This window comes from Nelumbo lutea, chromosome 3, assembly GCF_056320005.1.
Source record: "Nelumbo lutea isolate HS-2025 chromosome 3, American lotus-T2T, whole genome shotgun sequence".
Classification (NCBI taxonomy): Eukaryota; Viridiplantae; Streptophyta; class Magnoliopsida; order Proteales; family Nelumbonaceae; genus Nelumbo; species Nelumbo lutea.
Window position 1 is genome coordinate 95774284 of NC_142686.1, and position 131161 is coordinate 95905444.

At 38.5% G+C, this 131161-nt stretch overlaps 2 protein-coding genes across 8 annotated transcripts; one reads left to right on the top strand and one right to left on the bottom strand.

Annotated features, from left to right (window-relative positions):
- Window positions 1–3504: 3504 nt before the first annotated feature.
- Window positions 3505–92645, top strand: PRP39-2 (Tetratricopeptide repeat (TPR)-like superfamily protein). Of its 5 annotated transcripts, none has more exons than XM_088974576.1 (13): window positions 3505–3789; window positions 3946–4049; window positions 4300–4529; window positions 46260–46427; window positions 64998–65370; window positions 65458–65601; window positions 79729–79881; window positions 79977–80093; window positions 81356–81436; window positions 86785–86934; window positions 89860–91437; window positions 92280–92367; window positions 92562–92645. In XM_088974576.1, the coding sequence occupies exons 1-12, from the start codon at window positions 3750–3752 to the stop codon at window positions 92361–92363; spliced, it is 3222 nt and encodes a 1073-aa protein (XP_088830702.1). In that variant the 5' UTR covers window positions 3505–3749; the 3' UTR covers window positions 92364–92367; window positions 92562–92645. The 5 variants fall into 5 exon arrangements, with proteins under 5 accessions (XP_088830702.1, XP_088830704.1, XP_088830705.1 ...); XM_088974578.1 differs by having other exon boundaries at window positions 89860–90003; window positions 90127–91437; window positions 92280–92645; XM_088974579.1 differs by having other exon boundaries at window positions 89863–90003; window positions 90127–91437; window positions 92280–92645.
- Window positions 92646–103050: 10405 nt separating this feature from the next.
- LOC148867004 (uncharacterized) lies at window positions 103051–120622 on the bottom strand. 3 transcript variants are annotated; one of them, XM_088977951.1, is made up of 7 exons: window positions 120450–120622; window positions 113395–113648; window positions 112930–113069; window positions 111488–111590; window positions 107524–107919; window positions 106318–106655; window positions 103051–103567 (listed from the first exon to the last, which is right to left on the bottom strand). In XM_088977951.1, the coding sequence occupies exons 2-7, from the start codon at window positions 113561–113563 to the stop codon at window positions 103412–103414; spliced, it is 1302 nt and encodes a 433-aa protein (XP_088834077.1). In that variant the 5' UTR covers window positions 113564–113648; window positions 120450–120622; the 3' UTR covers window positions 103051–103411. The 3 variants fall into 3 exon arrangements, with proteins under 3 accessions (XP_088834077.1, XP_088834075.1, XP_088834076.1); XM_088977949.1 differs by having other exon boundaries at window positions 107524–108075; window positions 120450–120616; XM_088977950.1 differs by having other exon boundaries at window positions 107524–108072; window positions 120450–120590.
- Between the last annotated feature and the right edge of the window lie 10539 nt (window positions 120623–131161).

Genomic DNA, 131161 nt, shown 5'->3' on the forward strand with positions numbered 1-131161 from the left:
TCATACATTATTTTTTAATTATTTGTCTTATATCTAATTAATAATATTAATCTTTCCATTACAATTGTTATTAATTGGTATTAAAAGTAGGAATTTTACTTTTTTGTGTTTTTACTAATTTTAATAATTCTCGATTATCTTTTATTAACTAATTATCATAAATATAAGTTCTATTATGTGTGTGTTTTATATTTTTATATTATTTTTAAATTTCTTGTCATTATTTATTTTTTAATTTATTCATTAAGTTTTTATTAATCCATATTAACTATGGTTAGATTGATCACATGTTAACTTAATTTGTATTTTGCCTAAAAAAAAAAAAAAAAAAACTACTACTCTTGATTGACATCATAGATTATCTCACATTGTGTATCCAAGATACGTAGAATCAAAACACAGGGTGTTCCCTGAACCACACCACGCCCTACATAACACCTATGTAGGTGTGGTGTGGTTCAGGCTACCTATTTTTGTCCATAGTATAGAACACCTATTTTGTTGTGGCATGGTGTGTTCTTAAACACACTACAAGTGTGATGTGGTTGAGAATACACCACCCAATTTCTCATCTACACTATAAAACACCCCCTTAGTCAAGTTGAGCTAAGATATGCCAAAGTTCAGCTTGGCTTAATTGCACCCCTAATCCGAGATACATGGAATCAAAACACAGAGTGTGTCTTGAAGCACACCACACCCTATAGAATGCCTATGTGGGCGTGATTTGGTTAAGGCTACCACACCAAGGTAGAATAGACATTTTGTACTGTGTTAAAAAATTGGTAGTCTGAACCACACCACACCCACATAGGCATTTTGCAAGGTGTGGTGTGGTTTAGTACACCTATGGTATTGTGGTGTGGCATGTTTGCAACCACACTATAAGTGTAGTGTGGTTGAGAATACACCACCCAATTTCTCATCCACATTACAAAGCACCCCCTTAGTCAAGCCGAGCCAAGATATGCCAAGGTTTGACTTACTTGGCCTTCTACACCCCTAATATGAGACACATGGAACCAAAACACAGGGTGTGTCCTAAACCACACCACACCCTCTAAAATGCCTATGTGCGTTACCAAAACACCTATTTTGCTACAATATGGTGTGGACCATACCTATTGTGTGGTTGAGAGCACACCATGACATGATAGAATAGGCATTCTATATTGTGTTCAAAAATTGTGGCATGGTGTGGTGTGGTTTAAGCCACACCCTATATTTTGATTTCATGCATCTCATATACATACTATGAGTTGATCTACGCCATCAATCAAGAGTAATGCTTTTTTTTTGATAAAAATATTGATTAAAAAATTAAATGTAATATAAAAATATAAAACACAAGCATAAGAGAACTAATGCTAATGATAAATAATTACTAAAAAATTAACCTAGAAATATGTAAAGACATAAAAAATGAAATTAAAAAGATAAATATTACTAATTGCATACAATACAAATAATTTAAAAAAAGATATCGTGTGAAATAATAATTATTAATAATAAAATAAAATTAATTAATTATGATTTAAAATATTTAAAATATGTAAATGGGACTATAGTCCCTATGGCGTAGTTTGAACCACAAGATATAAGTGTGGTCGATATTTTGAGTGTGGGGTGGTCGAAACCATGAGATAATGGGCTTGGAACTACACCACGCCATAACTGAGTGCATCAATGGTGGTGTGGTGTGGTGTGGTTTGAAACCCACTATTTTGCAGATCAACAACACCTTCAAACGCCACCTTAGTCATCCAATGTCTAAATTCTTGGGTTCTACTCCTAAAGCATGGAAAGAAGCTAGCTAGATAAGGTTGTGTTTGGTACCATTGCCACCTCTACTTACAACATTCTAAGTTGGTTGGTACAAATTTTTGAGAAATTGTATTATCACATCATGCTAGATAACTACTTCCACTAAAAAGCATTCGATTGGGTTTTGCCATTTATGGTGAAAACATCAAATTTGATGTTTCCTAAAGAAACAACAATGGTGCCAAATGTTGTATTGATAACCTAAATCATTTGTGGTAGAAAAGAAAATATTATCATAAAATTTGTATTGACCAACCTAAAACCTTGCAAGTAAAAGTGGCAATGGTACCAAACACAACCTAGTGAACATTCGTTGCTCTTTTGGGTTGTGACTTTTACTTTTCCTACCCAACTTTCTTGAACTTCATCAATCTCAATTCAAGGCAGCAAGAGCTGAGCTATTAAGGGGGGTGACGACAACATGGCTAATTTTGTAGGTGTTTGGCATCAGTGCTGGGAGTACAACACCCTGGGTATGTCTGAGTTGTAAGCACTATTTTCTCTTATTTGGAAATGGTGCTGCCACATAGGTTGTTTTCTGGGAAAACAATATTGGTTTTGTATGGTATCGTTGCTGTAGAACCATTTTCAGCATTGGTCTATATTACCCATCATTCAAGATGATGCCACATTGGTGTCACATCATTGCACTGCTGGTAGCAACGTGTTGTTTTCTGAGAAAACATTGAATTTGGTGTTTCTTCATACCACACTTTTCCGATTTTCAAAGCATTGTCTGGAACAATATTTTTTTTTGGAAAAACGGTACCAAATAAAAGGTCACTTTCTGAAGCATTGCTTTTTCTTATGTGATGCCTATGTGGCACCGTTTTCTCAGAAAACGACATCAGTGCCAAACACTGCCTTTTTTTTAGATATGTTTTTGCTCATGTGACAGTTTCTTTTGTTTTCAAAAATAAAACGATGTTATAGAACAACCACTAGAGTTTAACCTTCCTCTACGGGCTCATTGTAGCAATAATAACCACTCAAAGGGCGTTCTAAGAGAAACTTTGGCTGTCCATGTTACAGTCTTACAGGCTATCTAGAGCTTTCACTACAGACAGCCAAAAATTTCCACTGAACTTTGAACTGTAGACGGTCAGAGTATTTCAAATCATAGCCCCTCACAAATTGGCAAAAACCCTTTTTATATTGATGAATGATGATGTATCATAATTCTATTATGAATTTGCACTAGCATTAGCATGAAATGCTCTATTTATATCCGTGGATTTTGATCCCAGTTTCAAGATATATCAAATGGATGGATTAGATTTGCATAGCCATAGGAGTGATCATTTCTAATCCGGCCCGGGCTCAGGAAAAACATGATGCTGGACGGACTTTGACCAATCAAACTTCAATAACATACGCCCAAAGCCGGCCCAGGCTTGGAATTATATTTCAGGACCAGGATCTGGGCCAGGCTGGGCAGATGCTAGGCCCGGCCCATGATCACCCTTATAGATTTGCGATGCCAGTCTGATCTCTGACGTGGAGGAAAAGAAGAGATTTCGGATCTCCTGCAAATAAAAGCTCTGATCAAATAGCATACAACCGCATATTAGGAATATCTCCACTACGAAATGTTTCCAATGTGCGCGGCTGGATTCCACTGCGGCTGAACACCTCGTGGAGGAGTATATGAGCTTCTACAGTCCTCAATCAAAAACCAATGATTGAGTTGCAACTCGTTAAGATGATTCCAATCCAACAGTAAGTATATTGTCGTGGAGATCCACCCTACCTATCAAATTCCCGAAGTAAAAGGTCCCATCCCAAGACGGCAAGCCCCCAACGGCATTTTTAGACCCAGACAAGCAACATTTCACGTTAGGGTTTCGTTCCCGCGCACTCTTAAGTCTTAACTGAATAACTGAAATCCACACCTCCAGCTTCTCGGTCAGATTAAGAACATATTGATGGATACATCCGACCCATCAAACGATCTCGACGAGCCAGGTGGTTTCCCTCCATTCCCCAAAATTCAATTATCTCAGATTTTTCTCTTATTTATTTGATTTATATTTTCAATCTCCCCTACTTTTGAGTAGAGCTCGTTTGCAATCCAAATCAGTTAGACTAACTGATGGGTCATCGATTGGTCTTTTAATATAGTTGGTTCTGACGAGGCCAAGAATCTCGAGGCTTTAATTACAAAATGCTCAGGTGACTTTGATTCATGGACTTCACTCATAGCAGAGATTGAAAAAGCATCACCTGTAAGTGATCTGCTATTCCATTATTTCCAAGTCCAACCATTACATTCTCTTTTCAATAATTTTGGGTTTAAAATTCCTTCACTGTGTAGAAAAAAAATTGTAATTCTGGGAAGTTTCCTTGTTCTGGTTGTCTTTTTCGTTTGGTCTATGTTTGCTCCAATTTACTATGAATTTGTGGATTTGTACTGCTTCGAGGTTTATTGGGATGCTGGATGGAGTATAATGCATGCGTTTTGTGTAAACACTGCAGGATGATATGGGGAAGATCTCTTTAGTGTATGACTCCTTCTTGTCTGAGTACCCACTGTGCTATGGTTACTGGAAGAAGTATGCTAATCACATGGCACGGTTAAACACTATTGACAAGGCTGTTGAGGTTTATGAACGAGCCGTGCAGTCAGCAACCTACTGTGTTAATCTGTGGGTCGAATACTGTAGCTTTGGTATGTTGTTATTTGAAGATCCAGTTGATGTTCGGAGGTAATTTAGATGCTAAGAAAATTTGGTATATAATTATAATAAAGTTATTGATTCCAGAAATGGTCAAAACTAATAACTGAAAGTTATACTTTCAGCATAAAGTAGAAGTTGTAACCATGATTGTGGCTCATGAGGGCTAAAAGTTATTTCTTTTCCATTACATCGTTATTGGTTACTTTATTTGGATCTAACATCTTATCTTTAGATTAGATGACAAAAATAATTGAGGATTCTAGTATTCTAGAAATACCTCCACTTTGAATTACATGATTTTGAAGTAATATCATGTACTTTTTCTGCAACTGATACTGACCCCATGGAGACTATAGTTAGGACTAAGCTTTAATAGAGTTAAGTTGGGAATTATATACATTTTCTGAGGTAAACCACCAATTAGATGGTTTTCTTTTTTATGGTCCTTGATTATACTCCAGTTTTTTTTTTTTTTCTTTTTTTTTTTTTTGTAGAAGGTAAGGTAATTTTATTTAAATGAAACAGAGAATACAAGGAGGCCCCAGAAAAGGAGAAAGATGGCTGAGAACAATCTCCCAGCTTACATTACAACTCAAACACACTTCTGGACCTCAGCTGAGCTCCAAATACCCGAGGCTGGAGTCCTTTAACCCCTGCAGTCCATGATACTAATTTTCCCACAGCACAGGAGATAAGACAATCTATATCCTTTGTGTTGTTTTGAAAAATTCTTCTATTTCTTTCCATCCAGATGGAATTGATCACAGCTGCAGGGATAGCCTACCATACACTTTTAGCCAGCTTAGAAAGTCCTTGCAGATTCCAGCTCCATAACAGGTCTGACATCTTTTTTGGCATGACCCATGCTAAACCTTCTGAAAGGAGGAAATGATCCCATACTGCTGCCGAATTCACAAAGTAAGTTCTCGATTAGAATTCCTCTTCTGGTCAGGTTCTGTTTAATTAGGACTCTATCCAAAGTCACTGCCCAAAGAAGAACATTCACTTTAGAAGGGGGAATCTGGGTCCAAATTTTAACAGCAGGAAAATTTCCAATCTCCCCACCTGAAAGCACTTTGGCAAAGGAGTTCACAGAGAAACTACCATCTGCATTCCAGTTCCAACTCCAAGTATCCTCCTCCACAAGGTTTAAATTCTGGTTTGAAAGCAAGCCAAACAAATCCACCACTTATTCCAATTCCAAGTATCGTCCAGTTAATCGGAAGCATATTCAGGATTATGTGTTGGCCTTTGAACAATTGGTACACATTTTCCAGAGCAGTTTCACTTTAAATCTGTGTTACTTAGGCAGGAAGGTACAACTCTACAAGTCCATTATAGCATATGGTTAAAGACAAAGTCTCACCATTTTCCAAATAGGGGATATATGTGTAAAGTTGAGTTTTTCTATATATAATACAAAGTAGCATTATGCGTCTAATCATACAGCATGGTATAATATAAGATGACATATATCTATCAAAAAAAAATATAAGATGACATATTATATAAAAAGGCCTTTCTTAACAGATCAGTTAGAATTCTTCTCTCTTTATCAGACAAGGGGAAGGGAAAGAAGTTAGAATGCCTTCTCCAGAGAACCAACCCTATTGTTGCACATTGTAAGATGATGTGGTCAATCCATACTGTCCATCAGATGGGAAGTCCTCTGGATTTGCCTTGTATTTACTCTTCTTTTTACCTCAGCTCTACATCCCACCAATTTATTGGAGTTTTGACCAGGTAATATTAACTTTTGAAAGCTTTACCTTTTTTCTTTCTTAATTGAAGAGATTCACAACGAAGGGCTAAGTTCGGACACATCATAGGGCTGATGAAGCTTTCTTGATTAATAGAGGGTAGAGAGGGAAGCACATCATACCCTTTTAGACCCTAAAATAAATAAATAAAGAATGTGCTCCATTTTAAAGATTCCTGGATTATCTAGTTAACTTGTTGAAACTTCTCTACCAAACCTGTATACAATATGCAAAACACATAGAATCAGCACAGAAATCTAATGAAAATAAACATCCCAAAGGCCCATTTCTGTTTCTCTATCAATTCTAAAAATTTGTAATGACATTTGGTTAGCATTTGGGATTGGGAATGTATTGAATACTGCTCTGGTGCTGTTTCTTAGAAGTGCCCAACCAGCACCATATGGATTGTCAACTTGTCATCCACAAAATATGTCCAAATTATCTAGCTACAATGTTTCCCAAGTATATGGGAAGTCTTAGAGGTACTTAATCTTTCCTTTATATTTTTTTTGAAGATAAATAAAGAATAAAAATTTTATTTTTTAGAATTAGATGTAGACATATCTGTTATCACACAACATCAACTTGACTTGTTAGGCATGGTAACTTACTGATGCAGTGTGTGTCTTGTTTTTCTGTTAATATGGAAAGATATACTTTATTTGCCCTCCTTCAAGCATTAAAATTGCCTTTTCAGCGGATAGAGATGGACTGTTATGATAATGTGATTGGATACTTCCAGGTAGTGTTCAATTGGCTATCTTCAAGGATTGGTGACCCTTGGTCCTTTTGACACATGACAAGAGAAGCTTAGGCCCTTGCATCAAACCAGTGATCTTTCCAACTTTTTAGCTAAGGTAAAGATAGGTCATAGGAATGACTGGAGAAGAGCTCATTTGGAGGACACTGGACACCAGGCTCAAAATCAAATCTGTAACTATTGTTCTTCATTAGTAAATATGGCAGTATCAGGCTGTTTTTTGTATTGGTCCTGTCATTTCAAGCTCCTTGGAATGTTTTATGTTTCTAAGACCTAGCCTGTTTAGAGGGTCCAAGCCCATCAGCTTTCTGGTTACAAGGAAGACTGAATAGTGCCCAAGGCCCAAGACCACCCAGGCACCCATCAAATATGTATACATTAGAAAGTTACGTAAATCAAGTTAGTTATGATATCATGCTTGTATCATGTGTCTTTTATGTATGGGCCTATATAAGGCGCTTTGAGTAAGAATTAGGCAGTCCTCTCAATTCTCTCTCTCTCTCTCTCTTGTTTAGGAGGAAGGGCTCCCTTGAAGAAGCCCCTGAGGTAAGCAGACCTGGCAGAGATCAAGGAGGCTTTAACAATGATGGTAACTCAATGTGAACAACTGAATTCCTTGGGAGCAAGGGAGTGAGAAAGGCTCAAGGCAGTAATAGGTGACTGATGGGAAATTTATGTTCAGCTAAGTTGGACTTCCCTCTCTTCTCAGGTGACAATCCGATCTTGGATCCAGAGCAGAGTGGTTCTTTGAATACAATGAGGTTCTAGGTCACTAGCGAGTAGTTGTAGCTTCAGTTCACATGGAGGGTGAGGAAATACTTTGTTAATCAATGGTATCACAGATTGCATCCTCATTTGATGTTGCCTGGTTTCTTGAAGGCTATGTGTGCCAGATTTATCCTGTCTGGCTATAAAGACTTTGATGAAGCCCATTTAAAGCTGTGATAGACTGGATCTATCTGAGAATACTAGAACGAGTTTAAAAAATTGGCCTCACATGTCTTTGGATGGCCTGAGAAGGCACTAGTAGGTTGCATTGTGGGAGGACTTAGGGAAGATATTTGGATTGAAGTGGAAGTGTTGCAGCTGGTGTCTATCATGGTCGCTACAAGCTTAGCTTTGACTCCATGAGGAACAGACCAATTGGCTTAAAAGATTTCACCGGCATTAGGAACCAATCTTCAAGTCTCCTCTGGTCCAATCTTATCTGAGCGAGTACAAATCCAACCGCAACAGCTCCAATCTTCCTCTCAAGAAGTTTAGTTGGATGGAGATTCTCTCCCGGCCTAGCATGAGTGTGGGCTCTACTACAATGGTGACAAGAAATTCTTTCCCGGTCACAGGTGCAAGAAGCAAGTCAAGCAACAACTCTTTGTATTGTGAATGGAATAAAACAATGAAGAAGATTCGGTTTACACTACGGAACAAGAATGTGTTGGAACGGAAGACAGAGATGAGGTGCTAGAAATCTCATTGCAAGATCTTATGGTCAAGCCAACACTGAGAATGATGAGGGTGGAAGGTATGCTCATGAACTGCCTGGTTTCCATTCTAACAGATAGTTCGAGTAATTGAGTACTTTGAATTTTATCACAGAGCTGATAGTTTTCCAAATGGGCCTGAAGGTTCAACCTATTGAATCATTTCCAGTACATGTGGCCAATAGAAACCATATAACTTGTATTGGGATATGCCATAGTATTGAACTTAAAATACAAAGGAACTGATTCACAGTGGATCTCCACCCTTCAGAATTTCAAGGGGCAGATATCATCCTTGGTATTTAGTGGCTAAGCAGTTTGAGCCCCACTGTATGTGATTGGGACAAGCTTTCCATGCAATTTACCCCAAATGGTTAGACATACTATCTTATGGACTGAAGCCCATCTACTGTTAAACATGAAATGAACTAGTCAATTCTTAAGTACTACAAACACATGAACCCTCCAGTTCTATTGTATACGAGCCAAGATCAGAGCCCAACTTCTGTCTGCTTCAAATTCCAAGTTGGTCTCCTTGCTCAAGTACTTAGGTTTCATCTACAAATTCCAAGGTCATCTCGTATTGCCTGCCTCGTCATTTTTTTTATCAGTTACACTAAAAGGATTTATCATTGCCTGCCTCATCATCCTTACTTACAGAACTTATCCAGCTCTTTAATGAGTCGACAGTAGGGGGCCACTCCAGCATTTTGATAACTTACAAATGCATAGCCTCTCACTAGTACTGGCCGATCATGAGAATGATGATCCAACAATACAAGTAAAACACAAAATTGCCTGCAGGTTTCCTTCATCCCTTACTGGTGCTGGACAAGGTTTGGGATGATGTCAGAATGGATTTTATTACAGGCTACAAGTCTCCTCTGGAAAATCAATTATTATGGTGGTCCTGGACAGACTCATCAAATATAGTCACTCTGCTGCCCTATCTTACCCATATACAGCAGTACATATGACCTGGGTTTTCATTCAAGAAGTGACATGTTTACATTGGACACCCAATCCATTCTTATTGACTGGGACTCTACATTTATGAGTAAATTCTGGTTGGAGTATTTCAAGGCCCAAGGCAGTAGACTGTTGCATGCCACCAGTAACCACCCTTAAACTAACAATCAAACAGAAAACAAGTGCTTGGAAACTTTGGTGCTTTGCTGGAAAAACTAAGATGCTGGGACCTTTGGCTTCCCTGGGTTGAGTTTTGGTACAATTCTACATACTATTCATCAACAGAAATGACACCCTTTCATACCCTATATAGAAGAGATCCTCCACCCTTGATAAAAAACTAAGAGATCCTCCACCCATCCTGCCCTATGAGAAAGGGCTGAAGCTGATGAACAGCTATCCCAACGTGATGATATTCTCTGCTCCCTAAAGGCTCATCTCTTGAGACCTAGCAACTGATGAAAGTCCACTATAACAAACGGTATCATCATTTGGAACACCAAATCGGAGACTGGATTTATCTGAAATTATAGCCCTACAAATAATCCTTTTTGGCCAAGAGGGTCTAGCTGCAGGACAATAAGTATGTATCTAAGGGTAAAGAAGTAAATCCAAATCAATATACATAATGAGAGAGTGGATGACAAAATGAAGGCCTTGCAGCATAACAGAAAACCATTGGGAAAATGGAACTGGTTCGGCCTTGTGAAGACAAAATACTCTAATCTCGTAAGTTCCCTCGTGAGGCAGCATTGGTTGAGTCTCACGAGTCGCCTTGTGAGGCTGCAATAATCTGACCTTGTGATAGTTGCCTCACCAAACTATTAAATCCTGCCTCGCGGAAGACCGCCTCGCAGAGTGACAATATCTAGTTGCAAAATACACCTGCAGTAAATCTGAAAATAGAATGAAGAAAGAAGAAAAGGAGGGAGAAGAAGAAGTTCAGTAGAAGGTTTAGGAAGAAGAGAAGAGAATGGAAGAAAAGAGAGGAAGAGAGCTGTTCGATCCTGTTACGAGATTATAGGTTGTAATTATAGGCTGTAAATATGTAGTATTAGCCCAATTAGGAATAGTTTGATTATAGGAATTATTCTTTCCTTGATTTTCTTCCTATTTTAGTATCTACAAGGCTGTATGATTTTCTTCCTTTTTAGTATCTGCAAGGTTGTATGATTTTCTTCATTTTTAGTATCTACAAGGCTGTATATATATGTACTATTTTCTCAATTGAAATATATCAATTTCTTCCAATTCTTGTTCTATCACATGGTATCAGAGCTGGAGACACCGATTCCAGTCTGAAATTAATTTATGGTCTTCTTCCCTTTGCTGCCCATGTGAGCAGCTTTGAATTCTGTACATTGCTCAAGTGAGCAGCAGCTACGATCTCTAAGTCACCCATTCCAAGTAACATCTGCATCTCACCGCCCCTACCAGTGGAAGCAGAATCCCTAGATCGGCTTACCCACCTTCACCGGTCTCTTTTCTGACGATCGTCTCAGCCTCGGTGTTACTCCTGTGGTGTTTGTTTGCCCATATCAAGAAAGTCTTTCTTCTCTGTTCTTATACAATTGATATTTCGGTGCTGCCAGTTGTGATTTCTTGTTGTTTGGGTGTTGCATCTGCTGCCGATTCTGTTTAAGTGTGTTTTATTTGATTTGCTGGTTGTTAAAAGTGTGTTTTATGAGGTTGAACAAAAGAACTTGGCTATGCCTAGTTTTATCCCCATTCTGTCTAAAATCACTGAAAAAAAAACTAAACAGAACTAATTATTTAGACTGGAGTAAGACTGTTTGTTTGTTTTTACGGAGTATCTCTAAGGACAACCATCTGACTAAGGACCCTCCTACTGATGAGACTTGCATTGAATGGCTAAGGGTTGACGCTCAATTGTTTTTGCAAATCCGTAATTCTATTGAGAATGAGTACGTCGATCATGTCTCTCACTTTGAGTTTGTAAAAGAACTAATGGAATATTTGGCTTTTCTGTTCTCTAATAAAGAAAATATTTCCCGTATTTTTTATGTTTGCAAAACATTCTATCAGGCTGAACAATAGGATCAGTCTCTTCAGACCTATTTCATGAATTTCAAACGCACTTATGAGGAATTGAACGCCTTGTTACCTTTCAGTATTAATGTCAAAGTTCAGCAGACTCAACATGAACAGATGGCTATTATGAGTTTTCTGGCTGGCCTTAATCCTCAATTTGATGGTGCTAAGTCACATATTCTGTCTAATCTTGAGATTACCTCTTTAAAAAAGGTCTTTACTAGGATCTTTCGTACAGATACTAGTTCCCATACCTCACCTGTACAACAATCTAGTGCACTTGTCAGTCAGAATAGTGGATTAACTAACCGGTCTCGTTCTCAGAATAGTAGCAGAGGTGGCAGTAGTAGTGGTCGGAATGCTGGAACTCAGGCCACAGGGGGAGTAGTTTGCTACTATTGTCATGAACCGGGTCACACTAAAAGGACGTGCCAAAATTTGCAAAAGAAAAACCAAGTCTTCTGGGTCTCAGTCAGCTCATGTTGTAACTACGAGTGATGCTCCTCGTCCATCATCAGATCAAACCATTATAATTTTCGCAAATGAGTATGCGAAATTTACCCAGTATCAAAAGGCATTAAAGAATTCCTCTCAGTCCATCACTGCCCTTGTTGAGTCAGGTAAAACCAATACATGTCTTCTTTCTTCTTCCTCTCAATGGGTCATTGATTCTGGTGCAACAGATTATATGACAGGTAATCCTAGTCTCTTTTCCACTTTTCAATCACACACTTTTTCTTCTTTAGTCACCTTAGCAGATGGTTCTATTTCTTCTGTCCTTGGTTCTGACACTATCAATCCCACACTAACACTTTCTTTGTTATCCGTATCGAGTTTACCAAAATTTTCTTTTAATTTTGCATCTGTTAACAAACTCACTCGTACTCTTAACTGTTGTACCTCATTCTTTCCTGATCATTGTCGGTTTCAGGATCTTATGACGAAGAGGATTATTGGTAAAGGACGAGAATCAGGAGGTCTGTACATTTTGGATACCCAGGAATCCCGGACCATTGCCTGTTTCAGTACTTTATGTCCTTTTGAAGCTCATTGTTGGTTGGGGCATCCATCTTTACCTTTGTTAAAGAAGTTATGTCCTCAGTTTCATGATGTATCTTCTTTAGATTGCGAGTCTTGTCAGTTTGCAAAACATCATCATCTATCGTCTGTTTCTCGAGTTAATAAAAGGGCTAGTCATGCTTTTGAGTTAGTACATTCAGATGTTTGGGGAACTTGTCCCATTATGTCTAAGACTGGATTTCGATATTTTGTTACCTTTGAGGATGATTTTTCTCGTATGACTTGGCTTTATGTAATGAAATCTCGTTCTGAGTTGCTTTCACATTTTAAAACCTTTTGTGCTGAAATAAAAACCCAGTTTGATGTGTCTGTACAAACATTGCGAAGTGATAATGCCAAAGAATATTTCTCTGATTCCTTTCAGACTTACATGGCTCAGAATGGAATTCTCCTTCAATCATCTTGTGTTGATACTCCATATCAAAATGGAGTGGCTGAGAGAAAAAATAGACATCTTCTTGAAACTGCCAGGGCTCTTTTGTTTCAAACACATGTTCCTAAACAGTTTTGGGCTAATGTTGTTTCTATAGTGTGTTTTTTGATTAATCGCATGCCCTCCACTGTTCTAAATGATCAAATTCCTTATAAGATTCTATTTCCTAATAAATCTGTGTTTCCTGTTGAACCTTGTATCTTTGGATGTTCTTGTTTTGTTCGTGATGTTCGTCCGCAAGTTTCCAAATTGGACCCCAAGTCATTAAAATGTGTCTTCTTGGGATACTCTCGTCTCCAAAAAGGGTATAGGTGTTTTTCTCCTCACTTGAATAAGTATCTTGTGTCAGCTGATGTTACATTCCATGAACATCTTCCTTTCTTTACCGCTCCATCTACACCTGTGTGTCCACAAGTTGGTGATGATCTACTAGTGTATCATGTCACCGATCCAGACGCTAGTGTTGCTCCAATACCACCACCACCACCTTCTCAACCAAAACCACCTATTACTCAAGTCTATTCTCAACGAACTAATCCTCCTGTGACAAGTCCGACATTGGTCTCTTCTTCGTCATCGGATCCAATGCCCAGTGATATGATCTACCTATTGCTCTTCGGAAAGGTAAATACAAGTGTACTTATCCAATTCCCTCTTATGTTACCTATGATCGTTTGTCCTCTACTTCTTGTTCGTTTGTTGCCTCTCTTGATTTTGTAGGGATTCCCAAATCTGTTCACCAGGCCTTATCTCATCCTGAGTGGCGTGATGCCATGCTTGAGGAAATGAATGGCTTGATTGAGAATGGTACTTGGAATCTGGTCGATTTACCTGCTGGTAAGAAAGCGGTTGGATGCAAGTGGGTCTTTGCAGTCAAATTTAATTCTGATGGATCAGTGGCTCGCCTAAAGGCTCGCTTGGTGGCCAAAGGCTATGCACAAACATATGGAGTGGACTATTTTGATACTTTCTCCCCTGTGGCAAAATTGACTTCAATTTGATTATTTATTTCTCTGGCAGCTACATATGATTGGCCACTTTACCGGCTTGATATTAAAAATGCTTTCCTGCATGGAGTTCTTCAGGAGGAGGTTTATATGGAGCAACCACCTGGGTTTGTTGCTCAGGGGGAATCTAGGAAAGTTTGTCGTCTTCGAAAATCGCTGTATGGACTAAAACAGAGTCCTCAAGCTTGGTTTGGAAAATTTAGTCAGGCAGTAGAGAGGTTTGGGATGAGGAAGAGCAAATCTGACCATACTGCTTTCTATAAGCAGTCCACATTTGGCATCATTGTACTTGTATATGTAGATGATATTGTTATCACTGGGAGTGACACGAAGGGAATCTCATCCTTGAAATCCTTCTTGGGGATTGAGGTGGCAAGGAGTAAAAGAGGCATTTTCCTGTCTTAGAAGAAGTATGTTTTGGACTTGTTAACAGAATCCGGGAAACTGGGAGTCAAACCATGCAGTATTCCAATGCTTCCTAATCAGCAATTCACAAAGGATGGAGATGCTTTTGATGATCCTGAACGATATAGAAGATTAATTGGAAAGTTGAACTATCTCACAGTGACTCGTCCTGACATTTCTTAGTTAGTATTATAAGTCAATTTATGTCCTCTCCTATAGTGCATCATTGGGCAGCCTTAGAACAAATCTTGTGTTACTTGAAAGGAGCTCCTGGACGGGGGATACTGTATCGGAATCATGGTCACAGTAATATTGAGTGTTTTTCTGATGCGGACTGGGCAAGTTCCAAGATTGATCAAAGGTCCACTACTGGCTATTGTGTTTTTGTTGGTGGTAATCTGGTTTAGTGGAAGAGTAAGAAGCAAAATGTGGTGTCGCGATCTAGTGCAGAATCTGAGTATAGAGCAATGGCACAAGCTTCGTATGAGGTTATGTGGGTTTCTCAACTCTTAACTGAGATCAGTCTTAAAGTCTCAGTTCCAGCGAAGCTATGGTGTGATAATCAAGTTACAATTCATATTGCTTTGAATCCAGTTTTTCATGAACGAACTAAACATATTGAAATAGACTGTCATTTCGTTCGTGAGAAAATTCAACAAAACTTGATCTTTACAACATATGTGAAGACTGGAGAGCAATTAGGAGATATCTTTACAAAAGCTCTTAATGGAGCTCGGGTTTCTTATATTTGTAACAAGCTGGGCATGATTGACATCTATGCTCCATCTGGAGGGGGAGTGTTACGAGATTATACGTTGTAATTATAGGCTGTAAATATGTGGTATTAGCCCAATTAGGAATAGCTTGATTATAGGAATTATTCTTTCTTTGATTTTCTTCCTATTTTAGTATCTACAAGGTTGTATGATTTTCTTCCTTTTTAGTATCCGCAAGGCTGCATGATTTTCTTCCTTTTTAGTATCTACAAGGCTGTATATATATGTACTATTTTCTCAATTGAAAGATATCAATTTCTTCCAATTCTTATTCTATCACAGATCCTTTCCCTCTGTCCCTCAATTTTATTAAATATGTTCTAAAACATGAAGATGTAAAGTTACAACGATTTCGTGAGTGGACTTGTGAGGTTGGAACAATTTCGTCCCGCAAGAGTGAAATGTTTTGCCTTGCAGAGCCACATCTACCTCGCAGGTTCTGTGAGGTGTTCAAAGACAAATACATGTATGTAGCTTGCAAGGCAAGTTGGGCAAAAGCCATCTTGCAGGGAGCATTATCAGTTCAGATTTAATACAGGTATTTAATGATTTCTATCATTCAGCTATTATCAAAAAGGAAATAACTCTAATTTCATATGCTTGATTCCCAAGAGAAAGGGTACTTTAGAAGCAAAAGATTTTAGACCTATCAACCTGATTGGGAGTGAATACAAAATTTTAGCAAAGGTTCTAGTTGAAAGATTAAAGAAAGTTTTAGGTGAAATCATCCCCCCGAATCAATTTGCATTCGCAAAGGGCGACAAATTATTGACAACATCCTAATAGCAAATGAATGCGTTGAAGAGAGGAAGTTGAATGGCAAACCAAGTGTGATTGTGAAGCTTGATTTGGAAAAAGCATACGACAAAGTAGACTGGGAGTGTCTCATGGAAACAATGAGATCAATGGGGTTTGGAAAAAAGTGGATTTAGTGGGTTGAGGGATGTATAAGCTCCACATGGTTCTTAGTACTAATTAATGGGCAACCAAAAGGATATTTTAACGCTAGCAGAGGCCTAAGACAAGGCTGTCCCCTCTCCCCATTGCTTTTGTCGGTAAAGTAAGAAAGATGGGATTTGATTAATTAAGAGATTGAATAAATTTAGGAAGGATTAGATTTGAATAATTTTAGGAAAGTCATATCCTTGGATTAAGGGAAAGATTTAGTCAATCCCTGATTGCGAGAGATTCTAGGGGTCTGCCTTTCCTATATTTTCTTATTTAAGTTGTATGCTCAACATGTTTTTATGATCAATAAAGAAAATTCTCTTTTCTCTCTCCCTCTATATTTCGCCACATGGTATCAGAGCTTTAGGGTTCGATCATAAATTTTAAGGCTGCCATGGTTGGCTCTGGTTCAGCCTCTTCGGATGCTACCGGCGGTATGGTATTCAGTCAGCGACTATTTCTCTTTCTGAGAATTCTCTTCAAATTACCATTCACAAATTGAATGGAAAAAATTATCTTGAGTGGTCTCAGTCTGTGCGGTTGGTGATCGACGACAAAGGGAAACTCGGCTATTTGAACGGCGAAGTGAAACCGCCAGCCACTGATGATCCAAAGTACAGGCAATGGCGTTCTGGAAATTCGGTGGTTACCGCCTGGTTGATCAATTCCATGGATCCAATGGTTGGAAAACCATTCATGTTCCTGTCGACGGCTCGCGATGTGTGGGAAGCTGTTAGGTAAACCTATTCGGATTTGGACAATCATTCACAACTATTTGAACTGAATGCTTGAATGTTAAAGATGCAACAAGGTGAATGTGAAGTAACAACTTATTATAATGAGATGATGGCTATTTGGCAGGAGTTGGATTTATTTGAAAAAGAAGAATGGGAAAGTCCGAGTGATAGTGCTTGGTACAAAAAGAAGATAGAAAGAGGTCGGGTATTTGTTTTCTTGGCTGGTTTGAATAAAGAACTCGATGAGGTTTGGGGACGTATCTTAGGGCGAAAGCCCTTGTCGACTATAAGAGAAGTTTTTTCAGAAGTGCGTAGAGAAGAAGCACGGCGGAAAGTGATGTTGAAGAATGTTAGTGAAACAAAAACAGAGAATGAAGGGTCCGCTCTTGTGGCCCGAGGTGCAGACTTAGAAGGAGATAGACGAGGAGGAAAGCAGAGGCCTTGGGTGTGATCATTGTAGAAAGCCATGGCATACTCGGGAAACCGACGGGTTGGAAGAAAAAATCAAGCAGTGACAACAAGTCAGGAGGAGGTGTCCGCGCGTTTCAAGTAAGCAATTCGGATCCAGGGCAGCAATCATCCTCATAGTCTCTTCCTTTCACAAAGGAACAAATAGAGCACTTATATAAAATGTTTCAATCTCAATCGTTAGGAAATTCTAGCCCATCTTATTCTCTAGCTCAGTCAAGTAATTTTTTCACTGCAACCATTGCTTGTACCAAGTCTAATGGTTCCTGGATATTAGATTCAGGTGCCACTGATCATATGACCGGCACTTCGCAATTCTTTTCTTCATATACACCCTGTGCAGGGAATCAAAAGGTTAAAATTGCAGATGGTTCCTGTTAGCGTAGGGGTATTTCTGTCTTTATACCTTGATTGATGTTGCTGATCTGTAATGTTGTGTTGAAATATGTGCTCTTAACTTAAGTAAGGGCACATAGGTCTTTTCAGTTATGTTTTAATATTAATATAAATCCTTACTGGCCGAATGGGAGATGTCATGTTGACTCTTTCAGTTCGAACCAGAATTCTCTCTTCTCTCTTTCTCTCTTTCTCTCTTTCTCTATCACTCTTTCTTCTTCTACATAACTGAACTTAGTCAGGCCGAACTCTAAGGCAGACCTGAATTCTAACATGGTATCAGAGCAGGTTAAATCTGCCTAGATTTCTGCTTGCCTAGGGTTCATTCTCTACGCACCCTATCTAGGGTTTTCCTCTTTTTTTCTGTGTTTGATTGGAGATAAGGGAAAGGGATGAAAAGGAGTGATCGCCCTCTTCCCTTGGGGGTCTCTATGCCTCCAATCAGGTTGTATGTGGTCGGTTGCTATGATTTCTGAGATCGCCCTCTCCTAGTAGAGGAGGAATAGAGGGCCGAACTGTGTGTGGCTGTTGTGTGTGAAGCGGCTGTTGTGTGTGGACTGCTCTCCTGCTCGCATGGGTGTTACTTCAACGATAAGGTAAGAGATTTCAGTTCTTGATATCAGTTATGGATTAAATAGGAGGTGTGTTTCAGATCATTTGCTAGTGTTTCGGTCAGTAAGTGCTAGGGTTTATGCTGGTTTCTTTGTGCATGTTGAAGGAAGAGATATGATCATATAGTGGTGAGATTTCAGGTAGTTGTAGGAGCAGGGTTTGTGGTGTAAAGAGCACACATTCCTGCAACAATTAGTGCTGCAATCAGTGTGACAGGTGTGACCTAGTGGTGTGTAGTGTGTAGATCTCAGTGATAATAGAATTCAGCAAGTGTGCAGAATTGGTGATAACATAATGGGAGACAGTAATGATTATAAACCTAGTGTGATGGTGCCCACAGACTACCTGAATGTTCAGATGACCTCCATTAAGTTAAATGGAGAGAATTATGTGCCTTGGGCTAAATCTGTTGAAGTCTTTCTAAAGGCAAAGAAGAAGGTAAAACATATCAGAGAGGAGAAACCCTCCTCTGACTCTCACGAGTATGAAGATTGGGAGCAAGAGGACGCTCAGATCATCACATGGTTGTGGAACAGTATGGAACCCAGGATTAGTGTGAACTTCATGTTCCCTGATACTGCCAAAGACGTGTGGGACCATGCGAAAAAAATTGTATTCGGGGCAGGACAATACAACCGGAGTTTATCAGCTTTATCAAGAGTACTTTAATCTGCAACAGGGCAATCAGAGTCTTGAGGAGTACTATGACAACATGAGGAACATACGTAATGAGTTGAATGTCTATCATCCTCTCACTTCTGATGTCAAGATTCAGCAACAACAGAGAGAGTAGCTTGATGTGACTAGATTTTTGGTGGGACTAAAGTCTGAATATGAACCAGTACGGGCTCAGATATTAGGGGGATCAGCTCTTCCGTCCCTAGAAGAGGTATTTGCTTAACTTCGGAGGATTTCTATCGGTTCTACTGAGAACTCTAATATCTCAGATAGATCGTCCTTTGCTGCATCGAGAGCCGTGGTGGTAGAGGTGGAGCTCGGGGAGCTCAGTCTAACCGTGGTGTTGGTAGTGGTTCTGCATATGGCCGAGGTGGCAATGGTGGGTCTACTTATAATCGTGGTGGTGTCATACTAGGAGCAGAGATTCAGGGGGAGACCGTGGTAGAGGACGTAGCTCAGGCCCGAGGAAGTGCACTCATTGTGGTATGGATGGACATACCATCAACTGTTGTTATGATTTACATAGTCCTCCCTCAACTTGGGCCAATCATGCCGCGACCGGTGACTCAAGTTCCAGCTTTAAACAGGAGAATCATTCATCTGACCAGTTACCTCCTACATCCACAGATGGTCCCATGAAGGAGATGGTGAGCGTTCCCCGTGATGAATATGAGAGGTTTATCCAATCACAGCAGAACACAACAACTTTTGCTCACTCAGGTATGGCTTGTCTGGCATCTACACCCAATCCCTGGATCATTGATTCTGGAGCCTCTGATCACATGACTGGAACTCCAGGTGTGTTTTCCTCCTTATCTCATTGCTCAACATCACAATCTGTCACCCTTGCTAATGGTTCCACATCCTCAATTTGTGGTGTTGGTAATGTTGACCTAGATCCTGTATCCCTCTCATCAGTTCTGTATGTTCCTAAATTGCCTTTTAACCTTATGTTTGTTAGTAAGCTGACCAAATCACTTAACTGCTCCATTACCTTTTATCCTTCTATGTGTGTCTTTCAGGATCTCAAGACGAGGATGAAGATTGGTGGAGGGCATGAAGCAGGTGGACTGTATTATCTTGACGGTGGTGGTGGTAGAACTTCAATAGCTCTCCAGTCATCTCTTTCTCCTCTCCAGTGGCACTGCCGATTTGGTCATCCGTCGCTCAAAGTCTTGAAGTCCTTGGTTCCGTCATTGAGTCAGCTTTCTATTTTGGATTGTGAGTCGTGTCAGTTTGGGAAACACCATCGTGTTTCCTTTAGTTCTAGGATTGATAACCGTGTGTCGAGTCCTTTTTCTTTAGTTCATTCAGATGTTTGAGGTCCTTATAAAGTAATGTCATATAATGGATACCGATATTTTGTCATTTTTGTGGATGATTTTTTAAGGATGACGTGACTCTATTTAATGAAAGAAAGAAGTGAATTGTTTACCATTTTCAATAAATTTTATGCTGAAATTCGCAACCAATTTGGTACCCATATCAAAGTTTTTCGTTCTGATAATGGCCGCGAATATTTATCCTCATCATTTTAGGAATACCTAGACCAACACGGCATTATACATCAGACCTCGTGTACCTACACCCCACAACAAAACGGGGTGGCTGAGAGAAAGAATCGCCATCTCCTTGAAACAACAAGATCTCTAATGCATCACATGCATGTTCCCAAACCTTTTTGGAGTGATGCAGTGCTTACCTCTTGTTTTCTGATTAATCGGATGCCCACGTTCATCCTTGATGGTCAGTCTCCGTTTCAGGTCTTGTTTCCCTCTTTGTCTCCGTTCCCTCTTACGCCGAGAGCTTTTGGGTGTGTCTGTTTTGTCCATCATCTGGGTCCTGGGAACGACAAGTTTGATGCCCGTTCTCTCAAGTGCATCTTCCTTGGCTATTCTCGGACCCAGAAAGGGTATAGGTGTTACCATCCTGGTTCTTGACGGTCCTTTGTGTGTGCTGATGTCAGTTTCTTTGAGTCTATTCCGTTCTTTTTGGGGTATGGTGATGCTTCTTCCTTCTCATCACCTCCTCCCCTTCCACTTTCCGTTGTCGATTCCCAGTTTGTTCCAGTTGTGACTAAATCCTTGCCTCCGGTGCCACCACCTGTTGAACGCCCACCTATTCGTCATGTGTATACACATCGCCCACGTGCATCGGCTACTACTACGGCTACATCTCCATCGACGGATCTGGCACCAGAACCCCACTTGGCATCTGAGATTGATCTACCCATTGCTTTGCGGAAAGGTAAACGTACTTGCACCCTTCATCCCATTTCTAATTATGTTTCTCTTACTCACTTTTTCGCTTCCCATCGCCAGTTTGTTACCTTGTTATCATCAGTTATTGTTCCTAAAGATGTCAAGGAAGCCCTTGCCTCTCCAGGGTGGTGCCGTGCCATGGAAGAAGAACTCTTAGCCCTTCATCATAATCATACTTGGGACCTCGTTGCTCTTCCTCCTGGGAAGCAAGCTGTTGGTTGTAAGTGGGTTTATACGGTTAAGTACCTGCCTGATGGTAGTGTTGAACGCCTGAAAGCGCGATTAGTTGCAAAAGGGTACTCCCAAACCTATGGCATTGACTACACAGAGACCTTCTTACCGGTTGCTAAGATAGGGTCAGTTCATGTTGTGATCTCTCTTGCAGCCATGTATGAGTGGCCACTATATCAGCTTGATATCAAGAATGCCTTTTTGCATGATGACTTACTCGAGGAGGTCTACATGGAGCAAGCTCCAGGGTTTGTTGCTCAGGGGGAGGATGGTAAGGTGTGCAGACTAAGGAAGGCTATTTATGGGCTTAAACAATCTCCTCGTGGTTTGGTAGGTTCAGTGAGGTGGTAAAGAAGTTTGGCATGAAATAGTGCAAGGTTGACCATTCTGTATTTAGTCATGACTCTCCGGGAGGAAAAATACTATTGGTGGTGTATGTAGATGATATTGTATTTACTGGGAATGGTAACATTGGTATTGATAGGTTGAAGACTTATCTGCGGGATCACTTTCAGACAAAGGATCTGGGTAAACTAAAATACTTCTTGGGGATAGAGGTAGCGAGATCCAAGTATGGGATTAACCTGTGCTAGAGGAAGTATATGCTTGATTTGCTGGAAGAAATAGGCTTGTTGGGTGTCAAACCAGCTGAAACACCCATGGACACAAATATCAAGCTAAGCAGTGATATGGGTGAAGTGTTTGAAGACCCTAGCAGATACCGACGATTTGTGGGCAAACTGAACTTACCTAACCATTACCAAACCAGACATCTCATTTGCAGTTGGTGTGGTAAGCCAGTTCATGCAAAAAACCTCTGACTCTTCACTGGAATGCGGTTCTGAGAATTGTGAAGTATCTAAAAGGGGCCCCGGGTCGCAGTCTGATATACAAGAGTGGGGGAAAACTTGAAATAGAAGGGTATTCTGATGCTGATTGGGCCGGTTCTATGTCTGATAGGCGGTCTACTACAGGCTATTGCACGTTTCTGGGAGGTAACCTGGTGACATGGAAAAGTAAGAAGCAGACGGTTGTGGCAAGAAGCAGTGCAGAGTCAGAATATAGGGCTATAGCGCATACTGCTTGTGATGTGGATAAGGAACCTTCTACAGGAAGTAGGGTACAACATTAACACTCCAATGAAGCTCTATTGTGATAATTAGGCTGCAGTTCATATCTCCTCGAATCTAGTGTTTCATGAAAGAATCAAGTATATTGAGATTGACTGTCACTTTGTGAGGGAGAAGGTGCTGAATGGAGAGCTAGACACTACACATGTTAATACAGGAAATCAATGGGCTGACTTATTTACAAAAGGCTTGAGTCGGGGAAGAGTGGATTACATATGTAACAAGCTGGGAATATATGATATATACTCACTAGCTTGAGGGGGAGTGTTAGCGTAGGGGTATTTCTGTCTTTATACCTTGATTGATGTTGTTGATCTGTAATGTTGTGTTGAAATATGTGTTCTTAACTTAAGTAAGGGCACATAGGTTTTTTCAATTATGTTTTAATATTAATATAAATTCTTACTGGCCGAATGGGAGATGTCATGTTGACTCTTTCAGTTCGAACCAGAATTCTCTCTTCTCTCTTTCTCTTTCTCTCTTTCTCTATCACTCTTTCTTCTTCTACATAACTGAACTCAATCAATTCGAACCAAAATTCTTAGTGTCTATTTGTCCTTCTCTAAACCTTAAAGATGTTCTGCATGTTCCTAACCTATCATACAATCTCTTATCTGTCAGTAAACTAACCCTTGATTATATTGTCGAGTTAGTTTTTGGTTTTCTCGTTGTGAATTTTAGGATTTAACCTTGGGGGAGATGATTGGGGGTGCTAAACAGGATGGTGGCCTCTACCTCTTTAATAAAGGATCAACTTTTGGAAGGCAAGACCGACATACTTGTTTCAGTTCTATCTTTGTTTCTAGTGACAGTGAAATTTTGTTATGGCATTATCGATTGGGACATCCTAGCTTTCAATATTTAAAGCATCTATTTCCCAAGTTATTCATGAATAAAAATCATTCAGTTTTTCAGTGTGAATCTTGTGAATTAGCAAAACATCATCGTGTTGTTTTTCCGTCTCATTCATATAAAAAATCAAAACCATTTACCATGATTCACAATGATGTTTGGGGTCCTTCTAGAGTGACAACTCTTTCTGGAAAACGTTGGTTCATTACTTTTATTGATGATCATACTAGGGTCACTTGGGTTTTCCTTTTAAAAGAGAAATATGATGCTGAAACTGTGTTTAAAAATTTCTACAACATGGTTCAAACACAATTTCAGACTCAGATTAAAATTTTTCGAAGTGATAATGGAAAGGAATTTTTTAACAATGTATTAGAGAATTTTTTTGCTGAGAAAAGAATTATACACCAAAGTTCGTGTAATAATACACCTCAACAAAATGGGGTGGCTGAAAGGAAAAACAAACATCTCCTTGAAGTTGTTAGAGCTCTAACTTTTAAAACACCCATACAGGTTTTCATTGACTGTTTTCCAAACTCTTGGCTAGTGACAAACATTCCCTTAAAAATTTTTGGAAGTGTGGCCTTTGTTCATAACCATGATCCCAAACGTTCAAAACTTGATCCAAAAGCACATAAATGTATTTTTGTTGGCTATCCTACTAATTAGAGAGGTTACAAATGCTTTGATCCAGTTTGGAAAAAGATGTTTGTGTCTATGGATGTCACCTTCTTTGAAGGAACCTCGTACTACAGCAACTCCCATCTTTAGGGGGAGAGCAACACTAGTAAAGATGGTTTTTTAGATAGTTCTGATTTAATGTTTGAATTTGTCCATAATGATGTTCCTCACAACCGTTCACCAAAAGAAAGTGAAGCAGAAAATACAAAATTAGTGGAAACAAATGAATTAACTATTGAAAATGTTGAGTCTACCAATGAACAACCTTTGGTAATGCGATCTCAAAATGAAAAAGCTGAAACAACAAAGATACGTGCGAAACAGTATAAAGGGCTTGTATATTCAAGGGAAAATCTAACACAGAAAAGGAGAGGCACTATTCCGCAGCATCAACAAAAATCTGATCAGAGGTTGGATCATGAAATTCATGATAATTCTTCAAAGATTCCTGAAAATATTCCTCTAGGTAATTTTGATTCTTCTAGTTAGCTTGATCTTCCCATTGCTCTTAGGAAAGGTGTTAGGTCTTGTACAAAACATCCTCTGTCAAATTTTGTATCTTACAAAATTATTTCACCCCCATATTGTGTCTTTATTTCACAAGTGTCTAGTGTATCCATTCCTAACAGTATCTAGGAGGTTCTAAATGTTCCTGAGTGGAAAGAAGCTATTTTTGAGGAGATGAGAGCTTTGGAAAAGAATGCTATTTGGGAGAAAGTAGATCTGCCGGATGGGAAGACAGTTGTTGGTTGTAAATGGGTGTTTACTCTGAAGTACAACTCAGATGGATCGTTGGAGAGATACAAGGCTCGCCTAGTAGCTAAAGGCTTTATTCAGACATATGGAGTGGACTACTCTGAGACCTTTTCTCCAGTAGCGAAGCTAAATACAGTTTGAGTACTCTTATCTGTTGCAACTAATCTTGATTGGCCACTGAATCAACTGGATGTGAAGAATGCCTTTTTGAATGGAAACTTGGAGGAAGAAGTATATATGAAGCCTCCACCTAATTTCACTAAGAAGTTTGGAACTAAGGTATGCAAGCTAAAAAAGTCCCTGTATGGACTTAAACAGTCTCCCAGAGCCTGGTTTGAAAGATTCACAAGGTTCGTTAAAAGTCAAGGATATAGTCAAGGACAATCTGATCATACTCTTTTCACAAAGAGATACACCAAAGACAAGGTTTTGGTTCTGATTGTCTACGTTGATGACATAATCTTGACTGGAGATGATATTGAAGAGATGAACAGACTGAAGCAGAGCTTAGCCAAGGAATGGAAGTGGCAAGATCAAAGAAGGGCATTGTGGTTTTGCAACGAAAGTATATTCTAGATCTCTTGAAAGAAACTGGAATGAGTGGTTGCAAAGTTTCAGACACTTCGATAGAAGTTAATGCTAAGCTTGGAGAAGTTAAAGATGGGGTTCCAGTAGATACGGGTAGATACCAAAGTCTGGTTGGAAGATTGATTTACTTGTCACATACACGTCTTGATATTGCCTTCGCTGTGAGCATGGTGAGGTGCACTCCCCGTACGAAGAACATCTTGAAGCTGTGTATCAAATACTTAAGTATCTAAAAGGCACACCAGGAAAATGACTCTTCTTCAAGAAAAATATGAAGAGAGGGGTTGAGGTATATACAAATGCGGATTGGGTAGGTTCGATTACTGATAGAAGGTCAACTTCGGGGTACTGCACATTTCTTTGGGGCAATTTAGTTACTTGGAGAAGCAAGAAGCAAAGTGTAGTTGCTAGAAGTAGTGCTGAGGCTGAACTCAGATCAATGGCTCAAGGAGTGTGTGAGGTTCTTTGGCTAAAGAGGGTTCTAGCGGATCTTAAGAGACCAGTGAGTTTTCCTATGAAATTGTATTGTGATAACAAGGCAGCTATCAACATTGCTCATAATCCGGTTCTACATGACAGGACTAAACATGTTGAGATTGACAGACACTTTATAAAGAAGAAGTTGGGCTATCAACAAGTTGCAGATGTCTTGACTAAGGGCTTGTTGAGACAGCCATTTGAGCTTCAAGTTTGCAAGTTGGGCATGATAGATATCTTTGCACCAACTTGAGGGGGAGTGTCGGTAAAGTAAGAAAGATAGGATTTGATTGATTAAGAGATTTGAATAAATTTAGGAAGGATTAGATTTGAATAATTTTAGGAAAGTCATATCCTAGGATTAAGGAAAAGATTTAGTCAATCCCTGATTGCGAGATATTCTAGGGGTCTGCATTTCCCATCTTTTCTTATTTAAGTTGTATGCTCAACATGTTTTTATGATCAATAAAGAAAATTCTCTTTTCTCTCCCTCTATATTTTGCCATAGCTTTTTACTCTAGTCATAGAAATTTTTAGCCAATTGGTGAATAAGGCTATCTCTCTAGGACTATTGAGAGGTATCAAAGTCAAATGGGAAGCCACCCAGATATCTCATCTCCAATTTGCTGATGACACTATCCTTTTTCTAGAGGTTGTTGAAGAATTTGCATCAAATTTGAAAAGAGTCCTCACATGTTTTGAATGAATTTCTGGACTATTAAACTTCTCTAAGAGCAATATTGTTGGACTAAATCTGGCCGATGCACACTCCTTGAATACTTTTATAGACATCTTGGGATGTAAGGTAGAGAATCTCCCCTTCTCCTTTCTGGGGATGCCTCTTGGAGAGAATTCGAGAAATCAAATTTTTTGGGAACCAATTCTAGAAAAATGTGAGAAAAAGTTAGCCACATGGAAAAGAAACTACTTGTCCAAAGGGGGGAGGCTCACTTTCGTTAGAGCATTTTTGGCAAACCTTCCCACCTACTACCTTTCTATCTTCCGCTTGCCTAACAAGATAGCCATCCAGTTAGAAAAGCTTCAGAGAAACTTTATTTGGGAAGGAGGTGGGGAAAGGGGCTCTCATCTTGTGAAGTGGTCTCATGTTAGAAAACCAAAGGAGGTGGTGGATTGGGAGTAGGCCAATTGAAAGAAAGAAACACAACTCTTCTCAATAAATGGTTGTGGCAATTCCCTCTAGAACCAAGTGTGCTTTGGACTGCTATAATTACTAGCAAATATGGGAAACACACCAACGGTTGGGATAGCAAGCTTCACTTGAATCGGGCCAAAGACACCCACCCTTGGAAAGTTATAATCTCGACTTACAATTCTTTCATCTCCTTTATTAGATATAAGGTGGGAAAGGGCGATAGAATTAAGTTTTGGACTGACCTTTGGTGGGGTGACTTTACCATAGCCAACTCCTTCCCTCGCCTATTCAGCCTTACCTTAAACCAAGAAGCTTCCATATCCCAGGTTTTACCCCCTACCTCCTTATTTCAATTGGAATCTAACTCTTAGGAGACCTCTAAGGGACCTGGAACTTAGTGTGTGAAGATATCTCTTGATGTACACTATTAGAGTAGCCGTTGTTGTACAATATCATATTCTTATTATTTTATTTATTCTTTTTATCTTTCAACCTTATAAGGGCATTCTTGTAACTATATATATTCTTTATCTCTTTAATATAAAAGAGACTCTTTAGGGGTGGGGGTTGATTATTCTTGACACCCCTAAATTTGTTTTATTCTTGCTCTCAATGCGGTTCACATGGTATTAAAGCAAGTTGCCCTTTGATCTTCTTTCTCTCTGATCCACCTTGTTTTCTTAATCTATTGAGAGCTTACATCTTTGCCGATTGGTCTTGGACTGTTTTGATCTTTCCAGGAACCACTTTTCTATTTTATGTGCATCCAGAGAGAGAGATTTTATTGGATCTCTCTCGTTTGGCATCTGTTTGCAGCAAGATTTGAAAGAGTTGTCGCCTAGCCCTTCTCAACATACTCTAAAATTTTTACAAAGATCCGTGAAGTTGCACCCAAACTTTCCTTTTCTAGACTGTGTTTAGTTTTCTTTTTCTATTGGATCTTGAACAATCTCCGGTGAAAGTAAGGGGCTTCTTTCTTAGTTTTTGACTTTCTTGGATTGATTACAACTTATTTCACTCATTTTTTTATCAAGTTTTACTTCAGTTTAGTTCTTTTAAACTTCAACCGAACCCTATTTTGTGCTACTTTCTTGCTGCAATGGCTTCAGACAGAGGTGATATCATTCCTATGAAGATGGATGGACAGAACTATGGGATGTGGAAGTTCCATTTTGACTTTTATGTTGAAGGTAAAGGTTTAGAAGGATATTTGAACGGAACGGTCACTAAACCAGCTAAGACCGAGGCCAAGGCTTTACAACCTATGAGATGTACTTGTATCTGGAAAAAGTTTATCAACAGTCCAACGTATCTAAATAGTATCAGATAGAATCATAAATATTTTCTTACAACCAAGGAGATAGGAGGATGCAAGAATATTATTCTGGTTTTCTTGATTTATGGGCTGAATATGAGATTGTTCATATTGAACCCTCAGATCCAGTAGAGTATGTGAAATATCTCCAGAAACACTTTGAGAAGAGAAAGGTGACTTAGTTCTTGATGAGACTTAGACCTGAATATGAGATAATCAGGTCCAACATTCTAAGTAGGGGAACACTTCCAAATATGGATTCTGTTTTAGGGGAACTTCTTTGGGAAGAGACTAGACTTCTCACTGTAGCCGGATTTGATGGGAAGATGGATGAAGTTGGGGCTGAAACAACCTTTGTTGCTGATGGGGGTAAGAATCCAACCTCCAAGGAGTTCTCCAAAACCTAGTGCTAGTGTTACGAGTGTAAGGGTTTTGGATACATTGCATCTCACTGTAAGAAGAAGAATTTGTGTACCTATTGCAAGCTACATGGTCACATCATTCCTGACTGTCTAGTCTGACCAGCTAAGGGTTCTTAGAAAAAGACTCAACCTCGGGCCTATTAGGCAACAGATGGACAAGCAACAGACACTATATCCACCAAGGGTGATTCTTCAGTGAAAGGTGATTCAACAAGTGTCATGGATGAAAAAAAGGTTTGGCAGTTGGTATCTTCTGCTATTTCCTCTGCTTTCTCTGCTATTGGCTTGTCTGGTAAATTCTCTACATATTGTTCTTCCCCTTCACATGCTTGGATTATAGATTCAAGCGCCACCAACCATATGATAGGAGCCTACCTCAATCACCCAAATCCTTCCATTGAAGCTCACCATAAACATATTATTACTGCCAATGGTGAAAAGTTAGACACCATTGGTAGCAATGATTTGTCCCTTCAACTGTCACCAACCAGATCCTTCCCTCTCTCCAAAATCCTCTTAGTACCGAAACTTAGTACTAATCTGATTTCTGTTGGCCAACTTGTTGATGAAGGAAATGCTCTCACCTTTTCTCATGATGGTTGCTTGATACAGGACCGGTACAATGGGAAGGTGAAAAGGAAGGGGCATGGGCTGGGCCATCTGTTTGTGTTGGAGTTCAAGAAATCTCAATCAGGGGCATCCTCAGCTTTACTTAGTTCTTCTTTTTCTGATTCTCTGTTGAGTTATAGAAAATAATGTTTGGGATTTAAGGCATAAACGATTGGGTTATCCATATTCCCAAAAATTAAAATTTTTGTTTTGACTTCGGTTTGATTAAGAATTAAATTCTTTCTGTTCATATTTTTGATGTTTCTTGCACTACGTGTTTGAGTAAAAGTCATGTTTTACCATTTCTTCATGCATCTGAACATGCCACTAAACCTTTTGAGATAATACATAGTGATGTTTGGTTTGTTTTTATTACTTCACGATTGGGATACAAATATTTCGTATTATATATAGATGATTGTACCAGACATATTTGGATTTATTTTCTGTGGCACAAATCAGAAGTCTTTGGTGCATTTAAATTGTTTCGTACTATGGTGCAAAATCAATTCAAGTGCAATGCAACTATCCTCCGCTCAAATTCAGGGGGAGAATATAGAGATGGAGACTTCCTGGCATACTTGAGGAGTTATGGAATTCAGTCTCAGCGCAGCTGCCCAGACACTCCATAATAGAATGGTGTGGCTGAACGGAAGAATAGACATATTCTCAGTGTTGTGCGGACACTACTACAGGAGTCTCATACTTCAAATTCGTTTTGGGTAGAAGCAGCTAGTACAATTGTGTATTTGATTAATTTTCTTCCCTCCACTGTTCTAGGCAACATTTCTCCCTTCCAAAAACTTTTTGGTGTTCCCCCAGATTTCTCTAGCCTTCATGTTTTTGTTGTCTTTGTTTTGTTGATCTTTCTGTTCGTGAACAATCTAAATTAACTGCTCAGTTTGCTATGTGTGCCTTTGTGGGATATAGTCCTGTCCACAAAGGATTTTTGTGCCATGATCCTACCATTTGTCGTATTTGGATTTCCCGAAATGTTGTGTTTCTTGAACATATCTCCTTCTTTGTTGGGTTTCCTAGATTGTCTGCTCCTTCCATCTCTGTTTTGCAAGACTTTGATTCAGATGACACTACTACTTCCTCAACTGAGAGAGATTTTCTTGTCTCCACCCGCAAGTGACTACGTGTCCTGGCTCCTGTGCCTATAACCCCCCTTCCACCCGGTCTAGAGCATCCATCTCCGATAACCTCTGTAAGTGATACTTGACCCAAGATCCTCCTATTTTAGATAGTAGTTCAGTTATTCCACTTCATCGTTCTACTCGTATTTCTCGACCCCCTAACTGCTATGGGTTTCCTTCAAACCATAGTTCATTTTTTGTTGTACTTTCTTCCACAGGTATTCTTAGATCTTATCAACAAGCCATTAGAAGTTCTCAGTGGAAAGAAGCCATGGATGCTGAAATTCAAGCCCTCCATGAGAGTGACACTTGGGATCTTGTGCCAGCTCCTCCAGATGCTTCTATTATTGGAAGCCGTTGGGTCTATACGATCAAATTGAAGTCAGATGGTTCCCTTGATTGATATAAGGCCCGGTTAGTTGCCCAAGGATACAATTAGGAATATGGGATTGATTATGAAGAAACATTTGCCTCAGTTGCTAAGATCACCATGCTTCAGACTCTTATGGCCATATATACTGTTTATTCTTGGACTATTTACCAATTAGATGTGAAGAATGCTTTTCTTCATGGAGAACTAAAGGAGACAGTCTACATGAAACCTCTGCCTGGATATTGCAGTGATCCTTCACGTGTCTGTCGCCTAAAGAAGTCTCTATATGGTCTGAAGCAAGCACCTAGGACTTGTTGCAGCTGGGTATAATCAAAGTTCCTCTGACTACTCCCTCTTTGTTAAGAGAAGAACCCAGGGTATCACTATCCTCCTATTGTATGTTGATGACATGCTTTTAACTGGGGATGATCATGATGGAATTTGTGAGCTGAAGTCCTTACTTCATAACTCATTTCACATGAAGGACTTGGGTCCTCTTACTTCTTGGGTTTGGATGTTCATCGTAGCAGTCGAGGGTAATTTATTTGTCAACAAAAATATGCCTCCGATCTCGTTAAATTAGTTGGAGTCACTTATGAGAAACATGTTGATACCCCCCTAGAGCTAAATGTCAAGCTATCTAAATCCGAAGGCCTCATCCTTCCTAATGTTACCTTGTACCGTCAGCTTGTTGGCTCTTTGATCTATCTTACTATGAACATGCCTGATATTTCACATGCTGTTCAGGTCGTCAATCAAATTGTCTCTACCCCGTGGCAACCTCATATGACTGTTGTTCGCCGCATCATCCATTATGTTAGAGACAACCTCTTAGGGACTGTTTTTCTCTTCCTCATCATCCATACAGTTGAGGGTTTATTCTAATGCTGATTGGGCTGGTTGCCCCGACACTTGCCAATCCACTAGTGGGTGGTGCGTCTTCATGGGTGACTCTCTCGTCTCCTGGAAGTGCAAGAAACAACAAACTGTCTCTTAAGTCTTTTATTGAAGCTGAGTATAGAGCTATGTCTTCTGCATGTAGCGAGATTGTTTAGCTGAAGTCTCTTTTCATGGATCTTGGTATTTCTCTTCCTACTCCTATCCCTCTGTATGCCAGCAACACCAGTGCTATCAAGATCGCATCTAATCCAGTCTTTCATGAGAGGACTAAACATATCGGGGTGGATTGTCACTTTATTAGAGACCTTCTTGTTGCAAGTTCTATATCTCTTCCTCATGTAGCCTCTCACATGTAGATTGCCGACATCTTCCCCAAGGCCATGACTAAAAGTTGATATCTCATTCTTGTGGGCAAACTGATACTGATGTCTACGCATCAGTTTGAGGGGGAGTGTGAAGGTATATCTTGATGTGCATTATTAGAGTAGTCCTTGTTGTATCGTATCATATTCTTATTATTTTATTTGTTCTTTTTATCTTTCAGCTCTATAAGGGCATTCTTGTAACTGCACATATCCTTTATCTCTTTAATATAAAAGAAACTCTTTGGGGGTGGGGGTCAACTATTATTGACTTCTTGCTCTCAATTCGGTTCACATAGTGAAATCACTAGCTTCTTGCACACCTTGAGAGAGGTATACCTCTCCCAAAATTCCCCTGACCTTCGTGTGTGGACCCTTCATCCATTTGGTAAGTTTTCAACCAAATCTTCCTTCAAGGCTTTAGTTAGGGAAGAACAAACTACTGATCAGTACCCCTACAAGAGAATTAGGTGTGCTCATATCCCTTCCCGGGTCTGTTTTTTTGTGTGGGAGGCCAGCTTAAAGAAAATCAACACTTATGACCTCCTTCAGAAAAAGAACCATGGAAGGTCTTATCTATCTCCTCATGTCTGTTGTTTCTGCCTTAAAGTTAGGGAATCTACCAACCACATCCTACTTCACTGTGAGGAAACTAGAAAATTTTGGAACTTTTTTCTATCATTATTTGAATACTGCTGGGTTTTCCCAACAAATGTGGTTGAATGCTTAGGGCAATGGTTAGGAAGAGGATTAAGCAAAAGAGGGAAAACTTTATGGCAATCTGCTACACATGCTATTTTATGGAGCATTTGGGAAGAGAGAAACAACTGGGTGTTTACCAACAAAACAAAAAACTATGAGGAGCTGATTTCTCTAATCTGTTGCAGATGCTTTTGTGGACTTCCAGCTCAATTTATTTCAGAGGTGTCACATTCGATGACCTCCAAAGAAACGTTGTAAATTTCTCTAATCACATACAACTCATCACTTCCCGCAGTTTCAGATCGGATGAGGAAGGGGAGATGATGATCTTGTACTTTGATGGGAGTGCTTTTGCAAACCCAGGTGCAGTGGGTATTGGAGGTGTAGTTTGAAAAAAGAGATGGTATTATCAGTTGGGCTTTTAGTGGGCCGATTGGGATAGCCTCCTCAACAAAGGCCAAAGTCATGGCAGCTCTAACCAGCATCAGGATTGCAAAAGACATGGGCTTATTAAATCTTACCATTAAAAGAGATTCAGCCAACACCATTAATTGGCTTTCTAATCCTAACAGTGGGCCTTGGGCCTTATCTCACTACCTGGTTGAAGCGAGAGACATCCTCTCTTCTTTAAATGCTCATATGGTCTGGATTCCGAGGGAGCTAAACTCTGAAGCTGACAGTCTAGCTAAATCTGGCGCTCACAGGGATTACCTATTTAGTGATAGTTTTCTGCCTATGTAACTTTCTGAGTGCTTAATTGGTGTGTACATCTCCTCATGTACCTCTTCTTTTTATCGGATAAAGTTAACGTTTTTTTTTGAAAAAAAAGGCAAGTTAGGCAAAAGGAGTATGATGAAGGTTAGACTCAGGGTGTTAGATATGTGATTGGTGCCTCAGGGAAACCACGACTGGTTGTAGTTGAGTGTCGTATTGACACGTGTCGCTCTCTGAGGAGACCAAAGATCATGCTGTAATTGTCTCTTGGTCTTGAAGGACACATGTTCTAAGAAGAGAAACAAATGGGATCTGTCCCCAGGCGTCACACTAAACAAAAGAATGTTTTGGAATTCCAGCTTCATGCATGTAGTCTTGCTCTAAATAGAGAGACCATCCTCTATGAAGGGGATCCGACTTTCATCCCATTTTGAGACTAAGTCCTATTTCCAAGAACATCTTCCCCTCTCCGCTTCCAAGACTCTAAGTCCATCCTCTTTTTTGATCAAGTACAGAAATCATTTTATTAATGGACAATAATATTACAACATGCTAGGAAGAGGGAAATAGGCTTTACTCTCCCGAGAAAGAAGAAAATATGATTATAATACAGCCCAAAACATCTGTTCCCTTCCCACCCCTTGTTTTGCCAATGTATCTGCAAAAGCATTTGCCGTCCTCCCTTCTCTCATTTGCATATTTCCACAATCCATTGTCCTTCTGTAACCAGCTTAAAACCAGCTTTGAGTTTCCTTCAACAATTAGTCTGTGAATATTCAGCTCCTTTATCTTTCTTAAACCTTCCATTAAGGCACATATCTCAGCTCTAAGAGACTAACCATTCCCAATGGGGCCTGAAAACAATGCAATCACCTTTCCATTCTCATCTCTGAACACCCCACCAACACTCGAGGGCCCAGGATTACCTTCACTACTGCCAATCAAAGTTCAGTTTTACGCACCCTGGGCCTGGTGGACAAAGGAGAGGTAATTGATGAAAATGGAGCAGAATTTTCCATTTCCATCCATCTATTCAGCAGCATATCTGTAGAGACATCAGCAAACATATCCAAAGACTTCAGCCAATGCACCACCCTAACCATTATTACCTCAATGATACCTTCTTTATTCCTCTCCTTATCAGAAAAAGTCCTAGAGTTCCTTTCTTCCTAAATAGTCCAGCAAATGGCAGTCCTCACACACTTCTACATAACCCTACCCCTTTTTCTTAGGCCATCTAAGGAAAGAAGTGGCAAACAAACTTCATATATCTGGTGGAGTGGTCTGCCTGCAATCAAATAAAGAGATAAACCATTCCATATATCAGAAACAAAGGGACAAGAAATTAGTAAGTGGTAGGAGCTTTCACCACTAGCCTTGCAGGGTGCACCAGTTTGGGGACAAGCACCAATTTGGCCTTTTCTTCTGGAGTAAATCACGTGTTACATCTTTCTAGGAATGCCTCCCAACAAAAAGCTCCAATCCTTGGAGGGATTGGCTCACCCCATATTTCCTTGACTAGGAAAGACTGAATAGAAATGTTGGACTGTTGTGGCAAGGATTTAAAGAAGGAAGCACAAGAGAAAACCCCAGAGGGGGATAAAGTCCAAATTCTACTATTCCTTTTTGATGGGTCCCAAACTACCCCATTCAAGATCTAAATTAAGTCCACAACCATTCCCAATTCTGACTCCCTAAGGCCTCTTCTAAGACCCAAATCCCAATCATACCCAAAATTTGACTCAGAAGGGACCAAAAAATCAGACACACACTTCCCTTTGGGTACATCCCCCACCCACAAGTGTTCCCAAAATTTAATCTGATTCCCAGAGCAAATATTATACCCGATATGTTGCAAAAAGGATGGAAGAATGGCATGTATGGATTTCCAAGGAGAGGCCCGGTTAGTCCTTTCTACAAGCCCAGAGTCCCAGCCATCATCTGCTTGTCCATGAATACTCAAGATAACCTTGGTCTACAACTTATCCCTATCCCCACCAAAAAATCAGACACACTTCCCTTTGAAACAGAATAGGGAGAATAAAAAGGGAAATTGGTCTTTCAAGGGTACATCTCCCACCCACAAGTGTTCCCAAAATTTAACCTGATTTCTAGAGCAAAGATTATACCTGATGTGTTGCAAAAAGGATAGAAGAATGACATGTGTGGATTTCCAAGGAGAGGCCCAGTTAGAACTTGCCACAAGCCCAGAGTCCTAGCCATCATTTGCCCATCCATGAATACTCAAGATAACCTTGGTCCACAACTTATCCTTATCCCCATCAAACCTCCACAACCATTTACCCAACAAGGCTTCATTTTTCTTTCGGATATTGCCTAATCCTAAGCTACCCTCATCTTTGCACTTGGAAACTAACTCCCAATTCACTCTATGATCTCTCCTTTCCTCCCTTGGCTCCCATAAGAAATCTCTCATCAACTTCTCCAGCACTGTACTTATTTTTTTCAGGGATTCTAAACACAAATAAGTAATACACCGGCAAGCTAGCCAATGCAGACTTAATCAAAGTGATTCTGCCACCCAGAGATAGACAATTCTTCTTTCAAGAGGCTCACCTTTTCGTGAACCTATCAATTACAGGGCTCCAAAAACTATTATTCTTTGGATTATCCCCTAAAGGCATCCCCAAGTAAACCATAGGCCATTGTGACACCTCTCATCTCAAAATTTCAGCCCTATCCCTTATTTCTCCTTCTTCCATGTTCACCCCTACCACACAGCTCTTATCAAAATTAACCTTTAAATTTGACATTTTTTCAAATAATTGCACTACTCTCTTCAAATTTCTGACTCACCTCACATCCTTCCCTTCATAGAATAGAATTGTGTCATCAGCAAACTGTAGATGTGTGATAGGCAACCTGTCTCTTCCAACCCTCTACCCCCTCACTAAGTTCCTCGAATCTGCCCTCTCTTTTAGTTTTCCCTAACACTTCTGCTATCAAAGTAAAGAGAAATGGGGAAAGAGGGTCACCTTGTCTAATTCCCATGGTAGCTGGAAAATGATCCACTACAAACCCATTCACTAGGATTGAGTAATGACAGGTCTCAATACATCCTAGGATCCATTTGCACCATTTTACCCCAAAGCCAAAGCAGTCTATCATTTGAATTAAGAATGACCAATCTACCATGTCATAAGCTTTCTCTAGATCTAACTTACACACAATCCCTTTCTTCTTTCTTCTCCTTAGATCCTCCACACACATTAGCAATTAAAATTTGATACACAACCTATCTATTTCTCACAAAAGCCCCTTGATTTTGTGAAATTAGATTTGAAGCACTTCTCTTATTCTTCTAGACAAGACCTTAGCAATGATTTTATACAAACCATTAACCAAACTGATAAGTCTATAGTCTCTTGGGTGACTTGCTCCAACTCTCTTTGGAACTGATGCAATAAAAGTTGAATTTACCCCTGGATTAATCACCCCCTTTGATGAAACTCATTAAAAACTTTAAGGATGTCCTGCTTCAATATCTCCCAACAATCCCGGTACAAGGCCATAATGAAACCATCCGGACTTGGTGCCTTAGATCTATCCATTTAGAAAATTGCCTCCCTTATTTCCTCCACCTCAAATTTTCTTTCAAGCCACTCCTTTGCCTCCTCAGAAAGTTTTGGCCAATCTAGACCTTCCTACCAAATCCTCAGGTTTAGGGGCCTTCTATATATAGATTTAATATGCTCTACAAAAGCCCTAGCAATCTCACCTTGTTGAGTAATGGGCACCCCATCAATCTCCAACTTTGTAATCAAAATTTTCTTTTTCCTCCGGTTGGCCACTGCATAAAAAAATTTGGTATTTCTATCTCCCTCCTTCACCCACTTATGCCTAGATTTCTGTCTCCAACTAACTTCTTTATACAGTATGCTCTCTAATTGCTTCCTCAACACCCATCTCTTCTTTATCCCTATCACCAAATGTGCCTTCATTTTCCTTTGCATCCAACTCCTCAATTTGATTTATCACATCCTGTTTCCTTTCCAAAATTCTACCAAGGTGGAGGATATTCCATTCCTTAATCTTTGCTTTTAGATCCTTCAATTTCCAATGAAATTTCATACCCTCCCAATTGGTCCTTGGGGCACTACCATTCCACCAATTCTTAACTAGCTTCATAAAACCCAGGTGGGATAGCCACATATTCTCAAACCTGAATGGTAATGGCCCTCTATTGCCAAGATTCTCCCCCATTAAAATAATAGGTCAATGATCTGAGGTTACCCTAGGCAAGGTTCTAGAGTTAACCCCCCCCCCCCCCCCCCCCCCCCCAATGTTCCTCCAATCTGCTGTGAATAAGAATCTATCCAATTTTGAACAGATAGGATTTGCCTATAGGTTGGACCAAGTGAATGTCCCATGCATCAGTGGAACCTCCTTTAGTTCAAAACAGTTAATGAAACTATTAAACTTCCTAATACTTGTATTTCCCCCACCCCTAACACTGTTTATCTCCTTTGAATATCTGATGACATTGAAGTCCCCACCTAAGCACCATGGTCCTTCCCAAAGTCTTCTGATGTCTTCCAATTCCTCCCACAACTCCTTTCTCTATATCTAGTTGGGCCATATGTATTGGTCATCACCCACTCAAACCCATATACCCTTTGTCTAAACTTGAGGGACACAATAAACCTCCCAATCAACTCTTCCATCCCTTCTAAAATTTCTTCTTTCCACATTGTCACTATTCCCCCTGAGCTTCCCCAAGCTGGGCTCATTGCCCAATTTATTTCCCTTGCCTTCCATAGTGATCTTTCCCATCTACCATCAAGTTCCATCAATTTCGACTCCTGAATCAGTACTATATCCGGGTCTTCTCTGCTTACCACTTCTTTTATTAATGGCCTTTTCCTTCTACCCCCCAACCCCTTAACATTCCAGCTTAAAATCTTCATTCCATTAATTTTCCCCCTTTCTTCTACCCCCTTAGTTACTCCCCCTCCTCCCCTTTCTCTCACTGAATGCCTTATCTTCCTCAACATCCCTTCTTAGTCTCTCAGCCTCACTCAATTTCCTCTTTTTAGCTTTGCCATCCTCCTTTCCTTTACTTAGGAAGACCTTCAAGTCATCCGACTTCTTCACTTTACAGCCTAATTTCTCTGTCAAGTCTGAACCGACCCATTCTGTTCATTTCCTTTGGCAACCACCTTCTCTATTAACTCATCACTTTTCTTTTCCTCTACTTTATCTCCATCTTTACTTCCCTGTGAGCTTCCACCCCCTAGACTTCTACCACTATTATTTTTCTCAACTTCTTCTCTTTTCAGTTTGTCCAAGAGACTCTCTATTAACTTCCAAATCCTTTCCCCCCCTTCCTCCTCACCCTTATACATCTCGTTATCTCCATACATTCCACCCCAGGGTTTTCTTGAGCTTGTGGCAACACAACTAGCTGGGAATCTGGAACACAGGCCCTTTCTGCATTATTGAAAGGGTGGGAGCAGTGGCCTATTGCTTGTAGCTTTTGACTACCTAGTAGAAATCACTAATTGCAACCGTCTACATCTCATTATATTTATACTTAACTTAAAGGATGAGATATTACAAGGATGCCCTTAGTAGGGCGGTTACTAATATAGCTGAACCGTCACAAATTAAAAAACATAAACTAATGGGCCTAAAGCCCAACAACTTCCTAACTAAATAAAAAACAACTCGGACCAACTCAACACTCCCCCTCAAGTTGGGAGTAAATGTCACACATTCGAACTTGTGTAGATCATGCTCCGACTTGTTCTTTGCAACATCTTTTGTGAGAACATCCACGAGCTACAGATCAGAAGCAATGTATGGAAGACAAACTTCTCCAGAAGTTACCTTTTCTCTGATAAAATGTCTATTCACTTCAATGTGCTTAGTTCGGTCATGCTGGACTGGGTTATGGGCAATGCTAATTGCTCCCTGGTTATCACAGTATAGCATCATAGGTTCTTCTGCCTGTACACCAATTTCTTCTAACAGGGAACAAATCCAGAGAAGTTCTGAAACTCCATGCGCCATGGCCCTGTATTCGGCTTCGACACTTGATCTTGCCACCACTGTTTGTTTCTTACTCTTCCATGAGACAAGGTTACCTCCAACAAGGGTGCACACTCTTGAAGTTGATCTCCTGTCATCAAGGCATCCTGCCAATCTGCAACTGTATAAGTCTCTAGTTTCAACTGCCCATGATCAGTAAACAATATGCCTCTGCCTGAGTGTCCCTTCAGATAAGCAAGAATCCTACCAACTGCCTCCCAATGCTGGACTCGTGGAGCATGCATGTATTGACTTACTACACTTGTTGCATAGGAAATGTCTGGTTTTGTCATGCACAAGTATAATAGCCGACCCACAAGTTTCTGATATCTCCCAATGTCCTTTACTGGTTTACCTTCTGATGCATTGATTTTATGGTTTCGGTCAATAGGGGTGTTGATTGCCTTTGTTCCAAGCTACCTTGTCTCTTGAAGAAGATCCAAGACATACTTCCTTTGAGAGATAAAAAATCCATGTTTTGATCTTGCAACTTCAATGCCTAAGAAGTATCTCAGTTCTCCAAGATCCTTAATTTCAAATTCTTTATGTAGTTGCTTTTCAGACCATCAATCTCACTCAGATCATTCCCAGTGACAACAATATCATCTACATAAACAATTAGGACTGACACCAAGGATCCCCTTCGCTTCACAAACAAAGTGTGATCAGATTGAGTCTGAGTGTAGCCAAAAGCAATCAAGGCCTTTTTGAATCTGTCAAACCATGCTCTGGGAGATTGTTTCAAGCCACAAATTGACTTCTTAAGCCTGCATACCTTTCCCTTTTTAGTATCATTGTAAAAGCCAGCAGGAAGATCCATATACACTTCTTCTTGCAGATCCCCATTTAGGAAAGCATTCTTCACATCAAGTTGAAACAAGGGCCAAGAGTATGAGGCAGGAAGATAAAGAAGTATCCAGATAGAGGTCATCTTTGCAACTAGTGCAAAGGTCTCTAAGTAATTGTTGTAAGGCTTATTTAATTGTTACTTTATAGTTGCTGTTAGTAGGCTAACTTCTTAAGATACTGTCAATTAGTTACTTGTCTTTTTTTTCTTATTAGTTTGGTTCTAGGGTGTGCCGCTAGGGGCATATTTGTAATTTCTATTCTTTTTATTAAGTTAATATAAATAGAGAACTGGTGGTAACCAGCAGTATCCTTTTTTCCCTCTCAATCGTATCTCCCTTTTCTTCTCTTTCTCTCTCTCTCTCTCTCGTCTCCCACTCTCCATGAATGATTACATGGTATCAAAGCCAGGTTTTCTGGGCTGTAAAAGACCTACTGTTTTGAGCAAGGTTTCCTTATTTAATTCTTGGACGTGGAAGACAGAGAAACCCTAGTAGATTATTGGCGGAAACCCTAGCAGATTTCTGGCAGCACTTCCTATATTTTTTCCTTGGTCGTAATACCAAGGAAACCCTAGTCGGAGAAGGGCGATGCTGATAGAGACTCTCTTCCTTCTCTGTTTGATGCAGTGAAGTCGATTTCAGGTTGGCACCTTCGTACAGGTGCTGGACAGGTGTGTTCTTGTTTTTGTCTTCTTTGGTCAATGGTATGAAGGGATTATTCCTTTGTTATATATACTTGTTTGGATGTTGGATTGTTAGACTATATGAGCTGTAGTTGGACTGATAGTAATGTTTGCCTTGGTTGTGTTGAACTGATTACCGGGCTGGTTTAATGATTGAACCATCTCAGAGTTGATTTCAGCAGTGTCTTGTTCTCTTCCTCACATCCTAGAAGTAAATTCCTTGAGGGTTGGTTTTCTGTTTGTGGCTGTTGTGTAGTTGTGTTGTGTTTGGACTGTTTTTCAGCAGTATCCTATGGCAAATTATGAATCAACCTCATCGGGGGTTACACCAACACACAGCACAACTGGTATGGGAGGTGAAAACATGATTTTTCCCAAGCCAATTACCCCTTTAAATGGTCTGAACTACCTAGAGTGGGCTAAAAGCGTAAAACTCTATGTAACGACAAGGGGTAAAGCTGGTTACATTAATGGAAGGGTGAAATAACCCAAGGATGAGACAGTTGAACATGATAGGTGGGACCAAGAAAACAATATGGTGATGTCTTGGCTCCTCGCAGCCATGGAACCTGATGTGAAAAGGACATCCACAGGAAACCCAAGTGGGCAGTGAAGAATCAAGAACAGGGTAAAATTCAAGGTCAGAAGAAGATGAACACAACACAAAATGCAACACATGTGGCAACCCAAGATACTCGGGTTGCCGGTAGTACCTGGGACCACCCTAATAAGTCTGACCCTAAGGAAGATATAATGAATTCCTTCAGAGAGCACCTGGAATCTTATGGTAGGGCTTTGCAACAAATGGACAACTCAATCACTCGTACTCCCTCTACTTCATTTGCATCTACTTCAGGTAATACGGCTTCTGCATTCCATGTCACTCCCACGGATTCCCCTTGGATCATTGACTTAGGGGCCTCCAACCACATGACCGGTAAGCCAAACTTGTTTTAGACTTATAGCCTTTTGTCAGGAAGGGATAGAGTGAGACTTGCAGATAGCTCTTTTCCTCCATTGCAGGCCAAGGATCAATATCTCTTCCCCATGGCCTTAACCTAAATTGTGTATTGCATGTCCCTCAACTTTTTATAAATTTGCTTTCAATTAGTAGCATTACAAGCTCTTTAAACTGTAGTGTAACCTTTTTTGCTGACTCATGTGTTTGTCAGGACCTAAAATCTAGGAGGATGATTGGTAGAGGGAGCCTAGTGGATGGTCTCTACATTCTCGACAACAAAGCTAGTCTCTCAGTGTCACATAGTCAGTCAAATAAGAGTCAAATTTTTTTGTGGCATAGTCGTTTAGGTCATGCTTCTTTCGAAATAATAAAGTCTTTGTTTCCGGTTTTATTTAAGTCATGTTCAATGTCAGAGTTCCAATGTCAAACGTGTTAGTTGAGTAAACAATGTAGAACAACTTTTCACTCAAGTAATAAAAGATCAAATATTCCTTTTCATGTTGTGTATTCTGATGTATGGGGGCCTACCAATGTAATCTCTGAGGGCGGATATAAGTACTTTATCACATTGATCGATGATTACTCTCGCTATACATGGGTAATTCCTATGCGTAGTAGAGGCGAAGTTCCAAAGATTGTGAAAGACTTCCAGAGGATGGTATTTACGTAGTTCCATGTTGAAATACAGATCTTCCAATCCGACAATGCAAAAGAATACTTCCATGGGGAACTCAATGAGTTCTTTGTCTCCCACGGATCTATTCATAGGAGCTCATGTGCCAGAGCACCACAACAAAATGGTGTTGCAGAAAGAAAAAATAGACACCTCCTTGAGGTAGCTCGTGGGATGATGTTACATATGAATGTTCCAAAAAGGTTTTGGGTGGATGCTATACTTGCTGCTGCTTATGTCATCAATCGCATGCCCTCCAAAGTGCTGAACTACATGGCCCCTCATCAATTATTGTACTCTGTCTCCTTTATTTTCCATTCCCATGAGAGTCTTTGGTTGTCGTGCTTTTGTTCATGATTTGTCTCCACCTCGAGGTAAGTTAGACTCTCGGTCCATTCCTTGTGTCTTTCTGGGGTATCCCTCATCTCAAAAAGGGTATCGGTGCTTTGATCCCGTTAGTCGTAAGTTTTTTGTGTCTATGGATGTGTTAGTAGGCTGACTTATTAAGATAGTGTCAGTCGTAAGGCTTATTTAATTGTTACTTTATAGTTGTTGTTAGTAGGCTGACTTCTTAAGATACTGTCAGTTAGTTATTTGTCTTTTTTTTTCTTATTAGTTTGGTTCTAGGGTGTGCTGCCAGGGGCATACTTGTAATTTCTATTCTTTTTATTAAGTTAATATAAATAGAGAACTGGCGGCCGCCAGCAGTATCTTTTTTTTCCCTCTCAATCGTATCTCCCTTCTCTTCTCTTTCTCTCTCTCGTCTCCCACTCTCCATGAATGATTACAGTAATCAATGCCATAGGTCTGTGTGTACCCTTTTGCAACAAGTCTTGCCTTGTACCTTTCTATACTTCCATCTGCCTTATATTTTACTGTGTAAACCCATCTGCATCCAACCGTCTCCTTGCCTTCTGGTAGATCCACAATGTCCCATGTCTGATTCTTAATCAAAGTTGCCATCTCTTTCTGCATAGTTTTCTTCCGCTCAGGTTTGGAGAGAGCCTCACTAACACCCTTGGGTATAGACACTGAATCAAGAGAGGAAAGAAAAGCACGGTAGGAAGGAGAAAGTCCACTGTAGGATAAGTACTATGAAATACAATGAGTAGTACACTTTCTCTTCCCTTTTCTGAGAGCAATAGGGAGATCAAGGATATCTGTAACAGTGTTAGTAGAACCAATGGGAATTGAAACAGTAGCGGGACCAAGAGGAATACCTGAATCCATGTCAGCCGAATCAGGAGTCTCTAAGGAATCGACAGGAAGTGATGTGAGCTCTACTGTAGTGGAATCAACCTCCTTGTGAAGTCTCTGTGGTAAGTAATGTTGAGAAGCAGAACGCAAAGGAGGTGGCAAGGTAGGTGACATAGGGTGGTGGTCAAGCACATGAGTAGACACAGGGACTAGAACTAGGAAAGGAATAGACTGCTGACTCACTTCCTCAAAACACTCCCCCTGAGAAGGATTCTTTGAGAAGAAGTACGTGGATTCAAAAAAAGTGACATCCATGGTAACATACCGGCTTCCAGCGACTGGATCATAGCAGTAGTACCCTTTCTGATTCTCTGCATATCCAAGGAATACACACTTCTTTGCCTTGGGGTCAAGCTTTGAGCGTTGAGGACCAAGGAACCCTAAAAAATTATGGTGCCACTTCCTAGGTCAAAATTGAAGAGTCCAATAGAAACAGGACTCATCCCCTTTCTCCAGTTTTTCTTGATTTTGATGAGAAACCCTAGACCAGCTACAGGGCACACAGATCCACCAAAAAAATCCAAAAACTGGGCTTACCTGAGAGCTTCGATCAGCCTCTTAAATCACCATGCAGTTGGCCGATCTAGGGCTGCATGAGAGAACAACTTCAAGGAACCTTCGGCCCGCTCTGACACCAAGTAGAAATCACTAATTGCAGATTTAATCGAGTTTCTTGTGAAAGGAAAGAGAGGGGGAAGATGAAGATTTCAGCAGTAGAGAAGAAAGGAGAAGAAAAAAAGAGTAGGAAGTCAACCGGGATTGTAAAATTAACCCTAGCAGCCTACCTCTCATTATATTTATACTTAACTTAAAGGATGAGATATTACAAGGATGCCCTTAGTAGGGCGGCTACTAATATAGCTGAACAGTCACAACTTAAAAAAACATAAACTAATGGGCCTAAAGCCCAATAACTTCCTAACTAAATAAAAAACAACTCGGATCAACTCAACATACCTCACACTTACATATGGCCTTCCATTTTTCATTGTTGGAAAAGCTCTTCCGCCAACTGCCACAGCCAGCCCAACCTTTTCAGCATTTTCCAATGATGGTCAGCCCATCATTGAGCCTCGTAAAATCCTTGATCTGCATTGGGTGCGCTCAAGGAATACCAATGATCAAGGGAAGTACTTGTTGAATGGACTCACTGGCGGAGGAGGTTTCTTGGGAAATATATTCCACCCTACAACGAAAATTTCCTAGCATCAACCTTGAGGACAAGGTGGTTATTTTTTTTGGGGGGGGAGGTAGGTGGGCAAATTGATAAGACCTAGCCTGTTCAGAGGGGGCCTTAGCCCAAGACCCAAGGTCACCTACAAGGAAGACTGAATAGTGCCCAAGGCCCAAAACCACCTACAAATATGTATACATTAGAAAGCCACATAGATCAAGTTAGTTTTGATATCACGCTTGTATCATGTGTCTTTGATGTATGGGCCTATATAAGGCAGTTTGAATAAGAATTGGACAGTTTGGATTTCCTCTCAATTCTCTCTCTCTCTCTCTCTCTTGCGTGTGTGTGTGTTCAGGAGGAAGGGCTCCCTTAAAGAAGCCCCTGAGGTGCACAGGTCTCACCTGAGGTTCTTCCACTAATGCATATTAATATAATCTGTTGCTGGGCTTCTAATTTGATGGAGAAGATATATGGGGCTGGCTTTTGGGCACTTGCACTGTCCAACTAACTAAAAGTTTTATAAAATCCGTGACATAAGTCAACTAGTTATGGGGAAAAAGTATGAGATTATGCTTGAATCCCATTAATTTGGTGCTCATGTATAATTTTTTCTATTCAAATATTTATCTTCTAGAAGGAAATTCATTGAAAAAAGGAAACAAAATATCAATTTTTATCTCTCTGGATTTTAACTGTATGAACCTTCATAGATACACTATTTGTTGTATAAAAGAGTTGATGATAGGTTGAAATTGGATTTATAAGTGCCATCCAATTTTTTATATGTATAAACATGCAAATCTGTGTCATATGCTTAGGATATGTTTATGGAATATTCTCTGACAGTTGACATTCCATCACTTAAATTGTATGCCAGATTATTTGAAAGAGGGATATCATTTGTTGGAAAGGATTACTGGTGCTATCTCCTGTGGGATAAATATATTGCATTTGAGTATTCTCAGAAGCAGTGGAGCTCCCTAGCTTATGTTTACATCCGAACCCTGAGATTTCCAAACAAAAAGCTGCACAGTTATTATGATAGGTATTTCTCTGATCACAGACTTGTTAGAATATCTTTTCCATTGTTAAGACACTCCAAAATGTTTCTCTAAGAAAAGGGGAGAAAAACAACAAAGAAGAAAAATTGCCTTGTTGATGCTAAGATGATTGAAATCCCACCCACCTTCCCATTCCCAAAATATGATCCTGCATGGTCGTGTGTTCCATGTACACACCAACTCTGTCATGATATTAAACTGAATTCTCTTGGAGGTCTTATTCTATGGCAAGAAATTTCTCTGGGAAGAAATCGACTACGATCTAGGTGATGCTTCTTGTAATATCTTTCAAGAAGTGAGTCATAGCATAAAACCAAACAATCAAGAGGAGAATGGGTAGATGCCCCCCAATTGAATTCCAAAGATAAACTTCCTAAAAATGGAAAATACTTTTTATTTCACTACTAATTCTATTGTACTTTATTCTATGCACATCTTATATTTTACTTCCAATTCATGGTAAAAGACTTACATGTTGTGTAGTTCTTTTTCTATAGAATTAAAAAAATTGGGGACTTTGGATAGCACCTAAAAAACTCATGCAATTGGGGAATTCAAAATCCATACAAAAGAAATAATGATGAATAAATAAATAAAGGAAACAATGGTGAAGGTCGCACTTTGGGTAATAAAGTAGGATTTTGGAGCAAGGTTTAAAATGTTAGTATCGGTGGAAATGTTGGCCGTCCAAATTTAAGGAACATGTCAGAAATATCGCATGTAAATATTGTAAAAATTATAGACATGGTAGAAGCATTGTAAAATATGAAAAAAATGATAAAAGCAGCATAGACACCTTTTTAAATTATTATCCTGTTCCAAATCATTAAACAAAGCTAAGAAACTAAGGTTATAGACAAAAGAATACGTTCTAAAGTTGCCCCATAAACCTTAAGATTCAGAGCTTCATGATAGAATGAGTTAAAACAAAATTTAAACTTATAGAAAATGTAAATGGTTGTAACAGATTAACCAAGTAATCTATTATACAAACAAAAATTAATATTTAACTTCTTGTTTGAAATGAATATTGAGCTAGTTCAAAGTGGTAATCATGTAAGTTAGGGAGGCAATAACATTGTTACTCCACTTACCTACAATATTGTCACCAACTTATGTTATAATACTATCTCTTTTACTATACATAGTGCTATTTCATGTCGCTACCCATGGAAGTAATCTATGGGTAGCGACATGAATTATAGATGGTTGTAATAGATTAACCAAGTAATCCATTATACAAACAAAAATTAATATTTAACTTCTTGTTTGAAATGAATATTGAGCTAGCTCAAAGTGGTAATAGTAGAAATTGTTGATAATTGATTTTGATGTATGCTTTGTGAAGAAAAGTAGTAGAAGCTGAAAGGTTTCAGCAAGAGAGAGAGAGAGAGAGAAGAAGAAGAAGAAAAGAGAGTGGGATGTCGCCAGAATTGAATTAGGTTTGGCCACCAACCCCTCTTGATTTATATACTTAAAATAAAAAAATGAAAGATTACAAAGATACCCTTAGTAGGGCGGCTACTCTAAGTAGCTAAACAGTCACAACTTAAAATAACATAAACTAATGGGCCTAAGGCCCAATAACTTCCTAACTGAATAACTTAAATAAAAATAAAACAAAGCTAGGGACTAATAACTTAAAATTAGCCCAACAAACTCAACACTGCCCCTTAAGTTGGGAGTAAATGTCATACATTCCCAACTTGCGTAGATCATGCTCCAGCTTGTTTCTTGCAACACCTTTTGTAAGAACATCAGCAAACTGCAAATCAGAAGCAATGTATGGAAGACAAACTTCCCCTGAGGTCACCCTTTCTCTTATGAAATGTCTGTAAACAGCCTCCCAATACTGGACTTGTGGGGCATGCATGTATTGACTCACCACACTCACTGCATAAGAGATGTCTAGTCTTGTCATACATAAATATAACAACCGCCCCACTAGTCTCTGATATTTTCCAATGTCCTTCACCAACTCACCTTCTGATGCATTAATTATGTGATTCTGATCAATAGGAGTACTAGTTGCCTTTGTTCCAAGTTTCCATGTTTCTTGTAAAAGGCCCAGAACATACTTCCTTTGAGAAATAAAAATTCCATGCTTTGATCTTGCTACTTCAATGCCCAAAAAATACCTCAGCTCCCCAAGATCTTTAATTTCAAATTCTCTATGCAGATTCTTCTTCAAACTGTCAATTTCACTCAAATCATTTCCTATAACTACAACGTCATCCACATAAACTATTAGAACTGACACTAGGGACCCCCTCCGCTTCACAAACAAAGTATGGTCTGATTGAGTCTGAGTATAGCCAATAACAATCAAGGCTTTCCTGAACCTATCAAACCACGCTCTAGGAGACTGTTTTAAACCATAAAGAGACTTCTCCAATCTGCATACCTTCCCCTTTTCAGCATCACTGTGGAAACTAGCAGGAAGATCCATATATACTTCTTGTAGGTCCACATTAAGAAAGGCATTTTTTACATCAAGTTGGAAAAGGGGCCAAGAGTATGAAGCAGCAAGAGAGAGAAGGATCCGGACATAAGTCATTTTTGCAACTAGTGCAAAAGTCTCTAAGTAATCAATGCCATAGGTTTTAGTGTACCATTTTGCAACCAGTCTAGCCTTATACATTTCTATGCTTCCATCTGCCTTGTATTTAACTGTATAAACCCATCTACATCCAACAGTCTCCTTACCCTCTGCTAGATCCACAATCTCCCACGTCTGATTCTTAATTAAAGTTGGCATTTCTTCCTACATAGTTGTCTTCCACTCAGGTTTGGAGAAAGCCTCACTGACACCCTTGGGTATAGACACGGAGTCGAGGGAAGAAAGGAAGGCACGATAAGAAGGAGAAATTCCACTATAGGAGAGATACTGTGAGATACAATGAGCAGTACACTTTCTCTTCCCTTTTCTGAGTGCTATAGGAAGGTCCAGGTCATCTGTAATGGGGTTAGTGGAATCAATAGGAACCGAAACATCAGAGTGATTAAAAGGAATACATGAGTCAGTGTTAGCCAAATCTAGAGTCTCCAAGGAACCGATAGGAGGTGATGTGGGTTCTTCTATAGTGGAATCAACCTCCCTGTGAAGGCGTTGTCGTGAGTAACACTGAGGAACAAGACGCAAGGGAGGTGGTAAGGTAGGTGACATAGGAGGGCCAGATTCAGGAGTGGACATAGGGACTAGAACCGGAAGAGGAATAGAAGGCTCACTTCCTTCCCCAAAACACTCCCCCTGAGAAGAACCCTTCGGGAAAAAAGATGTGGACTCAAAAAAGGTGACATCCATAGTAACATACCGACTCCCAGAGACTGGGCCATAGCAATAGTACCCTTTTTGATTTTCTGCATACCCAAGAAAAGCACACTTCTTTGCCTTTAGATCAAGCTTCGAGCAGTGAGGACCAAGAACATGAGCAAAGCAAACACAACCAAAAACCCTGAGAGGAATGTGAAACATCTCCCCCTCAAGAAAAAGAAGGCTGAATGGGATGCTAAATCCAAGAACATGAGAAGGCACCCTATTAATCAGAAAGACTGCGGTGAGAACTGCATCACACCCCAAAATCGAACTGGGACAGTAGATGTGATCATCATGCTCCTCGCAATCTCAACATTGTGTTTATTCTTCCTTTCTGCTACACCATTTTGCTGTGGACTGTAAGAACAATTGCTCTGATGAATTACTCCATACTCTGATAGATAGTAAGCAAGGTTCTTCTCAAAATATTCCTTGGCATTGTCTGATTTGAACGTTTTCACTTGTACCCCAAACTGTGTTAGCACCATCTGATGAAACTGTCGAACCAAGGATGGTACCTCATCACAGGATCTCATCAAGTAAATCCAAGAATACCGGGAAAAGTCATCCACAAATAAAAGAAATATTGCTAGCTATTGAGTTGGACCTAGTTGTTTTTTATTCTTATTTTAAGCTATTTAGTTGGGAAGTTGTTGGGCTTTAGGCCCATTAGTTTATGTTTTTAAGTTGTGATTGTTCAGCTACATTAGTAGCCACCCTACTAAGGGCATCCTTGTAATATCTCATCCTTTAAGTTAAGTATAAATATAATGAGGGGTTGGCGGCTAGGGTTAATTCAAGAATTCTAGTATCAGAGCAGGGCGAAGGTTCCTTGAGTTGTTTCCTCATGGAGCCCTAGATCGGTCGACTGTATAGTGATTTAAGAGATTGATCAAAATTCTTAGGTAAGCCCAGTTTTTGGATTTTTTTGGTTGATCTGTGTGCCCTGTAGCTGGTCTAGGGTTTCTCATCAAAATTAGGAAAAACTGGAGAAAGGGGAAGAGTCTTGTTTCTGTTGGACTCTTCAATTTTGACCTAGGAAGTGGTGCCCTAATTTTTTAGGGTTCCTTGGAGTTTTCTGTAAGGGGCGGTTCAAATCCTGCCTGATTTGGAGGCTTCTAGAGAGAGCGGCTGCTCTTTTCTCTCTTCTCCCATCCCACAGAAAAGGAATCTTTTGCGGAAAGACAGTCTAGGACACCAGAAAGGTGTTGTTGGTTCCATAAGTGTTTCGTTTGATCTTGTTACATATTTCAGTTATTTTCTTTATATTTTTTAAGAAGCATGGAAGGTCACGGAGTTGAAAATAAGTTCGAGAGTGAAATGGAACCAATGGGAGGAGGTGATGTAGACCTTTTCGGGACTGGGACCATTACTACAATTAGGTTGGATGGTGCAAATTACTTAGAATGGTCACAATCTGCAAAGATGGCCATTGGTGCTCGTGGGAAATTAGGGTATATCATTGGTGAGGAAGTGAAACCCGAAACTAGCAACTCCCGGTGGGTACAAGAGAATTATATGGTGATGACTTAGTTGTGTAATTCCATGTTGCCCCATATAGGTAAAATTTTTTTATGGGCAAATACAACTAAGGAAATATGGGATGGGGTTGCAGAAACCTATTCATAGAGGGAGAATGTTGCTAGGGCTTATCGATTGAGAAATCAGATTATTTCTACAACGCAGGGAGATAGACCTGTTGCAGCCTATTTTTCAGCCCTTAAAACCCAGTGGCAGGAGATTGACCATTTAGAGACATTTGCTTGGGAAACCACTAAGGATGCAACAACCTATCAGAAACATCTAGAGAAGTATAGGGTTTTTGAATTTCTTGCTGGCCTTAATCTTGAGTATGATATTGCAAGACAACATCTTCTTTCTAGGGACAGTGTTACCTTCTCCCAGGCATATGCCTTTGTGTCAGGGGAGGAGAGCAGGAGAGATGTGATGATGAAAAATCCTGTTTCTGATCAGTCTGCCATGGTGAGTACTATGAAACCTAAACAAAGTGGAGATCGGGGTGGCAGTGAAATCAAGAAGGAAGACAAAAGAGATTTGATCTGTGACTACTGTAAGAAGCCTAAACACACAAGAGATACTTGCTGGAAGCTTCACCCACATCTTGTGCCGGCTAGACTGAAAAATAAGAAGGGAAATGCACACATGGCAGTTACTGTTGACATTCTGGCCCCTCCTACTACAGTTGCTCTGGAGTCTGTTGCAGCTGCTGCAGTAAGGGCCAAACTTGAGAGGTATGGGCAACTTTTGAACCAACAGGATATAGCCAGTTCCAGTTCAGCAGCAAGCAGACAACAAGGTACAGGTGGCACTGGTGGAGTCCAATCTACTGCCTTTGCTCACACAGGTAGTTCACACGTCACTGCAAATTATGTTTCTACTTCAGGTAAGGAGGGACCTCCTTGGATTATAGATTCTGGAGCCTCAGAGCACATAACCCATAGTTCTACAATTTTTTCTTCTTACCAGCTTTGTTCTGGCAGAGATAGGGTCTCCATAGCTGATGGATCCCATGTTCCTATTGCCGGGAAGGGATCTATCAAGATTATTGATTCTATTTCTCTACCCTCAGTCCTTCATGTTCCTAGATCGAGAACTAATTTGTTATATGTTAGTAGTTTGATTAAGAACCTGAACTGCTCAGCAATTTTTTCTCTTGGTCATTGTATTTTGTAGGATCTGGATTCAAAGAGGGACGATTGGGAGTGGTCGTGAAGTGAATGGGATCTACCTCCTGGATGTTCTTCCTCTTCATCAAAGTCATCATGTCAGCAGGGATAGTGAGTCAGGGCCTGTGGGTCAAATTATGCTTTGGCATAATCGTTTGGGCCATTTACCTTTTTCTTCTTTGAGTCTTTTGTTTCCAAAACTTTTTGAGTTTGTTAGTTTGTCAAGTTTGGAGTGTGAAGGTTGTCAACTTGGAAAGCATTGTAGACATTCATTTAAATCTAGTAATAAAAGGTGTTCTTCTTTTGATGTTATTCATTCGGATGTGTGGGGACCTTATCATGTTCCTTTTATGGGAGGCTATCAATATTTTCTCTTATTTGTGGATGATTTCTCATGATACTCTTGGATTTACCTAATGAGATCCCGTGATGAAGTACCATCCTTGGTGAGGCAATTTCATCAGATGGTGCTAACACAATTTGGAACAAGAATAAAGGTGTTCAGATCAGATGTTGCCAGGGAATATTTTGAAAAACACATTTGCTTCATCTCTGTTAGAATATGGTGTTGTCCATCAGAGCAATTGTCCCTACAGTCCACAGTAGAATGGTATTGCAGAAAGGAAGAACTGAAACATTGTTGAGATTGCAAGAAGCATGATGAGCACATCTACAGTTCCAATTCGGTTTTGGGTTGATGCAGTTCTCACAGCGGCATATCTGATTAACAGGGTGCCCTCTCATATACTTGGATTCAACACCCCATTCAGTCTCCTTTTTCCTGAGGGGGAGATGTTTCATATTCCTCTCAGGGTGTTTGGGTGTGTCTGCTGTGCACATGTCCTTGGTCCTCACCGCTCAAAGCTTAATCCCAAGGCAAAGAAGTGTGTCTTCCTTGATTATGCAGAAAATCAGAAAGGGTACTGCTGCTATGATCCAGTCTCTAGGAACTGGTATGTTACCATGGATGTCACTTTTTTTGAATCCATGTACTTCTTTTCAAAGAATCCTTCTCAGGGGGAGTGTTTTGGGGAAGTGACTCAGCAGTCTATTCCCCTCCCAGTTCCAGTCCTTGTGTCTACTCCTGTGCTTGACCATCCTGTGTCTACTCCTGTGCTTGATCATCCTGTGTCACCTACCTTACCACCTTCTTTGCATCCTACTTCTCAACATTACTTACGACAGAGACTTCACAAGGAGGTTGATTCCACTACAACAGAACTCACATCACTTTTTGTCGATTCCTTGGAGACTCCAGATTCGACTGACATGGATTTAGGTATTCCTCTTGGTCCCGCTACTGTTTCAGTTCCCATTGATTCTACTAACCCTGTTATAGATAACCTTGATCTTCCTATTGCTCTCAGAAAAGGGAAGAGAAAGTGTACTACTCATTGTATTTCATAGTACTTATCCTACAATGGACTTTCTCCTTCCTACCGTGCTTTCCTTTCCTCCCTTGACTCAGTGCCTATACCCAAGGGTGTTAGTGAGGCTCTCTCCAAACCTGAGTGGAAGACAGCTATGCAGGAAGAGATGACAACTTTGATTAAGAATCAGACATGGGACATTGTGGATCTACCAGAAGGCAAGGAGACAGTTGGATGCAGATGGGTTTACATGGTAAAATATAAGGCAGATGGAAGTGTAGAAAGGTACAAGGCAAGATTTGTTGCAAAAGGGTACACACAGACCTATGGTGTTGATTACTTAGAGACCTTTGCACCGGTTGCAAAGATGACCTCTGTTCGGATACTTCTTTCTCTTGTTGCCTCATACACTTGGCCCTTGTTTCAGCTTGATGTGAAGAATGCTTTCCTAAATGGGGATCTGCAAGAGGAAGTGTCTATGAATCTTCCTGTTGGCTTTTACAGTGATACTGAAAAGGGAAAGGTATGCAGGCTAAAGAAGTCACTTTATGGCTTGAAACAATCTCCAGAGGATGGTTTGACAGATTCAGAAAGGCCTTGATTGCTTTTGGATACACTTAGACTCAATCCGATCATACCTTGTTTGTGAAGCGAAGGGGATCTTTGGTGTCAGTCCTAATTGTTTATGTGGATGATATTGTTGTCACGGGGAATGACCTAAGTGAGATTGATTGTCTGAATAGGAATCCACATAAAGAATTTGAAATTAAGGATCTTGGCGAACTGGGATGCTTCCTAGGCATTGAAGTTACAAGATCAAAACATGGAATTTTTATCTCTCAAAGTATGCCTTGGATCTTTCTTCAAGAGACAAGGAAGCTTGGAACGAAGGCAATTAGTACCCCTATTGATCATAACCATATGATCAATGCATCAGAGGGTGAACCAGTAAAAGACATTGGGACATATCAGAGACTTGTGGGTCGGCTGCTATACTTGTGTATGCCAAGACCAGACATTTCCTATGCAGTAAGTGTGGTAAGCCAATACATGCATGCTCCACGAGTCTAGCATTGGGAGGCAGTTAACAGGATTCTTGCTTATTTGAAGGGACACCCGGGCAGAGACATATTGTTTACTGATCATGAACAGTTGAAACTAGAGGCTTATACAGATGTAGATTGGGCAGGATGCCTTGATGACAGGAGATCAACTTCAAGAGCGTGCACCCTTGTTGGGGTTAACCTTGTCTCATGGAAGAGTAAGAAACAAACAGTGGTGGCAAGATCAAGTGCTGAAGCTGAATACAGGGCCATGGCACATGGAGTTTCAGAATTTCTCTGGATTCGTTCCCTATTAGAAGAAATTGGTGTACAGGTAGAAGAACCTATGATATTATATAGTGATAACCAGGCAGCAATTAACATTGCCCATAACCCAGTCCAGCGTGATCGAACTAAGCACATTGAAGTGGATAGCCATTTTATCAGAGAAAGAGTAACTTTTGGAGAAGTTTGTCTTCCATACATTGCTTTTGATCTGCAGCTTGTAGATGTTCTCACAAAAGGTGTTGCAAAGAACAAGTTGGAGCATGATCTACGCAAGTTGGGAATGTATGACATTTACTCCCAACTTGAGGGGGAGTGTTGAGTTGGGCCTTGTTATTTTTTATTCTTATTTTAAGCTATTTAGTTAGGAAGTTGTTGGGCTTTAGGCCCATTAGTTTATGTTTTTAAGTTGTGACTATTCAACTACATTAGTAGCTGCCCTACTAAGGGCATCCTTGTAATATCTTATCCTTTAAGTTAAGTATAAATATAATGAGGGGTCGGCGGCTAGGGTTAATTCAAGATTTCTAGTTGACTTCCTACTCTTTTCTCCCTCTCTTTTCTTCTCTACTACTGAAATCTTTATCTTCCTCCCCTTTTCCTTTCACAAGAAATTCAACTAAATCTACAATAAGTGATTTCTACTCTAGCCACCCATAGAAGGAACATGGTATGGTCCCCAAACATCAGTATGATTAACATAAAAAACAGATGAACACCTTTTATTACTAGCTTTAAATAAATGTCTACATTGTTTTCCAAGCCGACAGCCTTCACACTCTAAGCTAGACAAATTAACAAACTCAAATAACTTTGGAAATAAGAAACACAAGAAGGAAAAGACAATTGTCCCAAATGATTATGCCAAAGCATAATCTGATCCACTGACTCTGACTCAAAATCCCTGCTAACATGATGACTCTGATGATTTGGAAGCGCATCCAGAAGGTAGATTCCATTCACCTCACGACCACTCTCAATCATCCTCTTTGAAACCAGATCCTGCAAAACACAATGACCAGGAGAAAAATCATTGAGCAATTCAAGTTCTTAGTCAAACTACTAACAGATAAAAAGTTAGTACTCAATCTGGGTACATGGAGGATAGAGGGTAGGCAAATGGAATTAGTTATCTTGACAGACCCCTTCCCAGCAATGGGAACATGGGATCCATTGGCTGTGGAAATTCTGTCTCTGTCAGAGTAGAGTTGGTAAGAAGAGAAAATAGTGGAACTATGAGTCATATGCTCTAAGGCTCCAGAATCTATAATCCAAAGAGGTCCCTCCTTACTTGTAGTAGAAGCATAGTTTGCAATGGCATGTGAACTACCTGTATGAGCAAAGGAAATAGAATGTCCACCACCAGATCCACCTGTACCTAGCTGTCCACCTGATAACGGATTAGGACTGACTGTATCTCGCTGATTAAGTAACTGCCCATATCTCTCAAGTTCGGCCCTCACTGCAGTAGCTGCAACAGACTCCAAAGTAGTTGTAGTAGGGGGCCCAAGTAAGTCACCAGTTACTACCATATTAACATTTTCCTTCTTGTTTTTGAGTCTATTCGGCACAAGGTGAGGGTGAAGCTTCCAACAAGTATCTCTCGTGTGTTTAGGCTTCTTACAGTAGCCATAGATCATGTCTCTCTTATCTTCCTTCCTAATTTCACTGCCACCATGATCTCAACTCTATTTAGGTTTCACAGTACTAACCATAGCTGATTGTTCATGACCCGAATTCTTCATCATCACATTCCTTCTACTCTCTTCCCTTGATACAAAGGCATATGCCTGAGAGAAAGTAACACTATCCCTAGAAAGGATATGTTTCCTTGCAATGTCATACTCGGGATTAAGGCCAGTAAGAAATTCAAAGACTCTATTCTTCTCCAAGAGCTTCTGGTTGATAGCTGCATCCTTACTACTTTCCCAAACCATTGTCTCTAGATGGTCAATCTCCTGCCATAGGATTTTAAGGGCCAAAAAATAAATAGCAATAGGCTTATCTCCTTGTCTGGTAGCAATAACCTGGTTCCTCAACTAGTAGGCCCTAGCAACATTCTCACTCTGTGAATAGGTTTCTGCAACCCCATCCCAAATTTCCTTAGTTGTATTTGCCCACAAAAAGTTTTTACTTATATGAGGCAGTATAGAATTGCACAACCAAGTCATTATATAATTTTCCTATACCCACCAGGAGCAGTTAATCTCAAGTTTCACTTCCTCACTAGTGATATACTCCAACTTCCCACGAGCACCAATGGCCATCTTTGCAGATTATGACCATTCTAAATAGTTTGTACCATCTAACTTAACTGTAGTGATGGTCCCTACCCCGAAAAGGTCTCCTACACCTCCTTACCATTGTCTCGCTTCACTCCCCGGTTTGTTTTCACCTCCGTGGCCCTCCATTAATCCCAAAAAGGGGTTAGAAAATCACTTTAAGATGAAGAAATATGAGATAATTCCCTTCAGGCACCACAAACACCCTTCTGGTACCCTAGATGGTCCTTCTACAAAAGATTCCCTTTCCGTGGGAGCGGGAGAAGAAGAGAGAGAAGAAGCAGCCGCTCCCTCCAGAGGCCTCCAAAACAAGTGGGACTTGAACTGCCCCCTTCAGAAAACTCCAAGGAACCCTATAAACTTAGGGTGCCACTTCCTAGGTCAAAATTGAAGAGTCCTACAAAAACAGGACTCTCCCCCTTTCTCTAGTTCTTCTTGATTTTGATGGGAAACCCTAGACCAGCTACAGGGCAAAACAGATCCACAAAAAAATCCAAAAAACTTGGCTTACTTGAGGTCTTCAATCAGCCTCTCATATCACCATGCAATCGGCCGATCTAGGGCTGCATGATAGAGCAGCTCAAGAAACCTTCGACCTGCTCTAATACTAAGTAGAAATTGCTGATAATTGATTCTGATGTATGCTTTGTGAAGAAAAGTAGTAGAAGCTGAAAGGTTTCAGCAAGAGAGATAGAGAGAAAGAAGAAGAAGAAAAGAGAGTGGGATGTCGCCAGAACTGAAATAGGTCTGGCCACCAACCCCTCTTGATTTATATACTTAAAATAAAAGAATAAAAGATTACAAAGATACCCTTAGTAGAGCAGCTACTTTAAGTAGCTGAACAATCACAACTTAAAATAACATAAACTAATGGGCCTAAGGCCCAATAACTTCCTAACTGAATAACTTAAATAAAAATAAAACAAAGCTGGGCCCAATAACTTAAAATCGGCCCAAACTCAACAGTAATCATGTAAGTTAGGAAGGCAATAACATTGTTACTCCACATATCTACAATTTTGTCACCAACTTATGTTATAATACTCTCTTTTACTATACATAGTGCTATTTCATGACTATCCATGGAAGTGGAAATGGAAATATGCCGTGGAAGCTATCTCTTGTACTCCACATAGTGTTGGTAGTGTTCATTGGGTAATATGTCGATTCCAATAAAATTTCTTGTCGCTACCCATGGAAATGGAAATATGTCATGGATATATTAAGGAAATTAGGGACATTTAAGCCATGCTTTGGAGGAAGTAATAGAAACCATAAAAGTGAAGGTTGCACTTTGCGTAAAGACCTTGGATTGCTTTCAGAATTTCTCAGTCACTGACATTTTAAGGGCTTAGAGTGAGGTAGCAGAGTCCTCTAGAGAAAAAGAAAGAATAAGAATGGAATGGAAACCCCCAGAAGGCAGAAAAGTAAAATTGAACTTTGATGGGAGCTCATTGGGGAACCCAGGTTTGGCAAGAATAGGTGGTGCAATCAGAAAATTCGGAGAGTAGGACTTTGGCATTGTATTCAGGACCAATTGGTACTGCAAACTCTACAAAGGCTGAATTGTTGGCATTTGCTACAAGGTTTATGGTTGGCAAAGCAATTGGGCTTTAGACAAGTGGAGGTGGAAGGGGTCTCAAAAGTAAATTATCTCATGGGCAAGTGGTCATAGAAATATCCAATTTTCTTTCAAACATGTTTTCAAGGAAGTGGAAAAGACAGCATAGGACTTAAATGCTGAATTCAAGTGGGTAAGGAGTGCAAATAGGTTAGCTGATTCCTTTGCTAAACAAGGGGCTGAAAGGTAGCATTTGTTTTGGGCTTCTTTGAAAATTGGCTTTTGATATTTGGGAGTTAACTTTTACATAAAGATTGTCAACAGTCTTGGTTGAACAGAGAAAAGAACAAGAATAATCTTAGAGGTGTCAAGAATAATTGACCCCTACCTCAAAGAGTCTCTTATATATTAAAAGATACGTACAATTACAAGAATGCCCATATAGGGCTGAAAGAGAAAAGAAGAATAAGATATATAAGTAATATACAACAGGGACTATACTAATAAGATACATCAAGTTACAGAGTCTCCACACTCCCCCTCAAAATGATGCCTAGACAATAGCATCAGTTTGTCTATAAGAAAGAGATGTCAAACTCTAGTCATAGATTTGGTGAAGATATTAACAATCTGCATGTCCAAGGCTACATGAGGAGGCGATATAGACCCAGTAGTGAAAACATCTTGGATGAAGTGGCAGTCCACCTTGATGTGCTTTGTCCTCTCATGGAAGACAGGGTTAGATGCAATCTTGATAGCACTTGTATTGTCTGCATAGAGAGGAATAGGATTAGGAAGCTAAATGCCAAGATCCATAAAGAGAGATCGTAACCAAACAATCTCACTACAAACGGAAGACATGGCCCTATACTCTGCTTCAGTGGAAGACTTGGAGATTGTTTGTTGTTTCTTACACTTCCAAGAGATGAGTGAATCACCCATAAAAACACACCACCCAGAAGTGGACCTACGAGTGTCTAGACAACTAGCCCAATCCGCATCAACATATGCTCTCAACTGAATAGGAGAGGAGAACAGTCCCCGAGAAGATGTGCTTCTAACATATCAAATGATGCGATGAACAACAATCATATGAGGTTGACGAGGAGCAGAAACAAATTGACTAACAATCTAAATAGCGCGAGAAATATCAAGCCAGGTCATAGTGAGATAAATGAGGGACCCCACAAGCTGACGATACAAGGTAGCACCGAAAAGTAATGGACCTTCAGATTTAGACAGCTTAGGATTTAGCTTCATAGGTGTATCCACATGCTTTTCATCAGTAAGACCAACAAGTTTAACAAGGTCAGAGGCATACTTTTGCTGACAAACAAAATACCCTTTATCACTACGATGTACTTCCAGTCCTAGGAAATAGGTGAGAGGGCCCAAATCCTTCATGTGAAAGGAATTATGAAGTAATAGTTTCAATTCATGAATGCCCTCAGCGTCATTCCCAGTCAACATGTCATGAACATATAGTAGGAAAATGGTAATACCCTGAGGCCGACGCCTAACGAAGAGAGAGTGATCAAAAGAACTCTGGCTATATCCAACAACAACTACAACATTGCGAAAACGTTCAAACCATGGCTGGGAGCTTGTTTTAGACCATATAGAGATTTTTTGAGACGACATACTAAAGAAGGATCTTTGCAATATCCAAGAAGAGGCTTCATGTAGACCATCTCCTTCAACTGACCATGAAGAAAGGCATTCTTCACATCAAGTTGGCATATGGTCCAAGACTGAGTGGCAAACACTACTAAAGGAACATGGACCGTGGTGATCTTTGCAATAGGAGCAAAGGTTTCTTCATAGTCGACATACCATACTCTTGACTATATCCCTAAGCAACTAAATGTGCCTTGTATCGATCAAAAGATCCATCAGATTTCAGCTTGATGTTGTAAACCCAACAACTCTTATTCTCATGTAAAGCATGAATCTTACATCCATGGCTTCTTTCCAATGAGGGCTATTATTAGCTTCCTGGTAGGAGCGAGAGCAGGCAAAGAGCTATGGTTTAAAGGAAAACCATAGCACTCAGGAGGTCTAGACATACGAGTAGAACGACGAAGAGGAACAAAAGTATGTAGAGTGTCTGAAGTAGAGGTATCACTTACAGGAGCAGTGGTAAGATGATGATCTGAAACAGGGGGAAGGAGAGTCGAAGACGCAGGGGCTGGAGCACATAACCACATGCGAGAGAAGACGAGAAGGTCCTTCTCAGTAGGAGGTGGAGCATCCTGTGAATCAAAGTTTGGCAAAACAGAAACAAACGGTAAAAACAGTTTAGCAATTCCAACAAAAAAGGAAATGTGCTCAAGAAAAACAACATTATGTGATATACGAATGCGACGAATAGAGGGATCATAACAAAGAAATCCTTTGTGATCAGGGTTGTAACCCACAAAGGCACACATGGCAGACTATGCAAACAATTTAGAGCATTCACGAGAGGGTAGATGAACAAAGCACACATCCAAAAACATGAAGCGTAGATAAATCTAGAGAGACATATTACCAAGAATAAAGGATTTCTGTAAGGGAGACATATTACCAAGAATAAAGAAAGCAATATAGTTGATCAAAAACACAATTGTATTGGCTGCCTCTACCCAAAAAGAAGGTGGAGTATGGGACTCCTGCAATAATGTCCTCACAACACTAAGGATATGTCCATTCTTGCTCTCGACCACACCATTCTACTAAGGAGTATCTGGACAACTTCATTGCACTTGTATTCCATGATTCTTCAAATAGGGATAAAAATCTCCATGAGTGTATTCTCCCCCTGAATTCGAATAGAGTATACACACGTGTGATTGAAGCCAAACCCATACCATAGTATGAAACAACTTAAATGTTGGGAGCACCTCAGACTTGTGGCGAAGAAAGTATATCCATGTGTACCTAGTACAATCATCAATGAACGACACAGAATATTTGTATCCAAGCCGATAAGTGATAGTTGCAGTCTAGACATCACTATTTATAAGCTCGAAGGGAGAGGTAACATGCTTAGATATGTGAGGAAATGGTAAGGTATGATTCTTACTTAAGCAACATGAAACACAAAATGTATCAAAGGTGTGCAAGGAAGGAACTCTATTCTTAATAAGGCCTGAATCAAACAAAAATTTTAATTTTTCAGCATGTAAATGACCCAAACGTTTATGCCATAAGTGCCAGACATTATTTCTATGACTCTGAATGGAACTAGAAGTGGAGGAACTGAAATAGGCTGATGATGTTGCTATTTGAGACTTCTCGAACTCCAATGCAAATAGACGGCCCAACCTGCGCCCCTTCCCTTTCACCTTCCCAGTGTTTCGGTCCCGAATCATGCATCCATCCTGAGAGAAGATGAGAATGTTGCCTTCATCAATTAATTGGTCAACAGAAGTCAAATTTGTAGTGAGGTTAGGAACGAGAAGGGTATTGGTAAGAGGGAAAGATGTAGTGGGTGAAAGCTTAAGAGACAGATCACTACTACCAATGATGTTTAACTTTTCACCATTGGCAGTAACAATATGTTTGTGATGGGTTTCAGTAGGGTTGCTTGGTTGGTTAGGGTAGGCTCCTGTCATGTGGTTGGTAGCTCCAGATTCAATGATCGAAATATGAGAAGGAGAAGCACAATAACAGGAAAACTCAGCAGGTAAGCCGATGGCAGAAAGAGCAAAAGAAATAGCAGATGATACCAGTTGTCGAATGTTTTCCTCAACCATAGATGCCAGAGAATCACCTTTAACAAAAGAATCACCATTGGTAGTAGATTTCTTATTCCCATGTGCTACAACAGCAGTGTCAATTCCATAGCTTGATCCTTCTAGTTTTATAGGAGTAATATTGTCTCTATCGAAGGCCATTTCAATAAGAAAACAACAGTCCAGTCACAAGGATATCAGAGACAACCAAATTCAGCAATCAAGAACTCAACATGACAATCCAAACAAAAGGCAAGTTTTTAAGAGTCGAGTCTAAAACCTTTCAAATATGAATCTGAAGTCTGAATCAAATAAATGGGAAGCAAGAAAACCCTAGGACGACACCATATCTATGGTTATAAGTTGATCGAGTCAGCCGATTGAGAGAAAACTATGATTTACCAACACATCAGGTGTCTTTTTCAAGAACAAGGAAGTATCTTGTGCTGATCGAAACAGTCCTTAGAAATCTCCAAACCAGAAACTGAGTGTAGGGTTAGGAAAAGCTTGAGAGAACCCTTCAATCTGGAGAGAAAAACTCAAATCATAGGCTGATGTAGAAGGCCTGAAGTCCAAAAATATTGCAGTCCAAAAAAGGAAACTGTATAGTGTTGCCGCCCCAAGAAGATCAGAACTCCTTCGAAAACTTCACCAAATCAGATGTTGTTTGTAGGGAGAATAGATCAGGTCTAGGCGACACCAGATCTGAAGTTTGGCCTTGAACCAATGTCTCCCAAAAGAGATATAATGAAATCTCTCCTGCTGGTTGCACAAAGAAGAATGAACAGAAAAGGGTTGATCAAAACAGCCCTAATACAACAGAATTACTGCTTCTAGTGAGGTTCAAGAGAGAGAAAATAGATCAGAGAACAACCTGCTCTGATACCATGTCAACACTCTTGGCTGAATAGAGAAAAGAAAAGAATAATCTTAGAGGTGTTAAGAATAATTGACCCCCACCTCAAAGAGTCTCTTATATATTAAAAGATATGTACAATTACAAGAATGCCCATATAGGGCTGAAATAGAAAAGAAGAATAAGATGTATAAGTAATATACAACAGGGACTATGCTAATAAGATACATCAAGTTACAAAGTCTCCAGAAAGATCAATCAACAGTATTGTTGATTTTAAAATATTGGCAAGACAAGGCGTGGACAAAATTCAATTTTATTGGGGCGGGGAGTGGTTTTTCAATGAGGAAACATGTAAATAGAAAGTCAAAAACAACGTTTACAATGGGGCAATAAATATTGTAATATGAAGGGTGCTTTAATGTAGGAGATAAAGAATCAAATTTGGAATTTTCTGAAATTTACTGTATTTGTGTATATTTGGACATTATGGGTATTTTTGTCATTTTAACTAGTCCCATGTAGGGCAATAAATATTGTAATATGAAGGGTGCTTTAATGTAGGAGATAAAGAATCAAATTTGGAATTTTCTGAAATTTACTGTATTTTTGTATATTTGGACATTATGGGTATTTTTGTCATTTTAACTAGTCCCATGTAGGCCCGGGCTATAACATCTTGTTCCTCTAGTTTAGTAGGGCTTGTCTTTCAATTTTCAGTTTATTTGCATTAGTAGATAGAAAGTTATTATGTTTCTTGATGCACAAGACAAGGAGTGGCATTTTTGTAATTGTGGTGAACAGTGTTCCGGGCCACACATGTCACTCTATAAATAGATTTATTCTCTTCCTTTTGAAGATAATGAATGAATGAAGATTTATTTAGAGCTATCTTGCAAGTTTGCTGTATGGAGTTATTCCTACAAACCCTAGTGATTCCTTAGGATTTCTCTCTCTTTTATCTTCCTCTACACTCTCACTCTGTTTCTGACTTGTGATAGTTTGTTCCAGCCCTACTGCATCATGCTTGCTATGTACATCATTCACCATTCTTTAATTCATGTCAATTGAATGTATTGCTCTACTTGACAGATTTGAACCTTTAACTATGATTGTAATCCTGCAACTTCACTAAACATTTGTAATTCATTAAGTGGATTACTAATTGTGGGAGTAGGAAAAGTTTTGGATGTGTTTGGAACGTGTTATTTTACCAGCATCACTTACTTATTTTTCTCTTTTAAACGTTAAAGTACTCCAGTCCAGGTGCTCATTTATTGTTCTTTATCATTGTTGTCAATTCTCTCTCTCTCCCTCCCTCTCTCTCTCTCTCTTACTATAAATAAAATCTTATTTTGTTCTACTAATGTTGTTATCCTCATAAATTTCACTTTTTGTACAATATTACTTATTAAATGCCTCTCTCACAAACTCTCAGTTTTAAGAAATTGGCTGCCATTTGGAAAGATGAGATAGAATGTCAGAATAAGAGTGCCAAAAAAGAACAATCAGAGGTTGTACTTAATTGTGAAACTAGAGAAGCTGCATCTTATCAAGAGAAGGAAATCGTGGGTGCCATCAAAGACATCTTCAAACCAGCAATTGGCTTGCATAATTTTAAAGGACTGCAGAAATATTTATTGGCTGGAGAATGGTTCTATCAGAAAGCAAGAAAATTGGATGCAAAGATCCATTGCTTTGAAAGTCAAATCCGGCGGCCTTATTTTCATGTAAAGCCACTTGATGCCAATCAGTTGGAAAATTGGCATCACTATCTCGACTTCGTGGAGATGCAAGGAGATTTTGACTGGGTATAGATTGATTCCTCAATGTTGTACTTGGTTGGACCTCTGGTTGTTGCTTGTTAGTATCTAAAATGACTCTTTTGTTAATGACAGACTGTAAAACTTTATGAGAGATGCTTAATTCCCTGTGCTAATTACCCTGAATTCTGGATGCGGTATGTGGAACTTATGGAAACTAAAGGGGGAAGAGAGATGGCAAACTTTGCACTTGTTCGAGCAACACAAGTTTTTCTAAAGGTATTGATCAGAATATCCATGATTTATATTTTTCAATTTCTTATTTACTTTTCTTTCATATTTCTTGGATTCTGTGATTCATTTTGTTCTGTTTGACTCATGGAACCTTTGCATCTTAAATTTTTAGCTGATGGTTGTTTTGAAAAAAATGACTTTAGAACTGATTTGTTCTAATTTTCTCCAATCTTTGATGCTATCCAGCATATTAGACTAATCAAAATCATCATTAATACTATAAAAAATTCTTGATGTTGAATTATCACCCTGAACCTTGGAGATCTACTTGAAGGACCTGGGGCAGGTTGACCTTAATTGCTTGTTTCAGCATCCTTGGTTACATCTGTATTTGTTAACAGGATGCATTGTGGAGGGGATGAAAAAGTGGATACAAAGAGTCTAATTGTCAATGTATTTATTTAAGGATTTGATTCAAATGATGTGAAATTACTGATATAAGAAGAATATGGCCCTACTAGGGATGGTTATAGAGATGGTCGTTAGAGACAGAGAAATTGTGGCATAAGGTTGTGGCTAGTATTCATGATAGGTTGGTCAATGGTTGGGATGCAGGTGTATCTTATCGGGCAACTCTTGCATCACTGTGGAAGGCTATTCATGATTTTCTCCATCAGTTTCTCAACTTTATTAGGTATGACATCTATTCTGGAGACTCAATAAGGTTCTGGGAGGATGCTTGGGTTGGTTCTCCTCTGTTAATGGTTTAGTTAGCACTGGTTCAGTTCTAGGTCAGAAATAAGACAGAAAGAATAGACAACAAGAGAAAGAGAAGGAGAAGAGAATAGAGAGAAACGGCTGGAGAGAAAAAAATCACTCTCCAGCCAACCACCTTTTTATTTATATGTTTTGAACTTTTAAGGTGCAAGACTTTTATGTCCCTAATTATAAACTAAGATAAAAGAGACAATGCAACTATTAATAACAAAACATAAAGACTAAAATTCCCTCATGACTACTGACTCTAAAACTCCCCCTCAAGCTAGTGATATGTAATATGTCATATAACCCCAGTTTGTTACATATGTAACCCACTCTTCCTTGATTCCACTAAACTCATTTTCTCTTACAAAGTGTGAATCAACCTCTATGTGCTTTGTTCTCTCATGGAAAACTAGATTAGATGAGATGTGGACTGCGTTGGGCTGTCAACTGAGGACCCCATCTCCTGTAAGAGATTCTTCAACCACAGTAATTCACATGCAATGTGTGCCATGGCTCTGTATTCAGCTTCAACACTGCTCCTTGCTACTATAGTCTGTTTCTTACTCTTTCATGTCACCAGATTCCTTCCAAGAAAGGTATTATACCCTATAGTGGATCTTTTGTCAAATATTGAGCCAACCCAATCAGCATCTATGTAACCTTCTACCTCAAGATTCCCTCTATCATGTAGAGATGCCTTCAATCCATCAATCCCCATACTATCACTACAAGTTATAACAATATCATCTACATATACCACCAACAAAATTTTCCCAACTTCAGTCTCATTGTTGAATACTGAGTGGTCAACTTGATACTGTTTCATACCAAAGTCTTTTACTTGTTCACTGAATTTTCCAAACCAAGCACAGGGAGACAGTTTCAACCCATAGATTGCCTTCTTGAGTCTACACACTTTACCATCCTCCCCTTGAGCAACAATCCTTGATGGTTGCTCCATATAAACCTCCTTAAGAAGATTACCGTGTAAGAAGTTATTCTTGACGTCAAGCTGAAATAAAGGCTAGTCATATATTGCTGCTAAAGATATCAGAACCTGGATTGGTCCAATTTTGGCAACAGGAGAGAAAGTTTTTGTATAGTCTACTCCATACAATTGTGAGTAGCCTTTTATTTGATCAATGACTATAAACTTTCATTAAGATTAGGAAAATGGAATGGTATAATGAATAAATGTACATATAAAGACAATGAGAGATAAAAGGACTTATCTCTTCCTTAGACAACACCCCTTTCTTACAATTGTGCCCAGAATAGATTGTATTAATAAAAGGAAAGGTACACGAGGAGATGTACATACTACAACAAAACCAGCAAAAAGAAATTACGAAGGCAGATTTCTTTCACTGTACAGATTTTCCCTAAAGGTACCTGATTTAGCTAAACCATCAGCTGTAGTATTTAGTTCTCTGGGAGTCCAGATTAAATTTACAATTAAGGTGTTCAAAATGTCTCTGGCCTTGGACAGGTAATGTGCTAGTCTCCAAGGGCCTGCCTCCTCCTCCCCTAACCATCTTATTGTGTTTGCAGAGTCTCCTTTTAGAGTTAGAACAAACCAGCCATTTTCTTTAGCAATTCAAAGACCAGTGAGTGCAGCTAGGATTTCTGCTTTTGATGAATCAGCAACCCTGATTGGGCCACTAATTGCCCACTTAATGCTTTCCTCCCTTCCTCTAAAAACTTTGCCAATCCAGGGTTTCCCAAAGCACTGCCATCAAAATTTAGAGCCAACTCTGGTATCAACTTTATAGGAACAACAATTGACCTGCTAGAAGATCCTGGTGAGGAGAATAGAATTTCCCCCAAACTTCTTTGCAAATCATTCAGAGATAAGCCTTTGAGCTCTGTAGAAAAAGAGGCCCATAGATTGCCCAAGAAAGTAATGTGGGAGAGTAAATCTTCAAATGAGCTGGTTTTGTTTTCAAAAAGGCGATTGTTTCTTTCTTACCAAACACACCATAACACCATTTAGGTATGGAAACATTTGGCTGGAAGACCCTACCTTTGTAGAAAAGGTTAAACGTTGGTGACAAGAGGCAGGGGGTAGAGGCTTGAAGAAAGGGGTTAACTTCTTGAGGAAGCTTGAGGGTTTAAAGGAGAAAATAAAGGCGTGGAACAAGGATACTTTTGGTAAAGTGGAGGAAATCAAAGAAGAAATTATTTCAAGGATTGAGGAGCTAGATAAGAAAGAAGCTCTTAGAACTGTGAACAGTAAGGAAAGAGAGGAAAGATGAAAGTTAAAATGTGAGTTAGAAAAAGTCCTTAGGAAGGAACAGATTTCTTGGAGGAAGAAATCTAGATGCAAGTGGCTGTTAGATGGGGGTGGCAATACAAAGTTTTTTCACTCGCTAGCCAATGGGAGAAGAAGATAGAATCAAATTGCTAGGCTAGAAGTGGATGGCCTTGAGATAACTAGGGAGCAGGGGATTATCAGAGTTTTTATGGATCACTTTAAGAATGTCTACTAGAGTCAAGGGGAGAGGAGACATTTCCTACTAGCTGTTCAATGGAATAGAGTGCCTAAATCTAGTGTGGTGTGTCCAAGACTATACAAGTTAACAGAACAACAAGTCTCGATAGCCCAATGTTATGAGTGGAGAGGGGAGCAATTGATTTTGAACCCGAAGTTCAGAAGGCCTCTATTAGACCAAGAAGTGGAAGAGTGTATACCACTGCTGGAAAAATTAGAAGGAAACAGCATTTCTAGAGATATAGAAGATGGTCTCTGGTGGAAAGAATGCAAGGAAGGCAGATTCACAGTCAAGTCATTCTACAAAGCATTAATTAAAGAAGAAAGGGGTCTAGATCAGATAAAAGGAGTATGGGGGAATCCAATACCCCCTAGGGTAGAAGCTTTTGCTTGGTTGGTAGCACATGATAGCATCCTCACCTCTAGGGGATTTCATCTGACTAGTTGGTGCTATTTGTGCAATCAGGAGGAAGAAACAGTCTTCCATTTGTTCTTCTCATGCAGCATAGTAAGCTTCATATGGAGTTTCTTCTCTTTTCTATTTGGGATGTGTGGAGTTGTGTTCCTTTTGCAGTATGTTGGTCTATTTGGAGGGAGAGAAACAGAAGAGTTTTCGAGAACAGGTCAAACAATATAAAATACATGGTAGCTACACTGTCCAATCTGATATCAGAGTGGGTTCTTGGTCTCCCAGATTTTGATCAAGTCTCCAAAGCTGGTTTATTGGAAAATTTCTGGAATTCCCTTGACTTACAGCCTTGTAATGTAGAAGCCTTTTCAGTTTAATATTTTGAGCATGTACTAGAAGTATGTACTTGATGTATTTGGAACCTTGTCTTTTAATGAATTTTTTATTGACTCCTCAAAAACCAAAAAAAAAAAAAATAGAGTGCCTGAAGCTTATGGCTGCAGCCTTAGAGGTGGAGTTTTCTATAGAAGTCAGAGAGGTGGTTTTCTCAATGGAAAGGTCTAAAGCCCCTAGAGCGGATGGTTTCTCTTTAGCTTTTTACCAGGAGTGTTGGGATCTCATCAAAAGAGATTTGTTGGAAGTGTTCAATGATTTCTATGTTGAAAGGGAGATTTCTCAAGGTATAAACTCAACTTTCATTGCCCTAATTCCCAAGAATAAGGAAGCAAAAATTCCAAAGGATTTCAGACCAATAAGCCTAGTGGGAAGCCTCTACAAGTTTACAACAAAAGTCTTAGCCGGGAGACTAAAAAAGGTATCACCTTTGGTCATCTCACAACATCAAGTTGCCTTTGTTGAAGGAAGACAGATCACCAACCAGGTATGGGTAGCAAATGAATGTGTAGCAAAGAAGAGGAGGAGAGGGAGGGACTTGGTGTGCAAGTTAGATTTAGAGAAGGCTTATGACTTTGTGGACTGGTCTTTTCTTTTGGAAATTATGGGGAGAATCAGGTTAAGGGAGCAGTGGAGATGTGAATGAAAGGATGCCTTAGTGTCACGGTCTGACACAGGCTTAGCCTTGCCTACGCTTGGCGGGCTTATGTTAAGGGACACCATCGTCATTTTTGCCTGTAAGATTTTTGGGAAAAGTGATATTATCTTCAGGCAGACCACCAAAAGCTTAACGTACTCTTTGAGGAGGGGTGGTCGACCTCCTTGGGTGCCTAACCTTGGCACTCCTAGACCATCATCCCTTGCGGGGTGGCCTTGGTTAATGGCTAGCATGGCTACCAGGGTTCCTCATGGGCGCACACATGCTCATGGGGACAGTTCATGGACCGGCACTGCACTGCCAACACTCAAGGGAGGCTTGGCATGCGGGCCTGGCTCAAGCATGACCCTTCACCACGCCAGCCCCTTGCCCAAGCTGAGTGAGCTACCCCATTGCCCATAGCGCACGGGTGTGTTCCGGCCCAGCGGTTGCCTTTCATCATGGCACACAGGTGCCCACATCATCGGCATACAGGAGACCCATCACATCGGCGCCCCATAGCCTCACATCATGGTCTTCCCCCTTTAGCACGTAAGCGGCGCCTCCCATGGACCGGCCAGAGCCAGCCGAGTGCCCCGACCATGCGACTTGAGGTCATGATCCAATGCTACTGACCTTGGTGGAGCCATCTCATCGGGCAACTCCTAGCCTCCAAGCACACATAAGGCTTGTCCTAGCCTACCTTGGCCTGGACACCACACGGGTTTCTTCCGCTGTAGAACTACCCCTGTGACATTAGTTTAGTGCAATACTCGATCATGATTAATGGTGTGGATAAAGATTACTTTCTAGCAAAAATAGGATTGAGACAAGGGGATCCCCTTCCCCCCCTCCTTCCTTTTCACCAGGGGATCTCCTAAGTAGGATGATTATGGAGGCTGATTAGAGAAACCTTTTTAGAGGATGGAGGATAGGAAGACTTGAGGTGATAGTCACTCATTTGCAATTTGAAGATGACATCATTTTATTTTGCGATGGAGGCAATCAAGAGAGTATAAGGAATTTGCGTGAAAGTTTAGGGAAAAAGTTGTATAGCAGGGATTAATTTGGAAGATGGAAGTTTGAGAGAGCTAGTTGAGCTTGTGGGGTGTGGTCAAACAATGACCATTTATAGTACTTAGGGTTACCTTTGGGAGGGAATCCAAGATCAGAAGTCTTTTGGAAGCTAGTGGTGGAGAGGTTTACAAGGAAGTTGGCACTTTGGAAGAGGAATTATATATCCATAGGTGGGAGAATTACCCTAATTAGAGCAACTCTAGAAAACTTACCTGTCTATTTCCTATCAACCTTTAGAATTCCAATTAGAGCGGCAGGACAATTAGAAAAACATGCGAGGGATTTTCTCTGGGAACTTGGGGAGGAAAAGAGGGATCATCTAGTAAAGTGGGAACAAGTCAATAAAACAAAGGAAAAGGAGGGTTTAGGATTGGGGAACTTAGTCCACAAGAATACTTCTTTGTTAGGAAAGTGGCTTTGGAGGTTTCCATTGGAAAGTAACAGGCTATGTCATAAGGTTATAGAAAGCATTCACAAGCTAATGAACAATGGCTAGGATGCAAAGATAGCCCCCACATCTTCCTCGGGCTCTCCGTGGAAAGTAATTCAAGAGGTATACCGTATATCCTATGTTTTTTAATCTCATCAGAGTTGATGTGGGTTGTGGTGCTAGGGTGCTTTTATGGGAAGATCTCTAGCTGGGCGATACTCCTTTGTGCTCCCTTTTCATTGGTTTCAAAAGGGGTTTGAGGGATAATGAATGTGAGTTCCTTATTTGTTTGCTTGATACTCTCAAGTCAGCTACTTGGTTCAATCTTTGGAGGACACTAGAGTATGATCTGCTTCTTCCGATGGCACCTTTACCTGTGCTTCTTTCTTCAATACCCTTGTACAAACTCCTATTGGGAATGAGAATTTTCCAGTACAAAAGGTATGGAGCAAGCCCATTCCACCAAAAGTTCAAGCTCTATGTTGGGAGGTGTTTCTTGGGAAGGTGAACACCTGTGACATGCTTCAAACAAGGAGGCCGAATAAATGCCTCTCCCCTCATATGTGCATTCTTTGCTCTGTAGATGGTGAATCCCTGCCCCATTTAATGATCCATTGCCCTTTTGTGCTTTTTGTTTGAGAATCTTTTTGCTCTCTTTTTGGTTGTGGGTGGAGTGCTCCCCAAGATGTAGAACCCTTCTTTGATCCAAACTTTCTTAGGCAGCCAACAAAAAGAGGAAAGGTTATGTGGAAATTAGTAAGGGCAGTGGTGGTGCAGACAATATGGGAGGAAAGGAATGTAAGAAATTTCAACTAGAAGTATAGGTCAAAAGAAGATCTAGTGGAAGCCATAAAGATAAAAGTTGCAATATCTGTTTTCTAATTGCTGTGATTCTGTATCTAATTCTCTTAATTGAATAAAATTCTCATTTTTATGGTAAAAAAATTGTGCACCAATAAATTTTCCCCCTGTTTCCAAGATCATTGCCCCTCCATTGCCAGATGAAATCGATTGAACTTCTAGGAAAGAACAAGCTGTACCCTGCAAAATTAAGGAAGTAGAAGCAGATTTTTGTTTCTGGGCAATGAAGAAAGAGGTGAATTCACCTTCTTTCAGACAAAAAGGGCAAGCATGGAGGGAGATAAAAAATCTGCCTTTGTTCTTCTTCTGAACCAAGTCACAAGTGTTGATTTTGTAGAGGCAGGTCAAACAAAGAAAGAGACTCTAGGTGGAATATTGGAGCACCAGACCCTCTTGTGGGGAAAATTAGAGTTGGAGATTCCCATAACCAGTGCTCTGAAGGACTTAGTTGAGAATTTGCCATCAGGTTAAAGTTTCCAAATGCGTTGGTCTGGGTTTGCTGAGGAAATGTAAACTTCACTTAGAGAACTTGAAAGGTTTACTGTCTCATTAATCTCAAAGTTTCTTAAAGGTCTTCTGAGATTTAGATTCCAGTTAATTCCAGTTAATTCCAGAGGGCAAGGATTGGATACAGAAAGTAACAGTGGCACCTTTGGAAAGAGAAAGGTTGAACAGGCGAGGAAAAGTGTTGGCCAAGGTATCTAGGCCCACCAAAGGTCAGTCCTGTTGGAATGTTAGCTTTATTTATTATGTTTGTATTCTGCTGAGTTAGGGCCAATTTTTTCTTTTGTTTTTTATGCTGTAACTTAAGTAGGGGCACAAGGGTCCTTTTCCTTCTAATTATGGTCGCCCTATATATATTAATATAAGCTGGCGCCGCCAGCACTGTAGCAACACTATAGCAGACTCCAAATCTCTCTCTTCTCTCTTCTCTTCTCTCCTCTCTTCTCTCTTCTCTCCTCTTCTCCCACCTCTGTTCGGCTGTTAATATGGTATCAGAGTGGTTCTGTTAGGCCTGTGAGCAGATCGAACAAGCTTCAACCTGCTGTCTTCTTCAATTGAGATAAAAAAAGTGGAGACCTACGACTGGTACAGATTTTTTTGTGTTTTTTTCCTTTTCCTTGGTCGTGTACCAAGAAGAAACTATATGACTCCAGACTGCTGAATGTTTTCTGAGAAGCTGTGAGGTTCGAACCTCTTTTTTTATGGATCGTGTGATCCCATGTCTGAGAATTCAGATCTGTAGGTTGTGGATGACCTGATCTTTTAACCCTTGTGGTGTAACCATACTGGTTTATGACCCCTCTTAGCAGTTGATGTGTTTGGGGTGTCTGGAAGTTGGTGGAGTGTGACTGCTAAGTCAGATCATCTCTGAGATCACCCTAAAATCTTGCCTTTTTTGGACGATCTAGGCTGGTTTGTGGTCAGATTGTGTCTAGATTGCAGTGTGTGCATGTGGGCTTCATCCTTGGTGTTTCTAGGACTGTTTGTTTGGTGATAGGAGGGATCATAAGGTGTGTGTAAGGTCTGAAAGGTGTTTGAATCATGTCCTCTGAGAATTCTGCACCTTTAGGAATTTCAGGAGGTCAAAATGGAATGAGTGGGGGGATGGATATGAGTTTTCCCATGGCTGTAATCCCCTTTGATGGACTAAACTATCTTGAATGGTCAAGGGGAATTAAACTTTATATTACTGCTAGAGGTAAAATTGGGTATATTAATGGTAAAACCAAGGAACCAAAGATTGGTAGTGCTGAACATGACAGATGAGACCAAGAAAATAGCATGGTGATGTCATGGCTCTTGGTTTCCATGCTGCCACAAGTAAGGAAGACATTTATGTTGGCTGAAACAGCTTGTGAAATATAGGAACAAGTAAAATCTACCTATTCAGAACAGAGACACTATTGCAAAGATATATCAATTACAAGTAGAATCCTCCACTTGCAAGCAAGGGGAGAGGAGTCTCTTGGTGTACTATTCAAACTTGACATCAATTTGGAAGGAACTGGATCATTATCAAAGTGTGAATTGAAAGTGCGATGAGAATGCAAAGGCCTACAAATCACTTGTTTCCCAGCAATGGGTATTTGCCTTTCTTTTGGAGCTGAATCCTACATATGAATCCATGAGGGTACAAATCTTAGGAAGTAAGAACCTACCTTCAGTCCAAGAAGTTTATTTCCAAGTTCGGTCTGAAGAGAGCAGAAGAAGTGTGATGAATTGTACAGAAGGGGAACCAATTGCACTAGCTGTCCAAGGGGGTACAAGTTCAAATGTTGGAGGTTCTTTTAAAAAGGGAGATTCATAGAGGAGAGTGGATGACAAAGACAAACTTTGGTGCACTCACTGTCAAAAGTCCAAGCACACTAGAGACACATGTTGGGATCTTCATGGCAAGCCGAAATGGGCTCAGGAATTAAGTAAGAAGTCTGATCCGAGTAAGAAGCCAATCCAACAGAGTCAAAAGAAATATAACTTAGCAAATGTGGCATCTCAAGAGACTAGTCCCATGGTACCCCAAGAGCGACACTCTGGTTCTGACCCCAAGGAAGAGATCATCAACTCCTTTCGTGACTACTTGGAATTATATGGTAGGACACTTCGCCATATGGATTCTGGCCCTACTCCTTCTACCTCCTTTGCGTCTACATCAGGTAACACTGCCACTGCCTTCTATGTGTCATCTCATACATCTGATTCCCCTTAGATAATTGACTCTGGAGCCTCAAACCACATGACTGGTAAGTCAGATTTATTTCAGGCATATAACCTTCTCTCTATGAGAGATAAGGTGAGACTGGCTGATGGGTCTTATTCCACCATAGCCGGTCAAGGAACCATCTCCCTTCCTTTTTTTTGGTCTTGCCCTCTCTAATGTGTTGCATGTTCCTAAATTACCTATCAATTTACTTTCCATTACCAGTATTACTCATTCCTTGAATTGTTCAGTGACCTTCTTTCCTTCTTCGTGTGTATTTCAGGATTTGACCTCGGAGAAGACAATTGGTAGAGGAAGCATGGTGGACTCTACGTGTTGGAGAATAAAGTTGGTCTTGTGGCTAGAGAGTTTTTAAGTTCTTTTAGTGAGAGTCATGCCCATTTGTGGCATAATTTTCTTGGTCACCTTTCGTTTGAGTCTTTAAAACTTATGTTTCCTGAGTTGTTTAAGTCTTTGTTAGTTAGTAAATTGCAATGTCATACATGCCAATTGAGAAAACATTGTAGAAATTCCTTCCTTTAAGAAATAAAAGATCTGAATTTCCTTTTCTTATTGTCTATTCTGATGTTTGGGGCCCTATTTCTCTACCTACTGAGATTGGATATAAATATTTCATTACTTTGATCGATGACTATTCTAGATATACTTGGGTGTATCCTATGTGATCTAGAGATGAAGTGCCAAAGATTGTGAAAAACTTTCAACGAATGGTTCACTCAATTTCAAATTGAAATTCACATTTTCCAGTCAAACAATGCAAAAGAGTACTTCCATAGTGATCTCACGGAGTTCTTTGCTTCGTGTGAATCTCTTCATCGAAGCTCTTGTGCCAGGATACCTCAACAAAATGGTGTTGCTGAAAGGAAAAATCATCATCTACTTGAGGTAGCTCATGGTTTATTACTTAATATGAATGTTCTGAAACATTTTTGGATGGATGTTGTTATGTGTGCTACATATATCATCAACCGTATGCCATCTCGGCTACTAGAGTATAAGGCCTCGCATCAACTCTTGTTTCCTACAGCTCCGTTGTCCCCCATTCCAATGCGTGTCTTTGGGTGTTGTTTCTTCGTTCATGACTTGTCTCCTACTCGCAGTAAACTCGATCCTCGTGCCACTCCTTATGTTTTTCTTGGTTATCCGTTATCTCAAAAGGGTTACCGTTGCTACGATCCTGCTTCACACAAGTACCATGTATCCATGGATGTATCATTCTTTGAGAGTCAACCCTTCTTCTCAGTTTCTCCTCAGGGGGAGAGTAGGGTTGAGGAGAAACACACTCAGGTTCAACTACCTCCTCTTCCCGACCCTTCTCCATTTCGGGTCTTTCTTCGCCGCCATAATAGCCAGCAGAGTTCAAGAGCCATGGAACTTGAAACTATGCAGCCAATATCATTGGATTCTCTAGAGGTAGATCCTCCTCATCAGCCAGGTACACTTGTTCCCAATGATATGCCTGAATCTCTTAACATTGATCCTCCTGTTGTTAATGATCTTGATGTTCCTATTGCTAAGAGAAAGGGTGTTAGGTCTTGTACTACTAATCATCCTATCTCTCACTTTGTGTCCTATGATCATATTTCACCTTCATACCATGCATTCCTTTCCTCTATTGATAGTGCCTCTATTCCTAAGAATGTGGCAAAATCTTTATCCAAACCTAAATGGACAGATGCAATGAAGGAAGAAATTAATGCCTTACACAAAAGTGGCGCCTGAGAGTTAGTGGATCTTCCTGAAGGGAAGGAACCAGTGGGTTGCAAGTGGGTATTCACTGTAAAGCATAGAGTTGATGGTTCAATAGAAAGATACAAAGCTAGATTGGTGGCCAAAGAGTTTACACAAGTGTATGGAGTAGACTATGCAGAGACCTTTGCTCCAATAGCCAAGATGAATTCAATCAGAATCCTCCTCTTACTGGCAACTAACCTTGATTGGGAACTTCATCAGTTGGATATCAAGAATGCATTCTTGAATGGTGACCTAGAGGAAGAGGTTTACATGACTAAACCTCCAGGTTTCGGTGCCAAAGGTAGTGAGCAGAAGGTGTGCAAGTTAAAAAAAATCTTTATATGGGTTGAAGCAATCACCTTAGGCTTGGTTTAATAGGTTTCATTTAGCAGTGCAACAGATGGGATTCAAACAATGCCAGTCAGATCATACTTTATTTGTGAAAAAAGGTGAAGGGAAAATTGTAGTTTTAATTGTCTATGTTGATGACATAGTAATCACAGGAGACTGGAAGATTGAAATACAAAAGCTGAAAAAATTCCTATCCACTCAATTTGAGGTGAAAGATCTAGGCCCCTTACGTTATTTTCTTGGAATTGAAGTTGCCCGCTCAAAAAGGAGCATCTTTATTTTCCAAAGAACATATGTACTAGATCTATTAGAGGATACAGGCAAGTTGGGAGTGAAACCAATTGATTCGCCCATTGAACCAACCATCAGCTAGGAGACAATCAGGGGGAGTGTTTGAAAGATGTAAAGAAGTTCCAGAGACTTGTAAAAAGACTCTTATATTTGTCTATGACCAGACCTGATATTGCCTATGCAGTGGGTGTTTTTAGTCAGTTCATGCATAATCCTAAGACAATTCACTTTGAAGCTACTGAAAGAATCCTTAAATACCTCAAGAAGTTCCCAAGAGCTGGTTTGCTTTTCCAGAAACATGGGCATTTGAAAGTGAAAGTGTATACAAATGCTGATTAGGCAGGGGCAATCGATGATAGAAAATCTACCAGTGGGTATTGTACCTTTGTGGGAGAAACCTAGTCACCTAGAGAAGTAAGAAGCAAAGTGTGGTGGCTAGATCCAGTGCTGAGGCAGAATACAGAGCCATGTCTCATGGAGTTGCTGAAATGGTGTGGATAAAAAATTTGTTAGGAGAGTTGAGTTTTGCAGTTAACAAACCTATGTCACTATACTGTGACAACAAGGTTGCTATCAACATTGCTACTAACCCAATCCTCCATGATAGAACAAAACATATTGAGGTGGACAAGCATTTTATTAGAGAAAAACTTGTGAGCGGAGAAGTGTGCACTCCTTATGTTAGTTCAGAGGAACAACTTGCAGACATTTTCACCAAGGGCCTTCAACACGTGCGGCATAATAATTTGTGTGACAAGTTGGGCATGATTGACATCCATGTCCCAACTTGAAGGGAAGTGTTGGTATTCTGCTGAGTTAGGGTCCGTTTGGACAAATTAAAGCAGTTTTTTCTTTTGTTTTTTATGTTGTAACTTAAGTAGGGGCATAAGGGTCCTTTCCCTTCTCATTATGGTCGCCTTATATATATTAATATAAGCTGGCGCCACAGCACTGTAGCAGACTCCAAATCTCTCTCTTCTCTTCTCTCCTCTCTCCTCTCTTCCTCTTCTCTTCTCCTACCTCTCTTCTCTGTTCGGCTGTTAATAAGTCCAAAACTTGATTTTCAGCCCATTACCCACTTTAGATCACCGGTAAACTATTTCAGCAATTTACACCCACGGGTTAACACCTTCCAAGACCAAAAAGCACTCAGCTGATTCTGAAACTCTCCTGGGAACACCAACAGCCTAGCCATAACACCTCTAAACAGAGATAAAAACACCAAGAAACCCTTCTAAAAACTGACCGACCTCACCACATCAATTGGAAAACGAAAACAGTGTTGCTTCATCCCACCATTCACAGACCAGAATCAACCCCATGTTGCTTCATTTCACCATGCACAGACCAGAATCAACTTACCTGTACCATGTACACTGTCCCTCTTTGAACTGCCAAATAGAGGGAGTCTAGAATACCATCAACAACCAAATGACCAATGCAATTGAAGCATGGAAGCCTCCTATACCCCTGGGCAATCGGTCCTTTTTTATTTTCCCCTCCCTTCACTGTATATGAGTGGAAACCTTCAGCTGAACCTGGTTGAAGCATCCTTCACAGAGCAAGTCGAGCAGATTGATCAACCTTGCTCTGATACCATGTGATTTAACCTGTAATTTATAATTTAAACAAGCAAAAACCTAGTAGAAACCTAGGAGACACAGATTAAGTTGAGAAAGGAGAAACAAAGAGAAGAAGATTTAGAAAAGAATAGATTCATAAAAAAAAAAGGATTTAGAAAAGAATAGGGCTAAGAGTCTCAGTATCAAGAACTGCCACCCTTATAACTTAAATAAAAGAGGAAAAAGACTAAATTGATCCTGCACAGACACTATAATTTAACAGAATTAAACATATTTTTTGTTGTAGCTCAAAACTTTTTGAGCAATCAGGGACATTCCACACATGATTTGTTGTTGTTCTTGTTAGCATTATTACTATTTATTATTGTTTCATATGACCTAATCCATTAGTACTCAATAACTTTATGTGTACATTCCTTTGCAAGCAGAGAGTGCCAGCAATTCATCTTTTCTGCGCTAGGTTTAGGGAGCAAATAGGAGACGTAGTTGGTGCCCGTGCTGCATTTCCTCGATGTGATCCAGAATTGGACTCTGTCTTCATTGAAAGTGTTGCAAAAGAAGCCAATATGGAAAAACGTCTGGTGTGTAGGTTGCCTATTCATCTTACCTAGTTGGTGCCTTGTGGGGAAGTACTTTTATGCACTTACCAAAAAAATGTTTGTCCATTTTTTGTCAGGGAAATTTTGGAGCAGCTTCTAATGTATATGAAAAAGCACTTCAGATGGCCAAAGAGAAACAGAATTCACATTTTCTTTCAATTCTTTATGTTCATTTTTCACGGTTTAAGTACATGGTAGGGTCCAATTATATGGTAGATAAGAATTTTTAACTCATTAACTGCTGAAGTCTTATTTGGGGTTTTAGTTATTAGTTTATGTATACAATATAGTTTCACACCAATCTGGATGTGTTTGGAATTGGACTTGGACATCTGTTTCATGTGTTACACCTGTGTTTTTTGAACTTTTGTTTATGATCATGTTTCTCCTGTGCTTGTTACATGGACATTCATACCTGATGATGGTAAGAACATTCTACTTGGAAATAATTAAAGCATGTTTTTAAAATGTAAAGCAGGATCCTTTGTTTTGCACATTTTTTATTGGCATGCTTTCTCTTGAGAAAGCTTGCTTGGTTTAGTTGTTCTGCACATTTATCATCATCATCATCTGTTCACCATTCTGTTCTTGTCCCAAGTCCTAACTATATGAGGCTGGCTACATGAATCCTGTTTCAGCACTCTGTTCAGCACAATTTTTTTTATTGGCATGCTTTCTCTTGAGAAAGCTTGCTTGGCTTTATTTGGGTTTTACCTTTCTGTTTTGAATTCATCATCATCACCATCATCTCAGCCTTGTCCTAACTATATGAGGTCAGCAACATGAATCCTGTTCCACCATTCTGTTCTGTTCATTTCTTACTACTTCAATCCATGTCCTTTATGATTAGGTTGAATTGTGAAAGGCCATGTGTGGGTTTTCACATACATGTAAGAGGGAGACCTTCAAATTTACGTGTTTGGCAGGACCATTGAAATGGGTAGGCAATTATAAAATTCTGCAAATCCAGAATAAAGAATTAATGTTTAGCACTAATACTTAGTTATGGCTTAGGAATGAGAGTGTTGGTTTAAGTATGCATATTAGGCCAGGAGTGAGGGTAAGTGGTACTCCAAGTTCTTTAGCATACAACCTAAAAATATGGAATTTCTTTACAGATTTTTAAATGATCTTTTTGGTTCTGCATTTGTGATAATTAATATGTTTGTATGTGATTTTTATCGGTTGATGTGAACTTATTTGGCTGTAGTATATAGTTCTATGTTTATCTGCAGAATTACTGATACAACACTGTCTGAATGTTTAGTTCCATAAAGGCAATTCAAGATTGATTTTATGAGATTTTTTAGTATAATATTCTTATTTGAGTCTTTGTTTGTTATTTCATTGACCGACATATTCTTCTTTTTTCATTATGAGGTGGATTTCTCTATTTGATGTTCCTCTATTAACAGGAAGTTGCTACTGATTTTTTTTCTCCTGAATTTCTTAATAGATCACCTGTAGCATAGATGCTACTAGAGAAGTCTTAATTGAGGGTATTCATCATTTACCATATTGCAGATTACTTTTAGAGGTATTTGCATATTGCTTCCTTTTTTTTCTCTATTCTTTTTTCTTTATAATTTCATGTTTGATGCCTCACCGGGAAATTTATTTACATCTAATAGAAACTTTAATCTGGCATGCACTAGATGAACAAACTCTACAAAATCCAATGCTGGGTTAGGGTAGTTGAGAACTTTCTATATCCAGTCCAAACAATCTTCAATTTACTCAATTGATTACCCAAAGGCAGGTCCATATATATCCTTCTAAATTTTGGTGGCAATGAAACATCAAAAAGTGCATCTCATTTACCTATATCCAACATGATTAACTCCAAAGCCCCTTTGTTGAATTTGTTTCCCTTTAATCATCAACAAAAGAAAGTTGCAGTTCTTTTGCAATTCACAATTTATTACTCTTGCACTACCTGAATCTCAACTTTTCTGAGTGTAGAAGAGGTATAAAAGGATCACCTTTTGAGGCACCAAGTTCTTGTATGTAACAGCCACCTTATTATTTCTCGAGTCTAGAGAACTGACTAGGAAAAGAAATGAAAAAAACTTGAATTCCACAGATTCTTCAAAAAAATTGAGGGGATCCACTATTCCCAATGCTGTTTTTATGTATGATTTAACAAATTATACTATAAAATTCTGTAGAAGTTAGACAATTAAATTTGGCAAGGCATAAGTCTTGACAAATGACATTTAGCTTCAAAACTAGATATTAAAGCATGAATATAAGCATATTACATGGGATATCTGTCCTGTTTATATTATCCATGTCCGTGTCTGTATCCGTATTTGAGCATCATAGCCATAGTTATCAATGTGCTGGATGGGAGAAATTAAATTTTGATGGCAGCTGCATGGGCAATCATGGACCTTCAGGTATTGGTGGGGTAATCAGGGAGGAAAATGGAAATATTCTAGCCATGTTTTCAGGTCCTATTCAGCATGGAGATGTGATGAGATCAGAACTGTTGGCAGCTGCGTATGGGGTGGAGAAAGCTAAAGAATTGGGGATTGAGAGGTTGATTATTGAAGGTGATTCTAAAATTGCTGTGGACTTGCAAGAATGACACACTACATTGTTGAAGCTGGACACACCCCAATCACAAGCTATATTAAAGTTTAATGGTCGATGATGAGTCATTTTTTGCAAAACTTGTAAAAAAGGCTCAGTTTAGAGAGGGTATAAATAGAAATATGTACAGTATAAATACATACAAAATACAAGGTTTTGCACTCCACATATTTGCATTTGTACTTCTTCCAACCTGAGACAAGAATGAATACAAATATGTACAATACAAATGCATGCAAAATAATATAAAACACAAGGTTTTGCACTCTACATATTTGTATTTGTACTCCTTCCAAACTGAGCCAAAGGAACAAACATCCTTTCATCGGTTCACCACTTCACCTTCTCACCTTCAGATCTTTTACAAAACTCATCGTGTCCTCTTATAAATTCACTTCCTCTACTTCACCCATTTGACTAATATAACTTGGAGCTAAAGTCATAACAAACCGGGGTTCCCTCAGTCCCACATGAACAGGAATAAGTAGGCCAGAAGAGAATGGAATAAAATTGAAGAGAGAGAGAGAGAGAGAGAAATGGTATAAAGAATGCTGATACATCAATAAAAAAATATAAACAAATGCTTTTTCGTATTCTTTTGTTGTATTTTATTTTCTACTCTTCTCAATTCTTGCACCAATCAAAAGAACAAATGAAGAAAAGAAAAATAGAGCAATGTAAAGAGGGAAAAATAAGAGAACTGAAAGGCATATACATCCATCAGATCTTGTTCAAGTCTTCTAGCAACATCTTAGATGATTCCATCAAATCGAATCTTAATCTGAAAATGAAGATAGAGAACTCCATCTGATTAAGAACCCCATTGCCATCCACATCTTCTTCCCTCAACATGATCTGCATCTTGTCATCTATCGATCCTTACAGCCCCAAAAGGTAAGAGTTTCTCTTCAAACTATCGAACGTGATGAATCCCTTATCAAGGTCTATGAGCAACTAAAACCCATTTCAGAGCTCCTCAATCAATCTCTACCTGTGTAACTTCTCAACAATTATGGGTAAGGAAGTAGAAACCTTAGAAATCAATGGCCTTTCATTATGAGAAGAAAAGGGATAAATCTCCTCCCACCTCTTTAATCTAAAAACCATTAATAACCATTAAAGCTATAGTTGGAAAGCTTTAACAATTCAATTTGGAAGTTGGATAAGATGAGGAAAAATCATCAGTGGTTAGTAGTAAGTGAGACAAAGAGAGGAAGATTTGGGTGTTAATGGCCTATAAAAACCAAAAACTAAAGCTGAGTTAAAGATGAGGAGTTCCCATTAGCTTGAATGCTGTTGGGGTCTGGTTGAGTATTCGTTTGTAGCGGCCCTGGTTTGCCCTTGTGATCTAGCAGCGGCGACTAGATGTTGGAGAGTCCGGTTACTTAAATGGTGACAACCTCAGGTTGGGTATTACTATGAACTCATTTTAATATCAAATTTTGTAGTGGTCCAACATAATCTTAATTTCAACAGGTCTTTACTACTTGCAAAAAAGTGAATTTCTTTGATGGCAGGTCTTTGTTTAATGAAATTGACACAAATAGCTGAAGGGGTAAAATTGGGTTTTGAAAATATTTAATTGTATTAGTTTTAGTATTCAGATAAATGTTAAGAGAGGTTATTGATATAAATAAAATACTATATTTTAAAATCAACTAAAAATGGAATCGGTTTTTCTAGGTGTTAGATAAGTAGTTATACCATTTGGGTCAAACAAGTGAGTCCAAGATACAAGTCTGGATTTCCTACCCACGACAACTCTACCCACACCTACCCACATAACATCACAGCCACAAATGGGGAACACCTCATCCTCTTACATGTTATTATGCATGGGGAGGGGGGTAGTGTTTTGTGGGTACACATGGGTAGAGTTGTGGGTAGGAAATCCAGAGTCCCAAGATACCATTATTAAATAATAAAATTTAAAAATAAATAAAAATACATAAATAAAAAATTAGAATTTTGTAGTTGCATCTTTAATATTATATATTTGTCATACTAAACAAAAATAGATATGATAAACAAAAAGTATTATTGTTAATGATAGAGATAGAATGCAATGTTTAAAACTAATCCATAAATGATACCATTTTCCTCCCCAAGTGGTGGGCCAATGGTTTAAACATTTAGATCAATAGATTAACCCATGATGTCATAGTAAAATAATATATTTTTCTAAAAGTAGAAAATAATAAAAAATATAGACAATACATAAAATAGAAAAATGTAGACACATCTTTAACATTATATATTAATTCATAATAAAAAAGACAAGTGTGATAAACAAGAAATACTTTTATTAATGATATTATGAAATACAAGATTTAAAACCAAATGGGCCAATTGTACCAGACAAATGGGTCAACCCATGATGTTATAATTAAATAATAAAATTTAAAAATATAGAAATACAAAAAATATTAGTAGAAAATTTACCACATCTCTAATATTATATAGCCATCATATTAAAGAAAATGAGTGTGATAAATAAGAATTTCTTTAATTGATGGTGGAAATGGAATGCAAAAAGTAAAATTGTCTTGAAAAGGAAAATGTTTTCCATTCATGGAATGGTTCAAGAATTCAATAATCTAGGTTAAACCATGATATCATAATTAAATGATAAAAAATTAAAAATAGACAGAAATACTAAAAGCTATGAAAAGTAGAAAAAGTTTATATAAAGAGACATCGTTGATGTTATACATTCATCACATTATATAAAAAAAAAATTGTTTTTATTAATAATGAAAATGGAGTGAAAGTTTTAAATTTTACATAAAAATAGATCCATTTTTTGTGTTATGTTAAATGAGACAGCTCATGTATCATAGAAAAAGTTTACTAGTGTGTGTGTGTGTGTTTGTGTGTATGTGTGTGTGTATGGAAACTGCTTGGCATATGGGTGAGGGGAGATAAAAAGTGCTTAGTTGCTAGGCATCACCACCTTGACAACTATGATCATAGGTTTACATTTGACAACTCAGACAACACCATTGTCACTGTATTACTAAAGTACCAACTGATATCGAACAATTGACAAAAATAAGCCGGTATTGTCATTGGTAAAGGCAGTATATAAAAAGATGGTCTGTTGTCTCCGTCTCATGTGTGCAAAGGACATAGCTGGTTTAAGGAATCTCCCTACCTCTTCTCAGCTGCTCGTATCTTGTAAGACATTTGACCATCGCTACTGTCCACACTTGGGAGACTTTCAACTGTGATGGTGGATCCCATGCTTTGGTGGAAAAGGTTCTTTTGGCAAGCATCACAATTGCGTGAACAAGAACCTCACTGTGTAAATTCAAGACTTGTTCCTTTCCATAGGCAGGTATCCCTAAGTTCTTGGATCAGAGCACATCTTTGAATCTGGAGAGTGGAGATTTCTTCTGATTCTTGATGCCCAAACTACCCTACTACCATTAATTTCATACAACTGTCCCACTGTGGCATCTATGGAATTTAAAATACAAGGAAGAGCTCCATTAGAAGTCTTTTGTCACACCATTGTCCTTCCAAAATCTCACTTTCATCCTGTCCCCCATTTCATACTTGATTCCTTGAAATAGATTTAGGCCTTTTTGATACCTCTCCCAACCAAACAACCATAAGAAATGGTAGTAATGCTTAGATCCATGATTCCTCGATTTATATAAATTGGGCATGTAATTAAACAATGCAAAATGTTGAAGGAGTTCTCATAGAGTTTTTTACAATCATTAGGTTTCATTACTTGATCACCAGTCTTGATGATATGTGCATAGATTTTAATAAATAGGGGCCATTGTTAGATCATCACCATCTAAGCCTTGTCCCAACAATAAGGGATCATCGACACGAATCCTGTTTATCCATTCTGTTCTGTTTGATGATCATCTAAGCCTTGGGCCCTATTTATTATCGTTAGATGTGATAGTAAAATCTCAGGCTCAAGCATGAGAACATGGAAATGAGTCCGAGTGTAGCCACTTGGTGCAAAATATGTTGGATTTTCTTTTTTGATAAATCACTATTATTTTATTTTATTCTTTTGAGAGAGAGAGAGACAATAACTTGTGCATCCGGGGAATCAAATCCTAAATTATGTTGAAGCCTTGGAGGTTAGGTCCTTACCCAGTTCACCCCTCCCAAGACCCAGATAGCCAGAACCAGCATTGGGTAATGACCTTAATCCTTGAATACATATTTTATATACTTATATGTAAGAGCATCATATTGGAAGTGTCATTGCTTTTGCAAATTCAGTGGATCTGCCAAATTGTTTACACCCTGTTACTTGTGCAGGAATTAATAAACTTTGAGATGATGCATGGAGGGCCAAGGCAGGTGAATGTGTTAGATGCAATTGTAGCCAATGCAATCTCTCCAGGGTCAGATGTATCCAAAGGTTTAAACACTCAAGATCGTGAGGATATATCAAGCTTATATTTAGAGGTTGCTTTTCCCTTTGACTGATCTACTATATATTCTATCATTTTTAAGGAAAGAATGAAAGGATAATATGTTTCTTGCATGTGTAATGCCATTTTTGTGTTCCATGTGTGCAAATCTTAGCGGGCTTTATGATACACGATGCTAAACAAACAGTATTTGCATTCATGAACCAATTAATTGGAAATTGGCACAAGACAAAAATGAAGAAGATTGGTGAGAAATTGCTGTAAAAGAATTTTTAATGTTAGTTTTTCTGTAAAAAATTACTAATTGTAGTAAGTTACTTCTTTATCATGGTTATCTTGGCCTTGAGCATACTATATATTGTACGAAAGTTTTATTATTTAGTGAAATTCAAATTTATTATATGTAGTAGATCCAATTTTCTATTTTTACTAAGCTTTGAGGTCTTAATTTTACTAATTTGCTTTATTTGTCTTAGGACTACCTTTGTAAAAAAGGCCATTAGCAAATGTTGGTCCCAGCTACCGGGGGTCTTGGAGTAGACTGGATACAGTCCTAACCTTCAGCATTTTTTTTCTGCACAAAGTGGCCACTCTCAGACTTGAATCCACATTTTCACACTTGCCAGCCCAAGATTTTAGTTAATCTTTAAATCTCTTGCCCTTGAAAAATGGTGGTTAGGACTTATTTTTATTTGAGTTATGTTTTGAATGGACCAACCCCCTATATGCCTATTCTAAAACAAGGTATTGTTGTATATCTTGAATGGCATGGTTTATTTTTCTGAAGGTATGGTTCCTTACAACCATGGTCTAATCCTGGTTCAACTCCTTGATTTATTACTTTCTACATTATTTTCTGGTATGAAACTCTTAGCACTGGCAAGCCTTCTATGCCACACCTATTAGTTGTTTTGACCTTTTGATAAAACATGATTTCTTTTTTATGTTTACTGAAGACCTAGTTTGCTAATCCATATCTGGCATTGTTCTTCTATCTGGTGGGAGTATGGTTTATCAAAATTTCTTTAGCCAGAAACCTTGTGGTAGGAGGGATTAGGGATCTACTTCATCCACCATACATAGCCTCCTTGTGTAACTTGTTGGAACGTTTACATTATTTTTTATGTTTATTCTGCTGAGTTAGGGTCTGTTTGGTCTGGTTAAATTAAGTTTTTATCATTGTTTATGTACTCTAACTTAAGCAAGTGTGTAAGGGTCTTTTTCCTTTTAATTATGGTCGCCCTATATATAATAATATAAGCTGGCACCACCAGTCAGTTGACTCCAGAACCTTTCTTTTCTCTTCTCCCTTCTCTCCTCTCTCTCCCTTCTCTTCTTCCTTATTTCTCCTCTCTTCTTCTGTTAATATGGTATCAGAGTGGTTCTACTGGGTCTGAGAGCAGATCAAACAAGTTCTCTCTTACCTATCTTGCTGTCTTCTTCAATTGAGATCGGAAAGGCTGACCTACGACTGGTACAAACTTGTTCTATTACCTTTTTTCTTCTCTTGGTTGTGTACCAAGAAAAAAACAAATGAATCAGGACTGTTGAATGCCGTCAGAGAAGTTGTGAGGTTCTAACCTCTTTTTTTATGGATCGTGTGATCCCATACCTGAAAATAGAAAGCCTGTAGGTCGTGGATGGCCTGTTTTTTAACCATTGTGGTGTGATGGTACTGTTTTATGACCCCTCCTGGCTGTTGATGATAGAAAATCTACCAGTGGGTATTGTACCTTTGTGGGAGGAAATGTAGTCACCTGGAAAAGTAAGAAGCAAAGTGTAGTGGCTAGATCTAGTGCTGAAGCAGAATACAAAGCTATGTCTCATGGAGTTACTGAAATCATGTGGATAAAAAACTTGTTAGGAGAGCTGGGTTTTACAGTTAACAAACCTATGTCACTCTATTGTGACAATAAAGCTGCTATCAATATTGCTGTTAACCCAGTCCTCCATGATAAAACAAAACATATTGAAATGGGTAAGCATTTTATTAGAGAAATGAGCGGAGAAGTGTGCACTCCAACTAAGCATTTTATTAGAGAAAAACTTGTGAGCGGAGAAGCGTGCACTCCAAGTTAAGCATTTTATTAGAGAAAAACTTGTGTGGCATAATATTTTGTGTGACAAATTGGGCATGATTGACATCTATGTCCCAACTTGAGGGGGAGTGTTGAAATGTTTACTTTACTTTTATGTTTGTATTCTGCTGCGTTAGGGTCTGTTTGGTCTGGTTAAAGTAAGTTTTTTATCATTGTTTATGTACTCTAACTTAAGCAGGGGCATAAGGGTCTTTTCCCTTTTAATTATGGTTGCCCTATATATAATAATATAAGCTGGCGCCGCCAGTCAGTTAGTTGACTCCAAAACCTTTCTCTTCTCTTCTCCCTTCTCTCCTCTCTCTCCCTTCTCTTCCTCCTTATTTCTCCTCTCTTCTGTTAATATAACTCAAGTTCTTAAGCATCCTGTGAGCTTGAAATTCTCATAGATCCAGCAACTTGTCTGAATGAGCACCACTAATGCACCTTTCAGTGAAAACTAGAAGTTTAAAATATTGATTACCTAAATGTCTTACTTTTGACTTTGAATAACAGTTATGCTACCCTTATGTTGGATTGCAACTTGACTCTATCCCAGTTCATTATCATTGGAGCATAGCATTACAGTGAGACCATACTGACACTTGTGTATATCTGCAACCTTGGTTTGCCTAGTTACTACAGCTAAATTCTGCTGACCTATCTTCTGTAAGCTTGAAGGCAGTGGATCTTCCCTCTACTCCATAGGTCCTGCAGTATAGTATCTAGGCATTAAGAAGAACCCATTCCCATCTTTTAGTAATTTAACTAATTCAGTAAGAAAGAAACTAAGCTTTCTTTAGAAATGTAATTTCCATGTGTCTATTATTGGATAAATTTTCTACATTGTCCACTTATATACATTTATCAATCTTTGATAATAGCAGTTTCTGGACCTCTGTGGAACCATCCATGATATTATGAAGGCATGGAATCGTCACTGGCGGCTTTTCCCGCATTTGATGAGACCTCCTTTCCCATGTAAGCATCCAGCCAAAGGGAATCACACCCAAGAAATGGCCAAAGAAGTAAGACAAGATACTCTTATTCCCCTTCCTAGTTGTGCTTCTGAAAATGATAGCTCTCATGGCCCATTTGAACATCCAAGGTTAAACCAGAAATTCTCTGTGTATGAAAATCCTGATATACAGTCTAACAACAGTGCCACTGGCCGGTCCCAATTAGAAGAAGCTAATGATGTCAGACAAGAGCAAATGCAACAGGTAACATTACCAGCTGTAGAAGAAGAATCTTGGCAAGATGCAGTCAAGCAGAATGAGGATGCTTATGATTTAGTGCATGAAGCCCATAATGGTCCTCAATCTACAGAGGCTGTGCAAAAGTATTCCAAAAAGGAAAACAAACTTTGTAAAGCATCTGACCAGGAGTCCAAATTTGATCCTAAGTTGCCTTCACTCGAGGGTCTTTCATTAAACACAGATCATGAACAGGATTCTGCTCCTACTACATCTCGTGGCTGTGAAGCTCCTCAAGGAACTCCTAGGTCGAATGGAAGCAGATTACAAGATGGTGGTGATGATAAGGATATTTCTGTATCTAATATGCCGTGCACCGAAGCCGATGACCCTGCTGGGGTTCATTCTCAAACAGAAAATGATTCTCCACATAAGGCCATGGATCCAGGTTCTCCACAAGCACAGACACATTCACAATCTATATCACATACAGATGGCCCATTGCATCATAATGTCATCAATGGAGGAAACTTGCATCAGATGAATTTTACCGGGCAAACTCCTAGAGATACCAATCTTGGATTTCATGGGTATCCTCAAGCCCAGTATCCTCAACAATGGCAGGTTTCTCCAAATTCATCTGTCCAACCTGCTGAAATTCACTCCCAAATGCCCATGAACCAAGGTTATCCCTGTCAGCCTCCATCCTGGCAAATCCCACAGGTTCAGCATGGCCCCCAAGTGCAAAACCAGCATCAGGTGGCTTCTGCTCATGTTCAAACAGCGGGTGCTCACGTCTGGCCAGCTCACAATGTTCAGCAGCAGGGCTTTGCATGTGCACCACATTCACAAGTGGTCACTCAACATGTTTCCTACCCTCAAGGACATGTTTATCCATATCCACTGCAAAATAGTGAACAGAATGGACATATGCAAATCAATGAGGCATATGCTACTCAGATGTGGCAATATTATTATTACCAGCAGCAGCAACAACAACAACATCAACAACATGTTCAGCAGTTACAGTACCAGCAGCAGCCACAAAAGCAGCAACAACTTCAGTACCATCAACAGCAGCAGCAGCAGCCACAACAAGCACTGTATCATCAACATCAACAGAAGCCACAACCACCACATTGCCATCAACAGCAGCAACATCCGCAAATCCAGCAGCAGCAGCCACCACAACACAATAATCACCATCAGCAGCAACAACAGATAACATCATTGCAGATGCAGACATGGAACAACTATTACCAACAGGTACGCTTTGTATAAAAGCATCTCTCCTCCCCTCCACACCCCCCCCCCACAAAAAAAAAAGAGAAAAAAAAAGTAAAAGGATATCTCAACCATAATTTTAAAATCCAATTTTATGTTCCTCGATAAGAACGTCCTAAGGTAATGTATTTGGGATACTACAGCTTACTACTTAATCATCTTTAAAACTAATTGTGATGTTTCAAAATCTCAAATTTCCAGTACCAATGTAGTTACTTGTATCAACTTCCAACAGCTCAACATCCTGTCTTACCTATATCTGTAAGATAGTAACAAGTTTTCTCTTCTTAGAGTTGATAAAGAAAGGACTTAATACTCAATTCAGATAGATTGAATATATTGATAGCCATCAGAGAGGTTTGACTTGTATGGACCTAACCATTTGAGCAAGTAGCAAATTCCATTTCTCCACAGGGAAGATAGATCTATTCGCAGTGTACATGAAGACGGGTTTGGTTTATGCAAGTCGAGAATCTACCCATATATGAATTGTTGACTCCAAATGTAAAGTGGGGTGAACTACAGAGAAGTTATACTAAGAAGACAGGTTTCGTCTGCCAAGGCTAATTTGTTACTATCTAACAGATGTGAGCAGGAAGTTGAGACATTGGTACTAGAAAATTGAGATTTAGAAATATCAAAAAAATGTTTTAAAGATAGTAAAATAGTAATCTATACCATTGGACACATCTCTTAGTAATTACCAAACATTAAAAAAAAGGACTTGACCCTTTGCAATTGTGAGGTGTGATATCCAAATTAAAATTTAAGAGCATGTAGACATATTCCTCTTGTATTTGTAAAGCATTTCTTTTGTTCTGTAGGTTCAAGGAGTTGCTGAGCATAACATTGAAGAATCTAGACCTGTTGCACATCCCCATCCTTCTCAGCAACCTTCTAATCAATGAAATGGTGAGGTTTCATGCAGAGGTACATAATAATTATAGCAACATATATTAACAAACAACTGAAGAGTATCCTTGTACCTAAAATTGAAATGGTATTTGTTAAAATAATTTAGTTGTTGGTGTTAGGATCTGTTTGGCTAGTTAAAGTGTTTTTTTATTTCGTTTTTTAACTTCTGTTATGTTTGTTATTGTACTCAGGGGCACAAGGGTCTTTTCCCTTGTTACTTCTACCACCCTATATATATTATAATAAAGCCTAGTGCCGCCAGCACTGTTACATCCCTTCTCTTATGCTCTCTCTTCTCTCTTCTCTCTTCTTCTCTTCTCTTTTCTTCCTCTTATTTCTGGCCGGCCATACTGTCAAGATGGTATCAGAGCAGGAATATTGACTAAAGAGAGCAGATCGAACAACCTTTACTGAGAGAACAGATCGAACAGACCTGCTAAACCTGGGCGGAACAGAGATCTGAATCTGGACTGAGGAAAACAACTCTACAACTGGTACAGTTCTTCCGTTTTCTCTTCTTTACCCTTCTTGGTCGTGTACCAAGTGAAAACCAAACGAATTACTGAATGCTGTCGGATTTGTATACCTCTGTTTTTTTTTTGGATTGTGTGATCATGTTCATGTGTTAAGACAACTGTAGGTCAAGGATGACCTGTCATCTCAATAATTTGACTTGATTATAAGTGATAAGGATCTCTCCTGCTGATTAATGGCTTTAGACATTCTGGAAGGCTAGTAGGTTGGGACTGTTAAAACCGTACAGATCTGAAATCTACCGAATATTGCTTCTGTTGTCCTGAATTTGGTATTGTTTGTGCTCAGCCTGTTTTTAAACCCAAGTGTGTGGGTGTGGACTGAGTGGAGCATTGTTTTGTGGAGTAAGGAGGGGTCTTAAGTCCGGTGTTTGGGACTGATTATCTGTTTTGACCATGTCGTCTGAGAATTCTGCTACTTCAGAGATTTCAGGGAACCACAATGGAGTGAGTGGGGGAATGGATGAGTTTTCCCATGGTTGTTATTTTCTTTGATGGTTTGAACTACCTTGAGTGGTCTAGGGGAATAAAATTCTACATCACTGCTAGGGGAAAAATATGATACATCAATAGGAGAGTGAAGGAACCGAAGTATGGAAGTATTGAATATGATAAGTGGAACCAAGAGAATAGTATGGTGATGTCTTGGCTCTTGATTTCCATGCTGCCAAAAGTAAGGAAGACTTTTATGTGAGCTAAAACTGCTTGTGAGATAATGGAACAAACGAAGTCCACCTATTCAGAGTAGAGACACTATGCTAAGATATATCAACTGCAAGTTGAATCCTCTACTTGCAAGCAGGGGGAGAGGAGTCTCTCGATGTACTATTCTGATTTGACATCGATGTAGAAAGAACTTGATCACTATCAGAATAGGAATTGGAAGTGTGATGAAGATGCAAAGGCATATAAGTCACTTGTATCTCAGCAACGAGTTTTTGCCTTCCTCCTAGGGTTGAATCATTCGTATGAGTCCATCAGGGTGCAGATCTTGGGTAGTAAAGACTTGCCATTAGTTCAGGAGGTGTATGCCTTGGTACAGTTAGAAAAGAGTAGAATAAGTGTGATGAATGGTGTAGAAGGGGAGTCAGTTTCCCTAGTTGTCCGGGGAAATTCAGACACAAATGTCGGAGGTGGTTTTAAAAAAGGTGACTCCGAAAAAAATAGACGATAAGAGCAAATTTTAGTGCACTCACTGCCAGAAGACACGACACACGAGAGATACATGTTGGGATCTCCATGGAAAACCTAAATGGGCACAAGATTTGGGTAAGAAGTCAACTCTTGATCAGGGCAAGAAACCAGGCCAACAAAATCAAAAAATGTATAACTCATCTAATATGGCATCGACAGGGACTAGTCCTTTGGTAACTCAGGAGAGGCATCCCAGTTTTGACCCTATGGAAGATATTATCAATTCCTTTCGTGAACATTTGGAATTGTATGATAGGACTCTCCGCCAGATGAATTCTGGTCCTACTCCCTCTACCTTGTTTGTGTCTACATCAGATAATGCTGCCACAGCCTTCCATGTGTCATCTCATACCAATGATTCTCCTTGGATTATTGACTCTGGAACCTCAAACCACATGGCTAATAAGTCAAATTTGTTTCAGACATATAACCTTCTCTCTGGGAGAGATAAGGTAAGACTAGTTGATGGTTCTTTTTCTACCATAACTGGCCGAGGTACCATACATCTTCCACTTGGCCTTACCCTTCCTATTGTACTGCATGTTCCAAAATTACCTATTAATTTGTTGTCCTTTAGTAGTCTAACTCACTCCTTGAACTGCTCAGTCACTTTTTTTCCGTCTTCATGTGTGTTTTAGGATTTGGCCTCGAGGAAGATGATTGGTAGAGGAAGCATGGTGGATGGTCTCTATGTATTGGAGAATAATGTTGGTCTTGTGGCTACAGAGTCCATGAGTTCGTCAAGTGAAAGTCAAGCCTATTTATGGCATAATCGTCTAGGTCATCTTTCTTTTGAGTCATTAAAAGTTATATTTCCAAAGTTGTTTGAGTCATTGTCAGTGAGTCGATTATAGTGTCAGACTTGTCAATTAAGTAAGCATTGTAGAAGTTCTTTATCTTTGCGAAATAAAAGATCTGAATTTCCATTTTATATTGTTTATTCTAATGTTTGGGGCCCTATTACTCTACCTACTAAGGCTGGCTATAAGTACTTCTTTACCTTGATTGATGATTATTCTAGATACACTTCGGTTTACCCTATGTGATTTCGAGATGAAGTGCCAAAAATTGTGAAAGATTTTCAACGCATGGTGTTCACTCAGTTCCAAACGGAAATCCATATCTTCTAGTCAGACAATGCGAAGGAATATTTCCATAGTGATCTCACAGAGCTTTTTGCTTTGAGTGGTTCACTTCAGCGAAACTCTTGTGCCAGGACACCTCAACAAAATGGTATGGCTGAACGGAAGAACCGCCACCTTCTCGAAGTAGCTCATGGCTTATTAATTCATATGAATGTGCCAAAACGGTTTTGGATGGATGCAGTCATGTGTACTACATATATCATTAATCGCAGGCCCTCTCAGCTAGTAGAGTATAAGGTCCCACATCAGCTTTTGTTCCCTACAGCCCCGTTGTTCATCATTCCGATGCATGTTTTTGGGTGTCATTGCTTTGTCCATAACTTGTCCCTTACTCGCGGTAGGCTTGATCCTCGGGCTATTCCTTGTAATTTTTCTTGGTTACCCTTTATCTCAAAAGGGGTATCGCTGCTATGATCCCACCTCTCGCAAGTATTATGTCTTCATTGATGTATCCTTCTTTAAGAATCAACATTTTTTCTCGGTTTCTCCTCAGGGGGAGAATAGGGTTGAGGAGAAACAAGCGATTCAAATTCAATTACCTCATTTACCCGATCCTCCTCCATTTCGGGTTTTTCATCGTTGCCATAAAAGCCAGCAGAGTTCAAGAGCCATAGAACCTGACATTATGCAACCAACATCATCGGATTCACCCGAGGCAGATCCATCTCATCAGCCATGTACACTTGCTCTTGTTGATATGTCTGTTCCTCTAAATGTTGATTCACATATCATCAATGATCTTAATATTCCTATTGCTAAGAGAATGGGTGTTAGGTCTTGTACCACTAATCATTATATCTCTAATTTTGTGTCTTATGATCATGTTTCACCTTCATACCGTGCATTTCTCTCTTCTGTGGATAGTGTCCCCATTCCTAAGAATGTGGTAGAAGTTTTGTCTAAACCTGAATGGACAGATGCAATGCATGAAGAAATTGATGATTTACACAAAAATGGCACTTGGGAGTTGGTAGACCTTTTTGAAGGGAAGGAACCAATGGGTTGCAAGTGGATGTTCACAGTGAAACACAAGGCTAATGGAACTGTTGAAAGGTACAAGGCTAGATTGGTAGCAAGAGGCTTTACACAGGTATATGGAGTGGACTATGCAGAGACTTTTGCTTCAGTAGCCAAGATGAACTCTATCAGGATTCTTCTTTCATTGGCAGCAAATCTTGACTGAGAACTTCACCAATTGGACATAAAAAATGCTTTCTTGAATGATGACTTGGAAGAGGAAGTTTACATGACCCAGCCACCAGGGTTTTGTGCCAAAGGCAGTGAACAAAAGGTGTGCAGGTTAAAAAAATCTTTATATGTGTTGAAACAATCACCCCGGTCTTGGTTTAGTAAGTTCCATTTAGTAGTTCAACAGATGGGGTTCAAACAATGCCAGTCAAATCATACTCTTTTTATGAAAAGAGGTGAAGGTAAAATTGCAGCTCTTATTGTGTATGTGGATGACATAGTGATCACATGAGATTGGGAGGCTGAAATATGAAAATTACAAAAATTCTTAGCCACTCAATTTGAGGTGAAAGATCTAAGCCCTTTACGTTACTTCCTTGGAATTGAAGTTGCCCACTCTCACAAAGGCATCTTTATTTCCCAACGGAAATATGTACTAGATCTACTAGAAAATACAGGCAAGTTGGGGGCAAAACCAATTGATTCACCAATTGAATTTAATCATCATCTGGGAGACAGTCAGGGAGAGTTTTTGAAAGATGTGAAGAAGTTCCAGAGACTCGTGGAGAGACTTTTGTATTTATCTATGACCAAGCCTGATATTGCCTATGCAGTGGGTGTCCTTAGTCAATTCATGCACAACCCTGGAACAACTCTTTGAAGCTGTAGAGAAGATCTTGAGATACCTCAAGAACTTTCCCAGATCTGGTTTGTTGTTCTAGAAACATGGTCACTTAAAGGAGGAAGTATATACTGATGCAGATTGGGCAGGAGCAGTCAATGACCGAAAGTCTACCAGTGGGTATTGTGCCTTTGTAGGAGGAAATCCAGTCACATGGAGAAGTAAAAAAACAAAGTGTGGTGGCTAGATCTAGTGATGAAGCAGAGTATAGAACGATGGCGATGGCTCTAGTGATGAAGCAGAGTATGTCTCTATTGTGACAATAAAACTGCTATCAATATTGCTGCTAATCCAATCCTGCATGATAGGACGAAACACATTAAAGTGGACAAGCATTTTATCTGAGAGAAACTTGAAAATGGAGAAGTGTGTACACCATATGTCAGCTCAGAAGAACAACTTGCAGATATCTTCACCAAAGGTCTTCATCATATGCGGCACAAAGATTTGTGTGACAAGTTGGGCATGATTGACATCTATTCTCCAACTTGAGGGGGAGTGTTAAAATAATTTAGTTGTTGGTGTTAAGGTCTGTTTGGCTAGTTAAAGTGTTTTTTTATTTTGTTTTTTCACTTTTGTTATGTATGTTATTGTACTCAGGGGCACAAGGGTCTTTTCCCTTGTTATTTCTGCCGCCCTATATATATTATAATAAAGGTTGGCACTGCCAACACTGTTACATTGCAAATCCCTTCTCTTCTGCTCTCTCTTCTCTCTTCTTCTCTTCTCTTCTCTTCCTCTTATTTATGGCCGGCCATACTGTCAAGAGTATTTAAGTTGGTGATGTTTCGGTTATCAAGTGGATATCCCCAGACCCAGAGGTTCCACATAGGATATGCTTTAATCTCAATTCAAATATGAAGAATGCTAGCAAGCAACAACAGGAATGCTACTCCTGAATTCATTGCCCTCTACGGGTGTCCATAAGAAACTGAAAAATCAATCCGAACTGAAGAAATTGCTCTAAAAATTTTGGTTAACCGAACCGGTCAGTTCGGTTTCGGTTTGGTTTTATAAAAAACCAAAGGATCGGTTCAGTTTTCGGTTAACCTATCAAAAAACCATCGGTTAACCAAACCGATCGATTTTTATATATTATAATATTTTTATTTTATTTTAATATGTTTCCCTGCCCCAGCACCCCAGCCCCCAACACTCCTCTGACCCTCTCTTGGCCCAAGCCCAAAAGGAATGAATTTTTTCATTCATTCGAACCCCAAAACAAAACCCCTCTTAATTTTTTCTTCTTGTTTGAACCAAGGTTCAAAGTATCAACACGTATCGGCCGATACGTCATTCTGGGGCCTCTCCAATATGCCCCTACAGTGGGTGTATCAGGGGTCTAACCGGTTCAGGGGGTGGAGGAGCTCTAAACCGGCCCCTTGAACTGGTTTTGAAAAAAATAAAGAAAAAAGTTAAAAAAAAAAAGGGTATCAATTTGCCCAATACACTCCTGGCGGCCTATCGGGTGTATCGATATTTTGAACCTTGGTTTGAACAACAAAAGGCCAAAAGCCACTCGCCAGAAACCCTAGCAAGTAAGCTCTCCTTTCATGTCATTGTTGTCGTCACCTCTTCTTTCTTCTCCTTCGTCACCGTCATCGTCGTCTAGTCCACCAGTTTTCTATTTTTCCCCCGTCGTTGTCACCCCTGGCCTCTTCTAGTCTTCTTTCTTCTCAGACAGAACCACAGAACCGAACCATTTCTCCTCTCCAGTCGCCGATTTTATTTCTCCCGTCACCATCACCGTCATCGGTTCTACTTCAACAGTGATAGACTTGCAGGTAAATGATTTTTTTGGATATCATGTTGTGTAGGTTATTAGACAAACTTGGCTTGAATCAGGTTTTTTACTTTGTTGAAACTTTTTTTTAATGAACATGAAAAAATAAAAAATAAAATAAAATAACCGAAGACCAGTTTTGATTTGGTTTTGGTTTGGACTGATGCAAAAACTGGTGGTATCGATTCGGTTTGCAAAATATGCCCACAGTTCGGTTCCAGACAAGGTGAGAACCCATTACAAGACGTCTAACATTCTCTAGTGTCTTTTCATGATCCCACCATCTCTGCAGTAGCGAACTTCAGGGAGATGCACGACATTGTTTTCTAGCACCAATATATGGATATATTGATTATTGTGTAAATTACGAACAATTTTCCGACCGGTTGGAAGAATGGGTGCCAATCTTTGCCATCATCTAAAATGGCTTCAATTCGGTGAAAGAATGTATGAGATGATTTTCCGATACACCAAAATGAATACGTTCCAATATTTAGGCTAATTTAAAAACAATTTTCAAACCACCACCGAGCCAAAATGACAACAGATGTTCCTTTATCTATAATAAAAAAGAAGACGAGTAGTGATTTGGGTTCAACGATCTATAGCGTTGGAAGTTCATTTGACCGTATTTAGTGTTGCGTGATAACCAACTGTTACGGACTTGGTCGTTCCAGCTTTTTTCAGTCGAGTGATTTTTGTTCATTCACCAAACCATGGATCATGGATGTTTTGAATTCATCCTCAAGAGGATGCATATGTGAAATCAAGATAGCATTATCAATAAGCTTACCAACAATTTGAAACAAGGGCTGAATGAGCATGGGATTAATGTAAACGTTATTGACTCAACATAGTTTGGCATTAAAACCTTGTCAAGTAAGACATGATTAGTTAAGAACTAAAGATGCATGGAGACCTCTTGCATATCAGGCCATACGAGTCGATAAAATCATGACCTAACAGCAAAGAAATAAAATTAAGGCATTCAGCGTAATCAATACTGGCATTCCCTATCTCCATAAAGAAACAAATAAAAGGGCAAACTAATTTAGGTCATCAAATAAAGGGTATAACCAAGGTGGTTTTCTATTATTACATAATGGCCTGCAAAACCCCTTATCAGGTTGTACATCAGAAACTGATTGGCCCTCTGTACATATCCCTTTTCGTAGGAAAATATACAGAAAAGAAAAATTCCCAGAAAAATAAAATCTTTCTAGAAAATATTTTCTGGCTGAAACTTTTAACTTCCAACCAAACCAAACAGGTGATTATACAACTTAATTATTTTCCGTTTAATTACAAAAAAAGAAATCTGGAAAGAAAAATAACAAGGAAAAGGGATCATCTAAAATTCTAAACAAGAATGATTATCAACTTAATCCTACATATCCATTGGTTTCACCTGAAGGCCAGCTCATGGATAATCTCCACCAAAATCACCTGCAGATAAGGCACAAGCAAAAATAGGTGAAGTTATTGGAGAGTAAGTATTATAATTAAATTTTAGGAGGATGCAGTAAGAGGCAATGATCATCATATGGCATTGATACTCCCATATGCTGAAGTGAAGCAGTTCCTGATGGGCCCATAGTTTTAGTAAACCAGATGAGCCACAGAATTATAAAGCCTTCCTATTACAGTAATACCTATTGAGACAATCAAATTGTCAACTCCACTTTTACCTTTTCTGCCTTCGACTAACAGTAATGCTCATGCAGTCTATGAGGCATGGGGCATGGCCAGAAAAAAACATGCTTCCATAACTGTATGACCATGATTTGTTTCTAAAAATACGAGACTGACGAAGCAATCTTTTCATACTTCCTCAAACTGCCAGCTGGTCTTCTAATATCTTTCTTTCCACGTCTCTACAACCAATTTTCTGACCTTAAACTCCTCAGTTCGTGTTTCCTCCCCAAACAATTCCCCCAGAAAGACCATTTAAACCTGAGACTCAAAAAACAACCTCAAGAAATGCTAAGATAGTCAAATCGAACCATAAGCTTAATATGAGAGATCTGGCTCCATAAATAATTTAATCCTTGACTGCCACAACTCCCCTAATTGCACAATTACCAAATCAACATTTTCTTCCCGGGTTGACAGAGAAGGTTAGAAGCAACCAGCCCAACTTGGATACAAATTGACAAAATATCATAATCGACTACCAACCTTTTGGTGGCTCCTTACTTATCTTGAAAATTTGACTTAACGATACAGGATCTACTGTCAAGAATCCCCTTATTTGTCCATGCCATTACTATGTTCATCTTAAGCTGGGAAATTTGCAGTATGAAACCATGAATACAGCAACAGTTAAAGTAGTTTTAGGGCACTGATCAGGTTCAAGGAAACCATTCACTCGCTGTCATCATTAAAGTGATTCTAGCTATGAGCTTTACCTGTACCTAGCATCTCAACATTACCTCTCACCTCCCAAAGACCTCCATCTTGGTTCTACCATCCAATTATCCACCATCAACTGTTCCTATACAGTTGAGACAATTCAGAAGATCCCCTTGATTAATAGTGGATCCCGAGGCAATTACTTATCCATTCTTCATTCACCCCCCCCTGCCAATGATAGCTTTACTTGAAAGTCATGACATGGATGGATGTGATAATTTATCTTCAATGTGTGTGAAGACCTACAGGAAAAAAAAAATGACCAAATAGATGTATATATCCTCATGTCTGTCTTCTTTGTAAAGCAAGCAGGGAAAGCTCTTTCCATCCGTTTATATCTTGTTCTTTTGTGACTGATATTAGGGAGATCTTTGCTCTCTTTGGGTGCAGGTGGACGCCCCCTCTGGACTTGAGCTCCTGATTCAGCAATTCCTTTTTCAGACCTCCCACAAGAAGAGGCAAGAAAATGTGGAGATGTACCAAAGCTGCAATCCTTTGGGCATTTAAGAGGAAAGAAATGGAAGGTAATGCAAGAATAAGAATCAGAATAGAAGAGCCATCACAGATCTTAACAATGGAAGAGCTGTAAATTGGGTGAAGACTTCAAACTTATTCAAAGTGGTTGTGGAGTAGGTGCATAATGAAGGAAAGTGTCCTTCACAGTATAGACATCTTATGAGGGAGATAATCAAGCTAAAGATAGACACAGTTGTTGTTCAGTGGACTTACAGAGCTGCCAATGGAAGATGGGTTAGCAAGACAAGGGTTGAATGAGAGAATTTGTTCTGGGAGAATGGATTACTTCTTGATATCCAACCCACTGAAGTATAAAACTATAAATATGCATTGCTTCACTGAAAGTGGGACAGGAAACCAATTCCACAGCAAGCAGAGAATGGTTCTTCTGCTATGTGGTGGAGGTTTCAAAAATCTTTTCTTCCTTTTTATTTTCTTTTGCAAGAGAGGGGGGGCCAGGGGGGAGGATGGTTGTCAGCCACTGAGCATTTCTAGCTTTCGATACTTGCTAATTTGGCAAAAACTATATGCTATTTATTTATTATTTAAACAAGTAAAACACAGTTTTTGACTTATTGATTATTCATCCATTATCCATTCTTCATTATTATTGACACTGTTGTGACAACCACATCAAGGATTCCAGTATTCCACCAAGCAAGACAAAAAAAAAACCCATTTTCATCCAATAAAAGCATATCAATATTTATAAGATAAATCATAACACTAATGCGAATACAAGATATTTTTACCCAAGAAAAATGGGAGAACATGATATCCATAAGATGACAAATAAAAGTGTCAGTAGCCAAAAAAAGATCCAATAACAGTGTCAACATAGAAGCTATCAACACTATAATGGCCACTGTTCTAACAATACTTGTCAACATTTAGAGGTATTATCCATTTTGTCTTCTGCACTTAAAAGTGAAAGACCTATGGGAGATGTCAACTATGTAAAAAAAGGAAGTGAAACACCAATTATATGCCAAGAGGCTGGAATAAAATCAGGTTATAACTCGTAGTTTATTTTTATCAATAGGTTATAACTCGTAGTTGAGAATATATTGTGTCAAGTCAATATTCACAGCTTATTAAAATATTAGAAACAGGTTTTATTTTTCACTTCATAACAGGTGAAATAAAAATATATATCATGTGAGAGAAAGTAGCAAGAAATCTGTAACTGCAAACTGAAACTGTCATCTGATGAAAATTCCACAACAATCAAAGCAAACAGAATCTGCAACCAAATTTTATTCCACTCTAAATTCATTCATATACACACCTGTATGGAAAAACCTGCATCTTTATCTGCACAATGAAAAATAAATAGAAATATTCTTGGCCACTACCTCTAACACAAGTAGATACAAATCCTCACAGAGGCTTTCTGCGAAGAGGATAAAGTAAGATGGGGAAAATACCAACAACTAACTCACCGACAGAACTAATTTATTTATATTAAATGACCTCAACCCAGAGAAGGGTAGGAGTTGAGCATACTGAAAGATCTCACTATGGCTTGAGAAGAGAGGAGAGACAAAGGGTGGTTAAATTGATACTATCAAAAGAAGATGGGGAGCTGCTACTCATTATTGAATCTCTTTGCAATGATAGGACGGACATCATCAGCATCAACCAGGGTCTCAAGGAAGGGAAGCAATGAAATTAATGCAGAGTCTGATGGATCATCAAACCAACTCTTAATTGGGATCCCATTATTCACTTGCAACCTGAAAACCTGAAACCATAAAAAGAGAGAACGAATTATTCAAAACAGGAGCTAATCATATAATAGACAAGATTCATTAAGCACTTAAACTACTAAAAACCTGAAATCCCTAAATTCCACAGTTCATTTCTTGTACTATGGATACACAGGAAAACAGAATGCTCAAACTCTAAATACAACGGTTGAAAAGTACCTCTCTAGAACCACTATACTAAAAGATCAGAGACACCAAATTGATTCTTAAATGGATGAGACAAAAGGACTGATTACTCTTTTCATACTAGTAAATAGCTGGGAAAGGATCCAATAGTGATTATGAAAAATGATTTTTCCGGTCAATGGAGTGCCTCCCAGGCATTTCAAAAGCTCTAGGGATCTAAGGGAGACACCCTCTCTCCCCTCTTGTATTTATATGTGCAACAGAAGCCTTAGCTTCTCTCATGAAGAGAGCTTCAGAGGGAGGGTCTATTTCAGGTTTAGAAATGTGCAGGAATGGTCCAAAAACTACCTTCCTCCAGTTTGTTGATGATACTTTATTTTTCTGGACACTTCCACTTCACATCTTCAGCACTTATTGGGAATTCTGACTTGGTTCCAAATCGTTTCTGGCCTCAGAATCAACTGGGAAAGAGCTCTCTAATCCCAGCTGGACAGGCCCCAGATATTAAAAATTTGGCTAATGTTTTGGGTTGCAAGGTGGCTCAACTTCCATCATCATACCAACAGCCCCCATTAGGTGCCAAATCCTCAAGCTCCATATGTGATCCAATTATTGAGATATGTCAAAAGAACTGTACTCATGGAAAGCCAGATATCTCTCTCAGGGAAGGAAGTTAACCTTAATCAAAAGCACTCTTTCTAGCCTCTCAAGCCATTTCCATTAAATGCTCCAAGCCCCTTTAAAGGTTGCAGAGAATCTGGAAAAGATTAAAAGAGATTTCTTATGGAAGATGTGGATTGGACTAGTATTTGTACTCCAAATAAGTCAGGTGACCTGGGAATTTATTGCATCAGGAACCTAAACATTTTCTTTTATCAGCAGCAGAAATAAATCTTTTATTAAATCAGGAACAAAATTTACAATAATATGAGTAGCCTCGGCTACCCCATGATCTTTAAGACAATAGAAAAAACCTTTTTCTTACAGTTAAAAATGAGCCCAAAATCAGTTCCTTCTATTGACCCCTTGCTTAGCAAAATGATCAGTTAAGCTGTTTGCTGATCTAGGGACCCACTGCAAAATCACCTGTATATCTTCTGAAAATCTTTTAAGTTTCTTAACCTCATTCCTGAAATACCACGGAACTTTATCATTATCTTTTAGCCAGCTTATGATCACCTTTGAATCTCCTTCAACCAACAACTTCCTGATCCCTAAACATTGCTCTTCTAAGAAAATGGCACTGGAGATTCAATGCTGAAAGAAATAATTGACGGTGTCATCTGATTGCAAGCAAACATGGGCTATCCAATGGAGGCTGGGATGCTAATCCTGCTACCCATACCACCAACACTGCAGTTTGGAAGGGCATTCAGAAGATTCATGCTCACTTAGAAGGAGTTGCTAATAATCTGGACAATGGCTCTCAGTTGAGATTTTGGTTGGATTCCTGGCATTGTTAAAGGACCTTGGCCAAATCAACCCAAGTCTCTTCAATGTTGCCATCAACAAAGAGGCAACTGTGGCTGAATTATTCTCCGTTGAGTGAAAATCTGGTACCTAGACTCCCATTTTTGGAAGGAACCTCTTTGATTGGGAAATTGAGAGTCTTGAGGGCATGATTCCCCAATTCCAACAATATCAGCCAATTGAGTCTTGAGGAGGATAGCAGAAGTTAGAAGTGGGACAAGAAAAGGATTTTCTTAGTCAACTAATGATGCAGCACCTAAGCTCGGGTAACCCCTATTTCCTCTCCAGAGTTGTTTGAACACAGAAAGCGCCATCAAAGATTGCCTTTCTTGTGTGATCAGAAGTCCTTGGAAATTGTGTCACCAAAGACAAGATAAGCAGGAGAGGCATCCCTCTTACCTCCCCTAGCTGCCCTCTATGTAATGCTCTTAAGGAGACTGCAGACCATCTCTTTTAAATTGCCCAGTGAGCAGACAGACTTACTTGAGTAATTTGGTGGTCAACCAATATCTGAACTCAGTTTTTCCTAGCACTGCTGCTGGATTCCTAAACAGCTGGTTCATTGAAGACCAATCAAAGAATGGAAAAATTATTTGGGATATGCCACGGATGGAGAGGAAGAGCAGAATTTTGAAGGAAAATCCTCGCAAATAGATGAAGTTACTTTTGGACTATTTGGAAGGAGAGGAATAGCAGAATTTTGAAGGCAAATCCTCGCAAATAGATGAAGCTATACATACCATGACAGCAAAGGTTCTCTCTTGGGAAAAAGCATCTAAGCTTCCAATTAATACAATATAGTTCTTACTGCAGGATTCTCCCCCGTATACAGCCTAATTGTAATGGGTTCTCCCATTTCATACAAGTAATACAATATACTTTACCTTTTCTCAAAAAAATGATAATGAATTTTCTCCTTCGGAGTCACGATGACCAAAAGAAATTCTGATAGAAAATTATTTTCTGATCCCATATAACATTTTCTCTCAGTAAAAGCATTACAAGGTTGTTACAACTATGAAAATAGAGCATATAAATACTCACTTGATAAATAGAAGTCCATTGCATAGCAATCAAACAGGAGATGAAGATTTGTGAGGAGGGGAAAGGATGGGAAGGAAAATAATACCTGTGGAGAATTATCAATAATAGCAACTTTTGCTAGGTCAACTCCTAAAACTGTCAAGTCTTTAGTGTAGCTACCATCTGAAAAGATACATGACTCACGATAAGCACGTCGAGAAATAAGCTTTCTGTCTGGATCCAGTATATTCAAGAGTTGCTCGGCATATGCGCTTTGACTGGCAGTAAACACAATGACCTCAAACATCTCCGCAACTCTTTCCAAGAATGTCCGAAGGTGAGGCCTCTGCCGTACATAGACAGTATGCTCCTTCATGTTGAAATGAACTTGAAAGGTGAAGTCTGCATCATCACAGGGCTCCAGAGTAGAATGAACAAGTGTTTCTATACAGATGGAAAACAACAATAACTTTAGAAAAAATGGCATGCATCAAATATTCGCAAAACAATAAAAATAACAGATGCATTCAACCAATACGAGGCTCAGCATGGGGATTATAAACTACCACAAAAAACAATGTCATAGGTTACAACACCCAGGATCCAGCAAGTGGTGGTGTTTGAATTGTGACATGTATTTTTGGTTCTTAATGCAAAATAAAGCACATTGCAGGATCCAGAGAATTGAAACCTATGAGAACACATAATATAGAAATCGCAAAGTTTAGGATACTCCCACTGATGCGTAGACGCTCTTAAATGGAAGATGTGTCTAAATTGAACGCACGTTGAAGTCCAACACTAAAAAGATTCTTGAGGACACTTTCTATGTTGCATTTTCTTTTAATATCCTAGCTTATTTGACATAAGTGAACAGCCAATGTACAGGAAAAGAAAATTTTCAAATCAAACATTATTAAGTAACAAAGGCAACTTTCATAGATTAGTTAATAAAAAATGTGAACTATTTTAATAGTATATGCTTTTCCATAGATGTATCCGTGAGTCCATGTTTTCTCATCTTGCTTAATTGGACTCTAGTCTTGAGCACACATCAGATTTCAACCCGTGTCTGTGTCCATGCTACATTGGATGCTCTAATATATGACTGAAATCCATGAAAGTGGTTCCAGAGCTTGTTCAATTTGTTTGCACACATCCAAGAGGAATGAATTTATAGATATATCATAGTTATAAGTGGAGTTAATTAAATTATTTCAAAATAAAGTCTAAGTTATTATAAGATAATAAGCAAACAAATAAACAAACCATTAACTATACACCAAACAAAAAATATCAAAAACTTCCTTACCATCCAAATCAAGTACTAAAGTGACAGGCTTCTTTATCCGGGATTCCTTGGGTAACAACATAGGCCACAGAGTTGGAACAACTTCTGGTAGATCAGGTAAATTTTTTATAAACAACTGTGGATCAAAGTATTCAACTTCGTCAGAGTCAACAGAGTGTGAACTAACATCAGGTTCCTGGGTAAGGGACTGTGTTTGATGGATCGCTAGATATAGACATCCATCATCTGAGCTCATCATGGCTCCTTCACATGGTTCACCATCAAGGTTATTGCTCATTTCCACAGTTTCCTCAAGGAAAGGCAATATCATGCATCCCTCAGCCATATCGAACATCAAACTTGAATCAGTATATCCATGGTTGAGGAATGGATTGGCTTCCATAATATCATCAAATTCTGCATTCCCATCATAGGTTAAACCAGTAAGACACCTATCAGAAATATAAAAACTTGATATGTTGCATGTTTGATAATCATCGCATGAGCCACTGCTTCCATCATCAGAGGCATCAGCTTTCAAATGTGCCATATCAGAACAATTGTCACTCCCTACTGTAAAATTAGTAAAGGGTAAGAAATACTGGATTCACTTTTTTTGCAGAATAATTGGTTATCATGAAACTTTATGCAACTTTTTTATGTGATCACTTCATGCTTGATAAGAGATTTTAATATATGCAAAAATACCATGGAGAAGAATGGAAGACCATGGGGGAATCATCACAGGAGAGACTAAAAGCATATGGTTGAAAGCTCAGAGTTATGTTATATGTGAAGAGAACAAAAAAATCAAAAAAAAAAAAAAAAAGCCAAGTAATTATTGATGCTAGAAGCAAAACAAAGAGCTCAACATGTGACAAAGGTTGTCTAAAACGAGAGCCAACTAGCAACAATCATAAGAAAATCAATGGAAGCCAATTTTCTACCTAAAACGAAGCATCTGCAAATGATGAAATGGAATGAATGCCAAACAACAGAATCTACATGAAACAACTAAATGGTCTTCACAATTTACTAGCATTTGGCAATAAATGATTCATTTCAATCTTTTTATGGTAAATAAAAAAGAAAATTTCAATCATCATCACCCACAAAGCCAAAGAGATTCAAATCAGACATTCAGACTACAGAAATTTGAGTAGATTTATGGAGAAACTGGCATTAGTTCTCCCTCTTTTTTTCATACCTCATAATTAAAATACAGTTGCATTTTCATTCAAAATAATTCCTCTTTTGGTTATTCTTGGACACATAAAGGGAGAAACTGTGTAGAATTTGCACCAGAACTGTTATAGTATGGATAATTTGGTTTCCAATCAATGGTCAATGGAAAAATCTCTAATAACAAGGAGCAAGAGGAAAAACCTATGGAATTCATCATGATGAAGGTTGCTTTCTGGATGATTACAAAAATGAGTTCAAAGGTGTTTCTTTGGATTCAATATTGAGAATCTGAGATATAGTCCTTCAGTGGATTTTTTACCCTTAGAAAACTACAGGTTATAGCTACATAGATGGCACCAGAGATGGGAATAATTAAACTTAACTTTGAAGAGTGCTGTCTCAGCAATACAGGCCTACCATGTAGAAGTCTTTAGAGACCATTTAGCAACATCTCCATAAGATTTTCAGGGCCAGCACAGGAAGGAAGGTCCTTGAGGAGAGAGATCCTTGCCTAGATTTAAAATTAAGTCATTTCCTTGAGGTGAAACGGACCAACTGTAGAAGAGGATTGCCGGGTGGTGAACTGGTTGTCTACAAGTCTGTAAGCCCTTGGCTCTAAGATTCTTGCTTAGAGAAAGAAAGGCATTTTTTCCCTAACCTTAACTGCCTGTTCAAGCGGACAGTGGACACCAAGATCAGAAAACAGTCTCGCTGCTGCACTAACAGAAGAAGGGATAACAAAGAAACATCTCTATGTAACAGGGTAATCCTGTCCTACCTTCCGATAAGCAGTCAGCCCTAAGCTGTTGTATGTCTTCTCACTTCAACTTTGTGGGATGTAGGGTTTTATAATAGGTGAAAACACCTTCCACCTGCTAATCTGCAACTTTTTTTTATCAATAGTCTCCTGCAACTTTGCGGCTGTTATTTGGGAATACTTTTTTTCAGATTTCACTTGCAGGTGGCTGCCTCCAGCAATATTGAAGATATTATTTGATACAGCCTCCTTCTCACCAAATTAGTAAGAAGGGGGAGAAATCCTTTGGAGATGTACAAGGGCAGCAGTTCTGTGGTGTATTTGGGAGGAAAGGAACTCAACGCTTTTCAAGGACAAGGAAAGAAGAGTTAAATGCGAGATCATTGATGACATCAGCAGAAATTTGAAAAAAAAGTGGCTGATTCTGCTAGTGGGAAGGAAAAAAATAGCTGTTTCATTGCAACCTACAGCTATGTCCTTTGTCAAGTTGAACTTTGATAGTTGCAGCCTAGGCAACCCAGGCTTGTCAGGTGTTGGAAGAGTGAATGAAACGTAATTGCAATGTTTTCAGGTCCAATTGTGGGAGGAGATTCTACAAGAGTAAAACTACTAGTGGCGTTAACAAGGCTTAAGAAGATAAAACTAAACAATACTAATGCCATTACTAAAGTAGACTCCAAAGGTTGTCACAAGGTGGTTGGAGACTAATCAGGAATGTTCATGGACTTATAGGCATATGGTCAAAAAATTAGGAGTCTAATCGGGCAGTTGGGAACAAATTGATAAAGAACCAACCTGATCATTTGCATTGACCACTACAAAACCCAGGATGCCCCCAAAAGATGCAAAATAAAGAGAAGAATGCTTCCTCTATTATCCTTTTTGTGGGTCATAATCCATGCAGTCAAACAAATAGTTCCAACCATAACATCTGCTTCAACTTCAGGACTCTCTAAGCATATGATTCCAAGTCAAATGTCTCAAGAAGGGAAATGGAAATGAACGAAGATTAAAGCTTAAACCAATGATCACCAAGGCATACTGCCATTAAAACAAAATAGGCATCAATCTCACATGTTTTACAGTGTCACCACTCTCATGTTGATTCCACCCTTCCAACAGCACCTACCTCACCAATGATGCCTCCATTTAATGTTTGGATTCAGGATTTATGGTTTGCATCTAACATTACTTTAAAAGCATGAGTTCAGATTCAGATAGGAGGGATAGTAAAAGAAGTGAATATCAAAATAAACTTTTGCAATTGTGATTGGGACATGGAACCTTTTTATCTTAATGAACAATTTGAATTTGCTCAACAATGACAAAATCCAGTAAATGTCTAAAATTCTCTTTTGCTCACTCTGTAACACCTCAGAATCTTTCTTTTCTATATCGATTCTTTTGAAGATTCAAACACATGCTCTAACTTTATTCATCATTCAAAAACACGATTTGACATTTGTTTTGCAAAAAAATCCCCACAATTAGTTCTGAACCAATATAGGGTCAGGCAGGCTGTAAGCCAAGTTGTGGATCATTCAGCTGAGTTTTGGTTGGAACCAACATTGTCTGAGTTGTAAAATACTTATGTGAATATCCTCTTGTCCTTTAAGTGGAGAATACTTGACTTTTTTTTTATTTTGAGAAAGGTTAACTGAGCTTTATTAAAAGTTTACTGAGAAAAGTTAACAGTGTACAAGAGCCTTAGAAGGCAGGAACATAACTACAGAGGCAAATAACTATCAGATAACAAAGATACTCTATGGGCTCCTGATTTGGCTAAGCTTTCAGCTACAGTGTTAAGTTCCCTGTGAATCCAGACTAGCTTCACATTCATAGAAGCCAAAACATCTCTAGCTTCAGCCAGCAGGTGGGCAAGCCTCCAAGGATGATGCCATAATTAAAAAGTTCAAGCTACTCCACAGTATGCACCAAACAATTCTATAGGTGAGGGAACGTGCTAATTAAATAGCTATTGACTAACAGGAACATTGAGTACGTATAGGTTTTTTTTCTTTGGAGGAAAAGAAAAGGCTTTACCTGTATAGCTTTGAAAATTTGATTTATAGTTAACTTCATCAGACTGCAAAATAGGTGAGAAGATTGTTTCCAAGTTTGATGGGCATGTGGCTGGTAGAATCTCCTGCAATTCAAGTAACAAAATTGTCACTGCATTAATTAATATAAAAGCCTGAATGACCAATCTCAATGAAACAACAGCTTAAAAAGATCTAATTACTGGAAAACAAGTAAGCTAAAGCAAAACCAAGATGTAGAAATCAGTTGATGTTAGCAAAAATAACAGATAACTAACCTACACATAACAGTACCAATATAACATTTTGACAGATCACACACTTTTTTTTTTCATTCTTTGCTTTACATGTTATCAGGAAGGTTGGTCTAGGCTGAAATAAATCTTCAATTAATTATATCCTTCAAGGTAATTTTCAAAACTCCCTGTAAAATAGATATATAATGCCTCAGTTAAGCAGGTATAAACAGGATTTGATGTCTTCAATACCATGAATCAGATGGCCTAGAAATATAACTGTAGGATGATATTAATATCCTGGATCAGTTTCCTGAGTCAAAAAAAAAAAAGAAAAAAATAGAAAGATAATTGGGAAGTGAAAAAGTAAGCAAAACTAATGCAGTAAAAAATAGAATCAATCATGTGTATTGAAAGTAAATGTACAACCAAAAAGTGTCATTATTTGATCCATTGTTCAAATTTTTTCCTTATCAATAGTGTGAAATGTGTTCATTTCAAAGTAGAACCATACAACCCAGGAAACTTGTAGGGCAAGTTGATACATGCAGCTCAAGGATGACTAATTGAAAAAATTGCAATGAATTCAAATTTGGAAGCCCTCCTCCTGGACCACGTAGTCCCCATTCAAAAACATTTTTGTTCACACCTTCCCTTGCCAGCATGTCTGCTAGGTTGTTCACATCCCAAGTTATCCATTTGAACAAGTGGTTCATGTTGATTATGGGCAATTTGATTTATCTTAAAGGATGTATGGGATTCCAAGGGCCTTCTGATGTGAGCAGAAATATTGAAGAACCAAACTAATCATTCACTTGACCCACAATGTACCATATGAGCACAAATTAGGAAAAAGACAGACATGTAACCCTGCAGTATCGATGCAGCAAACCAACTCAAGCTCAAAGAAAAGCTTGACCACCAAACCCTTCCACTGTGTGGTTATTACACAATAAGAAGTCCATTTACCATTCCTTTTGTTTATTTAACAAAAATAACGTAGGCATATCATTTGTGACTTGCGAACAGAGTATTCATAACTTCATGACGGTGAAATAAGCAGTCACTTTCCAACAAAACAATTGTCATATAAATAACATATGATTGAACGGGGAAATGTGTAATCTCAAGATGTTAAAAACAAACTAAACAACTTTCATACAACAATATTCAGACATGTTCAAAAAACAATACATAATTAATTCCATACCTCTCTTTCAATAGATGCAGAATCAGTTAATGATGATGATGACCTTTGTGACCTAATGGCTTCCTCGTCCACTAATTGTTGATGCTCAACAGCTTCATCACTTCTAATTTTATATAAAGGCACTTCAATGCTGGGAAAAACTGCAACAAGAAGTAAACATTAAAAAAGAGTACAAAATTTCATGGGATGCACCATTCCCTTCATAATTAGGAATTAAGTTCATACTGCACATAGAAATTAATAAATGAAAACAATATGATGAACAGAGTTAAATGTTATGGAAAACAAACTTTTGAAGGAGAAGAATATGGTGATTGAACAGGATAGAAATTTTGAAGCAAGTATGAACTAAAAAACACGATACACTACAGAGTACTCTTTTAAAAACTGTGGAAGCTCTGTGATCTATTTTCATGATGCCCACTGAAAGGTATCTTGCAAGAAAGACAACATGTAATTTCTTACCATCTTGGCAATCTTCAATAGAACTGCCCAACTCAGCTTCTTGTTGAGACATTCTGACCTGAAAACATGAATCCTTGGATATTTTACTTGACCGTTGACAGACCCGAAGCCCATTTCCATCTTTTATACAGCCTGTTCTTGACTTGACCTTCATTTTTAGTGCCGGCATTTGATCTATGCTTGTGGATATACCAAACAATTAATTCAAAAATGTCAAATAAAAAATACGACCTCTATACACGTTTGCATCCAATCTGCAATACAAAGTGTTTTACCTTAGTAATCAAATAGATACCAGAATACAGGAACAACCAAAGGAGCAATGGTATCACTAGAAAAGGAAAAAAAAGAGGGAGAACTACAAGTGAGTCAATAAGATATAGTAGCATGGAACCTTTATCATGTAAAGATAGATATGTCATTTGAAAAGATACAAAGTCAAAAATATCCAAACAAGTGAATATCTTGGTCAAAGATATGAAGCCTACACGACACATATGGTACCATTCTAATTGTAGCCAGGAGAGAAGAAAGACAATAGCTGATGGCCAAAATATCCTAGCATGTGAATAAATTGGCACATAATATGAACTTGACTTTTTTATTAATAACAGAAACAGAATTCATTAATTATCAAAGAAAAAGAAACAAATAAGAGAAAGGGAGAGATAAACTCTCTTAGCTGGAAACAATGTTACAACCAAGCCCAATATAGTCGGTTCCTACCCACACCATGTTTAGTCAAAGAACCAACAAAAGAATTAGCATCTCTTTAAACCCATTTTAGAGTAACATTCATCCCTTGCAGCAGCCACTTGATTCTTCTCCTCATAGATGTAGCCCCACCAACCCACATTCTCTTCCTTTTGTAGCCAGCTAATGACCAACTTTGAGTCTCCCTGAATTGGTGGCTTCCAAATGTTCAAATCCTTGCCTTTTTGAAATCTCTCCAATTACGGCTAATAAATTAGCTCTCAAAGCATCACCCACCCCAATATGGCTAGAGTAAAGGGCAATACTTTCTCCTTCCTCATTTCTAAACACTCCTCCAATACTTAAAGGACTCAGATTTCCTTCACTGCTACCATCAAAATTCAGCTTAATGAATCCCCTACTACGTGGGGACCAAACAAGCCTAAGACTCTCCTTGAGATGAGCAAAATCAGGAAGTTCCTTCCACTTCCTCATCAAATCACCAACTGAAATATCCTCAAACAACTTCAGGGTCTTCACCCAATGAACCATTTTATAGTTATGGCATCAATTAGTGCCTCCACGTTCCTTTCTTTTTCTTTAAAAACAAATCTTTGATTTCTCTCCAAGGAAATCTTCCCCTTTTCTTCAGCCCTCCAACAAAATAACAAACTCTGAACGAAAGATTGGGGGGTCCGCTTGCATCGAAACAAAGAGGCAAACCATTCCAAAATTGAAGCAAATGGACAAGAGATTTATAAGTGATAGCAAGACTCACCGTTGGCTTTGCAGAGATGGCACCAAAAAGGGGAAAGACACCAATTAGGTTTTTTCTTCAAATACACTTCCCAGCAAACACCACCAATCCTAGGTGGAATAGGATTGCTCCAAACCTCCTTTACAGGAAAGGGCATAGGGGTGCTCACAATTCGGTTAACCAAACTATGGGCTTAATTTTGAAACCAAACCCATTCATCAAAAAAAAATTTGAAACCAAACCGGTATTACCGGTTTCTGGAAAATCGATAACCGAAACCGAACCAAATCCAATTGGTTAACTGGTTACCTAGTTCGGTTAACCATTGGTTTGGTTCGTCGATTTTTTTGTTTTTATATTTACAATATATTATAAAAAAATTATATAAGTATATAATAAAAAACTAGAAATACATATAAAATATTATATTTTAAATAACAAATAACATATATATTACAAATAAATATATATATATATTTTTTTTATATATAATGCATATTTATTAATTTATAATATATGGATAATATAAAATATATATGAAAAATATATAATATACATATAATATATAGAAATATATGTATACCGATCGGTTCAATTAAACATTGTTTTTTATATTGGTTAACCAAAACCAAACCTATACCTTTGGTTTTTTTAAAATATGGAACCAAATCCGAATCGACTGTTTTGGTTAACTAGAACTTTCAATTCAGTCTCATTGGTTCAGTTCGGTTTTTCGGTTTCTCTTGCTCACTCCTAAAAGGGCATACCCAGACTAACACTCGGCTGAATTAAATGCACAAAGACCAAGGCACAAGTAAAGGAACTTGAGGATGAAAGGGTCCAAATTCGGCTGGACCCTCTTGAAGGGTCCAACACCACTCTATCAAGATCTTGAATCAAGGTCATGATAGTGTTGGTTTCACCCTCATGGAGGCCTCTTCTAAAGCCCAAATCCCAATTCAGACCAAACCATAATATGAACTTGATACAAGAATATATAGTATCCTATCTGGATTCGGATGAGTAGGAGAAAATGGTTTATAACAACAGCAACAAGGAAAGTTCATCATTTCAGAAGCATCATAAATATATAATAACAAGTCAAAATCTATCAGGTTGGGATGCATCTGTTTACACATTGCAATTAGGAAAGCATAGAAGGACAACAACTTTTGTGATGAAACCAATCATACTAAAAAAATATTTCACAACTTGAAAATACAAGACAAAAATATTTGTTATGAAACTGTTATACTAAAAAGAATATTTAACAACTTTGGTTTATTTACATCCAGCATAGAACATAGTTTTCAAGGCGATGCCTAGGTGACAAGGAGCCCTTGGAGGCTCGCCTTGCCTAATTGCCAAACAGTTTTGTACATTGTTTTGTAAAATACTTTTATATTCTTAATTTTTTGAGATTACAATTATAAAATAGACATTATTAAACTAAAATATTCATTTTGTGTGTTTACTTTCTAATTTATTTTTATTATTTTCTTATTTATTAGGGTTTAATCAACACAAACATTGCTAAATGCTCTATTTTCTTCTTCTTCTTTTCCTATAACAAAATAAGGTCTTTTTATTTCTTTTGAAGGGCTAAACAACGGGGGTGGCTCATCCCCCAACCCAGGTGCAAAAGGGATACGATCCCAAGTCTCCACTACGACCAACAAGATACCTTATCAACCAACCGGTTGGCACGTACTATAACAAAATAGGGGTTCAGCTCCCATATTTTTTGAATTTTCTTTTCTTTCTTTTTCTTATGAATATGTTGATTTTCTATGCTTTAATATGAAGCTTATACTTTTCTTATGAAAATTATGGATAATTATCAAGGAAATATGGTTGTGGAACCTAGGGAACTACCATAGGATATATGTTTTTCACTTAAAAAAATCTATCACCCAGGCAGGCACCTAGACAACAAGGCGCTCCCCTGTCGCCTAACCTCACCTTGGCACCTTGAAAACTATGGCATAGAAGGCCATCAACAACACCCATAACTTAACAATTGATATGGCATTAAACAGAATGGACTAGCGAAACTTGATTCATATAGTTGGGATAAGGCTTGGATGATGGTGATGATCGTTATTTACATCCACTTTTAAATTGCTCAATAAACTCTGTCTGTGTTGAGCTTGTTGGCTGGTCCCAAGCCCGGATAAAGGACTAAGGTTGCATCAGGTTGGCAACCCACCATTAAAATCCTCACCACACTCTTATGAACATAGATTGTGAATTGTCATTTCGTGCACTGAAAAATAGAATGCAATAGGATACATGTAGCATACCACATATAGTTGGGACAAAGTTAGTTGATATTTGAAAGAATTGGCATGAGGTGGTGATAAGCTCATCAAAAAAAAAGGAGTTGGTTTGTGCTCCTTGGTCACCTCCAATTGATGACTTTATTAAACTAAATTTTGATGGAAGCAATCAAGGAAATCCAGGCCCATCAGAAGCAGGAGGGGTGTTTACAAACAAAGATGGACAAATCGTTGCTTTGTTCTCAGGACTGGTGGGTTTGGGGGACTCAATAAGGGCTGAGCTTTTGGCAGTAATTTAAGGGTTGCAGATAGCAAAAGATTTGAGTCTGAACAAGCTGATTGTAGGTGATTCCAAGATAGTGGTGGGGTGGTTACATAAGCCAAACACTGTTATTTGAGCGTATAGAGATGAAACATGACAGTGGGGATACAATGGGAGAGAAGATCAGCCAATAGGATCGCTGATTCCTTAGCTAAGCAAGGAATAAATAGGGGTGACTTGTATTGGTCTAAGTTGTAATTGCTTTCTTGTTTGTGTTTCTTGCTTTTCTTTGTTGAGAGGTGCACCTCATGCCTCTCTTTGGGATGCTTGTAGAAAGAGCAACCTAACTATAATATCATTTCCCCTTTAGTTACACTCTAAAGTTTTTATCATTGACATTTAATTTTAATGAATAAATTTAGAAGAATATAAAGATCAAACATATCCTCCAAAGAGTTAGGGAGCTAGGTAACTCAAGACTTCAACAACCCTAGGTTGACAGATATCAAAAATTACCATAAAATTACAACTGTTTCCCCTGGACCCAGCATCCCCAATTTCATTCTCTCTCATTGACTCCAAATCTGGTTAGGCTGTTTGCCAGTGGGAAGAGAAAGAGGAGTGTTGTACCTTTAAAGATGAAGAGATAAAAAAAAGGAGAAAGAATATCACACTATTACCCATAAGTATACAATAAACTCTTATTGCATTAATTCAACTCAGTTCCAATAATAAAAATGACCATTTATGGACTCAACATAAGGGTTCTAATCTCCCTTCATAGGCTTAAATTTATACTTAAGAAGTTCACTCAGAACAACTAACAACTTTTAATTGCTTCAAAACCAAGCAAAACCAGTAGGTAATACATATAGCCACTCAAATAAGGACTCTAGCCCATTAAATAACTCTAATCACTTTACAAATCCTACTACAACTAGAGAAATCAAAAACAACTCAAAGATTGACTCAAAGAAAATAAACATCCAAATCTTGTCACATGTTAACACCCTATTAGTAAAATGACCATAACTCCCTCAAAATGCATCTTAGTCTTATTTGGATAGATAACTCAACCACCAATTAATGATACCAAAATCATGCAAAAGACAAGTTTTGATCCCTGAAAAATATACTTAAATAAAAAAATGGCATGAACTAATTTGACGGTTTGACCCTTTAAAATGCCTAAACCCTATCCCTGAGAAACTAACAACTAGAAGTTAAATAAGAGAAAAGTCAAAAATATGAAAATCCATAAGACCCAGAAATTATGAAATTGCCACTAACACAAGAATATTAAGAAACTTGATTTCTTCTTCAACAGTATCTTTCCTTGCTTCCATGCCTACATCTTCTGTGGCTTCCCAAAAGGATCATCTTTAGTTTCCCATTTTTTTTATAAATCTTCTGTTTCCCATTTTCAAAGATATGAAAGCCAATATCAACCAAACCTCAACTTTTGTTTCAAGTTCCTATTTAAACTGATTGTAGCTTCTTGTACTTCCCTTCTCTGTCTTCCTACTTGTGAATATACAGAAGAAGTTGACAGATCCCTCATAGAGAATTGTTTTTCTATTGACATCAGACCTTTTAAAAACTTGAAACCTAATATTCCCAATGAAGGATAGTTAAAACAAATCTTAAACTTATCCATCAATTGCATGAGCAAGAAAATAGCCTCAATAGTTAAAAGTTGACCCCTCAAGTAAAAGTACAAGTTGTTTTTCCATTTTTTTATTACCTATATAAACAAGAACAACACATAGAAATTATCTTAATGCACTTAAGCTTTCATTCTTTTCTATGATTACTCCACCAGCATGTCTTGATCACTGTCTCCCAGGATCTCATAGTGTAACAATGTAACCCATAAGTTTGATGCAAAATACTTGTCACAATGCCGCACAACTTCTTTACACATGATTTATATAATGTTTAATAGGGATTATACTGTATGATCCGCTAATGAGCTTCCTAAGATCATCATCTAGGAATTCTGAAAATATTGCTCAAGTTACTTGCAAATCATAGTAGTTCATAGGGAAGAGGATAGTAGGAGAAATTGGTGTCAACTTTGAGAATTGTGCAAAGAAAACCAGTTCTACAATCTCGTGCAAGAAGTGGATGAATTTGTAAAACCGCATAAAAATTACTCATTTTTAACAAGATAATAGAACATATTTTTCTAATTCTGTTTACTATAGAAAATAGATTTTTAACAACAGTTGGAACAAAAACTTAAAAGTTATAGAAAAATACAAGCATATGAAGATTAAAAAGCTTCAAATCCTTTCTTCTGTTGCAGAAGCAATTTTCCTAAGCCCATAACTTCCAAATGATAGATTGGATTTAAACTTCAAAACTTGGAAAGAACAGTGTAACATAAATAAAATTCCCCTTGGAATTAGACCGTCAAACCCAAGTCAATCAGCCAAAAGATAGATTAACAAGCCCTTTAAAAGAAGATATTAAAAAAATATATTGCAATTAACCAAACAAGAAAATCAACCTATCAAAAAAATCAAACAAGAAAACCACAAAACACAACAGTTCCAAAGGAAAAGAAGAAAACTAATTGGAAAAAAAGAAAGAAAAGCTCAAAACCCAAACTAACCAAGAATAAATTAGAGTTCAGAGAAACCCAAAAAACAGCAAAACCCCCTACATAGAAGCACACCCTCCTTCGTGGAAAGAAACCGGATCAGAAGAACAGAAGAACAGAAAAATCAAACTTTTCACAAAAGTACTCCATGAAAAATCAAAGTCAACCAACAAATCAGTCTCAAAACAGATTCAACAACAACAGACTCAAATCACAAAATCACTACAATTAACAAAAGAAAATAAAACCCAATTCACCAGATAAAAATCAAAAGCAACCCACCAAGACAAATCTCACAAACAAAAGGAACGAACTCGCGAATTACCAACTGGGTGCTTAAAGAAACAAATAAACATCAACATAAACAAGAAATATGAAAAGAAAAATAAGAGCAAAATAAGATATTAGCATAGCTACCAAAGACAACGAACACGGAATATCAGAAGAATCTTCACATACCTGTACCTCTTCTCTCTCTCCCCTCTTCCTTCTCTCTCAGCTGAAACTGAGAAGAGAAAGGGCGAAAAAAGGGTCTAATCAAGACCCATCAACTTACACTTTTTGAGCTTCGAACCGTCTTAGAGAGAGATGAGAGAGGAGAGAGAAAGAACATGTTGACGTCCAGAGATCCCACGAACGGCTCGGATACGATCCCTTAGTAGCTTTGCCTCATCAGTCATCACCAATAGAATTTGGACGCGTCCATTCTGAATCCAGCTTGACACTACACCCGGACACGTGCGCGGGATCGCGGAATGAGAGGAAGCTTGATAGACGGCAGAAAGCCGAACTGCCGTCGACTTGTCGGCGCCCGAACCGAAACTCCATTGACTTCCGGCGGGCCCCACCAGAGTCAGTGCTGACGTTTATCAGGTCCACCCAATCATCAATCCGGACCGTCTACTGGGTCAGCTGAATCTCTGGTGGAACCATTCCATACCCTAGCCACTGAGTTGACTTGACGACTTGCTTCATGATAACAGAAAAAAATCAGTTAGTTGTCAACATTAAAAAGTATACATTTTGAACGGCTGCGATCATCTGATGATTCTGAGTCCGGAATAGTTACGTTGGTAGGTAACAGAGGGGGAGGGTTGTATATTTGTATGTCCCACGTTCTTTTATGGTCCACAGTAAGAACGTGAGGGGATGGTTATGATCGTACGGTGGACTTTTGGTATTAAAGATCAATTTTAGGTGGGGCCGGAGTGTGGGTGGGACCCGTGAAGTCTTTTGTGATAGCACGTGAAGCTGAAGGCTACTGGACCATGCATGTGGGTCAGGCAAAAACATTTCTTACGCGTGTCTCTTACTTGAGCTTCGTTTCTCTCTCTCGGTCTCTCTCACCGGTTTGGACCATACATTTATCGTGATTCTCTTTAGGCCCACTAAATGAGTTGGATAAAGGATCGTGATCCCTTTGGGCCCACTAGAACGAGTCCAGTATGGTTGATCGGTTTAGTTTTTTGGTTGAATCAATCCAACTAATTGGTTCAACTGAAACTGAACCGAATAGTTTGATCAACCAAAGTTTTCAGGTTGGATCATACTCAGTGGTTTTTATGATTTTCTCAAAATAACAAACTAAAACTAAATTGGATCAATAAATTAACTGGTTTGATCGGTTTAGTTTTTTGGTTGAATCAATCCAACTAATTGGTTCAACTGAAACTGAACCGAATAGTTTGATCAACCAAAGTTTTCAGGTTGGATCATACTCAGTGTTTTATCCATCTAGAGGTGTTAATGAATCAGTTTTGAGTTGGACTCAATCCAAATTAAAATCAATTTGGATGAATTGGATGGAACAATAAGACATATTGAATTGGATTAATTTAGACTTAATGGTCCAAAGTGTTTATTGGATTAGATTGGATTGAACCTAGTCCATCTATAATGGATTTATATTGATTTGATTGAACCAACATCCAGTCCATTGATAGAATATAAGAATACAGGTACCAATTGACCAGGTTTGAGTTGAAAACAATCTACATTAAAATTAATTTAAAGTTTTAAACAGATTAGGTGATCCAGTCCAAACATTGGACAGGTCCAAAATAATCTAGAGCATTCATGGGATTGGATTGGGCCTGGTCCATCTGTAATGGACTCATATTGGACCAAATCCAGTCCAATTGACACCCTTATATTCAGGAATGTCATAACAATAAGAATGTGTGGATTTTCGGACCAGCCCAAATCCTACAAAACCACCTGGTCCAAGCGGATTGTCCAGAGTGTTTTATTTCTATTTTATTTCTTTTTCTCTTTTCTTATTCGAATAATGACAAACTGGCAACCCGATCTTCTCCATCCAATGATCTTGATGAAAAGGTGTTTCCATTTGTATTGGTGTAAACCCTATTTGTTGTCAATCTAATGGCCAAGAATTACAGAGTCCACGCCCAAGACAAGGACTTGGTTGCAATGCAAATAAAATTGCACTGTTGCAAAACTATGGCAGTGCAAATTATTTGAGTGTAAAATCTGACCTATTTTTGTTTCAAATTTTAGGCTCAGTTTGGAATGAATAGAAATATAAATATGTGCAATACAAATAGATATAAAATAATACAAAATATAAAGTTTTGCACTCTACATATTTGTATTTGTACCCTTCCAAATGGAGTCTTAGTTTAGCTTATTTTGTTTGATTGCAATAAAAATGAATTAAATTAAGACATGAAGGATAATAAAATAAAATCCAAAACAAAATTAAACAAGAAATTGCATTTTTTTCATTTGCACTCCATATTTTTGTACTGGTGCAAATAACAATTGCATTATGTATTGATACGTATCATTCAAAATATCAGGGACTTTCCGATATGCCCTTACAGGGCATGCTTTGGAGTCTCGACCAGTCGAGAGGGTGGACGGACCTTAAACTGTCCCCTCTTAACTAGATTCGACCATATCGATATTTTGAACCTTATTTTGCAATCAAAAGGTAGCCCATTCAGCAGTCAACTGAGTGGAATGAAGAAGTACCTTCTTGCCTTCTTGGGCTAATCTTTCCTTGAAATCATGAATTGGCTGGAGGTCTCAGCCCAAACTCATGTGTCTCTCTGCTATTCCAAATCTGGAGTTGAGTGGACAAATCAAAGAAGATTGCTTTCTGTTTTTCTCTAGGCAGTTTTTCTTGCACTTTTGGTCGTCCCAAGAAAGAGAAAGATTGTGTTGGTTGTTGCTTGTTGGTTTAGTTTGGATTGTCAGTTGGGCAAACTTTGGCCAATCACATCAAGATAAGCGTCCAAGTACATTTGGTAACGGGTAAACCAATTATTTTGTGAGGCTCGCTGCTCATCTGATACTGTACGCTACCCAATAAATGTCTGGACTTTTTGGGTTGTACTTTGTGCTCTTTTAGGTTATACACATGAAACCAGTAGCATGGGGAGCAAAGGTATAACTTAGAACAGCATTAAGTGCAACTTATGATTAAATAAGTTGCAATTACAACCTACAACAACAGATCAAGGGGGTGTTCTCATGGTTTAAAGTATTGATGCAGACATTTGACACAGGAACAGGAGTATCGGGTGTTTCGCTACTAAATAATTTTTTTAGGCTCAATTTGGAAACATAAATACATACAAAATATAATCTTTGCACTTTACATATTTGTATTTGTATTCCTTCCAAACTGTGCCTTAATTTTCATGTTTAGACTTGCATCAGGGGTCAGTTGTAAGCATGCCCACGCCCTAAAAATGCTCAAAGTCCAAAACACACTCCTAATACAATACAATACATCCACTATGGGGTATATTACATCGAAATTTTGAACCATGAGTGTTTTACAACATGAATGTTTTTTTTTTTTCATTTGTTTTTGGAATTTCTACATCAGCAAAAAAATTGTGAACTCAGTTTTTATTTCCAAAGAGAAAAAACAAGTTGATTTTGTTTCAAAAAACAATACATAACTAACAAAATATTGGTTTTTAAAAGAAAAAACAACTTTTCTAATATAGAAAGTATATGATTTATGGAACATGAAATAATCAGATGAAAACGTATTTTTTAAACCAGATTCAATAACATGTTTTTGGGTTTAGTTTTGAAAACAAAAACACATACACAACGAAAACATCTCTTGTGTTCTTGTTTTGAGGAACAATATACGCTTTGATTTGTTTTTGAAACAAAAAAAAAAGAAAGAAAAATAATTTATGTTGTAGAAAGCCCCCTAAGTCCTACTATGATAAAGTATTGAACCATAAAGCAACATCATATACTAAGGGGTTAACATCACATGTACGTAATTCATCAAATTCATTGAGGGATGGTAAGTTATATGAGATAGTATTTACGATGCCATAGCATTTGCTCAACAGATTTTCTTTTTAATTTTTCTAAAGTTGAGTACTTCACTCGTCGCAAAATGTATAGACTACTACCCATTTGCTTTCTGTCACAATCATCACACATCCTAGTCATTACACTTCCTAAAGTAATATTATCTAATGATTAAGTGTAATGGTGAATTGGTGTAATGGTGACTCATGGGTTTGAGTTTTCAAGTGAAGGAGATCCACTTAGACGAAAAAGTAGGAAAATAAAGAGAAAGATAGGGAAACCTTTATAAACCTTGTATAGGTTTTCCTATCCTTTCCTTCCTTTCCCTACCTTTTTTCCTTCAAATCAAGCATAGCTTTGAAGAAAAATTGTCAAAAGTTAGGAACATGCCTAGTCTACCGCTCTTAAACCTCAAGTTATGGTTTTTAAAATCGAACCTACAACCGAATCGGTCAAGGGTCCGATTACTGGGTCAAACGGTCAGGTTGACCTGTTCTGACAAAAAAATAAAAAAATTTGAAAAACAGTCAAAAACCGTTTGAACGGTTCAAACAGTTAACCAACCGGTTCAGCAGTTTGCTGACCAAAATCAACGATTTTAGGGAAAAAACGATTTTGAAAAAAAATGGAACCAATCAGATGACCGATTCCTGATTTTTCCAATCCAACCATTCGGTCTACTCCGATTTTGAAAACCATGCCTCAAATAGCTAGCACCAACATTTAGTAGTGGCCTTTTAACTAGTCTAAGAGCACATGCATGCAATGCATGTAAGAATTAAGCATGGCATTTGGATTTTAATTTTATGACCAACACCAAAACCAAGTCAAATATTTACTTTATATGATATATAGATATTGATAAATATGATAATCTAGTTCATTCTAACTGTGATGATTCATTGGTGTTAAGGATGTCATTGGGTCAGGTTAAACATTAAACCTGGCTTGGCCCATTTAGTTTAGGGGTCAGGTTTACTTAGGTGTAAGGTCAAGTTGGGTTTTGATTTTTTTGACCAAGGGAGGTTCAAGTCAGTTTTGTCTTTTACTATCTTGGTCCGTTAGGTCATTATACCGCTACAAATATATAGGGATGATCATCGAAAACTGAAAAATGGAGCCAAATTGATGAAATCAAACCGAAAATTCAGGTTAATCAAACCATTTAGTTTGGTTTTTTTGACAAACCAAAGGTAACAATTCTGTTTCGGTTAACCAACACAAAAAGAAAAAAAAATCCGGTAGTTAATCAAACCGGAATATATATATCTATATATATATAAAATTTATTATTTATTATTTACAAAACAATATATTATATGTATTTCTAGTATTTTATTATATATTTATATATTTATTTATAATATACAATATGAATATAAAAACTAACAAACCAAATTGATCAAAAATGGAACCGGTCTACCAGTTAACTAATTGATTTGGTTCACTGTTTTAAAAAAACAACAGTACCAAATTGATTTGGAAAATAGGCCAATAGTTCAATTAATCAAACCGTCAACACCCGTACGTTGAAGGTATTCTTTCGTTTTAGTATGACTTCTAACACCCGTAACCTTAATTATGAAGTGACATCTTAGAACTCATAAACCAAATTCAAGCTTAAACTAATTATTAATAGTAATATAATTAATAATAATTATTTTTAAATTATAATTAACAATAATTATAATTTAAGCTATTACATTTAATTATCAAAATGTTATATTTAATTAGTTTTAGCCAATAAATTAGTAATATTTTTAAAAATATGATAATTTCCAGAAATTACTATATTTTAAATAAATACAATAATTTAATAATTATAATATTTTAATAGCTAACAATATTTTAATAATTAATAAAAAGTAACAAATCATTTATAACTTAAGCAACTATTAGATCTATAAATTTGCAGGTTCAAACAATCATTTTCTTTTGATTTAGGTTTAGTTGAAATATGCACCATGCCCACAAATTATCGGGGATAATCAAATTCCAAGTCTAATTGAATATCAAACTTTTGGAGTCCAATGATAGCTTTAGTGGATAGGCACAAGCTAAATAACCCCTAATAACCTCAACTTGGAAATTATATGCATATATGGTAAATATTATTATATAATATTTAAATAACAAATTTTATATTAATATATAAAGAAATGCTATGTACTTTTTATACTATACTAGAAGTAAATAAAAATTTTAATTTGTAAAAAATTATAGTTTTATAATTAACACGGGCCTCTTTATCAACAGAAAATGTGCAAGCTTGAGCCTGAGCCTAGCTTGACCATCGAGCCTAGATCTTGAGCCCAAGCCCAGCCCTTATATAAAGCCCGAAGCTCGAGCCCAAGCTCGAAGCCTGATCTATACCCAAAATGTCTTATTGTCAATATACTTTAATAAACTAATATTATATTAATTTAGTAATAATTTAATAAATTAATAAACTAATTTATATTTCCTAATAGTAAATTGATATTTATTAATAATTTAAGAAGCATATATATATATATATATATATATATATATATATATATATATAATATTCATAAACATATACATATATTTATTTATTATATATAACAAAAGTACTTTTTTATATATGTTATAGTATTGGGCCGGGCTTATTTGAGAAAGCTCAAGCTCGAGCCCACGGACCTGAAAATTTGTCCAAGCCTAAAAAATAACGGGTTAGGCCAGGCTGAGCCATCAGTCTACCCGGCCCATGAATAGGTTTAATTGTATATATAAACACATATGCAAAAATTACTGAATAATAATTAAAAAACACCAAAAAATAATTAAAAATCCAAAAATTCTAAAAAACCTAAAGCTTAATTAAAATACTAAAAATAATCAAAAGAATAAATTAAATATTGCAAAAAATACTGAATAATAATGAAAAACAATGCATTTTAATTATTAATAGTAATATAATTAACAATAATTATTTTTAAACTATAAATAACATTAATTATAATTTAAGCTATAAATAATAGAAAATTACATTTAATTACCAAAAAGTTATATTTAATTACTGGAAAATTACATTTAATTAGTTTTAGCCAACAAATTAGCAATATTTCTTAAAATATGATAATTTCTAGAAATTACTGTATTTTAAATAAATACAATAATTTAATAATTATAATATTTTAATAGCTAACAATATTCTAATAGTTAATAAAAAGTAACAAATCGTTTATAAGTTAAGCAGCTATTATATCTATAAATTTGCAGGCTCAAGCAACAATTTTCTTTTGAGTGAGGTCTAGCTGAGATATGCATCATGCCCACACATTATCAGGGATAATCAAATTCGAAGACTACTTGGGTATCAAACTTTTGGAGTCCAATGATGGCTTTAGTGGATAGTGCGCAAGTTAAATAACCCCTAATAAGCTCAACTTGGAAGTTATATGAATATATGGTAAATATTTAAATAACAAATTTAATATTAATATATATAGAAATGTTATATATTTTTTATACTAGACTAGAATCAAATAAAATTTTTAATTTGTAAAATATCATAGTTTTATAATTAACACGGGCCTCTTTATCAACAGAATATGTGTAAGCCTGAGCTCGAGCCTGGCCCGACCATTGGGCCTAGATCTTGAGCCCAAGCCCATCCCTTATATAAAGCCTGAAGCTCGAGCCCAAGCTCGAAGCCCGATCTGTACACAAAATTTCTTATTTTCAATGTACTTTTATAAACTAATATTATTTTAATTTAGTAATAATTTAATAAATTAATAAACTAATTTATATTTCCTAATAGTAAATTGATATTTATTAATAATATAAGAAGCATATATATTATATTTATAATATATAACATAAGTAGGTTTTTATATATGTAATAGTATCAAGCCAACTTATTTAAGAAAACTTGAGTCCACAGCCTTGAAATTTTGTCCAAGCTTGAAAAATAGCGGGTCAGGCCGGATAGTCAGAAAAATTGCCGCTACAACTTTAGTGACAGTTTGTCGACTTCCGGTAAAACCTTTAGCAACAGTTTTTAAGACTTTTAGTGGTAATTTTGATTTTCTTGTAGTATGTGGTGTTAAAGTGGTTAGTCAATAGTCATTTGAAATTTCACGAGATTAAGTTTGGAAAGGAATTGAATTCCTCCTCCATTCTTCTTAAGTCCAAGAATCAAAATGTGGTTTTGTGGCATGATGGATTGGTATCTGATATGTGGGGTAAGGTTTTAAAAATTGACTTGGAAACGGAACCATTCTAGTTATCAATTTCTGGGTTAGTGGTTCAACCGTCAGGGTCAAACGGTTCGAATGTTTTGCATATTAGGGAAAATTTATATGAGATTTCAGATTGAGAGAGGATAAAGAAAAAAGAGATGTCGACTGAGAAAGCCAGAGGTTGAGAAAGAAAAAAAGAAAGAAGAAGAAGAAGAAGAAAGGAGAGAAGGAGGAGGATTTGATGATCACTGGCGACGATAGCAGCGACAACAATGACGGGGCAGTGGCAACAGATGCAGATCTAAGATCTGATTTCTTGGATCTCAGACAAGGTTTTAAAAACTGACCCAAGAATGGAACCATTCTAGCTACCGGTTTTTGGGTCATCGGTTCAACCGTCCAGGTTGAACAGTTCGGACGGTTTGCATATTAGGGAAAATTTATATGAGATTTCAGATTTGAGCGAGGAGAAAGAAAAAAAAAAAAAGAAATGTTAGCTGAGAAAGCCAGAAGCTGAGAAAGAAAAAAAGAAAGAAGAAGAAAGAAGGAGAGAAGGAGGGAAGAAGAGGGAAGAGGAGGAGGAGGATTCGATGCTCACCGGCAATGATAGCAGCGACGGCGACGGCGACGGCAAGGTGGTGGCAATAGATGTATATCTGAGATCTGAGTTTTTAGATCTCATATCTCAGATCGATTTCTCAAAAACACATGTAGTCTTCTTCTTCTTCTCTTTGTGCTAGATCCCAAATCTAAGTTCGTGTCTTAGACTAGATCTTAGATCTGAGTTCTCCTCTCTACAACTATATTGCGAACCGTTGGCCGAGTCAAACGACTGCTTGGGTCAGTAGTTTTTTGACGAAGTTAATGGTTTTTTACTCAAGAATGGGTTAGGGGTGAAATGGAACTGGTTGCTTGAACGGTTTCTGAGCCGAACGATTCAACCATCCGGGTCAACGACGGTTCAAAAACATTGATCTCAGATATGAGATCTAAGTTCTCGAATCTCATATTTGAGATCGATTTCTCTAAAAAACCTGTAGTCTTCCTTCTTCTTCTTCTTCTTCTCTTTGTGCTAGATCCCAAATCTGAGTTCGTGTATCAAACTGGATCACATATCTGAGTTCTCCTCTCTGCAGCTATATTGCAAACCGCTGGCTAAGTCAAACGAGTTGATAGTTCGACCGCCTAGGTCAACGGTTTTCTAACAAAGGCAACGCTTTTTAACCCAAGAACGGGTTAGGGGTGAAATAGAACCGATTGCTTGAATGGTTTCCAGGCCGAACGGTCCGATCGTCCGAGTCAATGACGGTTCAAAAACATTGATGTGGGGTATAGGGTACTAGGTATACAGTGTTAAGTAGATTCCAATATGATGACAAGCAATACGAATAGTTAAGTGTCCCAATGGACAAAATTTGAAAAGTAACCATTCCCTTCCTCTTTCAATGGGAATTGGGATCTGCTCCTCACTAAGCACGCTTCACACCTACCCCACATCCACATCTTCCCACCTTGTATTGAGAACATCTCCCATGAATAATAAATACAAGTACGAGAGATGTTCCCAATGTGCGGCCAGGACAAGTTGTGAGGTTAGCGTGAGGAGCGCTATCTGAGTAGCAGATCTGGATGGACTACGTAGCTGTGTCAAGACGGAGCCCATCTCTGTCTTAGGTCTTATCTTCTTTACACCATCCACTAGGCCCAACGCACAAAGTTATTGCAATTTGCGTATGTTGCGACCCGCAGGCCGCAACGTGGGCCTTGTCATTATAAAAACCACTCAAGGCTCTAGTCGTACGTAGCGAATACCAAGCACGAAAGCAGAGCAGAGAAGAGAAAATGCAACACAGATTGCATTCTTGATCTTGATCTTGAAGGTGCAGATATGCAGCAAGAGAAGGTGAACGATCACGGCGTGGGTTTCGACCCAGTTATCACGCATCCCATGTCTATGCTCCACCTTGGGAGCACTGATTTCGGCCACTACGAGTTATGTGGCTCCTCCCGGGTTCGACCATGTTATGGAAAAGATACAATATCTGAAAATTTTCTAATCAGTTAACTGGAATCATAAACGTGGTAGCCAATAAAGTATTATTTATCAAAATTCATGAGTGGGTTTTGATTGGTCAAATATAGATTTCTCTTTCTTAATAGAAAATATATATTACCGTTGTCAACGTGGGGAAAATCACCACCAAAAAGATTACAAGAAAGATACTCTCGGCCTGGAATATCTTCCTTGTATCTTACCGATGGCGATTTCCTACCCGTCGACAATTGTAATATTTGTTTTGTTCATGGGCTGGGCTTTTGATTGTATATTAAAAGCTCATAATGCCTATATAACACTTAGTGATCTGAACACTGGTTATGCAAAAATCTTGATACATTATTCAAATGCCCACTATTCTTTTGATTTTTGCTTTTAAATTTTTTTTTTTTGTAAAACAACTTGTAAATTAAAAGTGCACGTATGAACCCTATAAATTTCTGTTTAAGCTTTCCTGTTACGAAAAGAAAATCCAACATTTATTCAATGTTTAAATGAAATAACCCAATAATCGGGGTTAGAACTCCTCGACCATCTAAAAGTTTTTTTTTAGACAAAAGAGAGAGGAATTAGATATCATAGATCAAATCATGTAATACATT

What these genes read in the sequence shown, in the direction of transcription:
- PRP39-2 (XM_088974575.1), top strand. Translation starts at nt 3,750, where the DNA reads ATGGATACATCCGACCCATCAAACGATCTCGACGAGCCAG. An exon ending in CAACACAAGTTTTTCTAAAG is followed by an intron (nt 65,602 to 79,728) that starts GTATTGATCAGA and finishes CTTTGCAAGCAG; the next exon opens with AGAGTGCCAGCAATTCATCT. An exon ending in ATTGCAGATTACTTTTAGAG is followed by an intron (nt 81,437 to 86,784) that starts GTATTTGCATAT and finishes TTACTTGTGCAG; the next exon opens with GAATTAATAAACTTTGAGAT.
- LOC148867004 (XM_088977949.1), bottom strand. Translation starts at nt 113,563, where the DNA reads ATGCCGGCACTAAAAATGAAGGTCAAGTCAAGAACAGGCTGTATAAAA. An exon ending in AAATTTTCAAAGCTATACAG is followed by an intron (nt 108,076 to 111,487) that starts GTAAAGCCTTTT and finishes CTAATTTTACAG; the next exon opens with TAGGGAGTGACAATTGTTCT. An exon ending in TTATTGATAATTCTCCACAG is followed by an intron (nt 103,568 to 106,317) that starts GTATTATTTTCC and finishes TTATGGTTTCAG; the next exon opens with GTTTTCAGGTTGCAAGTGAA.